This window comes from Nyctereutes procyonoides, unplaced genomic scaffold, assembly GCF_905146905.1.
Source record: "Nyctereutes procyonoides isolate TBG_1078 unplaced genomic scaffold, NYPRO_anot_genome, whole genome shotgun sequence".
Lineage (NCBI taxonomy): Eukaryota > Metazoa > Chordata > Mammalia > Carnivora > Canidae > Nyctereutes > Nyctereutes procyonoides.
This window is the reverse complement of record NW_026575042.1, coordinates 9,080,402-9,206,927: the sequence shown is the minus strand read 5'-3', so window position 1 is coordinate 9,206,927 and position 126,526 is coordinate 9,080,402. Positions and strand designations below refer to the sequence as shown.

The following is a 126,526-nucleotide window of genomic DNA, read 5'->3' as shown; positions in this document are numbered from 1 at the left end:
AAGCTTGTCTCATAGCAAATGGGGAAAAAAGCAGAAAGAAATCTCTCCTCTTCTGCTATGGACATGAATCCATCTCACAGTATCTTTGAGATCCACGGAACTAGGATCAAAGAGAGAAGCATGTGTGTGTGTATGGGATGCTTGGGGAGGACTTCTTCAGGAAAGACTCAGGAAAGAAAGACCCAGAAAAACCTTCATTTAAATGGTAGGGGCAGAAAGCAGGAGGCTGGACAATAAGCTGGGAGGGGCTCAGGGTAATGTGGAAATGCAGAGCAGTCAGGCCAGCCTCATCATCCACCCCCATCCCTTATTCCTCAAGGTCCCTGTGTGCCACATCTGGGTCAGGAGTTCTGGTCAGACCCTTCAATACAGCCCCTGAACATATTGGGGCTGCCTCCTGCACTGATTCCATCACAGGGAACTGGGCTGCCTGTGACCATAGAATGACCACCGGCTCTGGACCTCAGGCATTTGTAACATCAGCAGAGTCATCTAGAAAAGACTTTCCTAAAGTGTGTTCATGAATCTCATGGCCAGCAGGGAATTTCAGAAAAAAAATACTATCTTGGGCTCATTTCCCCCAGAAGTGGACCCTGAAAGGCACCTGGGTGGCTCAACATTTAAGCATCTGCCTTTGGCTCAGGGTGTGATCGATGGGTCTTGGGATCCAGTTCTGCATCGGGCTCCCCAAAGGGAGCCTGTTTCTCCCTCTACCTAATGTCTCTGCCTCTCTCTGTGGGTGTCTCATGAATAAATAAATAAAATCTTTTAAAAAAAGAAGAAGTGGACCCTGAGACAAATATTTGAGTAAAAGTGTTTCACTTGGGAGGTGATCCCATTAAGTACTAATGGAGAGAAGGGGAGACAGGGAAGGAAATCAACACAGGGTGCATTGACGAGTGTTTGTTGCTGTCAGCAACATGGCTCAGAGAGCCCCACTCTAGCCCACTCAGTTTAAGATCCACATCTGGGGCATTAGCTCCCTGGCACTTCTAGCCTGCCCTGTGTGCCAGTTGAGCATGGTCCTGTGACAAGAGAAACACCCCAAGTTGAGTGTTGCATGTGTTTTCAGTGAGAAGCCATCAGCGTATGTGGGAATTGTGAGTACAACAAGACACAAGTAGTACAACAAGACACATCAATTTTGTTCTTGTACATTTCACAATGAGATAAGTGGGGCGTCTGGGTGGCTCAGTCCGTTGAGCATCTGACTCTTGACTTGGGCTCATGACCTCACGGTCATGGGAATCAAGCCCCGCGCGTAGGGCTCCACACTCAATTGAAGTCTGCTTGAGGGATCCCTGGGTGGCGCAGTGGTTTAGCGCCTGCCTTTGGCCCAGGGCGGGATCCTGGAGACCCGGGATCGAATCCCACGTTGGGCTCCCGGCGCATGGAGCCTGCTTCTCCCTCTGCCTGTGTCTCTGCCTCTCTCTCTCTCACTGTGTGCCTATCATAAATAAATAAAAATTAAAAAAAAAAAAGAAGTCTGCTTGAGATTCTCTCCCTCTTCCTCTGCTCCCCCCTCAGATAAATAAATAAATCTTGGTGCAGCTCTTTCTGCCAACAGGTTCCGTCCCCATGTTTTAATAAAACTACCTTTTTTTGTGAATAAATAAATCTTTTTTAAAAATGTGAGATAAATGATGATTTCCATAAAAATCCATTACTTTGCAATAATTATCATTGCTTTGTAGGTGCATCTGGGCTACAAGAACTTATGTGGCTAGTTTAGTTCAAGCTCATATGTAGTAAAGAAAATGCCATTAACTGTAGTTCAACTTGCTAAGTAAGATATTTTCAACCATGTTCATGTTATTGTTTACATGTTATATTCCCATTTTATTGTCACTATTGTATGGTAGTGTGGCCCCAAATCATAAAGACGGAACAGTAGTTCCAAAGACGTTCATTAAAGCAAAAAAGCTGTATTGGAAATAGTAACAAAAGTGTGCAATATCAAATGCAATCATATATACCAGGATAGAGGAGTATGTAGAAGGAGATGATTTTACACAAGTAGAAAAAAAAGCACGAATTAGTAAGAGATGTGAGACTGGATATCTGAAAATAGGATTTTTTAGCTGGTAATGCATTTCCTCTAGTCCCTGAGGCATCATCTATTATGAAACTTTGTTAAATAATGGCATGAGGCCCACTGAGACTTTTGCATCATCTTCACATCAGGCCCTGCAAGCTAAGTCAGAACACCCATCTAATCCTTCCAGAATATGGGTGAAATAATCATGTCTGTGTGATAATGATGAATCTTGCCACTAAAGACAGAGAAAAGATCAAAACCAGAGAAGCACCATTAAGTTGTCTAACTTACAGTGAAAACCAACACACAGTTCAAACTGTGGCTTGTAAATTGAGTCATAGGCTACTGGGGAAAAGCAGACCAAGCTTTTGGCAAAATTACTTGATCAAATAACACTTTCGGATGTCACATAAAATCAATAGCACATAGTGTGAAAGAGCAATTTCTATCCTGAGTGAGTGCTGGCAGACAATTGCTTTATTGTTGAATAAAACCACTTGTGGCCTTGTTCATTGTCGATCCAGAATTTATTCCATCCCTTCTTTCTTGATAACAGATTCCTGATTTTGATCCATGCACCAACGTCTCCAGTCTCAGGCAGTTAATTACAAGTAGTCTAAATCATTCATAAGCAGCTCATTTCCCACTTTCCCAGTCTCCCTGGCTGCTTTAAGAGACCACAAAACCAATTCTGGCCAATGAAATATGATGGGAAGTCTGCTGAGGGTACATCTATGAAAGCTTTTGTTTTTGCTTTTAATAAAATGGATATACATGCTGGTACCCTTCTTCCCCCTCTTCCTAACTTAACCATGGTCATGATGTCTGGTGATGGGCTGCAATCTTACAAATATGAAGCAACCAGCACAAGGTAAAGGCTGAGAGAATTCTAGAGACATCAGCACTGGCATTACTGAATGTCAGTGGCTGCCTACTTCCAGCCTCCCTGTTACAGTACAGAAAGAAGTAAACCCCTGTATGTTTAAAGCCACTGTAATTTGGATTCTCTAGTACTGGTAGTTGAAAGCATTCCTAATGGGTGTACCCCAGATGTGTCAGCTCTCCACATATTTTCAGAAAAACATGAGGGAAATGTACCTGATGACTCTTTGTTCTATTTATCATGAAATTCCCTTGCAAGATCAGATGAATGAGCTTCTGGCTTCCAGGTGGGGTTAGCTATGGGGACCCTAGCAGGAAAAGGAGATAGAAAAGAGTGAAAATGGGCATTCAGTCCCTTGGTTCCCTGCCTGTGAATCACCCCGTGTTGGATGAGTCCCTCAGTGGGGGCTGCTGGGCCTCCCAAGGTAGCCAGCCTCCTGTGCTCAGTTCTCTTCTTTCTGGTGACCATGCCCTTTCCCTTCAGGCCTGTTGATGCTCACAGCTCTGTGGTACTGTCCAGCTATTGAAACATCCCCCGAGGTGCTCCTACACCTACATGTTTGTAAATAGTCCTTGTAAACAAGCCTTCCCCAAATCATCCTACTCTGAGTGTGCCTTTATCTGTTGGTATGCTGACTGACCTACCAGCATCCATCCATAGCTTTAAAAGAAAACACGCGCACACAACTTGCATCAGAGTATAAACCACACACCACGGTATTCACAAAGACCAGCTGTCAGGCAACAATCTGGCTCCTGATCTCGATATGTGTGAAAACAAGCAGCAAGAAGAGTCAATGCACTCAATTCATGGCCTCTCTGACTGTGTCTCTTCAAATACTGTGCAGAGAAATGGACAGCGAGTACAAGACACTGTTGAACTAAGCATGCTGGCTAGTGGGGAGAGATTCACATGAGGCTTTGAAATAAGACACGACATACAGCATCCTTTTGTGGCACTGGCAGCTCTTGGCTATCCATGGCTAGTTTGAGCAGCAGGTTCAATATCTTGATTACCCTGAACCTTTGGCTTCAGTGTGGGACTAGAGCCATTTTTCATGCTGAGGCTAAGGTATCAAGGATTTGAAGACAGAACTGGGCTGTCAAAGGCTCAGCCTTTGAGAAGATTACTCCTTCCCTACATTTGAAGATTTTTCTTCTCTTGGCAGAGAAATCAATCAATACAAAGGCAACCACTAGAAAAATTAGAAACAGACTATAAACTTTCAAATCATCAGACAAAAATACAAACACATGTGCGCACATACATGCATATCAAAGAAGACCAAGAAATACACATGGTAAAACAGGAAACAGAGGAAGCATTAAAATGGAAAACATAACAGAGATAAGATGATAGAATTAAGACTAATCTATTAGTTATATCAACAAATGTAAATAGGATAAAACCATCCTTACGATAGAAAAAAAGACTCTCACATTGAATTGTAAAACAATCTCCTATTGTGTTGTATGGAAGAGATGTATCTTTACCAAAATAATTTAGAAAACTTAAGAAGATAATGTAAACCAAGTTATACAAGAAAATACCGTCAGGGTTAAATGGAAAATGAAAATGTTAAATGAGACACAAGGAAGCTGAACAGGAGAGAGAGCAGGACCCACATTAAGAATCTAGTTTTTAGGGCAGCCCCGGTGGTGCAGCGGTTTAGCACCGCCTGCAGCCCAGGGGGTGATCCTGGAGATCCCGGAGACCCGGGATCGAGTCCCATGTCAGGCTCTCTGTATGGTGCCTGCTTCTCCCTCTGCCTGTGTCTCTGTCTCTATGAATAAATAAAATAAAATCTTTTTTTAAAAATAAAGATTTTTAGAAAATCTTTAATAAAATCTTTTTTAAATCTTTTCTTAAAAAAAAAGAATCTAGTTTTTAGAAACCACTATGCACTTTTATAATAGCTTCAGGGATGCCTGGGTGGCTCAGTGGTTGAACATCTGCCTTTGGCTCAGGTCCTGATCCCAGGGTTCCAGGATTGAGTCCTGCATCGGGCTCTCTGCAGGGAGCCTGCTTCTCCCTCTGCCTGTGTTGTGTCTCTGCCTCTCTCTGTGTCTCTCATGAATAAATAAGTGAAATCTTTTTTAAAAATCTCTATGCTTCAAAATCAAGAATAAGATTTGACAGTTCAGAATAACAATATACAGATAATACAGGTAGAAACTGGATGGAGCACAAGAAGACAGTTTAATCGACATTATCAGCTCATGACTTATCAAGAAAACAAATGCTAAGAAGGAATGTGGAGAATCTAAATAGTAATTAAATGTGATTGAACTTGAGAGGCCAAAAAAACCCAAACAAACAAACAAAGAAAACCTCAAAATACTAGCAAATACAAATAACAATATCTCAAAAGAATCATCCATCATATCCAAGTAAGTTCATCCTAGTAAAGCAAATGGTTCAATAATATTAGAAAATCTCAGGCAGCCCCGGTGGCTCAGTGGTTTAGCGTCCCTTTCAGCCCAGGGTGTGATCCTGAAGTCCCGGGATGGAGTTCCACATCGGGCTCCCTGCATGGAGCCTGCTTCTCCCTCTGCCTGTGTCTCTGCCGCTCTCTCTCTCTCTCTCTCTGTGTCTCTCATGAATGAATAAATAAAATTTAAAAAAATATTAGAAAATCTCTAATAGAACATATTAATAGATCAAAGGAGAACTATATCTCAATAGATGCCGAGAAGACATTTGACAAATATCCCCTCTCCATCCTTTATTAAAACAAACAAAACTGTAACAGGCTAGCAAAATTATGTATGATTGAAAATTGCACAACTATTAGAGACGAGAAGATGATGGCAGTTTCCAAGATTAATATGCAAAACATCCTTTACATAAAAAAATACAACTTATCAGAAAATATAATAGGAAGAAATTGCAATTACAATAACAAAGATAAGATATTTTAAGGACATCTAGGGGTCTTTACATAGATAATACTAAAATTAGGGAAACTTCTATCTTGTGCTTTTGAATAGAAAGAACACAATATTGTAAAAATGTCAGTGCTTCATTAATCTATTAATTCAATATGATTTTTTTTGGTCAATGTGATTTTAATCAAAATATTCACTGTATTTTTGTTTGTCAGGTGGGGAACTTGTCCAAAAAAGTGACATGAAGCTCAAAAGGGCAAAAAATATGAGCCAGTAATGTCCTGCAAGAGAAGAGTAACACGGTGGGGCTAGATGTATCAGAACACATTATGAAATTATAATTTGTAAAGCAATTTGGTACCCAGTGATGAAATAGAGAAGCCAGTGGACCAGAATAGAAAGCCAGATATTTTATCTGTTTAAGTAAGGTGACATATAAATTAGAAGAAAAAAGTGGCTGAAAAATTAATCATTTTGGTAAAAAATAAAGTGGGAATGCTATTCCATTCCTGAAGTCAAAATAAATTCCAAATGGATAAAGGATTTACATATTAAAAGTAGACCATAAAACTCTGGAGAAAAGAATAGGTGAATTTATAACATTATGATAGGGAATTGAGCACATAAAACCCAGGGTCCCTAAATACTTAAGAAATTTGACTATGTAAAAATTTTAAACTTCTGTATGGTAAAACATACTATAAACCAAGGTGGAAAACAAAGCCAGAATGAATGCATCATGAGTGACAGAGAGAAGGGCTTATCTCCTTAATCCTCAAAGATTTAACCGTATATGAAATATGTAAAGAATATAAACCAGCAATTTAGAGAGAAATGTAAGTGGCTTGTAAAAGTCTCCACTTTACTCATACCTAGAGAAATGCCAGTGAAAAAACTAAGGCATCTTCTCTGTTTCTCGTATCAGGACAGAGATTAGTATGTTTGATCACACCCAGCACCAAGGAGAGTGTTGGGAAAGAGGCTCATTGGGATACCCTGGAGAGTGAAATTGGGGCAACTTTTGGGGAGGGTAATTTGGCAATATCTGTCAAAATCCTTTGACCCAGAACTCACTGCTCAGATTTTTAATCCACAGATCTCCATTAAAAAGTCTTCCAGTTTGGACAAACAAGAGTGTTCAAGACTTGTACTTGAAGACAGTCCCCTTTCTTGGGTTTTGCTTCCCAAGACCTTAGCTCCGTGGGTCCCAAGCCCCTTTGTGAATCCAAATCCACTGGAGGGCTGGTGAAAGACAGGTTGCTTGGCCCCACTGCCAGAGTTCCTAACTTAGTGGGTCTGGGGAGACCCAAGAATCTGCATTTCTAACAAGTTCTCGGGTGATGCTGAGGCTGCTGGTCTGAGAGCCATCCCTTTAGTTTGTTGTAGGGGCTAGAGTGGGTGGCAGGATTGGGGCCTAAAGGGGTGAGTTCCTTTGAGGGGAGGACGATGAGGCAAGGTGGAGTTGAGCAGGACTCCCCAGCCCAGGACTGGGGAGAGGAGGAAGTGGTGGAGAGGGCTGCTCAGAGAGGGACCTTTAGGCAGCTTAATTCCCATTCCCAGCCTCGCTAAAGACTCCTTCCACCCCCACCCCAACTCAGCTGTTTCTGAGATAGCAGCTACTCTCTGTGAATCCATAGGCTTTGGCGAGGAGCACATTAGCTACGAGCAGACAACATGGACTGAAAATCAGAGAGCCAGGCCATCCCTGAGGTGCCCCCATTCCTCAGTCAAGCCTCGGAGTTGGTGGGATTGGGGTAGCATACTGGAGAGCATCCCCAACGAGTGAGGTAGACGTTCTCTGGTGGACTCAGCTGCTTTGATTTGATGTTGAAAAATAACATCTTTCAAAATATGGTGCTGAGAAAACTGGATATTCACATGCAAAAGGGTGAAGTTAGACTCTGACCTGACACCATATATAAAAACTAACTCTAAACAGATTGACGACCTGAACACAAGACCGAAAACCGTAAAACTCGCAGGTGCAAAATAACAGGAGGCTCCCTGCACCTAAGGATCAGGGTTGGAATAAAATTCTTACCCATCTAAGGAATCTAAATAGTTGTACATGACCTGCGAGCACCAGGTATCCCTCACTGGTCAGGCTGACTTCCTGGTGGAAGGCAGAGAACAACGGCATCCTTGTTCCCTGATTGCCACTCCCTCCCTCTCTCCTCCTTTTATCAACGTGAAACTTCCAGCAAGGTATACAAATCTGAAGCCTAGAACTTGAATTTTCACATATGTGTGTATCTGTCTAACCACTGCCCCGATCCATATAGAGAACATCTCCAGCATCCCAGAAGGCTCTGTTATGCCTTTCCCCGTCAAAACCCCCAAAGGTAATGCTCTCTCTCAGTGTTTAGTTCCACTGCTTAAACTTCATATAAATAAATGGAATTACAGTTACTGCTCTTTTGAGCTTGCCCTCTTTTAGTCAATATAATGTTTTAAAGATTCACCCTGTGGTGGCATGGGGCAAGCATTTGTTCTTTTTTATTGTTATGTAACATTCCACCGCAAGATAAATCGGTTTGTTTCCATTCATCTGTTGGACATCTGAGTTGTTTCCAATTCTAAGTTATCAGGGATAAAGACGCTATACAATTTTTGTAAGTGGCTTCTGGTGGGCACAAGGACTTTGTTTCCCTCTTGGGAAAGCACTGAGAAATAGAAGTAGATGATCACAGAGCTTACCTATATTCAGCCTTACTAAGCACAGCCACGTGATTCCAAGGTGATTACATCAATTCATCAACGGAAGATGCACGATAGATTTGGTTAATTCTCAGTTTTCCCACATTTGACATTATCCTCTTTAATTTTAGTTTTTCTGATGGGATCATTCCTTTTTAAGTTTGAAAAATATTTATTTAAAACTAGTAATAATTGTTTTATTTACCTAAAATGGGTGGTCCAGGGATGCTGAATGTTTGAGAAATTTTCTGCACTCTTGTAAGTATTCAGAAATTCCCTGAGGATGTGTGGGTGTGTTCCTGCCTATGTATGTGCCACAGTCACAAATGGATGTTGCTCCAGACCCCACCCTCCTTGCCTTGGAACAGACCCTTCATTTCCCCGTGAACAGGAAGAGCTTAGTTGGGATCCCAGAGGGAGATGTTTCCCATCACCAACAACATCTGGGGAACATCTGGTGAGCCCATCCCAGGACAGGGAGACACTTTACTGGAGAAAACACATCACTTATTTGATTATTTTTTTTCTCCTATATTTTCTTATTCTCTCCTTCCCTTCCTGCCCCTCAAACCCTATGACCCATTGGTCTCCCTGCTCTAAGCCCCCACTCCAGCCCTTGCCAACTCCCTGACCTGGTCTCTGTCTTGTCCAGTTTCTCCCATACACTGCCCAGCAGGATGCAAACCTGGGCAGCCTGAGACTCCCCATTAACTCCAGGGCTCAGCTCAGCTCTGCCCAGATGATCAGCAGGCAGCATCTTCTAGAAAGTAACTCAAGGAATGTTGAAGCTGGTGGGGTTCTCTGGTCCAATGCCTCCATATTACAAGTTGGAAGACTGAAGTCCAGAGAGGAGAGAGAGAGAGAGAGAGAGAGAGAGAGGGAGGACTAGAACTCCAGTCCACTGTAGGTCATAGAAACCCCTTTCTCCTGGGGACCTGATCAGAGGATTTAGAGGCAGGAAGGAGGCAGCAGCAGAAGAAAAGAAAGGATTCCTTGGAACCAAAAAGGTCTGCAGCCAGCAGAAGCCACGAGGAGGACAGGGCTGAGTGTCTGAGGGGGTGGTGGTGGGTGGGTGGCCTCCTGCCATCATAGCCTTAAGGGCTGAGTCACATCTAATGACTGATACCCAACTCTGGAGCCTTTAAACTCCTTCTGAGCTGTTTTAGCCACACCTGTGGCTTCAATGTACCACTGTGTGCTGATGAGCCTTCCGTTTCCACTTCCAGTCCTGCACACACCTAGAGCCCCGACTCAGCTCCCTGTACCCATTTACCAGGTACACCAAATGTATTCAACAGGTTCTTACTGAGCACTCAAGAGGGTCAGACACAGCCCCTGCCCTCCCATTACCCCCAGACAACACAAAGAAATGTACAAGTAAACCACACAACTGAGTGCAATGTAGGTGCTGGCTGGAGATGAGCATCTTGGGAAGCCTGAATCAGGATGAGGAGGACACAGCCCCAAAACCGATGGCCAGCAAACAGGACTGGAGTGGTTATCAAGAGGTGTGGGTGGGAGGGCAGAGAGAATGCTGGCAGAAACTTAATGAGATTTCGAACAGAATACCTCACATGTAAATTAAAACTACGTGCAGCTGTACCAATATTACACGTACAGTGCGTAAATAAAAAGACGTGTATAGCTATTACAGACACTTAAATGGAGGAGCAGGGGAGTGGGGGATGGGAGCACAGAGAGAGAGAGGTGAGGCTGCCAAGGTGAGCAAGGGCCAGATTATTTGGGCTTTGTAGGCCCCACAGAGTTGAGCCTTAAGGACACTGGGAAGTCACTGGAGGCTTTTCTTCAGCTGTCCAGACACCTACCTCTACAGTTCCCCGGGGCACGCACACTCAATACAAACGCAAAGGACAAGAGCTATAGCTTCCTCCGACCTGCTTTGCTTCCATTTTTCTTCCCTGGAAAGGTAAAGGGCAAGCCCACCCCTTCTGGCCCACTCTACACAAGCACCTGTGGCTCAAGAAAGGCCCTCACCGACATCTCCACCCCAGAGCCACCCAGGCAGGAGAGGTCACCCCCACCCCCCACCTGAAGGAAGGTAGAAAGGAATCCTGAGGGTTGGGCTAGTCAGTGACAGCATTCATCTAGGACAGTCAGAGAAAAACCCAGAATGCAGCGGGAGCAGGACTGGGAGGGGGAGGGTCAAGCTCCCACGAAGGCTCCCTGGAGGAGGCAGTGCAAGCTGAGACCTTGAAGGCTGTGAGATTCTGGTAAGCAGCGTTCTAGAAGGCAGACAGGCATTCCAGGCGAGAGGAGCGCTGTGTAGCAAAGGTGTGAAGGTAGGAACGCTCAAGGGAGACGCGAGGGGGGTAAGGTCTGGTCTGAGGTTGGGAAGAAGGGCAGGGGATGGTCTCCAGGCCGGGGCTCGCTGCCGGAGCATGCACACACTTTCCCCCGCGCAATAATGCAGGGAAAGTTGGCCCCTAGTCAGGAAAGGCCTTGGCGGGAGCAGAGAAGGCAGTGGGCCATTTTAAGTGGCCAGGGTCTGGCTCGGAAGAACCTTTTTTTCTTTTTTTTTTTTAAAAGAAGGGATGGGGTGGGGGTGGTTGGGGGAGACTGTTTCCAGGAATCCCCAGCTCAGGGCTTTTGCAGGGTCTCTGGTCCGTAGCAGAGGTGAAGGTCAGACCCCTGATGACCTCCACCCCCTCCCCGCTACCTCTCTCCCCTCCCTGCTCAGGTTTCTCTCCAGCCACAGTTTACTTTTCTGGCAGATGGGGTGGGGGTGAGGAGGGCGCAGAGGAAGGACGTTTAGATTGGGTGATAGCAGCTGGCTCGGGCGGGGCGGGGGGTGAAAGCCCGGAGACGGCCTCGGCCCTGCCACCGTCGCCCGGTGGCCTTCCGGACGCCGCGCCGCCCGGGGCCTCAGGCTACCCATCTGCGAATGGGGGCGGTGGGGCGAGGTGGGGATCTTCGCGGCCCTGCTCTGCTGGCCGGGAGCGTCGGCCACTTCCAGAGCGGCGGGCGGGGGCGGGGGCGGGGGGCGGGGCGGTGCCGGCGCCCGCGCCCGCGCGGGGTCAGAGTCCGCAGCCAGGCCCCGCTCCGCTCCGCGCCGCCGCCGCCGCCGCCGCCGCCGCCGCCGCCACGCCGGGCCGGGCCGGGCCGGGCCGGGCTGGCGGCGGGGGAGGCGGCGCCTCCGGGGCGGGGCTGCCGGGCGGCCTGGCGGGAGGCCGGGCGTGCGTCAGCGCGGCGAGCCCCGGAGTTTTCCACTGACGAGGAGGGCGGAGCGGCGGGCGGGGCCGGGCGCAGCCAGTCTCCCGCCGCCGCCGCCGCCGCCGGACGCGCAGAGCCGGGGGCTGCGGGGCCGACGGCTGCCGGGCGAGCGCGCACGGGGTCGCGGCGCGGGGGCGTCCCCGGCCGGGACGCGGGGGCGTCGGTGCCCGGGGAGCGCCCGGATCGCAGGTGAGCGCGCGGGGGCGACGGGCCAGGCGGGCCGGCACCCCGGGGAGGGGGCGCCCGCGGGGGGCGGGGCGGGGCGGGCTGCGCCCCCGCGCCCTGCCGGCTGCCCCCGCCGCCCGGGGCCGGCGCCGGGGCGGGGAGGCCCGCGCCCGGCCCGCGCCCGGCCGGCGTCCGGGGAGGGAGGCGGGGGGGGGCGGGGAGGGGGGGCAGGTCTTCCGCTCCCCTCCCCCGCGCCGCCGCCGCCGGGACCCCGAGAAGTGGAGCCGGGCGCGGTGGCAGCGCCGAGGCGGGCGCGGGTGTCGGGGTGCGCGCGGCCCCTGGAGTTTGCCTCTGACCCAGTTGCCGAGAACTTTTCAGAAGTTGCTGCGGGGCCGGAGCAGGTGACATTCGTCGCCTTCCTCCTCGGGCTCCCCGCCTCCCGCCCCCCTGCGGGCGGGCGCCGCGCCCCGGGCGGCGGGGGCCGGGGAGGGGGCGGAGGGGAGCGCGAGCGCGAGTGAGGCTCGTGAGTCACGGCCCGACGGCGGGGGGAGGAGGGACCGTGCCGGGCGCTCACCTGCTTGTCAGTCGCCGGCGCGCGCGGAGGCCACCGCGGTGAGTCACGGGCGCAGCCCCCCGGACACCCCCGGACACCCGCGGGCACACGTAGGCTGTCTCCCACGCACTTCTGGCTTGCCCGGCACCCACCTCCTCGCGGTCCTCGGTTTCCCCTCCCCGGGGCCCTTCCACCCGCACGCACCCTTGAATGTCCCCGCCCCAGCAGCCGTCGCACACTTGTCACACACTTAGTCACTCCCGCGCCGGCACAGTCACACCCGTAGCCCACACCGCCGACACGGGAGGAGCCCTGCCGGCGCCCTGCCCACCCCGCACCTCCGCGCAGATGTCTCGCGGCCCCTGGTGCCGGCCGCCTCCGCTCACCCCCGGGCCCTTGACATCACTGCCTTCTGCCGTCTCCGCGTCCGGAGGTCGCCGAGCCTATTCCCCTTCCCCTCTGCCCTCCGCATCCTGTCCTGGCTCACCTAGCCCTGGCTCGGTGCCAACTAGTCACACCCCCCTAGGCCGGAGCCTGAGCCATCTTTTTAAAATGCAAATCTGGTATTGTCACTCCCCACTTAAACCCTTCTGTGGCTTCCAGTGGCCTCAGGCTAAAGCCTGCTCCGCCCGCCCTGGCTCCCGAAACCTGCCCCAGGATGCCCCCCCCCCCCCCCATGCCGGCTCTCCCTCGCAGGCTGTGCCCCCTCTGAACTCTTCCCACCTCCCTCCCTCCTGGAGACTGCTTTTACCCTCGGCCTTCCCCCTCCTGCCCCTCCCCTCTGACCACCATCCCAGCACTCACCAAGGAGCATGCACGCTCCTTGCCGTTGAATTCAAAAGCTGCAAGAGTGCAGTCCCAGTGTGGGTCTTGCTCCCTGTGTGCCCAAGTGCCTGACAGTGCCTGGCATGTCACAGGAGCTCCGTCTTTGTTGGATGAATAAATGAATGGATGAATGAATGAATGAAAGAATGAAGAGGGAGGGCCTTGCTTAGGTGGAGGAAGCAGTGGCTGTCAGGTGCAATTTCCCTTCTGCAGGAGCAGTTGGCCTCCTGTAGCCAGCAAACATTTGGCACCTACCCAGTGCCAGGCCCTGGAGGCCAAGGCTGAGGAACTGCCCTCCCCTGGGATCACTTTCAGAGGGATGGGGGGGATGGGGTGTACTAAGGCTTCCTGTCTGCCCTCTTTGTGCTGCCCAGGTTGTTTTGCTAGCCAATCCCAGTGGGGGCCAGGGGTACTCAGACGTGTCCTTTCCTCCCAGGAAGTAGTTCCTGAGGGTCTGGGGCCACATGACTCCAGGTGTTGGGGGGAGCTGGCCTGACCAAGGCCTGGGGCTCTGAGGTTAAAGGACACATTCTTCAGATTCCCCGAGGAGACTGCAGGCAGCTGAAGGTGCCCTCTCCCCAGTATCAGCCCAGGCAGGGGTGCTGGGGCGTTGGGGTTGCTGAGCAACTGGAAGAGGTGACTTCCCAGAGGCTTTGAGATAGGCCCCTGACCCCCAAAGATGATCCATTTTCCTGGTGCCCAGGGTGAGATGGCCTTCCCAGGATTCACAGCGTGGCCTGAGTGTGTAGATAGTTGTGGGTAGAAGAGTGGGGAAGTGTCACCCCCTCATCCTAAGCTGTCAGCTCCTCTGTACAATGACAGGAGGGTGGCCTGATTCTCAGGCACCCACCCCCACCCCTACCCCCACCCCAGGCAGATCCCGGAAGAAGCCTGACTCTTTGATTCGGGCTGGGGCCTGTCTCTGGGGCTTCTCAGGGGTGTGGTATTTCTGTCTGAGCCAGCTCCTGGGAATTGCTTTTCCTTCCTCCAGGACCCTAGGAGAGGGCTGGTGATGGTCCTGGGAGCAGAGCCACGGTTGGGATCTTTATTCCTGGGTAGCTGTTCAGGGCCCCTCCCCCCTCCTCTGACTCACTGTCTGACACTTTTCTTGGACTCTTTCACTATCTTTCATTCCTTCTTCTGACTTGGCCTGTCCTTTTTCTGGCTGAGTCTTTTTCTCATCTTCTGCCTCTGCCTCTGTCGGCCTCTGGATTCCCAGGTGGTACAGGGAAGCGCCAGATCCAAGGGCTGCTCCTTCTCCCTCTACCCCAGAGGGGTGTTGGCAAAGAGATTGGGTCCTCATTACACCCTAGGTCTGCAGACCCTGCTAGGGGTTCATCACTAGAATCTGTAGCATGGCTGTCTCTTTCTTGGGGTCCCTGTTTTCCTGTCTGCAGCCTTGGAGCATATAATGACTTCACCTTCAGTTTCCATTCTGTAGACATGCCCAAGGCAGAGCCAGGGTGTCTGGCTTAAATCTGCTTTCTTGGTATCTATTTGTTTACTTCTGGGGAACAGGGAGCCTCCTGAGATGCCTATGTTGGCACCTGCCTGCAGTCTGGGCTTCTACTCTCAGAGTCGCCCCTCCTGTGGCTTAAACCCTCTGGTGGAGGCTTTAATTGACAGGATCAGGAGATCACACTGAGCAGTCACCCCCAGAGGTCCACCTCTGCTGGTATTGAGGTGCCTTCCCTGTGCCAGATGCTGTTCTAGGCATGGGTACTGAGTTGGCCAGGCAGTGAGGCCACAGCAAGACCTCGAGAGAAGGGCCCCGGTAGGGGAATCCCTGGGAGCCCAGAGAGACATGGAGTCAGGAGTGAGGAGCGGGGGTTTCAGGGAGGCCCTCTTGGAAGTGACTATTAAGGGAGAGTAGGCTGGGTTCCAGCTTGTGCAAAGGCCAGGAGGCCGGCAGGTCATAGCAATTAGGGGAACTGCAAGTTCAGCTGGAATATAGTGAGGGGAGAATGGGGAGGCAGCAGCCAGGCCTGCTTCAGCCTCTCGTGGAATTCTAGGCTTGATCCTAAGGGCCGGCTTTCCTAAGTACGGGGTGGCAGGCAGAGATGTGGTTTAGGAAGATCACTGTGACTGCAGGGGGATGGCAGGAGCAGAAGCAGGGGGTGTGGACAGTAGTGGTGGGGACAGAGACATAAGGATAATAGATTGAAAACTGAAGGAGACATATATAAAATACATAAAGCATGTGAATCTTAGGTGTGCAGTTAGATGAATTTTCAGTTTTATACATTCATGGAACCACCAGCCAGATCACCAGAGAACTTTTCGAGAAACCCACCCGACCCGAAGTGCCCCCCACCCCTCACCGTCATTGTCCACAGTGTATATCAACCCCCCCCCCCGCCCCCGCCGCCAATTCTGACTTGTGTCATCCCTGAATGCGTTTGCCTTTCCTTGAACTTCATTCACTTATATATTCTTGTGTCTGGCTTCTTTCATTCCACGGGACATCATTGAGATTCACATGTTGTATCCGGGAGCTCCTTTAGAAGAGCTCCCAGCGTAGAATGACATGTTCACTCAGCACTTAGCACTGCGCTAAGAACTTGACATGTATTGATTTACGTACACCCCCCCCCCAACCCTATGAAGTTCTAAGACCTAGAATCAGAGACACAGGGAGCTTAATAAGGACCTTGACCAGGCTCAAACAGTCCAGCCGTAGCCAAGCTAGGGTGCAATGCAAAGGCAGGCAGTCTGGTTCTGGAACCAAGGTTCTTCACAGTGTGCTGATGACCTCTCCAGCGCCCACTGTGTCTGTGCCTAGCCTTGTGTGCATTAAGTGGGCTGGCATGTACTTGCAGGACTGGGGGGCCTGGATGTGGCTGGAGGGAGAGGGAGGGGATTGACAATGGCTGCAGGTTTCTGGCTTGAGTAACTGGGTGGGTGGCAGTGCCGTTACTAAGATAGGGAACACAGGAAGAGGAACAGATGGCACGGTGGGGGGGGTGGTTGGTGGGGAACAGAGACAAGGGGTTCGATTTGGGGCCTCTGGAATTTTATGTTTCTAAGGGACGGCCAGGCAGAGATGAAAAGTGGGGATTGGGGTTTGGGCGTGTGATTCCGCATCCGCCACCCTGTAGACAGCATCTGGAGTTGGGAAAGAATGAGGTCTCCCTGCGGGGCTGGTAGGAGCAGGGTAAGTGGGTGTGGTTTGCCCACGGATGTTACTGTGTGTCTCTGTGGGTCCGCACGTGTGTGTATGTGTGTGCCTGGCTCTGGGGCGTGAGTTCCCCCCTCTCCTGGGAGAGCCTGCAGGTCAGCTGGGAGCTGGGTTGTTTTTGTTTGTGGTTTGTAGGGGGTGCGGGTGCCAAGCCTGAGAAACTACCCGCTGAGAAGCCCCCGGAAGCACCTGTGCATTCTCTTCCCCGGCCCCAGTGTGAAGGTTAGCGAGGAGGGGAGTTTCTCTTGCTTCTCTCTTGTCTGGGAAGAGGCCGTGCTTTGTGCTTCTGGAGACTTTTATCCAGTAAGTCTGCTGGCCGCACACCCTTTAGGTCTGGGATCTAGAGACTTGCTAGTAGGCTTGGCAAGGGGGGAAGGGGTGTTTAGAAGGGACACCTGAGTAGGGGAGTTCTGCAGCCTTTTGGTTGGTTTTTCCTGTTCTCGTTTCCTGTGATGACAGTGGGGGAGGGGCTTCCCAGCCCTGGGGCCTCTGCACCGTTTCCCCTTCCTCCTGGTGACCTCTTGGGGCCTGGGCCTGGGCCCTGCTGGACACCGAGAGACAAGGTAGCTCAGCCCTTAGGACTGCATCCTTTATCCTTTGGGGATTCCCAGGGATAGTTGAGGCCCCGGGGGTGGGGGGGGGCAAGCTAGGGTGCAATGCAAAGTCCACTCCTCCTGGCCGAGGCCATCCGGGTTGTAGGAGGCTTTCAGCCCCCCAAAAGGGAGGCACAGTAAGCTCTGTGACAGGAGATAGCAGGACATCCTCTTGACCGATCAGTTTCACTAAGAGTTGTTGGTTTTTTGTTTGTTTTTCAAGGGGGAGAAAGATAATTTCCATAGGAAGTTAATTCAAACAAACAGGGTTAGATATTGGAGATGTAGACAAATTTTTAAGATCAAACAGGAGTTGTCAGAGAAACATGAAGCCCAGCCAGGCCTGGAGGCAGGGGACTTCTGTGGGGCGGGAGTTTCTGAGGGAAAGTCTGAGTGGCTCTGTCACAGGAGAGGAGGGGCTCCGGAAAGTCCTGTGTCTGGGAATCGGGGCCAGTGTCAAAGCCAGCCTGTTTCCCAGAGTACCCTGGTCAACCTGGCCCCAGAGAGACAGGAGGGGGGGGAGAGAGAGAGAGAGAGACAGACTGTGTGTGTGTGTGCGTGTGTGTGTGCGTGTGCGCATGTACGCGCGCGCAGGCTGGTGTGTCTGTGGGTGTGCTGCGGGTTGGTGGTGGAGGAGGAGGAGGAGGAAGCAGAGCCTCCGTACATGGCTGTGCAGGCTGTGGCAGACGGCCTCACACACACAAAGGCACACAGATGCAAGCCGTGTGAATCACCCAGCCAGTGAGTCAGCCCCCAGGATTCCTGTCGGGGAATGAGCGAGGCCAGGCCGAGGTCTGTCAGTCCATCTGTTGGTCTGGTGTCTGCGCGTGTGGAGGTGGGCTGTGGGAGGTGGTGGGGAAGGTTCCTGGTGGTGTCCTGGGAAGGCTCTTGCGCAGAGGTGGTGGGAGTCGGCAAGCGCCAGGATGAGGGTCTGGGCCTCAGTGCTCTGCCGGTGGCAAGAAGCCTCCTGGAGCTGTGCCCCCTGCACACGGAGCCGAGGGGGCCCGGGACTCCTGGGAGGGCCAGGGCGGAGTTGACCGCGGCCAAGCACCCACCGCCTGCACTCAGGCCTGCCGCTCAGAGCTTTCTCCTTTCCATTCCAGGCTGCCAATGCCCAGACCCCAGAGTACCCCCGGCACCACCATGACTGGGCCACTAAAGAGGAAGTTTGACCAGCTGGATGAGGACTCCTCCTCGCTCTGCTCCTCCTCCTCCTCTTTGTCTTCCCCGGGCCACCGTTCTTGCTCCTGCTCTCCCAGCTCTTCAGTCTCCCTGGCCTGGGACTCGGATGAGGAGGGCCCCTGGGATCACTTGCCCTTGCCTGCCCGTGACTTCTGTGGCTTCCGAAGTTTCACGCGTGAGTCCCCCTCCCCTGGGAGCCACCACACCCCTTCTTCCTTCCTGAGGATGAAATTGGGAGGCCCCTGACAAAGCTATTCTGGCCTCTGGAGGTCGTGTCCCCACCTTGGCCGCTTCCTGTAACACAGGGGTCACTCGGGAATGCCCTCTGTCCAGAGGCACGTGGGCCCAGCTAGATTCACCTTTGACCTCAGGACTCCCTGCCTAGCTCCTCAGGGTGGCCCTGGGGCCCTCTGGCTCCAGCTCCTCCCTTATGTTCCAGTTTCGTTTCTCTAGCTTGCACACCTTGTCCTGCCAATTGAACCACTGGAGTCCCACGCCCCACACTTCTGCACTGTGGGGCCTGTCCGGCCAGTCCCTCTCCTGTCAAAATGCTGTTTGGCTTTGCCTGAACATAGTGGAAAAGTTTCTTCCCCAGTTATTTTTCAAGCTGGCGTCACTCTGATTTCAAAATGACCAAGACAGCCCTAAAGCAGTATTCTTCAACTTTGTTTTCCATTATCGCTGCCCCCAACCCCATGGAGCCTTTGTTAGACATATTTTTCCTAATTACCCCTGCCATGACATTTTAATACCCTGGCTATGGTGTCTTGTTTATGTAGTATATCTGTGTATCATCCATAGAAAAAAAGTACGATTTTTAGCACACAGGACCTGACAGTATGTTGACTAAACTGTGGGTTTATCTTGGCAAAATGAGAATGGTTTAATATTTATAAAATCCAATCATAAAGTCTACCCAATGACTATGTCACAGGAGGAAAAATATGAGAACCACTGTAGATGCTGAAAAATTTTGTTTTTAAGATTTTCTTTATTCATGCGAGACACAGATTGAGAGGCAGAGACATTGGCAGAGGGAGAAGCAGGCTCCCTGTGGGGAACCTGATGTGGGACTCGATCCCAGGACCCCGGGATCATGACCTGATCTGAAGGCAGACACTCAAGCACAACATTTGATAAAATATAATGTTCCTTTTAGATAAGACCCTTGGTAAAATAGAGATAAGTAAATTCTATCCTAAGTGATGAAAAATATGTGTCTCAACCCCAAAGTTGGCATTTTAATTGATGAGGAAATATTGGAAGCCATCCAACTAAGGAACAAGATAAAGATGCTGTCACCCCTAATAGTTAACATTGCTTAGTAAGTGCTACCCAGTTCAGTTGCAGTAAGAATAAGAATTCTATGTATTGGATCAGGACAGGCAAAATATTAAATTGAAATACATGCAATTGCCAATATTCATTTGTTTTATGGTAACTACTTATGGTTCAACCCAATAAAAAGTAATAGTATACCAATATTTGTATAGAATATACCAAATGCGGGGATCCCTGGGTGGCTCAACTGTTTAGCACCTGCCTTCAGCCCAGGGCGTGATCCTGGAGTCCCTGGATCTGGATCGAGTCCCACATCAGGCTCCCTGCTTTGGAGCCTGCTTCTCCCTCTGCCTGGGTCTCTGCCTATCTCTCTCTGTCTCTCATGAATAAATAAAATCTTTAAAAATATATATACCAAATGCATAGCTTACTAATCAGTATACAGTTCATAACTTAGAAAGGCAGTTCCAAATAACAGCCTTCTAAGCCTGTCACAAAGTGCAAGAAGCTATAAAGGAAAAGATCAATATATTTTAAATTTCATGGCCTTAGAAGTTATTTGGTAAAATGCCTCGAACAAAAATAAAAGACTAAAATATTTCAAAGATAAAATATTAGATGATCAGTGTCTTTAATATCATATATAAAGAGCTCCTACAAATCAATAAAAAACTATAAAAAACTGCATAAGGAACCTATAAATGGCCAATAAAGATGGGAAAGATGTTTAATCCCACAGATGCTGTCATTTGGATTGGTAAATAATGGTAAGCCTGTGTTGACCTAGGAATGGCATTCAAATGTACCATTCTGGCTCTAATCTCAGCCAGGCTGGCTCTTAAATTCAGATCCATTTCTTTTTCCGTGGTGGGAGGTCAGAACGGGAAGTGTGAGGAGAGGCAATTGAGCGTCATCTTCCTGGAGGTTATGCAGTCCCTCATGGAGAACTAATGCCCTGCCCCTTCCCTCCCTGCCTTCCAGCCCTGTCCATCCTGAAGAGGGCTCCCCGGAAGCGTCCAGGCCGCGTAGCCTTCGATGGCATCACTGTCTTCTACTTTCCCCGGTGCCAAGGCTTCACCAGCGTGCCCAGCCGAGGTGGCTGCACTCTGGGTATGGCCCCCCGCCACACTGCCTGCCGCCGCTTCTCCTTGGCTGAATTTACACAGGAGCAAGCCCGGGCACGGCGTGAGAAGCTGCGCCTACGCTTGAAGGAGGAGAAGTTGGAGGCTCTACGGTGGAAGGTAGGGAGACCCTTCTGCAGAGCCCATGCCTTGGGCCGGCTTCTGAAGGCCTAGCCTGGAGGGGCGGAGCTTTGGGGTGGGGGCCAGTTAGCTCACTACCTACGCATTTAGGGAAAGAGGCCCCTGGAGCCAGTATTGCTCCATCAGGGCCTGTTGCCTGGATTATCTGCAGATAGAGTGGGATGTGGAAGGGCCTGCGTTTGCTGTGGGGGCTGGGGGCGTGGTGCCTGATGTTGTCTGACCACACTGCAGGGGGATGTAGAATTGATGGGACATCAGGGGTCAGTGTGTCAGGCGGGGGGGGGGGGGGGCAGGGGGTTGGGCGCAAACCAGGGAATGGCAGGAACAGGAGATATCTTTACAGATGCCCTGAGGGCGGTGTTCCTGGCTTGAGGGTTCACGTGGTATCCGTGGTGCCCAGCCCAGAGTAAGCATGCGGGGAGCATTTGTCAAGTGACTAATGATTGTGGGGGCCAAGACCCTCACGTCCCTCCTCTCTCCCATGCACACAGTTCGCGGAGTCTGGGGTACCCGAGACGGAGGCCAGCCTGCCACTCACAGTGGACGCCATCGATGACGCCTCTGTAGAAGAGGACCTGGCTGTGGCCGTGGCAGGTGGCCGATTGGAGGAGATGACCTTCCTACAGCCCTACCCGGCCCGGCGGCGACGGGCTCTGCTGCGGGCTGCTGGTGTGCGGAGGATCGATCGCGAGGAGAGGCGGGAGCTGCAGGCCCTGCGCCAGTCCCGGGAGGACTGCGGCTGTCGCTGTGATCGGGTCTGTGACCCTGAGACCTGCAGCTGCAGTCTGGCGGGCATCAAGTGCCAGGTGTGGGCCGGGAAGGGGAGCTGGAACTCCAGGGCTCTTCCAGGCTCCGTGGGATCCCTGCTCACACTCTGCTCTCTCTCTGCAGATGGACCACACTGCGTTCCCTTGCGGCTGCTGCAGGGAGGGCTGCGAGAACCCCAAGGGCCGCGTGGAATTCAATCAGGCCCGGGTGCAGACTCACTTCCTGCACACGCTCACCCGCCTGCAGCTGGAGCAGGGGGCTGAGAGCCTGGGGGAGCTGGAGGCTCCTGCCCCGGGCAGCCCAGCCAGCCCCGCTGAGCAGGCCCTGGCTCCTGCTTTTCCTCTGGCCAAGCCCCCTGTGAGCAGTGAGCTGGGCGAGAACAGCTGTAGCAGCGACATGACCGACTCGTCCACAGCTTCGGGTATAAGTGAGGCCCCCAGCAGCGCCACGCACCCAGCCCTGCCTGGCCCTGGCTTCCAGCCTGACGTGGATGATGACAGCCTGGCCCGGGTCCTGAGTCTCAGTGACTCTGACCTAGGAGGAGAGGAGGAGGAGGAAGAGGAAGGGGGGGTGGGGGGCCTCGACAACCTCAGCTGCTTCCACCCCGCTGATATCTTTGGTACTGGTGACCCTGGTGGCCTGGCCGGCTGGACCCACAGCTATTCCAGCTCTAGCCTCACGTCGGGCATCCTGGATGAAAATGCCAACCTGGATGCCAGCTTCTTCCTAAACGGGGGCCTTGTGGGGTTGGGAGAAGGCAGCCTCCCTGGCACCTCGGTGCTGCCCAGCTCGGACGCTGGCCAGAGCGACTCTGTGGACCTCAGCTTGTCTTCCTGTGACTCCTTCGAGCTGCTCCAGGCCCTGCCGGACTATAGTCTGGGGCCTCACTACACCTCCCGGAAGGTGTCTGACAGCCTGGACAACCTCGAGGCACCCTGCTTCCCCTTGCCTGCCTTTTCTCCACCAGGGGACGCTGGCGCTTGCTTCCTGGAGTCCATCATGGGCCTGCCTGACGCAGCTGCCGAGGCCCTGACTCCCTTCGTGGACAGCCAGCTGTTTGAGGATGCTGCCCCCGCGCCTCTGGTGGGGCCAGTGCCTGTGTGAGGACCAGGGTACCTCCCGTGGTCCTGAGAGCCCCAAGAGCTGCCTTGTAGTAATAATGAGGACTCCCTGAGGTCTGTATGTTAAGGGTTTCCCTTTGGCTGGCTCATCCATGTGGGCACTCCTGATTTTTGTGCAACACTCTGGATTGATTTATTTATTTTTGTAACTTTCTGTGCTGAAGAGAGGGCGGGGAGGGGGCTTTCCTTTTCAGCCACTCGGCCCCCCACCCCCACCCCCAAAGCCCATACAGTCTCTACTTCCACTTCCACGGTGCGTGCCAGGAACAGGAGGAAACAGGGCTCCTCTGGAGCTTTGCAGACCCGTTTTTGGTCTTGTGTGATGTTCCTTAGCCCGAACAATACAAGGCTGAGATCAGCCACTTCTAATGGCTTCTTCTGCTACCCTGAGCCCCAGACCCACCCAGGTGGCTGTATTTTCTGGACTGTGAAGACTATAATTTATTTCCATAATTTATTTGGAGACTAGATGGCACAGGCTTCTCCCCTCTGGATGAGGGGCCGTGCTGGGGTCAGGGTGGGGCACAGACCCCTGTAAGGCCCTTTTGCCTTGTAGTCCCACAACCCTGCCCTGCCTGGGCTTTGGTATAAAGCAGGTGTGAACCTGGGCCCTATGTCTCCTGGGGCAGATGCCTGGCTCTTGGTGGGTAGCTGAGGACAGCATCGCGGTAGGGGGCTGGGCCGGACTGCCCAACCGTGACCAAAACCCGCTTCTGCCCCACACAGCCCCCTCTGCTTCCTGTCCTCTGCCTCTTCATCTTCCTCCCTGAAGGCCACAGCCTTTACCTGGGCCAGTAATGTAGAAGGGAAGCAGGAGGCCCAGAGAGGGCAAGGGGCTAACCTCGGGGCCCGCAGCATGCCCCTGACTGCTATCTCAGGGCTTTCTGGGCACTGCCTGCCTGCCTGGGCCACCTGCCCATGCTCTAAGGTCAGTTGGCTGGGGTGAGGGGTAGCCCCTTTGCAGCTCCTATGCCCTTCATTTGCTGGGGTTGAGTTTTGCATCCTTATTTCTGTATCGTCCTTGAGTGTTAGAACTATAATTTATTCATTTTTCTCTATGTCTGTGCCAAGAAGCCCAGGCTCTGGGCCTACCTTCTTGCCCAGGAGGCCTTGCCAGCCTGTGTGCTTGTGGGAACACCTTGTACGTGAGCTTACAGGTACCAATAAAGAGGCTCTATTTTTAACAGTGCGGCCTGCACTTTGAGGAGTTGGGAGATCGGGGTGGGGGGGTACACCTTCAGGAGGTAGCAAGGAGGGAGGGGGGATAGGCCCTGTGGGGCAGTGTGGACATTGAGGCTATGTTGGGGTAGGAGTGGGGGACACAGCACAGTGGGCCTCCTTCCATGCAGCCTGGTCACATTGGAGACAGGAAGCCAGCTGGGAGGTTGGCACCCCAGGTGGAGCCGGTTTCCCTCTCCCGGAACCCCTCTGTCCCCGGTGGTCACCTGGGATGGTGGGGAGCAGCAGGGCAGTCTCCGGAGACAGGGCTATCTGCTTAGGCTATTCCCCACTTGGTGACACTGAGCTGGGTGGGGCCTGACCCTGAGTGCAGGGTCCCCCCAGTCGGGCTGGCACCAGGATGTGGCTGGTGGAGGCCTTGTGTGGGGCTGAGCAGCTGAGGGCCCTGGGGACCAGAGCTGTAGGACCTCCTCCCTCTGGGCCAGCCAGACCCGTCTGACCTGTCCCCAGCAGCCTTGTGGCCCGCAGGCCAGAGGAGCAAGCCACACCCTGCCCTGGGGAGTCCCAGCCAGGGCCTGAGGAGCAAGGTCCTTTCTCCCTTAGGAATAATGATTTCTAAGTGCTGGAAGTGAGGACCAGACAAGACCAGATTTGAGTCTCTTTCTCACTCTAATGCTGGGCCTTTTGCTCTGTGCTGGGCTCCCCTTATTTCATCTCAGTGGCTTACTGGGTAAGAGTATGGACTCAGAGTGCCAGGTTCAAATCCCAGCTCTTCTACTACGCAGCCGAGGTGACTTAGGCAAATCACTTCCTGTCTACTACTACTGTGTCTTTATGTCCTCAGTACTGTGCAAATAATAATGCTGCTCGCCTCATAAGCTCGTTTAGTTCGCACATACGAGTACCTGGGGTGTGTAAGCCTTGCGTGCATGTTTGTAACTTCGTTTTGTTTTCATATTTCTCTGCCTCTACTTCTACATTTTATTCTTTATCAGTTCTGACACTCTTTGGGTGTCTATCTCTTGCCTCTGGACATGCATGGACATGGCCACCTGGCCATGAGAGGACCCATAGCGTGGAGCCTGACCTATGGTGGGCAGCCTATTCCTGTAACCAGCTTAGCCAGGGACAGCCTTAGGCTTCTCAGGGTGGAGTGTCCTGGTACATTCAGTTGTACTGTCTCCCCTCTTGCTGGTCCCTGGGAAGCCTCTTGCAGAGATTGCTTCAGCAAGCATGATTCAAACTCTGGGTCTCTCCAAGGGCTCTGAGGCCCTGCTTTGATTAGCCTGGGATTCTGGGCAGCAGCCCCTGGAGGCTCCAGTTCCCTGGCTGGAAGCCCCCATAGGCTCCTAACCCATGGACAGCCTGTGGCTGGACCAAACCTGCTGGCTTCCCTTCTAACGCAACAGTATCACTTTCTGGCTTTTTTTTTTTTTCTTTTTAGATAAATGAAGACAATTTAAGTTTTACACCAATAAAAATGTGATTAATGTACAACCCTTTACAGCATCATTCTCCATTACAGACAAACCTGTCTCTCAACAAACTGCCCCAAGAAACCAGATTGTAAAGCAGATGTTAGTAAAGGGACTGGTTTCCCATAGGAAAGGTGGTAGTAACCTGGAGAAAGCATTCCAGATCATTGACTCAGACCAAGAGGCCATGCATATGATCAACAGGATGTTATAAAAACAAGGCTCAGCTATCACTAAGGACAATTTTTTTTATTTTATTTTTTTAGATTTTATTTATTTATGAGGCAGAGGGAGAAGCAAGCTCCTGCAGGGAGCCCGATGTGGGACTCAAACCCAGGACCCTGGGATCACACTCTGAGCCGAAGGCAGACAACCACTGAGCCTCCAGGTGCCCCAATTCTGTCTGTTCTAAAAGCAACCTCTACCTGTTCAGTTTCCAAACTAGCCACTGGACCACGTCTCTTGAAAATTTTGCCATAGCTGCATTCCACTCATAGTATTTCGCTTTATATCAATTTTATCAATATGCTTAAAAATTAGAACCATTCTGAGTAACAGCACTCATGAATTCATGAGGTCATCATGCTAGTTACTTTTATCTAAAGATAATATTTAAACACCTAGTTATTAAACTTTAAAATATTTGCTCTCAATCATCGGCAGGGATTTGTATCATGGTTTGGGAACATGCAGATCGAGTCTAATTTCCTGCTACAGAGGGGGACACTGAGGCTCGAAGAGCAGAAGGTCTTGGGAAATTTATACTCCTGAGTTCCTTCCTCTAAGGCCAGACTGGCCCATTATTGCCATCGTGAAAAACAAGGAGAGAGGTGTTGGGAGCTGCAGCAAGAGTGGCCTTCGTCACCCTCTTCCCAGTTACAAGTGACATAATTCATCTAATTAGGGACCACTGCTTTCATCCCCCAAGGTGCTGAAAGGGCTTCTGGAGGATAAATTTGTCAGTGTCTTTTATGAAATCTGAAGAGGGAACTATTTTTTCTTGGGCCGTATTTTCCTGCACCAGGCATGGGTAATCGTTTGTGTCCCAAACCAGTGAGGACCAGCAGAGGCCAGCCGAGGATTTGGGGAGGCAACAAAATGTATGGACAGTGAGCCAATGGCCCTCACAACCTGCAGGATGGTGGTCTCCCTCACCCAGAGCCTCAGTGAGGACCTTTTGAGCTGGTCCTCCTCTCTGTACCACAGCCGAGCAGGATGGTGTGGGCAGGGGGTAGGGAGGAGCAGCTGCATCTTGAGCTCTGGGAGTCTAGAGACCAGATAGGAGAGGGGAGGCAGGGCAGCCCCGGTGGCATAGCGATTTAATGCAGCCTGGGGTGTGATCCTGGAGACCCGGGCGGGCTTCCTGTATGGAGCCTGCTTCTCCCTCTGCCTGTGTCTCTGTCTCTATGAATAAATAAAATCTTTAAAAAAAAAAAAAAGAGAGGGGAGGCATTTATAAACTGACATAACAATATTAAAATAGCTGTAGGAAATGTTTAAGGGCCACCTCTTAGTTCCCCTCTGCTCCCTTGCAGAGCTTGGAATAAAAATGCAGCCCAAAAGAAGGTGCTCTGAGCCCAGCATAGGCAAGGCCAATTGCTAACTTCTTTCTCAGAGCAAATTGCTTCTTGTGCCTTAAAAACAAAGCTTTGGGATGCCCCTTAGACGAGATGAGGCGTGATTCAAATAAACCACACACATTACAGAAATGGGTAAGAATATGTCATTTTTTGAATCTCTTCTCCACTGACCCACTTCCTGACCCTTCCATGAAACCTGCGTAGGTTGATGGCTTCCACCCGCCCTGACTCCCACTGACCACAGCTATGGCCTGAGAGACCCTCGGGCCTTTTCCAAAATTTCTTCTCTGATTTTGGGGTAGTTAGGATGCTCTCTGAGGACCTGGAATGGAGAAAGGAAGAGTGTGCAGCATCAGGCCAGGGGTGCCTGTCTCAGCACCAGGACCAGGCCACTGCACCAAGGTCCACCCCCCACCCCCCACCCCCCAGTGTCTCACAGTGCCTTACAATGGCTTACATTGTGGCAGACTTCAATGGCCTCCACAAATCTCTTGTCCTTCAAGTAGTTGAAAGCGAGCTTGAAGCCTGTCAAGGGGAGCACAGGGCACACAGACAGTGGTACCCTAATGGCCCAAGAGCCAGGGTGCTGGTCCTCCTGCCCAGCACCCTCCTCGCCCATGTGCACCTTGGCCGGTTGCCTTACCAATAGCTGGGTTGGCATGATGACTGTACTTCCAGGCCAGTTCGTAGTTGGTGGCTGCGTCTTTGTAGGACTGCTCCTTCTCCATGATGAAGCCCATGTACTCATAGGCCTTGCAGCAGGACTGCAGGGAAAGTCACACCCGGTCCCAGCACAGGGGAGAACCCGTGGGGGGCAAAGGAGGGTGATGAACCGCATTAACCCAAACCTCTCAGGGAATCCAGCAGCATCTCCCACCTTTGCGAGGGGTCAACCATGCACCCCTCCCGGCTACCCTGACCCCCTGCATGACCCCTTTCCAGGTCTGACCCCAGGCTCCTTGATTTCTTGAACCCTTCCTATCTCTCTCTCCCATCTCATATTCCCCTCTCACGTCTGCCGGACCCTGTGCGCCTCCTCTTGCCTTGCCCCCCCCCCCATTTCCACTGGGCCCTAGCTTGTCTGGGCCCCCTTCTGTCCCGCCTCTTCTCATTGGGTTCCAACCCGCATTTCCTCTGCCCTGACGCCTAGGCACCGCTCCTGGCATCCCCGCCTGCCCCATGGCCGCGGTGGGGGGCCCCCTGCCTTGTTGTATTGTACGCAGCTCCGCAGCAGCTCCGAAGCCAGGTCGAATTTGCCGCCCTGGCAGTAAATGTCAGCCAGCAGGAGCCAGCCCTTCTCCAGGTCCTCGGCCTTGGCCAGCGCCCACGGGGCCTTGGCCAGACGCTTCAGCTGCATGCGCGCCTTGGGGCCCTGATTCAGCAGCACGTAGGCCTGCGCCATGGCCAGCAGGGCGGAGATGCTGTCCTGCGCGGGAAGCGGGCGTGGGCGCGCTGCCCCGGCCCCCGGGCCTCGGGCCTCGGGCCTCGCCCCCCGCCCGCCCGCCGCGCCCACCTCGGCCTGCACCATCTGGACCAAGGTGTGCAGCGCCGCCTCCACGTTGGCCTTCTCCCGGGTGGCCAGCAGGCACAGGCTCTGCAGCAGCCGCAGCTGGGTCTGGCCCGCGGCCGAGTGCGGGTAGGACTCCCGCAGCAGCTTCTCGGCCGTGCGCACGCCGTGCTGCTCCGAGTCCCTCCTGGCGGTGGAGCTGCGGGCGTCCGGGCGGGGCGTCGGAAGGGACGGAAGGGACGGCAGCCGCCGACGCCCGCCGGCCCTCACGTGGCCTGCCCCCCCCTTCCCTGGGTGCTGCCCCTGCCCCGCCCTCCCACCCCGACACCCGCCGGGTCCTACTTGCTGTCAGCCACCAGGTTCTCAAAAACCTCTCCGCCCACGACCTCGTTGTCCGGGTTCAGACAGATCTGCACCATGTAGTAGGTGGCGCTCTGGCCCCAAGTGCTGTCCTTGCGCGCTTTGTTTAGGAACTTCAGTGCCTCGTTGGGTTGCCCTATGTGCCTGTAGTGGAGCAGAGACATACCAAGCACCAGGGAGGGAAACTGAGGCCCTGGGAGAGCAGGGACACGCCGCGGGGCTGCTCCCCTGCCTCCCTGATCTGCGAGCTGAATTTCTGTGGAAACTCGGCGTTTCTGTTAAGAAGGACCACACCCCCCACCCGCCCCCCCAGCTCACCAGCAGTAGATGCCTCTGCAGTAGTTGAAGCCTGGCTCTAAAGGAACGCGGCTGGACATCCTCTTGGCCAATTCAAAGAAGGCAGGGGCATCTTCAAGTCTGCCACTTCTCCATAGTAGATCAATTAGTTTATTCAATACCAAAAAATTGTCTAAAATAAGAGAGCAGAAATCTCCAGGCTGTGAATAGCCTATAGCTACGTCCAGTTGGGTGCCGTGGGCTGGCAGGGAGAAGCCAGGGGACCAGCAGACACAGAGCTTTGGGACTGAACGGGGACATCCCAGCAGCTTCAATGTCTCCACTGGTCTCCAGAGTTGAGAGGATAACAATAATCATACTGAAAAGCAGTAATAATAGCAGCTAACACTCACAGAGTAACCTGGCATGAAGTGCTTTGACCTAGATATTAACTACATAACGAGGTGCTTGTTTTTCCCATTTCACAGATGAGGAAACTAAGACATAAAGAAGTTATCTCCCAAAGGTTACACAGCTGGTAAGTAGAAGGGCAAGAGTTAGGCGGAGGAGTCTGGTTCCAGGACCTGCACTCCTGACACATGCAGTCAGTGGGCCTCTGCAGAGCTGGCTGGGGGCCTGCAGGGGCTCTACTGAGCCTTGGCTCTACTGAGCCCCTGCCCCCAGCAAGAGGGGTAGTTTGATACTGCAGTGAGGGGGAATATAGCTCCCTATCAGGGAGAATTTCCAGCCACCTCCGGGTGATGTGACCTCAGAAGCAGGCCACGCCCAGTCCAGGGGCTGTGATGTGGGGACAGACAGGCTCTCCTGGGTTCAGTGCCAAGCGCTGCCTGGCCTGAGACCAGGAACTGGCCCCTCAGACTTGGGAAGGGCCAGCATGTTCCATCGGGGCTTTATCAGTTTCCTGCCTCTCCAGGAACAATCAGAGAGGAAGGGGCTTCCTCTGCCCAGTCAGGAAGGAGGGGAGGGGGCCCATCCTTGGGGAGAGCAGCCCTTGCAGGGCGGGGTACTGAAGCAGGCCATCTCAGTGGGCAGTCTTCATGCAGGCAGTTTACCTGGTGCTTTCTCCAGGACTTGCTGGTAGAGATTGACGGCAGCTTCGTATTTCTGTTTTCTAAACATCAGTTCAGCCATCATCTATCAGAAAACACACAGTGCTCCAGAGTTCCGGACAGCAGTTCACATGGGCATGGTGGGGAGGGGGGGTGAGGATGCAGATAAGTAGGGAAAAGTAGGAAAGGACTTCCAGGGTAGCCTCTCTGGGCACTGGGAGAAACAGCCACAGGAGGAGCCCAGAGGGTAGAACCTGCCTGGGGTTGGGGCAGGGCTGGGGTGAGGACAGAAGCGAGAAGATAAGCCCAGGGGTAGACCCCAGTGGGACCCTTTGACAGCCATCAGAGGCAGCCTCTCCACCCATGTTTGAGAACTGCCAGCCACAGGCAGTGGAGGCAGAATGAGGGCCCCCCCCCCTTCTGTGGAGTGGCCCTGGCAGTTGTCTGGGTGTTATGGAGGAGGGAAGCCAGACAGGAGAGGGTTTTTGCCACACACTTCTTTAAACCCAGGAACCTGTCCCACCCTTGCCTTCACCAAGTGTGGGTGTGGTTTCCTCTGGAGTGAATCAACCTCATAGCCTCCCCTTGGGTTGGCTCAGGAGGCTGGGATGTTGCCCCCTGCTGCCAGCCCACCCCTCCCATGTGGAGGGCAGCAGGCCCAGTGCTCAGTCCCCTCCACCCGGCAGCCCCTGCCCTGGGGGTGGGTCAGCCAGGCATCTGAGTTAGGGGGTGGGAAAACAGCGCCTGTGTGATCCTGGGGACCTGGGGAAGGCAGGGAGAAGGTTCTGTGGCCCCATACCACTGAGGCAGACTCGTGGTTCTTCTCGGTCTGCAGGATGATGGCACAGTGCTGCTCACACAAGTCCAGGTGCCCCTGGAGCATGTAGAGCTTCGCTAGCTCCAGCACCACCTGAGACAAGACCAGATATAATCAACCAGTGAACACGGTGGGAAAACTCAGATTGCTGTCTCACTCTTTCATAATCTATTTCTTTCTATTAGTTCTGCCTTCAGAATATGTCTCTAGCCAGCCCCTTTCCCCCACCAATATTCCAATCATACCATGTGTTTTACTAACTAACCTCTGAAGCTTAGGGTCTGGGTCACTCGCACTTACCCTTCGGTTTGGCTCTGACCTAACCTCCTCTGGGCCAACTTCTGAGCCCCAGACTCTGGGGCAGGTACCTATATTCTGAGTTCCCACAGTGGGCAGGCCCACATGTGGGCATGGAGCATGGAGAACTGGAACCACAAATGTGCTCATTTGTCCCCCTGCCTGAGGCAGTCAACGGGCAAGGGCAGCTCTTGGCCCACTGTCTCTGAGGCCTAGCACTGTGCCTGGCACATATGAGACATCTGTTAAGTGAGTGCATGTTGAATGAATGAATTGAATGAATGAATGGCTCTGCCACTAAGCTCTTCTTCCGCTCTCCTAGTGTAGGCTCCAGCCACCATCGCCTCATCTGGGCCATGCCACCCTTACGACTCTAAATCTCCTTGGGGAGACTGTCCCCTGGCAGTCACAGCTCTGTGGCCCCACCTCACAGGGGCCCTGAAAATGCCAAACTGACATGACTTTCAGCAGCATCTTCCCCACTCCACCTCCCACAAGTCACTTTTGCAAGTGAAGCTTTCCAGCCTTGTCCAAGGGCTGTGATGGCTGAGGGCCCGGGGGTCAGCTGGAGCAGGCTCCCCACACCGGGGGTCCTGGGGCCGTACATCTGCAGCTGCTCAGGGAGGTACAGGGAAGGACCTGGCCTCTGCCCTTGTCAGGGGACTCTGTAAGGCATCATGGCTCGAGAGAAGGTACAGGCTCTGGCTCGGAGGAGCCCACCTTATTGTCAATGGGCGAGTAGACGAGGGCATCCTTGTAGGACTGCACTGCCATGGCAAACTGCTTCTCTGCCAGATAGTGCTCCCCAAATTGGACACAGATGGAGGCTGCCAGTTGCTTCTGGGAGGGGATCATCTCTGGCTGCTCCAGTGGAACACGCTTCAGTATCCGAGACTGGAGGTCCATGGCCTTGGGAAACCAATAAATTCGGGATCAGAAACTCAGAGTCCAATGTGCTAGGCCTCAGGCCAATTGACAAAAAAATCTCTACTTTTTGGACCCGTGGCCGGGTCAGCAGATTATCAGAAAGGGCATCTCAAGTGCCCTTGAACCAATCTGGGTCACTCCAGACAGGCCAGGCCACTGCTATGTACCCAAGAGGCAAGCTGGCTCTGCCTCTGGGGCAGGAGTAGAAACAAAGGCACCCAAACAAAAAACCTATTGTACTGTACTTGTTTCCCTTTTTCCATCATGCCCTGATACTTACCATGTCTAATTTGCTCTGGCGGTCCTAAAGGTAGAACATGCACACAGTAGGTGCTCAGAGCAGGCTGGATTTTAAGAGATGCATTTGTTCTGAATACTGCCCCGCTGGGAGTTTGAGGCAGCCTCCGCACATATTTTCCACAGCATAAAATGATCAAGTGAGTAACCAGGGAGCACGGGAACAAGAGGAATTGATGATGCCACGGTTAAGTTTTGGGCTTTCTGAGTGGGAATCCAGTGGAAACCAAAGGAATAAATCGTCTCGAGCAGTCAGACAGTGGGCTTTCCTGCTATTACTGAGGAATGTCCCCCCGCCCCCCCAACAAGTGGCAGGCCACACCCTTGCTAGAAAGAACAAGGAAGGTATGGGTAAGAATGGCCAGGAAGTGCCCCATCGAGGCAGCTTAATGGGGAAAGAGTTTCGGCCAGAGCAGGTCAGACCTGGTTCAAATCTCAGCTCCGACACTTACTAAGAGTATGACTTTGGGCACATTTTTTAACCTCCTGGAGCCTTATCTGTGAAATAGAAATGTCACAGTGCTTCCCTCAAATGGCTATGGCGAGAATTAATAAGAAAGCAAAAAGCCTAATACAGCACTACCATAGAGCATCCAATGCTCGGGAGCTACTGGCTTTATCCAGTATTGTCACCACAGCATCCTTGTGGACAACGGCACCTTCTTATGCCCTGCCTTCTCCAGCCCAGCCCAGCCCAGCCCAGCCCAGCCCAGCCCAGGCGGCCTTAGGGCACTTTGGTGGATCATCAAAGAAGAGTGCAGTGCAGGAATAAATGGAAGGCAGAGGTCTGAGGTAACCCAGGTCCTCTTTTGAGTGCCAGCCCTGGAGCCTTCCAGACCTGCAGTCCTCGCCCTCCCTTTTATAGCTCCCGTCAGGAAATGGCAGATAAAGAGCTGGAGTCTGTTGTCTCTTGTCAATTACCTTGTTCAAAGTTTCCATCACATCTTCTTTTTTATGACTCTTATAAACCTTTGCCAGCAAGAGCAAGTACTTGACATCGTTCATCATGGATGGGATGTCTTTGACTGCAAAATGGAAACTCAAATAAATCAGTGTTCTGGAGCCCCTGGGAAGCTGGGGATGGGCGAGGGAGGGAGGGGCCTGGGCTCAGGATCCCTGCATCATTCTATCATTCTGCAGGAGAAGAGAGTGCACGTGTGGGGACAGGGGCCAGTATGCTGGGGAAGTGACTTTAGGACGTGACCTCACCAGAGTCATGTTCCAGTGCCTGTTTCAAAACTTTTTCTGCCTTGTTGAACTTCTTTAACTTCAGGAGCAATTCAGCCAGACTACAGCACAGAAAGTCCTGCCCACTGATCTTCTGGGCAGCCTCATAATAATTAATTGCCTTTAGGTGAACAAGAAATGTGGCATTGGGTCTAGTTCTACCTTGGAAGGGCCTCATGCTGTGTTCCCCGCAGCGGCCACCACACCTGCGTGTCCCTCCAGGACACAGAAGCCTGATATGAAAAGGCCCTCCCAGCTGGCAGGGAGCTCAAGCTGAGCAGGGTGTGTGTGTGTGTGTGTGTGTGTGTGTGTGTGTGGCAAGGGTAGGGCTGATGGGGTGGGGGGGTGGATGTGAGTGGCTTCAGAAGTCTCTCCTTGGTACCTCATTCAGCAGGGAGCTAGGGTGGAAATGCAGCTCCCATCCAGACCCTCCCACGCACACACCCTCCTCTCTCTTCCCTGCTAGGCTGCCCACCCCCCCACCTACCCCATCCCAACCTCGCCTGACCTTGGTGTACTGGTGGGTCTTCACATAGGCTTGCCCAATCCTGCTGACCAGGGAAGCATCATGTGGGTTCTTTCTATAGGCCTCGTCATAAACTTCCAGGGCCTTCTCAGGCTGGTGGGGAAAGTGTCCAGAGGTTTCTCTCTCTCTCTCTCTCTCTCTCTCTCTCTCTCTCTCTCTCTCCCCCCCCCCCCGCCCCGCTCCCACTGGAGACATGAGATTGAGGGGCTGCTTGGCAAGGCCATGAGGCTTTCACTCACCTCCTGAATGTTCATGAAAGCATCACCCAGTAGCAGGCTGGTGTGGGGACCAGGCAGATGTTCACAGAGCTCCCTGCAAAAGTAACCTAAAACTTAGCTCAGACCTATGCATCCTTCATGTTTCTGAACCCATCTCCTTGTCTTCTTTCCCACTAATTCATTCATCCATTCATTCCTTTATCACTCAGTTATTGGAAGCCCACTGTGCATGAGGCACTGGGCTAGCTACCTTAGTCTAGGCACTCATCTGTTTTCTGGAGCATGCCAGAGCTTCCGCCCTTCCCTCTGGCCTCCACTTCTAACACTGTAGACTTCTCTGCATACGCAGACATCCTGCTTTTTCTAAAACTCCAATATGACCACGTCACTCCACTCTATTGGTTTCCCACTGCTCTTGGCTTCGCCTCCTTCACCCTGGCCTACCAGCACTGCATCCCACTGGGATTGCCTAGACAGAGTGTTTGAGGGAGGGGCTGGGAAGATATTTTTGAGGCCCCGATGTCAAATCGTAAAGACAGGGCTTCTAATCCCAGCTCTTCAGCATCCTGCTCCTCACATTGGCCACATCAAGCCACTAGACATTTCTTCAAGGAGAGGCAGAGTCAGGGGTCAGGGCAGGAGTGCAAATGAGAGGCCACACAGGACAGGCAAGCAGGACAGATTCAGTTCTCTGTCTTCAGAACTCAGCAATGAGCTGGCCTGATTAACTTATCACATTCAAGTTCTGAGCCACGGGTAATTCCATACCTGCATCTGACACAGTTGGAGGATGTGGCCTGGAGGTCCAGGTGGAAAAAACACAACCTCCAGGGAGGAAATACTCCCTTAAACACTGCTGGAAATGGAGCTGTCAGGGGGTCACCGCCTGGGGCTTACCGGTAGCAGCTGATGTAGAGCCGGGGGTCTTTGCGGGTCTGCAGGTAGATATTGGCCATCTTCTCCTTGGCTTCCGTGTACCAGGGCTGCTTGGGTGTGATGTTCCTCAGCATGCTCAGTGCCATGTCCACGTTCCCCTTGCTCAAGGCCAAGTCCACGTTGGCAATGGTGATGCGGATTTCCTCTGGTGTGCCACTGAACTCATTGATGGCATCCTGCATGACTTTGGTGGCCTCGTGCTAGGACACAGGAACCCAACAGACCTGTTAGCTGTCACAACAGGTGGCCTGACGACCCTTGGAACCTCTTGGAGGAGACTTAAAGTGATCCCTTTTCCCACTCCTGCCCCCAGAGAGAAATGAAACACACACACAGCCAGAAGTAGTCCTGCTCCATGGAAGCCAAGGATAGGATGGCTCACATTCACCTGCGGAGAGGCTCCAATGGCAGAAAGGAGAGAGCCCTTCAATGCCCACAACCACTGTTCCTGGGAGGGGGGCAGAGGAGGGACAGGTACCCAGAGAGCTGGGGGTACAGAAACCCTCAACAGCAAGAACTGGCCTATTCCTTAGCATCTCAATGTCTGTTGGTGATTCCTTCCTGTTGGAGACCTATGGACACATCTCCTTGTACTTTCCTGCTTTTGATCAAAGATATGCTTATTTATCTATTTAAAGATTTTATTTATTTGAGAGAGCGAGTGCACATGCATGTGCGTGCATGTGCTTGTCCAGGAACAAGGGGCGGGGCAGAGGGAGGAGGAAGCTGGCACCAAGCTGAGGCTTGAGATCATGACCTGAGCTGAAGGCAGGCATTTAACCGACTGAGCCACCCAGGTACCCTGAAGGTTAATATTATAGTATCTGGCACATAAAAGTCTATTTGGATTATTTTTTTCATTATATTTGTACCCTAGATTATTTTAACAAAGTTATTCTCTTTCCCCATTTTGGTGTTTTTTTGACTTGGATCCAGCCTTACCAAATGTTTCTTCCTCAACCTCTGCTTTGTTTGCTTGGTATGTTTGTACCATCTTTTTAGTTTCATTCTGGGTCCTTTGGTGTTTGAAACCTAGACAGTAGGGGTTCCTTTTGTTGTTGGTTTAAGTCACTCTTACTCTTTTATGTAATAGGTACATTATTTCATTTACAATTTTATTAATACAGATTCATTCTCGGGTTTTCTGCCAACTTGTTTTTCCATTTTTTTCTTGTTGTTTTCATTTGTATATGCTGCTGTGTTTGGCTTTATTTCTGCCCTTGTGTATGGTCCTGCTTTCTTAACTCTTGATTAATGTGGTGGAAATCGTCTAAGTTCTAGCAAGAATCATCTTTCTATCAAGAAACATTTTTGGTAAAATTTTTTTTTCACTCTATAAAGATGGAAAAAATTGGCTGCTTATAGTAACCCCACCTTCCCTTCACAGCCTCCTCCCTGAATTTTTTATGGGATACTATTTTTATTTTGACTTTAATAATAATTTTTATTTGAAGAACTTAGCAATTATGCTGGCTTTGAGTTGAAACGACTATAATTATTTCAATATAATTATATTTCTATTTATTTAGGTTAGTTCTATGTGTCCTTTTAGAGCTTAAATTTTTTTCCCACTTATAAAAACTTTATTTTGTGTTTTGGTTGTCTGGACAAACCTACGACAAGTAGGTTTTCAAAAAAGTTTAGGGGTGCCTGGGCAGCCAGTTGCTTAAGCATCTGCCTTCAACTCAGGTCATGATCCTGGGGTCCTGGGATAGAGCCCCACATTGGGCCCCCTCCTCAGCAGAGAGTCTGCTTCTCCCTCTCCCTCTGCCTCTCCCCCCTGCTTGTGCTCTCTCTCTCTCAAATAAATAAAACCTTAAAAAAAAAGCTTAATTAACATCATAATTCTGGAGTTATTCAATTTTTTAGAGTATCCTTTATTTATTTATTTTTTAAGATTTTATTTATTCATGAGAGACACAGAGAGAGAGGCAGAGACTTAGAGGGAGAAGCAGGCTCCATGCAGGGAGACGCTTAACCACTGAGCCACCCAGGTGTCCCTAGGGTATCCTTTATTGCTTTCATATATGAAAGATACCCTGGGAGACATCCCTCCCCCATCGACATCGTATAAATACTGTTGTTGTCTTCCTGAATTTAGTATTGTTGAGTAAAAGTCTGAGGCCAATGTTATTTTCTTTCTCACAGCAGCTAATATGCTGCTTACTCAGATGCTTGTTGGAACTTTCAATGACATTATGAATCCTTGATTCCCATAACTTTATTAGGATATTACTATTAGGAATTTCTCAGTCTTAATATTTTACTGCTATTTCTCCAGCACAGAGTGCCTTTGCATGTCACTGATTTGTTCTTCCCCAAGGGAATAGAATAGTTCTCTTGGTGTGTCTCTGACATGTCCTCTGTTCCATTTCTTCTCTCCTGCAGGAACACTGATTTTGCTCTTGCTGGCTATCTGCTGTCTCTCCCTTTCTTATCTGCCATCCTCTCAAATCACTTCAATGACTTTCTCAACCTTTTCCTCCATCAGAGAGCCTCAGTGAGGGTTCAGCCACTTTATATTTTTAATTATGGGACTAAGGGAATCACTGCTTTCTGTGCTTAATTTCTTTAATTCCGCTAGCTGAACTGCTTTGTGGATCTCTGGTGCTCTGCTTTGAGCTGGTTTTACAAGATTCTGTGTTCTTTTTATTTTGAGTGCAGAAAACTTGTTTTTTTTATATATATATATATATTTTTAAGATTTTATTTATTTATTCATAGAGACGCAGGCAGAGAAGCAGGCAGAGGGAGAAGCAGGCTCCATGCAGGGAGCCCGACGTGGGACTGGATCCCGGGTCTCCAGGATCACACCCCGGGCTGCAGGCAGCACTAAACCGCTGCGTCACCGGGGCTGCCCAGAAAAGTTGTTTTGTTTTGATTACTTCTTCTATTTTGTATAGTACTCTTTCTCCCAAAGTTGTCTTTGGATTTTGTTTCTTCTCTCCTTCTTCCCTTCTGCCTTTCTTTCCTTCCTACCTTCCTTCATTCCTTCCTGTCCTTCCTTCCCTCCTCCCTTGCCTCCCTCCTTCCCACCACCTTGTTGGACTCCTTCTGATCACCACTCATTCTCAAGTGAGATTTTCATTTCCTTTACTCAGGAACTAGGCTGGGGAGGGAGAGGGCGTATGGAGCACAGCTGTACTAGAAGCATGTTTCCCCTGGGCTTTCTGTGGGTCTTCCCTTTTGGGGTAGACTTTGTGAGAAGCTGGGGTTGGGATGGAACCCCTGGCTCACAGGTAAGGCCACAGTTTGCAGATCTGTTATCCTAGCAAAGCAAGGGGCAGAACTGATTTTCCAGTTATTTCCCTCCTTACTTTCCTCTGGCAAGGTCACCTAGAAAGGAGTCCAGACAGAGAGAAGCAAGGAGGCATTTTAGCAGAGTTCTTGTTCATTGGCTCTGCCCTTCCAAAAGTGGAATACCCTTTCCTGGCTTGACCACATCTCCAGTTCAGAAATTTCAAGCAAATGCAGGAATCAGGCCCCCACTCACAGCACCCAGCTTCCTCCCCTCCCCCCCATGGTAAGTTCTGAAAGGACAGGGACCTTGCTGGTTGCTCTCCTCTACACCCCCCTACCCCTGCCGCTACATGGTGCCTGGCATGTAGCTGGCCCTCAATCACCAGCTGAATAAATGGCCAACTGAATCAACTATTCTGGGATGTGGCTCTTCCCTAATTTTGTTATAGATGGAGATTCCTTCTCCACTTTTAGTTCTTGTGTTCCTCTTGGCAGATTTAAAGGAGGAAAGTACAACAAGAAGGCTTCCACATTCCCATCTTTGCCCAGAAGGCAATTTTTAACTTTAAGGAAAAAGGGCCTCATGGGCTGTTCCTTCTCCATGGCAGGATCAGCACAGGCAGCCAGATGCCCCAGGACTGCTGGATCACAGAGATAGTCCTGGAGCTATGCTGACAAACCCCTTTCTGGTGAGCAGGTGAGTGAGTGAGGACAGTGAGGATCGAGGGAGCATGTGGGGCCAGCTCTGCCCCCACCTCTGCCTTACCCCTGCCTCTGTGCTCTCCACTGTTCTTTTACAGCAGCTTCTGTCTTTGCCTTGACAGACCTTCCAAGGCCCCAGGGCTGCCTCATACAGTTGAGCAAACTGTATACCACAAAACTCCAAGGGACACAATTTATAAAGATTGTGGTGTGATGATAGCGTCCATTGGAGCTGTGCAGTGCCCACTCTGCACAACCACCTGTGGCTGCCCTGATGGGTCTCTGGGCTCTGCCTTTATGAAATCCTCCTGGGGACAGTGAGGTAGGCAGGGGACAGATCACGCAGGACTCAGTAGGGTTTGGACTTTATCTTGAAGGCAGTAGGAGCCACTGAAGCTTTAGGCAGGGGGAAGATGTGCTCCCAGATGAATAACAGCTCAAATAATAGCACAAACAAACATCACCCAGAATTCAAAGAGCCTGGTGTGATTACCCTGGACCTCCAAATGCCCCAATCCCAAGGAAAGAGAGCATGGAATTTCTTACCAGCTCCCCATTCATCCGGAGGGCATCCGCCAGTTCCAGTAAGATGGATACCCGCTCGCTGGGCCGTACAGAGGGCCCACGGAACTTCTTGCCTTCTTCCATCTTCCGAGTTGGTAGTTTTATGATCATTTTCAGTGTCTTTATGGCTTCTGGATGGTCTCCAGACTTGTTGAGGGCCCTGGCCTTGATGAAGTGGTACATGGGGTGGTCTCGCACCTAGAGGAGCATAGTGCAGCACGGGACTCCAGTGCACTCTGCTGCTACTCACTGCACCCAGACTGGAGGATGCTACAGAAGCCCACTGAGCCTACATTTGCCTTTGGCCAGCAGAAGGGTCTGAGGGATGGAGGGAGTTCCTGGGGCTACTCTCCCAGGGGCAGGTAGGGGCTGCAGCTAGCTGAGCTTCAAGGTACTGAGTGGGCGACTGGGCACAGAGGACCCCCACCTGGAAGTTGTGGCTGACGCCCAGCTCTAAGCAGTGGGAACACATGGCAAAATTGCCCTGTGCCAGGTAGATGTGGGACATGAGGAGGTGGGCATCCACGGAGGTGGGGTCCAGCTCCAGGCAACGCTGCAGGGTACTCTGGGCATTCTCTAACTCTCCTAGAAATGATAAACAGGCCTCTACATCCAGGGATCCCTGGGAACTCCCAGGACCCAGTATATAAAGGCAAAATGAAGTTTATATGTCCAGTTACCCGGAAATACCCAAGTCAGCCATTTTACCTGGGTCTGTTCTGTTTCACTCAGAGGTCTCTTCTTAAAATTAGAACTCCAGTTTTTGCCTTGATGCAGACAAAAGCCAGGAAACTCAAACCATGGTGTAACCCTTCCTTTCTCTCTGTAACCCTCAGGGAGATGGCTAAGTCACATCACTGCTCTATTTGGAAGCTCGGGGGAACACTTAAGTCTTGATTCCCACACCTCATAGCAGAACAAAACCTAACAATAATAGCAACTATAATAGCCCTGACTTATGAAGCACCTGCTCTAGGCCCAGTACATGCAAAGCACTTTTAGGAAGGCTGGTTTAATATTTGCCCAGCCCTACAAGGTTGGCAGTATTATCTGTGTCTTTTAATTGTAGGACTAGAACCCAGTGATGTTAAGGCACTCAGCTTACAAGGGACAAAGTTAGCATTTAAATCCAGGGCCATTGGCTCCTGAGGCTGAGCTCTGAACGCCTTGGCAATATGGGGATAAGGGGTCTTCCTGCAGCCAGGCTGGTGGCAGCCCAAGGCTGGGGAACACTGAGCTGGTAGGAGAGTCCTTCTTCCTCTGCATTCAGGCCTTTTGACAGCTCCTGCTCAGAGTCCGTAAGCTGGCGAGCGGGGAGCACCTGTTTCTGGATCCCAAACTCCCTGCTCCTCCTTGTGTGCTGCAGAAATGTGAAGATGTCACTATGGCAACCTAAGCAGCTGGAGACCTGGCTTTGGCCCTAGACTTGCTTGCTGGCAGGTGCTAGCACCCCTGGGGGAGTGCTCCTGCCCTTGCCTTGTGCCCAGGAGCTCTGGAAACTGTGGGTAAGGATGAAGATGGGGGAGCTTTCTGTACAGTGTGACCCACGCAAGGCAGTGCCAGAGGCCAGATGCATTCCACGGCATTTGGGATTCTTCGGAAGCCCCCAGCACACCAGAAATTGGCCTGTCTTCCAGATGGATGGGAGTACAAGACCATAGGGGGAAAGCACTCAGAGAGGACTATAAGGCTCCTATGGAGATTTCTCCCACTTTCTTTCTCTAGGACCTGAGCCTTGAGATGGAAGAAGCTAGAAGGATATTGCTCAGGCTATCCTGAGGCTCTGAAAGCTGAAAGCTACAGGGTCTATCCTCCCCATGAGGCCCTCTGGGCCACCTTTTAAAAACTGCAACACTGCCATCCCATCCCTTCCCCCTGCTTTAGTTTTCTCCATGGCATTATTGTGTCTTAGCAAGCAACCCAATGTGCTTATTTGATATGTTAAGTATTTCCCCTTACTAGAATGCAAACCTCATGAGGGAATCTCTGCTTGTTTTGAGGACTAGTTGATCCCAGTGTCTGCATGACCCCTGTGTATAATGGAAGTTCAGAGACTGTGACCTGGCTCAGAGCATGGAAGCCAACATCAGCAGGCCAGGTGGGAGAGACCCCTGCTAGGGAGGGAAGTCAGACCAGTTTCAGGGGAGTGGAGACCAGAGATGGGTGTGTATGTACGCCTGTGAGACATCCCAGCGGCCTGTGGATGCTAGCCCGGGGCAGTGTATTCAGATGAACAGGCTCACCTGAGAGGTACTTGACCTGAGCCATCACATACAGGGGGTCGATCAGGGCTGGCGCTGCTTTGACTACAGGATTCAGGATCACAGTGACTTGTTTGAGAAGCTGAGACACGATCTGGCCTGGCGACCGGGGCTGTAGGAACATGGGGCCTGGCTGTATGGTTTGTCCCATTGCAGACAGACTCCTAAAGCTCTTAGAAAACACTGTTTCCGTGAAGGAATTTTACTTTATTCCACATGTTTATTATCATCCACTCTGAGCCATCAAGTGCTAGAGTGTAGGCTCCAGAGAATGGGTCCTTGGCTTTGCTCACCCTTGTACCCCCCAGTACCTAACATGGTGTCAGGCGCATGGCCGTGAACTTAATATTTGTAGAGTGACTCATTCCTCTGCACATCTCAGGTGTGTGAGATATGACCCTTGCCCATAGGGGGTTCTTGACTGGCTGTGAAAACAGGCAAACAAGTAAAGCAGACAAACAAGGAAAGAGTAATATACTCCCTAGAAGACATCTGGAAAAAAAGGAGCCTGATTATTCTCCAGGATAAAGGCAAGGGCATGGGCCAGTGTCCTGCTCCTCGAAGTGTGGTCTGTGGGACCAGCAGCACCAGCATCATCTGGGAACTTGTTTCAGATGTTCCCCTTCCCCACCTCCCCAACAAAAGAATCAGAATCTGCATTGGAAAGATTTGACTCTCTAGTGATTTGCATGCTGTACCTGCAAGTTTGAGGAATAAAGGGTTCCCCAACCACAGGGGAGCAGAGCAGCCTGGTGGCCAGCCAGGTGGGGTCCCTGCCTCTGTCCAGACCATGGGGCTAGGATGTGCTCTCACCTGCTTGGGGCAGAAGAACAAGTACTCCTTGGCGATGCATACCAGGAAGAGGGGGTCCAGTTTTTCAAAGTACTCACAGCCCAGGGGGAGGCCCTGCATGCTGGAGAAGTGCAGCTCTGCAGCCTCCTTCAGGAGGGCAGTGGCCTCCTGCCCCTCCTTGTGCTTCCTGGATGCCAAGAGGGCCTGGAGGAAAACCAGCACCTGTGGGAGGCAGGTCCAGGTCTTGGCACCAACACCGCCAGCTGGGTGGTGGGTGTGGGGGGCGAAGCAGGAGTCTAAGCCATGCTGGTTACTGGATTTTGGAAACTGGGTGGGAGGAGAGAAGGGACATGATCCTGGAGCAAGCCATTTGCCTCAAGAGCTCTGACCTCAGACTTCCCAAGGGACTGCTGCACCTCCTTCAGGAACTCCAGCTGCTGCTGAGCCTCCTCCAGGTGACCGTCCAGGATCTGGCACCAGATGATCCCTGGGAATGGGAGAAAACAAGCATGGACAGCTGGCTCTGACACAGAGCCAGCAGGTCAACAAGCCAAGGAGCACAGATGAGACGATGGAAGGAAGGGTGATACATGCTTATGGTTAGGAATTCAAAACAGGAGGCAAGATGGACAACCATACCTAGCTCCTGCTCGGTTTTACATGTGTCTCTCTCCAGAGGTAGCCACTATTAACAACTTGCGGTCCCTTCCTAATCATTCATTCGTTGGCGATGTGTACACATCTAAGGTATACAGATCAGTTTATACACATCCACCTGGTTCTCTTTAATGACAACAGAATATGCCACTGTGGATGGGACATTGTATTTGATGACTGCCCCACTGAAGGGCACCTCATCTCACATTTGGTTTGCTCTTGATGTTTAAATGTTGCAGTGCCAGGGTAAACATATTTCCGTGTTCTAATTCCTGAAGTTGAGTTGATAGGTCAAAGGGCGTGTATATCTAAAATGGTGATAGATAAGGCCACTTGTCCTCCAGAAATGTTTCAATTAATATTACTGACAAGAACTTGAAAGTGGCCTTTCCCCACAACCTCGCAGACATGCTTTACTCTTTGCCAGACTAAAAAATGAATGGTAACTCATTTTAATTCACTCTTTTTTATTGCTAGGGAAAAGGAACATTTTTTTCCCCCATATATTGAATGGCCTTTTTCTTTTCTGCTATGAATCTCCTGCACACAGCTTTAGCCTGTTTTTCTTTTATGGTTGTTTTCTTTTTTATCTATTAGGATTATTAACCCTTTGTAGCAAAATTTTTCCATTAGTTTGCCATTTTATCTTTTTAGTATTTTTTTAAAGATTTTATTTATTCGTGAGAGACACACACACACACACACAGAGAGAGAGAGAGAGAGAGGCAGAGACACAGGCAGAAGAAGTAGGCTCCCTCTGGGGAGCCTGATGCAGCACTCCGTCCCAGGACCCCAGGATCATGCCCTGAGCTGAAGGCAGATGCTCAACCACTGAGCCACCCAGGCACCCTACCTCTTCAGCATTTTTCAGTGTCTTTTGCCATCCATTAGTTTTAAATTTTTATGTAGTCCAATAGGTAAGACATTTTCCTTTCCGATTTCTCAGTTTCCCTCAGGGAGCCCAAGTCTGATTGAATTTTTTGTTTAAGTATTTAATTCATCTGGAACTTATTTTTTTTTAAAGATTTAATTTATTTATTCATGAGAGACACAGAGAGAGGCAGAGACAGGCAGAGGGAGAAGCAGGCTCCATGCAAGGAGCCCAATGCGGGACTCTGGGATCACGCCCTGGGCTAAAGGCAGATGCTCAACCGCTGAGCCACTCAGGTGCCCCTGGAATTTATTTTTTAACTACTCTTTACCCACCTCCTCCCAACATGGAGTTTGAACTCACAACCTCAAGATCCAGAGTCATGTGCTCTATCAACTGAGCTAGCCAGGCGTCCTTGGAGTTTATTGAGTACGGTGTGAGATGGGAACTTCCCTTTACTTTTTTCATACCGGATAGTCAGATGTCCAACCACGAATTATTGAAACCTACCACAATATTGGTTTGAAATGTCACCTTCGAAAGACCTGTTTCCGTGCCAGTGATGGGCTTCTTTATTCCATGTTGGCTTCAAGCTGACATTACTACTGTTGTTTCATAATGTGTTTTGAATTTGGGAAGACAAATCCATCTATTCTTATTATTCATCCTTTAAAGATATTTCCTGGTCATTTCAGTGTATTTATTCCTGATTGTCTTCTAATTACCATCTTGGTTTTCACTTATATCCATCGCACTATTTGGCTCGTCTGTGGAATATTTTACTTTGCAATCACATTTTTAATTTTCAGTAGCTTTTTTGTTCCCTAGAACCTTTTTCACAGTAGCCTGTTCTTTACTTATTGACTGACCTCAGGGCCCTTGCAAACACTGGAGGGGTTTTAGTTGGGGAGGGGAAGGGTTTCTGTATCCAGCTTTACCTTTTCTCCTCAGAGGGCCATGGCTTTGCTGCTCTACCTGGCCCCTCTTTCAAACTATTTGCAGATTTACTAATGGACTAGACTAACGAATATTAGCAGCTAGGACAGATTTCCCAAATTGTTAAGGTCACTGATTTTCCCAGGCAGGTCAGATAAGAGGGGCACTCCAGGGACGCCAGGGTGGCTCAGGAGTTGAGCATCTGCCTTCTGCCCAGGGCATGATCCTGGAGTCCTGGGATCGAGTCCCATATCAGGCTCCCCACAGAGAGCCTGCTTCTCCCTCTGCCTAAGTCTCTGCTTCTCTCTGTGTCTCTCATGAATAAATAAATAAAATCTTAAAAAAAAAAAAAAAAAGGAAGGAACTCCAGGACACACCTGAGAGAGCTGGCCTGGGCTGGTGTGTGGGAAGGGCATTCTGGCCAATGGCCTTCCCTTCTGGCTGACGGGCTAGGGGTCTCCCCTGACCGTGGAAGTGGGGAAGGACTGAGCCAGGTGGGGGAATGTCTTACGGGATGTGGCTTGCCTGGGGAGCAGCAAGTCTTTTTGTCCTTCCTGTCCCTAGTGGCAGTGGGAAGCATCAGGGGCTTGGTTCTGCTCCCTCCGGCCCCACCCCTCCTTAAAGGCCTCCTTGATTCCATTCTCTGGTTGTCAATAATCCAACCATTATTTCGCTGACTGCCCCATGGCATGTTTTGCTCCCAGCCTCCATTGACACTGAGCTTGGTTTTTTGTTTTTTTTTGTTTTTGTTTTTTTTTCTCTTTTCAACCTTTGTTTTTCTTGGAGCTTTCTGGGAGAAAATGGGTCTACTCATTTCTTTAGCTGTTGCTTCTCTGCCTATGTTGGCGTATAGGTTTCCATTTATATGTTGTGGAAAGGCGCCCCATCATACAGTGTATGCCCACACTCACACAGCCTCTAGGGAGAATGCTTCCCTCTCTTCTGGATCCATGGAGGCTACCCTGCTACCTGCCTTCCTGCGCCTCCCACTCCCCACCCTGCCCAACCTGCGTGGACCTGTCAAGGCAGCCACACTGTTCGCGTCCAATTTCATGGCCTCCGAGTACCACAAAGATGCCTCCTTCACTTGGTCCTGCAGGATGAAGAGGTAGCCCAGCTCTGTGGCCACATGGGCAAAGGAGGATGTGGCCATGAATGTGCGCTCGATGAAGCTGCACACTAGCTGTAGAACCGCCTGGTTCCTCCCACACTGCAAGGAACGGGCACATGGAAATAGGGAAACCAGTCAGTCCAACCTGTCTCAACAAGGCCACATCAGAAACGGGGGACACTTTGGTAGGCCTGTTGGGTGGGGCTCAGGAGAGTCTAAGGGATGCTTGTGACCCATAGTCGGGTCTCTGCAGTTGCCCGGCTGCCAAAGAACCTCATACTAGCCCCATCTGTGGAACCTGCCTCCAGACACAGGGCCCTCCCAAGGACCCATTTCCTGTTTGGCCACAATAATTGGTCCAAATCACCAAGAAGTTTTTCAAAAACTGAAGTTGGTGGAGAGAAGCTGTTTGTCTCCTGCTGATGGGAAGTGGGCCCAAAGGCTGTGAGCAGCCACATCCCCTGCCAGATGTGCAGAACAAGCAGAGAGCATCAGACACGGGTATGTGTTTCTGAGGGAGAGATTGCATCCCAATGGCATTTGACTCCACGGTTCTGGTTCCTAAGGCCCCAGAGCTACCCTAGTTTTTTGCAGCAATTCCTTCTAGTAAATCTTGCTTTGGGGCTGAACGGTCTGGCAGAGACAGATTATTTGGCAAGTTGGTCTGTTTGCTCCTGCCTGATGTCAGAGAGGTCCAGGCAGGCCCACCCTTCCAGGTCACTTCCACAGGGAGATTATAGCAGTTGGGTGCCCCTGCACCCTGAGCCAGAGCTGGGCATTGCTCTGCTGTGTGATAGCCATATGCTGCCCTCTACCCCCAGTTAGGGGCCTCCTACTCTAAAAGCACTTCTAGACTCAATTACTCTGATCTTTTACAGCATCTCCAAGCAGCATTTGGGTCTCTAAGCAGCACAGAGCCTACGTGATAGTTATTGGCCAGAGGCAGACAGGGGCTGCTGGGTATGGGCCACCAGCCTGAGAGGCCAAGTCTGGGCTAGGGAGGGGAGGACAGGGTACCCGGGAAGCTTCCAAAAGGGGGGCATAGGGCTTAAGAAGCATATAAGAAATCTGGGAAGAACCTTCTTACCAGCCTGCTAACCACAAGAATTTTTTTAAGATGGAGGCTTGGATTTTGGGGCTCTCTTGTCTCCAGTGCTTTAATCAGATTTCTAACATGATTGGCAGCCTGCAGGGACAAAACAGACAATGTCAAAAGCAATATACAAAAATGGGAATTGGGCAGAGGTTTGCAACCCTGCTGCACATTATCATCCCCTGGGAGATCTTAAAATATCTACACTCAGAAGCCAGCCCCAGAGATTCGGATCCAACTGGGATGGGGAGATCCCAGGCACCAGCCTTATTTTAAGCCCCACAGGTGGAGCTTTCAGGAACACTGTTCACCCAAGAGCTGGCACTGCCTCTCTGTCTATGGATTTGTGAAGAGAAGCTGCCCTTTCCGACCCCTACCCCCACCCCCACCCCCAGCCAGAAGTCAGCTGTCATGGTGCCCACACATGCCCCCCCCCCCCTCCCCCCCGGGCTGGCAGCACACCTGCTGGGCTGGCTCAGGAGCAGATGGTCATAGCGGGGCCCTGGACCTGAGCCTCTGCTCCATGTTGACATGAGTCACCACATTGGTGCCTCTCTGTCACTCCAAAGAATCCTCCCTATGGCCCTGTAAGTCAGTACAACTATCTGAATTTTCCAGTAGACAAAGGGTCAGAAAGGTTAGGTGATTTGCCTGGGGACATTCAGTAACTGACTCCAAAGCCTGCGTTCTTTCCCATGGACTCCTCTGCCCCATTACCCACTAAGAGCGAGGAGTTCTTAGTTCCTGGCTGCAAAGAAGTGCCAGAAGGGAAACCCTGGATGGGGCAGGCCTACTCTGCTCAGTAGATGCAAGCAAATCAGCACTGAGCATCCAGGGCTGGGGAGAAGCATAAATCCTAGGGGTTAGGGTGGGGGGTGAAGGAGAGGTATCAATGCTAACTCTGCCCTGGGGCTAAACTTCAGGCCAGGCCCTAGGAAGGCCCACCCAGGGTGCTGAGGACAGGCCCATTGTTCAGTTCCTACCCAGAGATGGCCTGGGCCCCTTGCTGAGGGTTCCTCTCAAATATGGACTGTCCCCCCCATCTCACCCCTGCCCCCACAAAACCCATAGTCTCAGAGCTGGGCAGAAGGAACCAAAAGCTTCCTCTTTGCATCGTGAAACCCTTACAGACTCCTGATCTGCCACTCTTCACAGAGGCAGTGCATTTTTTCAAAAGGCAATGTTGTGGCTGAAAACACAAACTATTCTGGAAAATAAAGACCTGTCTGGGCATTGAAGTCTTCATAAAGAATTCCAGATGTTTCTGTGTTTGAGGACAGGTTTGGGTTTCTTTGGAAAAACTACAGGGCTTAGGAGCAAGTCTGAGGCTAGGCTCTACCTGGCCAATACCTGAGCAATTCCAGCCACTCCTTAAAAAATGGCATTTCCCAGGACCTGGGTGGCTCAGTGGTTGAGCGTCTGCCTTTGGCTTGGGTTATGTTTCTGGGGTCCTGGGATTGAGTCCCGCATCGGGCTCCCTGCAGGGAGCCTGTTTTCCCTCTGTCTGTGTCTCTGCCTCTCTCTCTCTGTGTCTCTCATGAATAAATATTTTTTTAAAAAGTGGCATTTCCAAGGCACCGTTCCAAGCTCTCCCACTAGTCATCCCATTTAGTCCCTCTAACAACTTCACAAAGTGGTTGGAATTATCTCCAATTTATGGATGCTGATACCAGGGCTTTTCCAGGTGAACCTGCCCAGGCTCACATGAGGTAACTCATGGCAAAACCAGACTTAACCTCACTGCCTGCCCAAAGCAGACCTCCCGACCTTTTTACAGGGAGTATGAGGTGAAGGAGATGGGGGGGACTGAGATCCAGGGAGGACCCTCCAAGGCCCTGGGGATGGTGGAGCTCAGAGCGTTTCCTCCTAGGCTGCACTTGTTTCAAGGCCCAACTCCTGAGTCTTTAAGAACTTACTGTAGTCATATTTCCTTCTCTTGCAAGCTCATGCATTGCTAGGATTTGGCAGGCATCGATATTACCTTCGTCTTTTTCTAGGATTCTGAAAAAGGAAGAGGAGCCACATGAATTGTGAGTATGCATAGACCAGGCTAGCATGGCACTGCAGCCACTTCTGATTGTCTCCTAATATCCTGTCTCCCTTTCTCCTTTTAATAATGGAACTCCTGGGCAGCCCCGGTGGCACAGCGGTTTAGTGCCGCCTGCAGCCCGGGGTGTGATCCTGGAGACCCTGGATCGAGTTCCATGTCAGGCTTCCTGCATGGAGCCTGCTTCTCCCTCTGCCTGTGTCTCTGCCTCTCTCTATTTCTCTCTCTCTCTCTGAATGAATGAATGAATGAATGAATGAATGAATGAATGAATAAATAAATAAATAAATAAATAAATAAATAAATAAATAAATAAATCTTTAAAAAAAAATAATGGAACTCCTGATCTGGCTGGGCACACAGCTACCCAGCATAAAGACCACATCTGCCAGCCTTCCCCTGCAGCTCAAGTGTGGCCCTGTGGTTAAGTTCTGGCCAACAGGATGTGAGTGCAAGTGCCCCAGTGACATCCAGCTGTTTCCTTACAGCACATCTCTTCTTTCTTCTCTTACTCCTTTCTGCTGGCTGAAACATGGACCATGTAATCAAAGTCCTAGGAATATAGAACAGTAAGACAGAAGGGTCCTGGGATCCTAACAGAGTTAAGCTGCTATGCCAGTCCTGGACAACCTCACAGACTCTTATCTGATAGAGGAATAACCTTTCATGTTATTTAAGTCCATGCATCTGGGGCAATCTGTGACAAAAGCCTATTCATATGCCAACTAACATAGACTTGATCATGGCCCCATGGTCCCAGGGTGGTGGAGAGGTCCTTGATGGGTCATCTGCAGCTATAAGATGGAAAGGGAACCTTGCCTCCCAACATGTGTCATTGTGAAGACACAGTTTCCGGTCATACATACTTTGGGGTTTTCAATATTCTGTTTCTTTATGGGAAACTTCCTATTTTTCAGCCTGGTTAGGGATGGCCCTGCACTTCATAGAGGGTTACTCTAATTAAGACACAAAATCCCAATATGATTGGTTAGGCAGTCAACATTCAAACAGTTCTAATCCTTTATGCTGATTCTGTAGGTACAGGGAAACAAATACATTTGGAAATTAAAAAAAATTTTTTTTTGAAATAACCTATGGACTAAAGAAGAATCAGAATGGATATTAGAAAATTCTTAGAACCAAATGATACTGAAAATATCACATCCAAATGTGTAGATACTGCTAAAATAGTACCTTCAGGGACACGCACAAATCTAAACACATATATTCTAAAAGAAAATTGAGAATAGATGAGCCAGGCATCCCACTCAAGAGTTAGAAAACAAGAGCAGGATAGCCCCACAGGAAGGAGTTGGCAGGAAATCACAAAGAGCAGACATTAACACAGTAGCAAACAGATAGGACAGAGACCATCAACAAAACTCAAAGTGGGGTTTTTTAAAAAGACTAGTCAATGAAACAAATTACTTTGATGTTGACGAAGGAAATTTAAAGGGAGAAATAAATAATATTAGGGATGGAACAAGAAACACACCGAGAGGGGCACAGATTTAAAAAACAATAGGGGCGAGGTGCCTGGCTGGTTCAGTTGGTAGGGCCTCTGACTCCTGATCTCAAGGTTAGGAGTTTTAAGTTTTTAAAAATAAAAAACAATGGAGGAAGTTCTGTGAATGCCACTAGCTGCAAAAACCTCCATTAAGGGCAGGCATCGGGTGTGGGACTCAGCCCGTTGGCACTAAACACTGTTCCCTGCAGGCAGGGCAGCAGGGCTTTGGGCGAGGGAGGCCACGCACACCGCGGTTGTGGCCGTCAGCCAGGTACTCCCAGGATCCCGCTGGCCGAAGGCCAAGCCTCCAAAGCAAGCTCTTCACCCAGTTCCTGCCAAGGACACTGACCAGGTGTCAACTCTGAGACAGAGAAGCGAGGCCTGCACAGGCACCGCATGTGGGGGGCCCCAGTGCACTGAGCAGATCCCAATTACGTTCATTTGCTCCTGGGTGCCTCTCTCTGGGACTCAAATTCCAGTGATGATCATCAGAGGAATTGCCATCCCTCCGCAGGAAAGAGGTCTGCTTGTGTTTTGTTTTGTTTTTGAACTGTGCTGTATACTACCACAACTTAGTCATGATTCGTAGTGAAGACTCGCGGTCACTCAGAAAAAAAGTAGTCTGTTAACTCTTTTTAGGGAGAAAGTAGCACACATTTTAGAATTACTTAATAAAACTAGTGAAAGCATTAGTTTAAGGAGATAAGCTTCAGTTATCTAGAAAATTCCATCCTCAAAAAACCTTCCATCTGACATCCCTCCCCCTAAGTGGTCTTTATTTCTAGAGACAGTGACAATGCTCCAAGGTCGCCCGCACTTGGTGTCTGGCTTCCACAGCCCCAGGAGCTCCCCGGCTCTTGCTGTCTGGCTAGAAGTCTTCTCAGTCACCGATGACCTTTTTCCCTGAAGTTTTTATTATGGTGTATCATACCCATAATTTAAAACAATTAAATAATGAAGTAGTTCCTTTATGCCCCTCTAACCCCGCTCTTTAGAGGCAACTGCTTGTCAGCCTGTAATCCTGGTTGCTTTGGGTTCCTTGGGTCGCTCCTCTGTCTCTTTCTCCTAAATAACATGCTTACAGCTCTAGATATGCCCATTTCTTTGTCTATCAGGGGCCATGTCCTCCTGGCCTCCTCCCCATATGATCGCATCACTCTCTGTACCTCCTCTGTTGCCAATATTTACTTTTATGTCTCGTTGCATCAAACACACGGTGTCTCCCCTGTCCCCAGCTTGTAAGATGGGAACATGTTAGCACCCTCGGCTCGCAAAGAAAGGGAAGAAGCAGCGGTGTGGTGTAGTGGTGCCGGTGGACACCTGCCTCTCACCTGTGTCCCATTTCTACTGTCTGCTCCCAGTCCTGCCGTGCCAAGAACAGCTGCATCTTCAGGATCAGGGCAGGCAGGAAGCTCCCTGAGGTGACGGTGATCTGGTTCACCACCTCCAGGGCCCCTGAGTAGTTCTGCTGCATCATTAAGTATGTTGCCTGTTGAAAGCCCAACAGAAGAGCCTCCATCAGTGCCCACAGAGGGAGGTCCAGGGGTGTCAGGGTCTCGACCAGAACAGGAGCAGAGCCTGACATATGTGTGCTGCAGGAATCCCTCGAAGCCCCTGGGGAAGGAGTCACCATCACTCAGAGTGACAAATCAAAGTCCACACCAGTCCTGGCTTCTTGGACAGGTGAGGCCAGGACTCCAGGGAGATTGGGGCACCCTGGCAGGTGTGGGATACAGCAAGACCACGTGCGGGCCACCCCTAGAGGGAGACCTCAGGCTGCTGGGCACCTTCCACTTCTACTTTTCCTTTTCCATTCACTGTCTTGAACCTTATCAATGAAAATTGCTCCCTGGGGCCCTGGGTCAGTTAGGGCTTGCAGGGAACACTCTGGATTGGGGGCTGAAGTGGCACTTTTTCTCCATCGAGGATCATGGGGCTGGAGTTCTGGCCTCTGCAGGCCAGTGCCAACCACCAGGTCTGAGTGCGTGAGTGAGTGATTGAGTGAGTCATGGCCCAGGTGCTTGAGGGGCAAAGAGCAATGCTCCTAAAGGACTTGAAACATGACTCTGAAAACCAGAGCGTATGTTAGTTAGACCTTTGGCAACCTGCCCTCAAGAGACTTAATAAAAACAAGAGGAAGAGGCACCTGGGTGGCTCAGTGGTTGAGCATCTGGCTTTGGCTCAGGTCGTGATCCCAGGGTCCTGGGATCAAGTCCCACATCGGGATCCCTGTAGGGAGCCTGCTTCTCCCTCTACCTATGTCTCTGCCTCTCTCTCTGTGTCTCTCATGAATAAATAAATAAAATCTTTAAAACAAAACAAGACGAGGATTGTCCCAGGTAAAGGTTTATGCATATGCGTGTTCACAGCAGCATTCTTTCTAAGTGTAAACTGGGAACAATCTCAGTGTCCAAACAGTAGAGGACTGGCTTGGCAAATGATATTAGGCCCAAACAACAGGGGATGGGCTTGATGGCACGGTTCAAAATGACAGTTACTTATGACAAAATCTTACATGAAGAAAAGGAAGTCAAATGATAAGATGCCCTATCATGACAACTCTATGCTCCTATTTTTTTTTAAATTATTTATTTATTTATTTATGATAGTCATACAGAGAGAGAGAGAGGCAGAGACACAGGCAGAGGGAGAAGCGGCTCCATGCACCGGGAGCCTGACGTGGGACTCGATCCCGGGTCTCCAGGATTGCGCCCTGGGCCAAAGGCAGGCGCCAAACCGCTGCGCCACCCAGGGATCCCTCTATGCTCCTATTAAATGACCACAATATCTCCCACCCAGTGGAGGGCACTCAGTGGGATCACCTTCAGGACGAGGAGCAGCAGTAGCTCTCCGGGGAGCCTAGCCCTGGGGCTGCCCATGGCTAAAGGAAGCTGCCTCGTGCCTGGTCACGTCCAGTCCCAGGGGCAGCCCTCATCCAGCCTGTGGTCAGGGAGGGGGTCGGTGAGGGGCCACCCAAACTCTAGAACTCTGAGTTGGCTGAGACCTTTGCTACGCCTGCATCACAGCGCAACTTCTCCCCCCACAGGTCCTGCTTCTGTCCCTCTCCCCACAGATGCTGGTCCCAAGGGTGCCCCCTGGTAAACCTGCAGAAAGCCAAGTGAACGCACACTCTGAATCGCACACATTGGAAAAAGCCTGAAAGACCCTAAAATGTCCACATGAGTTGTTTGGAGTGGGAGGGTGAAGGGTGTCATTTTAATTCCTCTTTTGACTTTTTCAGCCTTTTTTTTTCTTAATGAGTACATATTCATTTTCTAAGAAGATATATAAGAGGAGAGAATGAGAGGGTCAGCTTTTCTTTCATAGATGGATTCAGTGGAGGCACATGAGAAAAAAGGGACTTCATTTAAATTGAGATAAAAAAACACAAATCACATATCTCCCTTCTCTTACGGCCCACTGAACCGAGCAGGTGAGAAGAGAAAGCATGATAGAGAAAAAAGGACATCCCCTGAGATGACCCCATGCAGAACAAGACAGGCACTCAGACAGGGCAAGCCAGACTGTGAGAACCGAGTGGGCCCTGAGCTGTTGTGTGACTCTGATCCTCTGTGTGTGTATGTGTGTGGGGGGCCTGCTCCTCATCAGCCATATGAGGCCCTGGAGACAGAGGGTCTAGCCCAAAGTCACCTGGTGGGTCTTTGGCTCCAGTGGTCCAGGTGGGGATCCTCCTCCCCTCCCCTCTCCCTGCCACTGCCCACCTTTCCCATCAGCCCCAGCACATCTTTCGCATCCTGAATTCCTTGTTCCAGGAACTTGGTGGATTTCTTCATGATATGGGGCTTGTCTGAGGTGAGGTCCACCCAGCCTCGGAGCACAAGGCCCTGGGATCAGAACAAGATGGAAGATAAAGTCATTGGTCTCACAGAACCTTGACCCAACCTGCTCTCCCACCTCATGTCCCATCCCTGTCACGCTGCACCCCGAGACCCTGCCAGGCACAACTATTTGCAAACCCCAGGGCAGCCCTGCTCCCTCTCACCACCAGGAATTCACTCTGATTGCTCCTGTCCTGGCACAGCCCTCCCAACCAAAACCTTTCACCTGATTAACTACCACTAGTCTCTAAAATTCAACCTAGGAGGACCCTCCTGTCGAAGACCTTCCATGATATTCCAGACCCCTCCCTGGGACCCCTGGGGCTCTGCTACCTCTACTGACCACTCTCACCTGTCTTGTCATTGCCTATTTACTCTACACTGGGGTCAGGAGGCCACCATAGGCCACTGTGCATGGCCACTCCTGCTCCCTCCACACCTTAGCCCAGTAAGGGGAGGTGGGAATGCCTTCTAGGGGGTTAACAGGAGCCCTTCTGAGCTCTAGGGCCTCTCCGACTCTGCTCCAGCCTTCATCTAGCCTCTGCTGGCAGACAGGTGGCCAGACCTGCAAGGTGAGGTCAGAGGGGCACTTGGATAACATTGCCCTGAAGCATCCCTCATGCCCTAAACTGGTGTTTCTCAACTCTTTCCCATCGCTCCCATCCTAAGGAGCCTTTTCAGACCTTTTCCCTAATCCTTTCCTCTCCCTCCAAAACTTTTTAATATCACACATATAATATTTGTTTATGCAGTGTGTAACTCTGTGTTTTATACATCAACAGTAAGATTTCTTTTCACTCCCTCCTTGGGGTACCAATTTTCACCCCCTTGGGGAGGGAGATCACCCCTGCTGAAGTGGTGACTACACTGAACCTAGATTGAGGCTTCAAACTCTACCCTGAGTCCCGTCCTACCACATGTGAGATCTACTGTATGCGCCACCATGGATATCCAGCAGACCATTGCTAAGAGGGAGGGTAGGTCCAGTGCAGCCAATTCCTCTTGTTTTCCCAAAGAGCCAGGAAATCTGGGCTTTTAGGTAAAGATCTTTTGCTTTCCAAATGTCGGCAACTAATTCAAGATTAAAAAAAAAATATAGTACAGGCCACAGAACAGCTGTCTGCAGATTGGACTCTGGACACATGCCAGTGTGCACTTGGCTAAACCCTGACACAACGTGGGTGGGGGCTCCTGGGAGCCCTGGGATGGTGTCAGTGCCCAGGTGCGGACCTCTCCCAGTCCCAGGGTGCTCCGCAGGAGCTCCCAGTTAACTGGTTCAAAAGGACCAGTGGGGATGTGTTTGGACACTGCTTTCTGCACCTGTTGTCCTCCTCATGCCCACAGCAGGTACCTCTCTGGAGTTGCTGGAGAGCTTCAAGTTGCGGTCGATGTACTCTCTGGCCTTGTCATAGTGGCCTATGAGCCAGAGGAAGAGGCCAGCATAGTACAGGGCCGTTGCGCTGGCGGTCTTGCGGATTTCCTTCAGGCTGCTCTCAAGCTCCTGAATGGCTTCTTGGTCTGGGAATCCGAGAGGGGGAAGAGGGCGAGTCAGAGTGAGGAGGGCCGCCTGGGCCTGCAGGATGCATTGAGGGCCCATCCTTCAACACGTGGCAGACTACTGTCAGCCTGGGGGCCTGGAAACCACAGGAGCCGCTGCTGCCTAGACTTGGGTTTGCTGTCTGAGGGTTATCTTTTCTCCCCGGTACCCAGCAGTTTGCCAAATCCCCCACCTCAGGCCCACAATCCATCCCGAGAAGAGAGATAGTTGTTTAGAGTGTGGAATTATTTATATCAGCTTGATTTGTTTCCACAAGGTCTTGGCGAAGGAAGCAGGATGTCTCCCCAACTCCTAGGATTTGGAAGGAGAGGACCTCTCCCATTGTCATGCTCTTTACCAGTGGCTCCCACGCAGCTGGATCTGGGCACAGGCCTTCCTTGAGGACCCCAAGGGGAGGGAATAGAAGCCACTCCTCCCTGGCTACCAGCCTGTGCGGTCACCAGTGCACCCACCTCCCGTGGCAGCCCTTGAGGGTGCTGCATCTCTGCAGTGGGGTTGTGTTCCCCCAGGGCAGTAGGCCTTGTTGGGCATGGCTGTACTCACCGATGGTTTCACAGCGCTTGTGAGCATAAATGAGGGCCATGATGGAGCACAAGGACACATCTGGATGATTCCGGATGCTCTCCAGGTTACTGATGGCATCCTGTATGTGCTCTGCAAAGAAGAGCGCACCTGGTTATGCTCTTGGGCTCCAGGCCCAGAGGGCAGGAGGTCTATGGCCACCACAGGGGAGCCCTTGTCAGAGCTGACCCAAGGCTTGGCACTACCTGAGTTCACCCAGAATCATTGGGTTAACTGGTCCAAAACATTTCTAATGACCCAAGTTCCCTGAAGGGGCTGCTGACACCATTGCCCATGCTGCCAGGTGCTGGAGGGCTTGGAGCTCAGATATACCTTTGAGTACTTGCAGGATGTGAGGCCAGGATTTGGGGCTGGGGGTCAGTTCTGAGAAAGGCCATCAGGGTATTCCCAGCTAGCTGCTCAAGAGCCACAGATTATACTTATCCCTCCATGTCCACTGTGGTTGGCCATGGGCAGCTCAGCCAGCCCTCAGCCCAGCACTACCTTCTGAATGTCAGCGAGTCAGCACCTGCATGAGGCTCACCCCTCCCCCTGCTCCTGTACCATACCTGTCTTGACCCATACCTACCACTTCCTCCTTTTCCTGCACTACCAGCTCTCAGTTTCCAAGCCTGGGATTCGTCCAATAATCATTCAGTCATGTCTCCCCACCCACTCACTTTCCAGACAGGGAAACTGAGGTGCAGAGCAAGGGTGGTGAGCTCTCTGATGTCTCAAAAGTCAGCTAGATAATGTATTACACAGCCATCTGGGGGATTAACCTGGGTGTAAGACTCTTTCCATGGCAACACGGCTGGGGTATAAGCAGGCATCCAGGTAAAGCCAGAGTTGCAGGGGCTAGGCAAGTGCCGGAGGCCATGAGGCCGACCCTGGCAAGTCCTTACCTTCCCTGAGGATCCCATAGGTTTTAAAGAACTGCAGGACAGGGTCATTGCTGAATTTTTCCAGGCCCAAGGCCGCGGCCCGCTGCACATGGCGGAAGTACTGTTCCTGGCTGTAGTAAATGATCTCAGCCTGTGGAGAGGAAGACATAGTTGCAACAGCCCCAGTCCCTTCTTTCTGTTCTGAACCACTTTCTCCCTGACTCCCTGCTCTTCCTCCATTCTGCAGAAGGAAGGAGGGAGAGAGAACATTCAGGCTTCATTTTGCTCTTCATCAGCCCCAAGAGTAGCTCCATGCAGTTCCCTGAGAAGGAACTTGGAGGGTTCAAAAGTGATGGAGAATTCAACTGAGGCTTTGTCTTAGGAAGGGAATGAGGGAAAAGAGAGAGCACCAATAATAACAAGTACACCACTAGTTAGAGTTGTAAGTTACTGTGTGTTAAACACTTGTTGGGAACTGTATCAAGGGCTTTACACCCATTATCTTATGTATTATTCTCTCCATATCCTTCACAGTTAAAGAAGCTGAAACCCAGGGAGACTATGGCTTGGCAAAGGTCATGCAGTATTAGGGGCTGAGATTTCAAAGCGAGGTCTCACTTCCCCTAAGGTTTGTGGGTGCTGGGCTTGGGGAGAGATGTGGTTGGCTTGTCAGTCTTGTGGGCCATATGAAAGAGCCCAGACATCATCCTCAGCGTAACAGGAATGGTTTTAAGTTGGAACGGTTTTAAGTCAGAGGAGGGATGTGTTCAGGTGTGTGTGTGTGTGTGTGTGTGTGTGTGGTGGTGGTGGTGGTGGTGGTTCTGCTGCTGGTGCTGGTAAGGGGACTGCTGGTGAACAGAGAGCTGAAGCAGAGAACTGTTTGGGGTGCGTGTATGGGGGGTACTGTTTCAGGTGCCCGCAGAGAGATGGCGTTGATCCTGGGCTAGGAGATGCAACGCAGTGGGTGCTGTCAGGGGACTTGTAAGAGCTGACATTTCCCGCTGATAGACAGGACCCGAGATGGGAACGGGGAAGAGTGAAGGCTGTAGGATCAAACAGCGGTGTGGTCTATCGAGGCGGGGGACTCAGAAGAGGCAGAGGCAGGGGAAGGGGAGAGGACGGCGAAATGACAGAGATGGGTTTTGGATACGGTGGTGGTTTAGGGGAGCTCGAGGACAGGACTAGGTGCGGACGCAGAGCTGGAGCTCAGGGTGCACGAAGAGCACGAGAGGAGAAAGATTCGCTCGCCGGGAACCGAGAGGCCGGAGGGGGCCAGGCCCTTCATTAGCGGCCGGCCCGGGACAGCGGGAGCGGTCGAAGAGGTCCCAGGGGAGCCGCGGGGCGCGGGGTCGGTCTCGGGGCTGGGGGCAGGGAGGCCCGGAGGGAGCCGCCAGGCCACGCTCGGGCCACGCACCATAAGGGAGTCATCGTTGCTCATCTCCGGGCGCCCGCGGCTCCGAGGCGGGGTCGGCTGCGGCGGCGCGGAACTGGGTTCCCGAGTCGGGGTCCCGGGCACGCCTCTCCCGGCCGGAAGTTGGAGGCGCGCGTCCTTGGACACGGAGGTCCGGGCCGGTTGCTAGGGGCGTCAGAGTCGGCGGCGCGGGAGGCGGGCGCCCACGTGACGAGGCGCTGGCAGTCGAGCGCCGAGAGGGCGAGTGCGCGCTGGTGGCGCGGGTCGGGCCGCGGCGAGGGAGGGAGGGCCCAGCCGTACGGGCCCCGGGCGCCGCCGCCATGGGCCTGGGCGCCAGCGCCGAGCAGTCCCCGGGCGGCGCCGAGGGCTTCCACCTGCACGGGGTGAGTCAGCCCCGCGGCGCCGGCGACCTTGGCGGGGCGCCCGCGCGGCCCCGAGGGCTCGCCGGATCGCCGGCTCCGGGGCGGCGGCGGGGTCTCGGCCTCGGTCCGCGCGCCGCGGCTCCCTGCCGCCCCCGCCCCCGCCCCCGCCGCCGCCCCCGCCCCGAGTGCCGGCCACGCGGGAAGCCCGAGCGCTCCTGGTCCGGTCGGGCCGCGCCGGGCTGGCTCTGGCGGGGAGGAGCGCACCGCGGCCCGCCCGGGCTCCCTGCTGCACTTAGGTCGTCTGTGGCTCGCCTCCTGCGGGGTCCGGGGGACAGCCTGCGGGGCCGAGACCCCAGCTCCCGCCCTCGGGTCCGGGGGGCGCGCCCCCGCCGCGGTGGGGCCCGAGGAGCCGTGCGCACCGGCCGGGGCGGGGGGCACGGGAGCGACCGGCTGAAATCCGCGGGGAGCCGCGGCCGAGGGGAGCCGCGGAGGCCTGGGCGCTGCGGAGGCGGAGCGGGGGTCCCGCGCTGCTGCTGCTGCTGCTGAGGGCTGTCGGAGCTCGGTTCCCCGCCGCGGGCCGGGAGCGCGGAAGGGAAGGACCAGGCCGGCCTCGGGGCCGAGTCGACGCGACCGAGGGCGGGGCTCTCTCGGGTCGGCGTCCGGGAGCCCCGGCAGAAGGGGCGGGCGCAGGGCGCAGGGCGCAGGGCGCAGTCGGGAGGGTCTCCCGCAGGATAACGGACAGCGGAGGACTCGAGGGCTTGGCAGGGGTCGCAGGGTCGCAGGGTCGCAGGCCCCTCGTCCGCGGCGGCAGGGACTGGCGGGCGCCGCCCTGGCAGGCGCAGGCGCAGGCGCTTTGGGCGCGGGAGACGCGCGGTGCACGGGACACAGCGTCCCGCGTGTCGAGGCGCTCGCGGTGCTCGGGCCAGGAGAGGCGGACACGGAAGACGTGGCGCGGGGATCGGTGCCGGGGAGGGGGGTGCGCACTGACGGGCGGCCTCTGGGGTGGACCAGGACCCCTCAGGGAAAGGAGGGGGCAGCGCAAGCTCCTTGCGGCGGAGCCTTCCCAGCGGAGGCGGGTGGCGCCGGTGGTTGGGGAAGAGCCGCAGAGGAGGCCGCTGTGCAGTCACGGGGCGGCCCGCAAGGGGGACAGGCCAGACTGTGTGGGGCCCTCGGGACATTTTCGTGGAAGCTGACATTACCTACTAAAAATTTTTTAAGGCTTTTATTTATTTATTCATGAGAGACACCAAGAGGGGCAGAGACATAGAGGGAGAAGCAGGTTCTCTGTGGGGAACCCGGTGTGGGACTCGATCCCAGGACCCCGGGATCACAACCTGAGCCGAAGGCAGATGCTCAACTGCTGAGCCAACCAGGTACCCATTTTTTTTTTTTTTGAGATTTTATCTATTTATTCATGAGAGACACAGAGACACAGGCAGAGGGAGACGCAGGCTCCATGCACCGGGAGCCCGACGTGGGATTCGATCCCGGGTCTCCAGGATCACGCCCTGGGCCAAAGGCAGGCGCTCAACCGCTGAGCCACCCAGGGATCCCCCCCCCCACATTTTTTTTTAAACACTGAAGAACACGGTGCGCTGCCGTCGATAAATACTGGCGCTCTCACTATGCACCAGGCACGTGCTGAGGTCCCTGCCCTCCCTGAGATTAGAGGCGTGGAGGTTCCCCAGGAGATGGTCGTTACAGGGCAGCCAGACAGAGCAGGCTCTGGGTTGGACTTCCCGAGGTCAGATTTCTGACTAATGGGGTACTTCTGCTCCTAAGTATTAGTACAAGGGTTAAATGCAGGGTAGGGCAGGTGGCGCAGTCCCCTGGCACCGAGCCAATCCTCAGCAAGTGTCAGCTGTTGTCACTTTAATCACATTAGCTTCCCTGATGGGGGAGCACAGCGGAAAGTGTTATGAAAGCAGCAGGCATTGTGGGGCTGTGGGGGTGGGGGTGATGGGAGCCCCCAAGAGAGAGCTGGACAGTGGGCAGCACTTGTTGGGGAGGCAGTGGGGGGCGGTGGCAGCCACATAGGTTACTTCTATGCTAGAGCCATAGTGGGTGATGGCAAGGCCCAGGACAAGGGCAGTGGGGTACAGCCAGAGAGGACAGGTCATGGCAGAGGGTGGGGAGAGGGCTGGGGGATTGGAGGCCTGAGCCTCTGGGCCTCCATAATGATAGAGGGCAGCTGACCGCTGGCTGGGTGGCATCGGCCTCAGGAGCAGGGACCCTCCCAGAGGGAGGCCTAGTGGCATGGAAGTGGTCCTGAGTAGGCTGTCCCTGAGTAACTGTCCTATGGCTTTCAAGAAAACACCTTGTTCCAGCTGTCCCATGAAGGGACGTGGCAGGGCTCAGAGCTCCCCTGTCACAGGCCAGTTGGGCTGAAGTCAGTTTCTGGGCTCACTGTCATTGGAAGCCACGGCAGTTTCCGGGGGTGGCAAGCAGGGGCTCAGTTGGCGGTGACATGGCCAGAAGGGAGTCCTAATTCCAGGGGCGAGTCTGCCTTGGTCCCAGGGCTCTGAGCAGAGGAGCTCTCCTTCGGCTTGGGGACTCCCAAGACTACAGGCAGGTGGGTGGTGGGCGGCAGAAGCCGCAGGGCCTTCCTATTGTGGAAGCATCCAGAACCTGAGGCCACGTGAGCCCTGTGTCCTCTGGGCTGAGGCCTGACCTGCAGGATATCCAGTGCTCACAGCCAAAGGCCTGAGGCTGTGGGGCCCACCGCAGGGTCTGGCTGGGGATAAAGACTGCATTGTTTGAGTGAGGCTCTGTAAATGGGGCCTTTGAGATGGATTTCCACCCCAGCTGGGAGGCCTGGTTGCTCTGTTTTTGGAGGTGGCAGGGAGTTCCTGGATTTGGGCAGGAGGCACTCTCGGGCTGGGAGTGGACACCAGGCTGTGAGGCAGGGATTCGGCCCTGCTCCCTGTGAGGCTCCCTCTCACAGGCTCCCTGCTCAGGCTCATCCCCGCCGGGAGGGCTGCTGCCCTTAGCCACACTCCTCAGCTCCCACGCCTGCCCGGCTGAGCTTGGATCTGTTACCACAGGCCTGGGGCCCCTTGGGATCTGGCCACAGATGCCTACCCTCTCTGTCTTTCTGAGCGCAGCCCTGGTTCCTTCTGTTCTGGGGCCCTCCCTTCCTGCCCACATCTAACCCTTTCTGGTAAACCTTCTGGCTTCCCCACGCCCCGAGCTTCCCCACAGGCCTACGCTCCCCTGTGCCTGTGTGGCCCTCTAGAAGCCCCCGGGCTGCCCTGGGCTCTCCTCCTCTGAGGCAGCTCAGGAAGCAAGATCAGACAAGAGCCGTTTCCTGCAGAGGAATGTCTGTGCCCAGGAAGGTAGCAAGAGAGGATGGAAGTACCTTGACAGTGGCCACGTGTGACCTGCCTAGGGCAGTCAGTGTAGTGCCCGCGTCCTTGCTGGGACACGGGAAGTGGTGATGGCTGGTCTCTGGAATCGGGGGCTGGGGGTCTCTCGGGGTGTCATGAGGTTGGTGCAGTGACTGTGGCCTCCTCTGTGAGACAGGTGCAGGAGAACTCGCCAGCCCAGCAAGCGGGCCTGGAGCCCTACTTTGATTTCATCGTCACCATCGGGCACTCGAGGCTGGTGAGGCTCCGCCATGCTATGTCTGCCTTGCTTGTGTGTGTGTCTGTCTGTCTGTGTCTCCTGTCCCACAGCAGGCCCCACCCTGCTCCTCCCTCCCTCTCCTTCTGGAGGGAGGCCTAGCCCATCTCTCTTAGGCCTGTGCTCAGCCTGATTGGGGCCCTGCCCTGCTCCTGACCTTTCTGAGGTATCTGGGCAGTGAGGGGACTCTTGGAGCCAGCCACCAGGTTTAAGGGGCCTGCCTCTCAGGGCATGAGAGGTATCAAGGTGGCCAAGGGGCATTTCAGTGAGGGGCAGCCCCACAGTGCTCTGGACCAAGCTCTGGACCACAGTGCTCTTTGTCATATTTCTAGGGGGCTGAGGGAGGGGGGGGTTAGTGGGGCTTAGGGATGGTAGGGGTTGCAGTGGTCACAGGCCCAGACCCCTACCCTGGCCCATGCCCACACCAGACCCTGCTAGGACAGCCGGCACTGAGGCCCTGCCTCGTCTCTCAGACCCAGACTTGTCTGAGTGGCCCCAACCCGGGGTGTGGGTGGGGAGCCTTGGAGTCAGCCCCGCTGCCCCCACAGAACAAGGAGAATGACACACTGAAGGCTCTGCTGAAGGCCAATGTGGAGAAGCCTGTGAAGCTGGAGGTGTTCAATATGAAGACCATGAAGCTGCGCGAGGTGGAGGTGGTACCCAGCAACATGTGGGGTGGCCAGGGCCTGCTGGGAGCCAGCGTGCGCTTCTGCAGCTTCCGCAGGGCAAGCGAGCACGTGTGGCATGTGCTGGTGAGTGGGCGCCGGGGAGGTGGTGCCTGAGCAGGGAGGCAGGAGGCAGGGGGTAAGAGTAGGATGTGGGAGCAACTGGGAGGTCCCTGAGGGCCGCCCATTATCACCTGAACCGTGTACCCTGCTTGTTAGCCAGGTGACTTTGGGCACCTTCTCACCCTCTAAACCTTGGTTTCTTGTTTTGGGAGGTAGGATAGCATCTGCTGGAGGGGTGCTTGTACTGCCAGAAGGCTGCTGCTGCTAGTCTTTAGAAATTGTGTCTTTTCTGGAATACTCTATAGTAGACCAGTATTGAGTCTTTTCTGGTGGGTCCCCTGAGAGCCCTTCTGGGCCTTGGGCTAGTGCCTGGGGGCTGGGTCTTCATGAATCTCAAGTGACTGAGTTGCACAAATGTTGCCATTAGTGTCTGTTCACACACACACCACACACACACCACACACACACACCACACACGAGATGTACATTAATTGATGGTGCCCACAATCTTGAATGCTTGGTCCCAAGGCTTGGTGGAAGGAGGGTGCTCTGAGCCGGGAATGACTGACCTGATTTCTAGCCTCTGTTGCTCACTGACTTCTCATAGGAGACTTCTCAACCTCTCAGCCTACCTCAGTTTGTCCATGAGTGCAGTGGGGGTGATGATTCAAATCCCTTGACATTTCTCAGGGAGATTGGGAGTGGTAGTTTCCCAAAGGAGGAAGCGTTCCTTGTACCCAGTTCTGCTCGCTACCCCCACGTCCAGCCCCTACGCAGGGGTCTTCAGCCACATACCTGCAGCAGTAACGGCACTGCAGTTGGGCGCTTACTGTGGGCCACCGTGTGATTTTCATTCTTCACCTATATTCTATTTGTAATCTCGGCAATCCTACGAGGAAGTACTGCATCTCCTCCTTCTAATCGTGAAACAGACACTACGGGGTTAAGTATTTGTCCCTAGTCGCCAGGTAGAGGTTGGTGGAGTCCAGGACTCCAGCTAGACTAGACGTCTAACCGGTCAGATTCCAGAGCTCAGGGCTGGGAGCAGTGCCGTGGTGCTGCCCTCTGCTGGGCAGGCCCTGCACCTGGGGGAGGTCTGGAGGTGAGGGAGCAGAGTAGGAGGTCCTGACCTGGAGACAGATGACAAGTGCTGCCCTACTCAATACCTGGAGAGGCAGCCTCCTCCATCCTCCCCACCTGGAGGAGCAAGATAGGTAGTTGGTGATTCTTTCTCCAGGACGTGGAACCCTCTTCACCTGCCTCACTGGCTGGCCTGCGCCCCTACACAGACTATGTGGTTGGCTCAGATCAGATCCTCCAGGAGGTGAGCAACCTTTGATTTGCCCTCCCCAGGCCCCCTGGGTAGGGTGTGGAGATGGTTGCTGTCCTTGAGGAGGGCCTCGTTGTGTTGAGGCATCCAATTCCAGTGCTGGGAGCGGGACTCAGGCGCTGGCTTTGTTGTAGTCCGAGGACTTCTTTACACTCATCGAGTCCCACGAGGGGAAGCCCTTGAAGCTGATGGTTTACAACTCCGAGTCCGACTCCTGCCGGGAGGTGACTGTAACTCCCAACGCAGCCTGGGGTGGAGAGGGCAGGTACTTCCTCAGTCGGAGGGCTGCAGGGTGGGGGCCCGGGACTCTGGCTGGACCTGGCCACTGGACATGGACCCCCAGAGTCCCACGGTGGGGGTGGAGGTTGGGCTCTGGGTCCAGGGATCCTGAGGTTGACCACTGGTCTAGGAGGCACCCTTTCCTGCCCCTCACTTCCAGTAGTGGGTGGGGTTGGCAGGCCTCGGAAGGGCTGTGGGACAACCCCCTGGATTGAATGTTTCTGGACTTTGGCAGTCTGGGGTGTGGTATCGGCTACGGGTATCTGCACCGGATCCCAACCCAGCCTTCCAGCCACCACAAGAAGCCACCTGGTACCCCGCCACCTGATGTCCTGCCACCTGATATCCCACCAGCCAGACCCACACCCCAGGACTCTCCTGCCCCTCCTGGCCCAGAAAGAGGCTCCGGGCAGGGTGACTACATGGAGGTATGTGGGCAGCATCTGCCAGTGGGAAGAAGAGGGGGAACTGCATATGGGCAAAGGGGCCTGCCACCTGGGGAGAGGACTGAGGTTGCTGTCACCAGGGGCCCATTTGCAGAGCCCTTGGGAGGCCTTTCTTGTTTCTGGGACCCAATGGAAGTAGGTGGTTGCCCACCCCCCGCCCCAGGACAGTGAAGCCCACTTTAGTTCCCCTGCCACTTGGGTCTGGAGGTGAGGGTGATGACAAGGCACTAGTTGTCATTTTCCTTTCATGAGTAGGAAACTGAGGTGCGGGTGGGCAGAGGCTTATACCGTGCCTCGGTGAGTCTGTGGTAACATTGGGCCAGAGGCTGGGCATCTAAGAGCCCCCGCTGGGCTGGTGGGCCAGCTCTGTAGGGGAATGCCAGACCTGCCTTCCTGCCTGTTGAAAAAGTCACCTGAGTGCCATGACACACTGGCCTGGTGCCTGGGGTCTGGACTAGGAGGCATGCGACGACTGCTCCCCAGGCATGCTGGAGTTCGGGAAAGGCCATCTCTTCTGGGTCATTGGAGGGGCCCAGCCAAGGGGGCCCCTGGGGCTCCTCAGCAGAGCAGGAAGTGTTCTCCCTCCTTGTCAGTACTGCTGGAGGGGCCCGTGATTCCCTGCAGGGGAAGGGGCAGACCACCAAGGCTGTGTGCTCCTTCGGGCAGCGCGGTACTTCCATGGCAAGCGTGGGCCAGGGGTTAGGTCGGACTCTGTCCCGACTGCCCCTGCACTGTTCCCTCCTTCTCCTAGGCCCTGCTGCAGGCGCCCGGCTCCTCCATGGAGGTACAGCTTTCTGAGCCTGGGAGTCCCAGCCTCGGCGCTCCAGACCTTGGGGGACTTCCATGTCCCATGGAGACTCTTCAGCCTCCACCTCCAGTGCAGCGCGTCATGGACCCAGGTAGTGAGAGTGGGCTCTGGAGAGGAGGCTGAGGAGCCTGCCACGCCGGTGCTGAAGTGGGCCCCGGGTTTAGGGGGAGGCTTCAGTGGCAGTCCCAACACCTTCCTCAGCCCTGCTGACCCCTCCTAGCTTGTATGGCCCAGATGGCTACAGAGGAGCCAGTCCACTGTGCAGATCTGGGGACTGGAGTCCACAGAAGAGAAGTGGCCTGCCTGAGGTGATGCAGCATAGTGGGAACAGAGCAGGGTATGGGCCCTCTGCCACTGTGCTATTCCCATGAGGCCCAACCCCAGATACCTTTCTTTCCTCAGCTGCAGGCAGTGGGGACCTCTTTGGGGTTGGCGGAGGCACCCCCACAGGCTGAGATTATAGTTTGAGGCCGGGCCAGGTGTCCCCCCAGGAACGGGGCTCAGTGAGCCCAGGGTACCGGCCTTCCAGCAGTGAGGGTTTTGTGCTGGTGAAGACGTGCACCCTTCCCCTAGGCTTCCTGGACGTGTCGGGTATCTCCCTCTTGGACAGCAGCAATGCCAGTGTCTGGCCCAGTCTGCCCTCTTCCACAGAGCTGACCTCCACAGCTCTCTCAGCCTCCGGGCCTGAGGACGTCTCCAGCAGTGGTTCTCATGAGCGTGGTGGTGAGTGGCCCTTACCTGTAGAAGCTTTCCATGAAGACCCTGGATTATTGGCAAGGCTGCCCTGAATTTCTCAGCCGGGTGGGAGGCTGGCGTTTCGGTGAAATACAGCCACGTCAAAGTATCCAGACACTAGAGCGCCTGTTCCCCATCAGGACCTGGGGTGGCAGTGGGGGGGTTAGTGGTGGCTGCCTCAGGCCAGGGTGGTCTGGGGTTCTGCAGGCCTCCTCAGCAACCCCCTGTATGTTTCAGGTGAGGCCACATGGTCTGGATCAGAGTTTGAGGTCTCCTTCCCGGACAGCCCAGGCATCCAGGCCCAGCCAGACCACCTGCCTCAGCTAACCCTTCCTGACAGCCTCACCTTTGCAGCCTCACCGGAAGATGGGCTGTCTGCTGAACTGCTCGAAGCACAGACTGAGGAGGAGCCGGCAAGCACAGAGAGTCCAGATTTCGGGGCAGAGGCTAAGGGGGCAGCCAGCCAGGCCCAGCTCTCCACCCCCGAATAACACCGTAGGCTGTGTTGAGGCCCCTGATGGCATCTCATGAGGCCTAGACGTGGGTTAGCAGCTTAGGCTACACTATGCAGCCCAGTCCCTCCCTGATCCCGGCCCAGCACGTACAGCTTCCTAGGCAGTGGCTCCCCAGATGTGCAGGGACTTCTGCAGGGGAGGGCTTGTGTGTCCACATAGACCCTCCTGGTGTCCAAGAATGACCTCCCAGCATTAATTCTGCCTGATGGTCCTGGCTTTGGGGAATCTTGGGGCAGTGGAGGGCTGGGAGCAGTGCCCAGATGAAGTTTTGCAGGAGCTGGGGTAGGAGAGGAAAGGATTCTGCTGCTTGGGTGGTGCAGAGAGCTTCAGGGGGTAGGAGGAGGCAGCGTGGGCCTGGAGGAAGGGCATCTTTTGGCCGCATAGCTTGAAGTCCAGTGCTCCTGCTGTGGTCACTCTGGCCGCCCTGGAGACAGCAGGGTCCACACAGGGTCAGGTGTGCACATGGAGCGGAGGAGCAGGGAATAGGTTGGAGGGTTTGCCTGACATTTTGTAGGGCTTGCCTTGAATCTCGTACAGCTCAGTTAGCCGTGTGTGTGCTGGAAGGCAACCCCCTGCCCTGGGGACCCCTGAAACCCCCGTGACTGTCCTGTCATGTGCTCTCATCTCTGTGCTACACTCCACAGTTGGCTCAGGCTGACCCGCACCATCCCAGCTGGAGAGAAGCAGTAAGCTTGTCCACCTCTCCGGAGAGACGGGCTGGAAATGTAGGCCCTTCAGCAAAGACTCACTTGTTCTTGGACTACAATGTTCTTCCCCAGGGCCTACACCCCACAGGACCCCATATCCCTAGTGGTGACTTCTGTTGGCTCCCAAACTTAAGACAACCATCTCTTCTAAACATAAAGGGCATCTGGTCAGTCCCAGTGGTGAATAAAAATGGCAAATTTAAGTTCACCATCCTGAGTAGATTCTCAAAGATGGTCCTGACTGGATCTCTTTATACATAGCTCCCACCCAAAGGGGGAATGAGGGGCCTGAGACTAGAAGCCATTCTAGTCTTTCCCACAGTATGGGAGGAGGCTGTTCCCTCCACCACAGGTGCCCCGAGAGGCTGAGACCAGGCCAGGTCTTCGGCCCTACCTGGTTTATGAAGGAAGAGGAGGGCTCCATGCAGGAACGGCTCCGCCTCCCCTCACCTTCCCACATGCTGGTTGCCATGAAAGCTGCCTCTGGCCTGGTCTTCTAGTTGCTACCCAGTTAAAAGTTCCGCCTCTGCCGCTTGATCTGTAATGTGTGCACTTAACAGGGCATTCAGAGTTGTTAGGCCCATAGGACAAGGACTGTCTGCTCTGGGGGGCACAGACCAAGTATATGCAGGGAGGGCTCCCAATAAGCAAACACTAAAGATTTCTAGCACTGCCACTGCTTTTAAAGACCGCCCTTGTTGAGCCTACCAGAGCAGCTGATACACCTGCAGAACAGGGAGCCATTGTGTCTGAAACCAGGGCTGGAGCTTGTTTCTTGAATTGTCTGGGAGCCCAGTATCTGCCTGGAGGAATCCAGGAAGTAGAAGAGAACCTCCACAAGACTAGCCTGAGGCCAGCTTCGTGAACTGCAGCCTGGCAGCCTGGCCCAAGGTCCCCCTCGCCCTAGGATGCTGGCTCTTCCTTCCCTCCTTTTACACACTCCCTACCCTACACAGGGGGATACAATGGGTACTGACTCTAATTATTGCCAGGATAAACATGGAACCAGAAGTTTCTCTGTAACCTGCTATGAAGGAAAATGACAAGTGATTAATAAATGTGTACTACACTGAAATATTGTAACTAAAGCCTTTATTTTATACAACTGTGAAATACAGATTTTTACCCTTTTGGCATTGCAGACTCAAATTCTCTGGAAACTTACTGGTTTGACTGGAAGGAAAAAAAAAAAGTGAAAGCATGCTGAGGGTCAGATCTGTGACAGGAAGGGAGCATAGATGCCCCTCACGGCTCGGCAAACGGGACGAAATGGCCCAGCAAAACCCATTCTGTTAGCCCAAGGGCCCCTCCTGCAAACCCAGTGGAGGGCTGATAAGTGAGTTGGGGGTTTGTTTTACCATTAATTCATAACTATTGCTAAAAAATGTGCACCAAAAGCACACTGTTGTATTCAACAGATAGAAAGAATTGATAAAAAAGAAGTCGGCTACTCTCTGTGTAAGGGAGAAAGACTCATTGGAAACGTGGCGTGTCTTTGCTCACTTCTTCAAAGTGACCAGTCCACTTTCCAAAGGAGGCTGATCAGCAGTGAGGGAACCCTGTCTCTATGGTTGTGCGGGTAAGAATATCTCAGTAAGTCTGGACCCAGGCCCGTCAGCTGCCTCCAGCTGAACCTGTGAAGATGTAGAAAAGACAACACCTTCCTCCCACCCCCTTCCCCAGTCCCTGCTGTGTGGAGACCGACCACACACACTAAGCTGGAGAGGCAACTGGACTGGAATAAACTGCCCTCTGAAGGCACTTGTGCTTCTGGCTTCATACAGGAGGCTTGTCTTACATGGTTTTACGGGGCTGGACCACTGTTCCGTTCTGAATACAAATGACCTTGGGGAGAACCCAAAGTATTTTTTTTCTGCCAAAAGTTGAAGTGTTTATCCCCAATAAGTTATATTCTGTACAAGACTCAAATGATTCTATGAAAGCTTTAGATTGTTACAAAGAACAATGAAAAGAACTCTGGATACAGGTACCCCGGCAAAAACCTGCATATAAAACTCTGGAGAAAGAAGTATGTATATTTCTGGATGTGAATATCAAATTAACCCACTAGGATATGCTTGTTCTCGGACACTGTACATTTTAGGTAGCATTTAAATGAAGCTTGCATGTCCTCATGGTCTTGAGTTTTGATGGTGTCACACTGCTCACCCAGAGCAAAAGCCTGTGGTGTCACCTGGCTCGGCCCATACACAAATCGGGACACAGTGGAGCAGGGAAAACACTGCACCTGCCTGTGGTGGCCACACAGCTGGGAGCGCTGGGGGGTGCAGCCTCCCTGGGTGCTCCTGGGCATACTCCCATCTGGCAGTCCAAGTGCTAAGGTCTGGCTCCCAGAATTTCTACACGTTTTCCTAAAAGAATGCATCTGAGATGCAATATTAAAACAAGCCCAACAAGGATAATTTATTATGAAATGGGCTGGGTTTTGAATTGTACAACAGCATATTCCTATTAAAAATAACTGTCTTAAATGTGAGAACAACTTGTCTGTTTTTCATGACCGACTTGGAAAAAGCCTTCATAGGTGCTGCATGAATGGAATGTACTCTTTTGAAAAGCTCCAGAGCGTGTGGGTTTGAGGTCGAAACACAGTGACAGATGTGGCTCTACCTATGTGTCTCTAACAAGTGCTAACAAAGATAAGGTCCTTTGAAAGAAAAGGAAGAAACCCAGTCTGTGCTGGCCTGTTCTCTGTACATCTCACAAGACACGTCTGCCTTGGGGGGGGGGGGGTCTTCTGCTCGGACTCTCTGCCTCCCTGGGGACAGCTTAATCTACACATGGAGACTGGTTTCTATTTTACATCTCAGTCACTTCAACTGAAAGAGAATCTCGGTCCATACCAAATCAGCCATTAGAAGTCTTGCTCCCATTGGGGCTCGGTGGGCTTCCTAGGACTACTCTTGGGGCCACAGAGGAAGGTCAATAAACAAATACCCAGGAGCATTCGCCCACACTTCACGTGGATTTCTGTCGGTAATGGAGGGTGAGGTCGCCACCACTCTTCCATATGAAGTGCTTCACTGTTCGGAGGTCCATGTTTGGATCCAAAACCTGAACAGCAAAAGATAAAGAATAAAAATGTCAAAGCCTCTACTTTGTAATATCCAAGACCTTTACTGTGAACTCAGGGACACTGGTGATCCAACTTGTCCTCCCCTCGCCCACACCTGGTGCCTGCTCTTGCCAACACAGCTCCCATGCAGGAAGACATGAACCCGGGTGCTGAGAGACATGTGACTTGTGCAGCTAGGCCAGAAATCCCAACCTCAGCCATTCCTCTGAGGAAATGCCTTAAGTGCACCTTTATTTAAAACTGCTCCCCCACTGCTCCATCCACCTCCACTTCAACACAGCAGATACTGCTCCGCAATCAAGGTGATCATGTGTCTTTTTCTTATCAGGGTAAAAGAAAAGCCACCAGTACATCCACCATCTGTGTGTGTATTTAAATTTCCATGTCCTTTTCCCAAGAATCTCCCTGGGGTAAATAGAAACTTTAGGGTGGGCTGCGGAGTCCCTCCAGAAGGGGCCTCACCAATAGGTGGGAGAGACCCAGTATTCCTTAGAGCCCTCCCCAAAAGCAGAAGCACCCCTACAGGTAATAGATGTGGGAACCATAATCACACCACATGTAACTTTCTAAGCACTGGCACTATGGGGCTATGGTCCTCAAATGCATTTACCTGGTCCTGGCACAAAAGTTCAATTTTCTCTTCTGCCAACACAGCAATATCCTCTTCTTTTTCCTGTTCGCCTGGTTTTTCATTATTAGAAGAGCTGGTGGTTTGCGACTCGTTATCCAAGTTGATGATTTTTTCATAAACATGTTCCATTACTTTCCGGACTTGGAGCATGTCACTAGCAGAGAGTCTATCTCTAAAAAGCAAGGGCAGACTGTGCCATCAGGAAATCACTGGATATTGTCTCTTACATATTCTTTGGTGTTCATATTTGTGTGGTTTGTTTTTTTCTTTCTTTCTTTTTTTTTTTTTTAAGATTTCATTTATTTATTCATGAGAGACCCAGAGAGAGAGGCAGAGACATAGGCAGAGGGAGAAGCAGGCTCCCCAGGGTAGCCCAAAGCAGGACTTGATCCCAGGACCCCAGGATCACGCACTGAGCCACCCAGGTGCCCCCTGGTGTTCACATTTGATAAAGATTAAAGCACAGAAACATAAACCAAGAAATGTTTTTAGTCATTGCCTTAATCTAGTCTTAGAATTGCCAGCACATTTCCAGGATTTCCCTAAGACACAGATTATGTGTGAGATTAAATACATGTTCTTAAAATTTACATACACATCAAAAACAGCCTCCTGGGTTTTATTCCCTTAAAGACGTTCCTACAGCATGGGCAAACTAAATGTTCCTGGGAGGGAAGGCAGCCCTCAGTGTTTATCAGGTTCCAATGCCCTTGGTGCGCATTTTTCCTGCAGCTCTCAGCCCTACAACCAAGACCTCCTGCCTGAACTCTAGGCCACAAGCTCAATAGCTGGCTGGGTATCTCCAGATGGACATCCCACAGGCACCTCAAACTCTATTGACGTGTCCCAAACTAGATTCAGCAACTTCCTCACCCCCAAACCTACTTCTCCTGCATCACTGACGTCAGTTATAAATGGCCAACCCAGACAGCCCAGGTGGCTCAGTGGTTTAGCGCTGCCTTCAGCCCAGGGTGTGATCCTGGAGACCCAGTATCGAGTCCCACGTAAAGCTCCCTGCATGGAACCTGCTTCTCCCTCTGCTTGTGTCTCTGCCTCTCTCTGTCTGTCTCTCGTGAATAAATAAATAAAATCTTAAAAAAAAAAAAAAAGGCCAACCTAAGTAGCTCAGGTTCAAACTCTGAAAGCCATTTTAAACTTCAGTTATTAATCTAGTTGAAGTGCTATCTAGGACTTGCTTTAAAATAATCCAGGGTGTGTCTGTGTGTATGTAGGTGGGTGGGAGGGAGGCGAGGTAGAGGTAGAGATGAAGCACGGGTTAAGCCATGTGTCTATAACTCTGTGGAGCTGTTTGATAGGATGATGGGTGGGAGGGTTCATGCTCATCTCTTTTTGTATGTTTGGACATTTCCCTAACAGAGGGTGATTTGACTTGCTCGAATATATATCTAGGACCCCTCGAATTTCCTTTTCCACTTCTGGCAACCCTTGCAACCTCTGCTATAGCACCAGTCCTTGCACATTTTCAGGATCTTGTGCATGCTACCACTTCCACATCCCCAATCAAACCATTTCCTGGAATACCTCTCTCTGGAAATTCCATCCATCCCTACATGGCCAGCTCAAATTCCAAGTCTTTAAAGAAGCCTTTCTGGAAAGCTCTAGCCCACAATTCATTTCTTTCCTCTAATCTCACCATTCCCTAAGTATCCATAAAAGCAGTTCTTATACACAGATTGTGTCCTAAAGTATGCTGTAGCAAGAGACAGAAACTAATGTCATGTCATCCTTGCACAGGGGCCATGCTAATCTTCTCTGTATTGTTCCAATTTTAGTATATGTGCTGCCGAAGTGAGCAGGAGAAAGAAACAGTCTTACTTTTTTGAACATCTGTGGCCTACCACAGGAGGTCCCTGGTAAATGGTACTTTCAATATTACAAAACTAGCTTTCAATCTCTTTTACTAAAAGCAATCATAAAGAAAAAGAAAGCTCTAGTAATAATCAGATCAAGGCATCACATGACACGACAACTACTTACTTTTTTAGAGTTTTTGCTCCTGAAGATGCATGAGGTTGGAGGTAGAAAGGAATTTTGTTGAATTTGGGCATATTTTTCTGAAATATTAAAAGTAAAAAGAAAGGTATGATCATTGCTATTAGCTGATGAAGGAAAATGATGTCAATAGAAAAACATGATTTGCAAGTTAATAGTTATTTTACAATTAAAACTGACTTTCTAGGAGATTTATAGTAAGCTATCAAATTATCCAAGTCAGCTGTAACGAAATATATCAGAAAAGTATCATGTGTAGTTTTGTAATAAAAGATATGTGAGACAAATGATATGCCAGTGGCAATATGAAGCTGCAGGATGGCTCTTCTCAAATAACAGTTCAAGATATGAAAGGAAAACAAATTTTATTCTAACTCTTAAAGCTGTAGAAATAAAAATCTCAATTCTACATTAAAACATTGAAGCTGATACCTAAGGGCCCAAACAAAAAAGTTCAGTGTCTTGAGAAAAACCTGCAACATTCACCTTTGAGCAAAACCATATACTCTATGCTGGTGAGGCCCATCATCCAGTCGAAAAGGCCACTCAGGTCCTCCTACTTTATTTCCCCTCTGCCATCAGGTCTGAGGTTTTAAGCAAGAGTGGAAACTTCAGCCAACCACCAAGAAGATGTCTACCATGAAGTAAACCACATCCTTAGATGAAGGATAAAATTAACTGGTTATCTTTTCTCTGGGTATTAGTTCCTTCCGAGTCTCCATGTCATAACCTGTCTGGATGTCTCCTCTCAGGAATAAGCCACAGGCCTAAAGTCAGCAATGCATCCCAGGTGACTTTCACACTCAAAGGAAGTAGTGGTTTTATGGGGAACTCGGACTTAGAGAGGAGCACAGAATATCCATCAGGTGTCACACTGGTTTTAAGTTCTTGGAGGTCTATCAGGGACAGAAAACAAATTTTCTCAAAGTTCTAGAGATTAAATCTCTTTTCATATGGCTTTAGAAATATATAAAACAGGTCAACAGCACATAAGACAGTCTAGAAACAGACCCATGTGTATATAGAAATTTAGTATATGATAAAGACAGCATTTCAAATTAGTAGGAAAAGGACAGATTATTCCAAAAACTTGTTTTGGCACGCTGGCTATCTATTTGGAAAAGTCAGCATCCTACTTCACACCAAACAGAATAAATTCTAATAGATTAAAGATCTAGACATACACAATGATCACAGATGTACTAGAGAAGAATACATTTTTGCTACTTTGGATCAGGAAATACCCAAGCAAGACATGAAACTCAGAGCCATAAAACATCCTCTGATTACATAAAAATTCAAACTTTTTGCTTGGAAAAAGACACCAGCCATGAACCAAGTAAAACTTCAATTGAGAGACACAGATAATAGTCAAAGGGTTAATATTCAATATGACAAAATCCTACAAATCAGTAAGAAACATAAATTACCCAAAAGAAAAATGAGTGAAGAACAGAATACAAGGCAACTCATAGAAGAAATACAAATGGCCAATGTGAAAAGATGCTTAACCTCACTACACATGAAAAAACAACACCCCACATTAAAATAAGATTTTTGTCATCTTTTAGTAAAGTTTCAAAGTACCCAGCATCAGTGAGAGTGTAGAAGAAATGGGCACTCATACGTGTTGGTGAGAGGAAATGCTGCTATAGCTTTTGTCGGAAGCAACTTGGTAGTATCTATCAAAATTTAAAACATGCATACCCTTTGATCCAGCAATTCCACTTCTAGGAATTTATCCTAAAAAGCACACGAAGATACATGTACAAGGATGTTCACTGAAGCATTGTTTGTAATAGAAAACATTGGAAACAACCTTAATGTACATCAATAGGAGACCAATTAAATAAATTATGGTACATTTATACAAATACATACTATGTAGTCATTAAAGAGGAATGACCCATATGTACAGACATAAAAAGATGTCCAAGATATATTTTTAAATGAAAAACAAAACTAAACCAAGCTGCAGAACAGTATGTAGAATAGATCTTATGCAAAATAATGAACTGTGTATGTATACACACATAGGTACATGCACACAAACCCTAATAATATCTGCTTATGAACACACAGAAAAAAGCCCTGAAGATTATGCCCTGAACTAGGACTAGTTATCCCCGCTAGGGAGAAGGACAGGAATAAGTGGAAGAGAGGAATGACTGGGAAAGTGATGGGAGTTTCACTTTATCCATTTATTATTTTCTTTAATAAGCACATGTTACGTGTTTAACTAAATCCAACAAAGATATAAACAGATTCATAACTAATTACCAGTACTACTTCTGCAACCTTGGAATGGCGGGGAAGCAGAGGAGGACTCCACTTGGCAGCCTAGTTTTTACTAAGTAAGACTGTACAGTCTAAAGCTGCTCTTAATTTCCTTCGTGATTTGGACAGAACAAAAGGGCAGAGCAGCAGTGGAGGACACTTACATCCACAGTGATGTCAATTACCCATTGTGGCACCGTCTCATTAAGAAGCATCGACTCAGTCTCACCCCCGGAGTCTCGGCAGAGCAGCCTAAACATAACCCGTCAGGTAGTCAGTGACACAAGAAGCACAAATGACAAACCACTGTCAGCAAACATTACAGGGAGGGGCCCTAGAGTTCATGTGAGATAACCCCCACTTGACAGCTGAGAAAATAAAGTGCACCCAGGCAGAAGGACTCACTGCCTAAGAGGGGGAGCAGGGTCTAACACTCAGGCCCCCACATTCTGAGGCAACATATATACTAGAGCTGCTTCTCTTGAGTCCTCAGGTGACGACAGGAACACTGACTGTAGGCAAAGCATTCAAGAAACATCCCCTGCCAGGGCTACAGTGCATGGTACTGGCCTCCACACATCATAGGGGTCAGTTTTAGTCATCACATTCTCAGGAAACCACCATAAAGGAAGAGAATTCTGCGCTTAAGGGGCAAGATGAGCATTTTTTTTTTTTTTTTTTTTTATGTCTGGCTCTACAGAAGCCTCTAGTGAGCTCTCCCCTGTGATTCCACCAGGGCCTTGCTGGCAACCTAGCTGAAGCTCTAGGCCAGCTTCCTGGCAGGGCCTCACAAAGGATGGCCTCACACCTAAGGTTGGGCACCTTAGGTTCCCGTTGAGCACATATGGCCCAGCCTGAAGGAAGTTATCTACTCTGATGCTGTTCTATGAGCAGGGACTTCTGGTGATTCCTTGACCCTAGCAGTTACATTGGCTAAGTGAGAGAAAGTGACAGCTTCCTGTAGAAACCACCAGAGAAGCTGCCTTAAAGCAAAGTATCGACCTAATTTTAACACGAGAGGCTCAGCTCTCAATTAGAATGTGGTCTAATAGCACCAGACACATAAATATCTCATGGAGATGGAAAAGCTTCCAAATCCCTCACATCCCTAGAGCAAGTTACCATGTTTGAATTAGTATTTCTCAGCAAATGGGATGATTTCTTAGGCAGGGTCTCTAGCCTTCTTTATCCATACCTGAACAGCGTGCGTCCTCCAGCTTCACCAAAGATCACCGGGGTATGGGGGGGCACTTGAAAATATCCATTTCCCTTCTGTACCCGGTTCTCCTGCTCCCCATTTACTAGGAAAAGATGCAGATTATGTCAGTATTTAGAACTAGTGCTAAAAACACGGATTCTAGATATTTTGTTTCCACAGGCTTCGAATACTGCAAACTTTTTAAAACTTAAAAGTCTGATAAATCAGCCAGTCAAATAATGGTAAAAAAACAAATCAAAGTTAAATTTCTACACAGAATAAGAAGTAAAGCAACTTGTGATGTACTTTATGGGAAATGACTGCATAATTTTAGAGCAGTTTAATAGAGATTAATAGTTGAGATTTGAAACAAAAAGAGAACCATCTACTTCAGCCATAGCAAAGTCTAGGACAGCCTGTTTATGAATGTTTATAAATGTGTGTGTGTGTGTGTGTGTGTGTGTGTGAGAACACCAAGCTCAGAAAAATTTCTTGGGCCAGAAAAAAGTTTATGCTTAATGAAGCCATAACTAATGGCAGAGGTACTGGTGAAAAATAAAATCCTCAATGAACTGAAAATCTCTTTTTTATTATTCTCTGCAGATTTCATTTCACTCTGCTTTCTTTATAATCTCTTGACCAAGTACGGTTGAGTCCCACTCCAGTGCCACCTTGTTCACAGGCATCCCTAGTGAATATGGAAGCAACCTCACTCTCTGACCCTACAGCACTTTCAGACCCTCTCTTGTAGCAACAACCAACACTTCACTCTGACCTCATAATATTCTATCTGCTTCTCTGAGGAGCTCCCAGCCCTACCGGAATGTTATTCCCTAATGGATATAGTCCATACCCATGTATTTCTATCGACCCCGCGTATAACACCACAGGCCTCTGAGCACCTGAGCTGCCCAGTGAGTAGAATATACAAAACTCTCGACAGTCCATGATTATGGTGCTGGTACAGCAGATTACCACACAGCCATCTGGCTAGGAGGTGGGTGGGTCCTGCTCTGTCTTTACTATGGCAGTTTGATTTTAAGGGTGATCTGGAATTTCCTGTAACTTTTCCCTTACTCCAACAACCAAAGCCTGGATGCCAGGGGATGCTGACTATACTACTGGTTTTTGACCTTTATCGTCTACTTGGGTCTCTGAGGGCATCCTGTCTGTCATGTTGCAGACAGAGAAGGATGAGCCAAGAACTGGAAATGACATGCCCACAGCTACACAGCTGATAAATGGCAGAGCCCATACCAAAACTTAGCTTTTTCAAGCCTCTATGGAAAGACCTTTCCATTGAGTTTCTCTGGCTCAGAGCCTACTGTACAATTCTGATGGGGAGGGGAGTGGGCCAGGTGACATAAAAGAAAAGCCACCATAGCTGGGGGTCAGTGGCCTCTCTGACAGGGACTCAGAAGAATGGCTTGCAGAGAAGCATGCCATCCTTGTACAAGAGATTTAAACTCCAAAAATCATTACAGATGAATCAGTCAGCCAGAACGAAGTCTCTGGCCAGAGGTCCTCATCACTGTTGACCACCAGAACTGGGCAATCTTCAGCAGAATCTTCAGAGAATTCAGAGAATATTCAGCAGAGTAAGCCCTTAGTAGGTGGGACTCAAGGACTCTTCAACCAGCTGTAGGTAACATATGAGCTGTGAAATTTTTAAGTTTTTTCCCCTTTCTTCAATCAAACTGAAATAAACTTACAAACTCACAACATGTTCTCTGCTGCCCAGAGAAAGTTACTGTCACTGCCTGGGGCACACACAGCTTTTCACTGTCCTCAGTGACGTTAATTCTGACACATACCTGTTCACTTATCCTGACACTTCTGAGTTGGAATTAGATTTTTTGAAATGTTTAGAGCCAAAATTACGTAAATCTTCAGACTTGGTAATGTCTATTTTTTAGGCCAACATGAACTATAACTAGGTAAGGACAGAAATCGCTTTCACTGTAGCTCATTAGCTATCTCTGGAGATAAGTCTAGCAGGGCCACAGCTACTCTTAAAAATATCTTTGGAAGAAGGCTGCTAAGCTGCTTGCTTTTAAGGGCAAAGGTCATTTGAGTATGTAGGTTTTTTTTTTAAATCCCTCTTGAACAGCTTCACTGATTGAAAATGCTCTTGGAATCTCAGTACAGACTGGATGTTCTTTGATATGTGGGAAGGAGGGTGATAAACTGAGCATACACACAACTATTTATTATGTCATGACTTAGCGAATGCTTCTTAAATGTTTCTTAAACGATCTTGAAACAATAAACACTCCCAAGTATCTTAAACTTCTAAGTAATTTTAAAGCAATTATCCTGATATATAAATACGAACCATGGTTTACTTCATTTTCTTCTTCATCCATTGGATTTACATGTGTTCTAGGCCAATATTCTAGGAGTGCTTGGAGTAAAAGTCCTCCTAAGTTCACTGCAAAAGAGTTAATTAAAATGAAAAGACATGGAAAAGAGTTATTAGTCTTAGCCTAAAAACAGAGAGAAAGGAATAAAAGTTATGTTTCCACATGTCCTGATATTAAATTCTTAACCCAATGCCAACGATGTTCAAAAGCAAGACTTGAAAGATTTTGTCACATCTATTAAACTGTATCTCAGAATTTTTTTTTAATCTTAGAAGGTCTAAAGCAGTGATAATATGGAGCAAACATATTCCATCTGGTTGTTTAGATATAGCTATTATTTAAAAATGAACAAACAAAAACAGGAATTACATTCTTTAAGGAACTATTTCCATATAGAGCAACTAAAACTATATTTATAGACATCAGGTATGCGTACATGCTACATTCTCAGAATAATACCAACCAAAGATATAATCAACAGAATATAATAGACTCTTAGGAGTTTCTTCTCACAATACACAAAAATTAACTCAAAACTGATTAACGACTTGAACTCCTAGAAGAAAACATTGGCAGCAAGCTTCCTGAGTTTGGTGATGATTGTTTGTATCTGACACCAAAAGCAAAAACAACAAAAGCAAAAGTAAGTTAGTAGGACTACATCAAACTAAAAAGCTTCTGCACAGCAAAGGAAACATCAATAAAATGAAAAGGCAGTAAGGGGTTAATATCCAAAATATATAAGAACTTCATACAGCTCAACAGGAAAAATACAAGCAATCCAATTAAAAAATAGGCAGAAAAAATAAAAAAAAAATAAAATAAAATGAAATAAAATAAAATGAAATAAAATGAAATAAAATAAAAATAAATAAATAAAATAAAATAAATAAAATAAAATAAAATAAAATAAAGGCAGAAAGGGCACCCGGCTGGCTCAGTCAGAGGAATGTGCAACTCCTGATTTTGAGATTGTTAGTTTGAGCCCCACATTGAGTACTATTAAAAAATAAAATCTTCAAAAAAAAAAAAAAAAGGGCAGAAGATCTGAATAGATATTTTTCCAAATAAGATATAGATGGCCAAGAAGTACAGGAAAAAATGCTCACCATTACTAGTTATCAGGGAAATGCAAATCAAAACCCAAGCTATCACTTCACACATGTTAGAATGGCTATTATCAAAAAAGACAAAAAATAACAAGTGTTCATGAAAATGTGGAGAAAAGGGAACCTTTGTGCGCTATTGGTGGGAATGTAAACTGGCATAACCACTGTGGAAACAAAGTATGCAAAAAAAAAATTAAAAAAAAAAAGAAACAAAGTATGCAGGCTCCTCAAAAAATTAAAAACAGAACTGCTATATTACCTAGCAATTCTACTTCTGGGTACTTACCCAAAGAAAATGAAAACACTAACTTGAAAAGATATATGCACCCCCATGTTCACTGAAGCTGTATTTACGATAGCCAAGGTATGGAAACAATCAATATTTATCAATGGATGAATGGATAAAGAAAAAATATATGTATGTACAATGGAATTCTATTCACCTATAAAAAAGAACAAAATCCTGCCATCTGTGATAACTTAGGTAGATCTTGAGGGCTGTGTGGAAGAAGTGAGACAGAGAAAGATAAATACTGTATGATCTCACTTATACATAGAATCTTAAACCAAAACCCAAAAACCAAATTCAAAGATACAGAGAACAGATTGCTGATTGCCTGAGGCAGGGGATAGGGAAATGGAGGGAGTCAAAAGGTACAAACTTCCAGTTATAACAAATAAGTAACTTCCATTAAACAATATGATATAATGTACAGCATGGTGACTATAGTTAATAATACCGTACTGCATATTTGAAAGTTGCTAAGAGAGTAGATCTTAAAAGTTCTCATCACAAGGGAAAAAACTGTGTAACTATGTACAGTGGTGACAAATATTAACTGGACTTTTGCAGTTAATCATTTTGCAGTATATACAAATATTAAATCATGTTGTACATGTGAAACTAACATAATGTTATGTCAATTATATCTCCTTTAAAAAAAAAAGAAAAACAACAGAACTGTTTCTTAGCTTCAGTTTTCCTCAGATTTCCAGAAAGGCTTAAGGGCAGAAGTGTATTGTGTGTTTATTAAAGCTAAACCACAGATTGTGAGAAAAATCAAGAACCCCCCCCCATTTTTGTTTTTTTTTTAAAGATTTTATTTATTCATGAGAGACACACAGAGAGAGAGGCAGAGACACAGACAGAGGGAGGAGAAGCAGGCCCCATGCAGGGAGGCAAATGTGGGACTCGATCCTTCTTTTTTGGGAGGAGGAAGGGAAGGGAAGACACATAAACTCACATTTTGGATCTGACCCATCAGGGCTGCTGAAGCCAGCATCTTTTGCAGAAACCCAAGCAGCAAAACAATCACTCTCATCCAAAGTAATAGTCAACATCTGTCAAAAGAAAAACCTGTTAGTGGCGTTCCTTAATTTCAATACATTCTCCAAATAAGTCTTTAAGGCCCTATTTATCTGTACTATTTCATTAAAGTGCTAAGCTGCAGATTCAGACCTAAAATGATTCACTGCAACTACAATTTAATTTACTGGGATACCAAAAGGCACCTAAAAAAAATTATTTACTTACTTACTTACTTACTTACTTATTCATTCATTCATTCATTCATTCATTCATTCATTCATGAAAGATACAAACAGAAAGGGAGAGACATAGGCAGAGAGAAAAGTAGGCTCCCTGTGGGGAACCTGATATGGGACTCAATCCTGGGACCCTAGGATCATTTCCTGAGCCAAAGGCAGATGCTCAACCACTGAGCCACCCAGGTGCCCCCCAAATGCATTTTAAACTTCATTTTACAAGTATTAAGATGAAAAATGTACTGCTTTCACAATTAAAAACATAGGACTCTATAACTAGTAATACTTAATTTTGAACTATATTAGAAACTTTCAACTATTCCAAATTGTATAAATATCAGGTGCTAACTTACCCCCGTTTTTAAGTCTACTGAGAACCAATTTGGCACATATACCATCTTAAATCTCTTCTTAATTTCATCTTCAAAATCCACTTTGCCCAAATCTTCAACTTTACAAGCCTATACAGTAATAAAGAAAGTATGATAATTATCAATAACAAGTGGTGAACTGATTCTGACTTAGGTATTCAAAATTTTACATTTTCACATCTGTGTCTAAATAAAATGGAGTCTAAAAACATCTTGGATGACACTGACATCCACTTAGGCCTCTCAAATCCTTGTTAATATTTCTACCATAAACATACAATCTCCAACAGCAACACTGCTACTACCTGGGGTCTCTGGGGTTTCCAAAGTCAGTTCCCCACAACATCGCAGCAAATCTTTGGCCTTGCCACTTCCCTCACTTTGCCTCAGCCCAGGACTCCTCAAAACAGGAGAGGCCTTGACAAAATCCCCTGAACTCTGTGCTACCACTCTTCCTGGCAGGAGGAAAAAAGTGCCCCTCATTGCTCTGCTCTGGACCCCCTCACTTCTTGGGGACCTGGTGCCACCATCTACCCTCTCATGTCTCTCCTGGCTTCTCCCTATGAGTAGTGAACACACTCCAATTCCTCCCACCTCAAAAATACCCAAACACCAAAACAAGACCTTTGCTTCATCCTCCCATCCCTATATCCTCTCTCACTACTGCCTCTTCTTGCCCACCTCCCGAGAGTCAAGTTTCATTCAAAGACTGCTTCCCTACCTCCCAATCACTACTCTATCTGGCTTTTTCTCTTAGGACTCCCTTAAGACTGTCCCCAACACTATCCTCCCTACTGGTTAAACCCCAGGTAAGTTACATTCCAAATCAGATGTGAACTCTCCTCTGCAGGCCAGTGCCAACTTGTGGTTACAAGCCCTTTCTGGAAATGCTTGCTTAGGTCTTGAGCCACCATTGGCTCTTGGTTTTCCAACCCCTTTTTATTATCCACCTCTTTTCTAACAGTTCCTAAAAGGGTGATGGCTGGTTTCTTCTCTCTTGAGTATAGATGTATCCCTTGCAAACTCTGATGCTCCCATCACTTCAGTTATAGTCAATGAGCTGCTGACTGTGGAGCCAGTCTCTCCAGCCCATCTCATTTACTGGTGCATGACGTCATACCTACCTAGACATTTACATAAACTCAAACTCATTGTCTTTCTCAGCATGTCCCCTTCTCGGAACTACCCATTTTTCCTCTTACATCCACCCCTCCCCCCGCCATCACTTATCAAACTATCTGACCCAGGAACCTGGGACTCACTCTGCTGCTTTCTTTTATACTCCCTTTTATTCAAGCTCCCTCTTAACCATAGGCCTAAATATCTTTCTCATCATTCTGGTTTTTTCTCCATCCTAGTCCAGATGAATACTTGATCTCTCACCTGCATTAGTATAACAGTCTCTTAACTATTATATGCCAGCCACTATGATAAATACTTCTCGAATATCTCCTTAACCTTACCAATAATAGGTGCCACCCACATTTTAGGAATAAAGACAGGGGCTTAGAGAGGTTCAGCATGTTCTGGAGATCACTTGGCTAATCGCTAGAAGAGCCAAGATCAGAATGTAACTCTATCTTACTCTGAGCCTATGTTCCTAAATACTCCTGACTCCCTACTTCTGTTTAATGTCATGTCCATTATGCCCAATCACTTGATCTTGACACTCCAGGGTCTAGTGTCTAGGTACTAAAAGCTGTTAGGGACACAAAAATGTCAATTATGGAACAGACCATGTCAGTGCCCCATCTAAGAGCTGCCTCCCATTCAGACAGCAGGACTCTACCAAGGCTTTGGCTAATTCACCCAAGAGAGGATATCAGACCCCCAAGCCATTCAGCCCACCCTGAAAGAGTAGCTTGGCCCAATTAGATTGTTATGTTCTGGAGAGCATCAGGTGCTGGGCAGCATGAAGCCCAGACACAGGGCAGAACTAGGGCTATGCAGTAGTGGAGTAGCAAAGTTCCTGCTGACAAGGTCCTCAGGGCTGCTCTGGTTCCTCCCAGTCTCCACAGGACCCCTCTCTGAAACAAACATGAGTCTTTAGTCCCATGAGAAGTGTATCTCTATCATAATAAAAACCAATTGGACTTTTGGAGTCTGCTGTAATTTAATTTTCCACTCAACTAATAAAGCCTCTTGTTCTGCAAACCATGCTCACCAGGCAACTGCTTCATTATATGACTTCTTGTACACCTGCCCCACTGGGAGGGAAAGTGTTATTCAGGTCAAAGTTTCTTTTTTCGTTTCTTTTCTTTTATTTATTTATTTTTTTTAAAGATTTTATTTATTCATGAGAGACACAGAAAGAGAGGCAGACACAGACAGAGGGAGAAGCAAAGCAGGCTCCTCACAGGGAGCCCGATGTGGCACTCGATCCCAGGACAGGGATCACGCCCTGAACCAAAGGCAGACGCTCAACCGCTGAGCCACCCAGGTGGCCTTTTTTCGTTTCTTTAAAGATTTTATTTATTTGAGAGAGAGAGAGAGAGAACGCACCCCAGCAGGAGTAGAAGGAGTGGCAGGCAGAGGAACAAGCAGGCTTCCAGCCAAGAAGAACCCGACATGGGACTCAACCCCAGGATTATGACCCTAGCAGAAGGCAGACACTCAATAGCTCAACCAACTGAGCTACCCAGGTGCCTCTAGGCCAAGATTTCTATTCAGAGACAGTCTCTTCTTCTCAGAAAGAAGCTGTTGGTCTTATTCTTTAGATATAGACATTTCTTCTAACCAGGAGTGTAACCAAAACACCAGAGCTTTTCAATTCTTTCTTATAATGTATCCAACATCTGTCTCTTCCTTTAGATCCTTAAGTCATTATGCTGAAGACATGGCCTTCCAGCTTCTTCCCCTCACACAGACCACTGTCACTCTGGGCATGGGACTTTTCCTGCTCCAATAAGATCTAAGATTAAGATTCTTAATAGCAAAGAAGGCCAACTGTGTGGCCTGAATTCAAGACTCTCTGGGAAATGACTTGAATGGCACCTTTCACCCTTGCACCCCAGTGTCCCCCTACATTCACTCTAGTCTCCAATTACACAAAGCTCAAAGTCACTGAATGAACATTATCTTCCCTCCTGTGTCTGTCACTCACACCCTCTTCCTTAAAATGCCCTCCTAATAGTCATCTGCTGGAGTTCTATAAGACCCTTCTTAAATGATTTCTCCACCACGAAGCTCACTTGATTTCTCTAGTTGTAAGTAACTGCCCTTGTCCAAAAACTACCCTTGTAATCCATCTGTTTTTATCTGTAAGGTGTTCCCATTCCCCTAACCCTTGTCCCTCCCAGAGGGGATCACAATACAGACATTCTGTCATCTATGACTCTCAACACAGTTCTCTGTACATGATATTCATTCAGTCCAGGAAATATGTGTTGAACAAATATACCACCACCACCAAGAAAAGCAAACCTTTTGATTTGCCTATAAATTCTTTAGTGCTATTTAGAATGTTGCTGAATGGTTTAATACATCTAACTATCCCCCAGGGAACCATCTTAACATGACCCAGAGTTGTAACTGATGCTTACAGTGATGTCTATAAATCCTGAGCAACGGCTAAACTTATTTTGTGTAATCTAGGGGTTCTCATCAGAGTAATTTTTTTTTAAATTTTTTAAATTTTTATGTATTTATGATAGTCACACAGAGAGAGAGAGAGAGTCAGAGACACAGGCAGAGGGAGAAGCAGGCTCCATGCACCGGAAGCCCGACGTGGGATTCGATCCCGGGTCTCCAGGATCGCGCCCTGGGCCAAAGGCAGGCGCCAAACCGCCACGCCACCCAGGGATCCCTCAATCAGAGTAATTTTGTATCTTCCTTCCTTCCGCTAAACATCTGGCAATGTCTAGAGAGATTTTTGGTTATCAAAACTTAACTTGGGGGTGGAAGGGAAGATGGTTACTGGCACCTAGTGAGTAGAGGCTACGGATGATGCTTAACATCCTATAATGCACAAGACAGATCCCAATCTACCCTGTCCCCCTCAACAAAGACTTATTTGGCTCAGAATATCAATAGTGTCAAGGATGAGGAACGGTGATATATTTACTGTAAGGTAAGGCAGCATTTAACACAGAGGAAATGGTTCCAAATTTTAGGTATTTAAAAAGATAAACTATGGCCTTATCTAATATTTGTAAAAAAAAAAAAAATCCACCCCCAAATTAAAGTATTACTGCAATCAGATCTTAATTTACATACTTATTACTCTGGTTATTTCATATGTGTTTTATAATAAAAAATAAATGGGATACATGATCCAATAACTTATATTTAATACAAAAAGATACTCACCTTCAATACATCCCAATATGCCACATTATTATTGGTATCTTTGGTTAATATATGTCTCTTATCATTAAGAATGTGGCACTGAATAATACTCGCACCCCCTAAAGGAAAAAAAAAAACAACAACACAAAATTAGCAAAACTATTCTCTATTTAAATTCACCATATGGCAGTAACTACTAACTGGCATGTAACAACAGAAATCATTTTACCCACCAGAATGAAGGTGAGTCAAAAGATACACATGTAGTAATATATGTATGTATAATTATATCTAAGGCAGTTTAAGGCCAACCAAAGAAAAACTGTCTGGTTTAAAAAACAGATTATAGATGAAAAAACTCCCTCCTTCGAAGTCCTGCTAGTGGAAAATTGTTAAGGATGAACAGTTTTACTCATTGGGAAAAGTTCAAATGATGACAGGAAATCTCTGAATCAGTTCCATCTCTAACTTTTGCCTCCTGCATGGACATTTGATTCTAAAGGTAACAGCATGGACATGGATGGAGCTGCAGATGAATGCACTGGTCAGTATTCTACTCTACACTCGAGCATTCAATTAAGAATTGCTACTTCCAGCAGTGCTCTAGCTGGAAGTGGAAGGTCTGGTCAGGGACCAGATCTGACTTTCTCTGCCTTGTGCCAAAAGACAACATTCAACTCTCTCTATATTTTACAAAGTGGTTCTTGGCTCAACCAAGACCATGACTAATCTGATGCTGGACAAAGAAAGTCCACTTTTTAAAGTTACTAAATCACATTTTTTTAAAAAAAATTTTTATTGGAGTTCAATTTGCCAACATATAGCATAACACCCAGTGCTCATCCCAAGTGTCCCCCTCAGTGTCCATCACCCAGTCACCCCAACCCCCCCCCCGCCCACCTACCCTTCCACTACCCCTTGTTCATTTCCCAGGGTTAGGTGTCTCTCATGTTTTGTCACTCTCACTGATATTTTCACTCATTTTCTCTCCTTTCCCTAATTCCCTTTCACTAATTTTTGTATTCCCCAAATGAATGAGACCATATAGTGTTTGACTAAAACACATTTTAAAAATACTTTTCTTCTATTAGAAATAAAACAATATACTTGTCATCTGTTGACATCAGAATTACATTTAAAGTAAAGTCATCTCCTTTATTTTTGACAATCCCTTAGTAACTATAATTAGCCTTGGTAAGAGGTATAATACCTTCTACCTTCCTTACTCACCTTTAATAACCTGGTCAGGCTGCGTACAAAGTGGTGTTATAGGATTTGTACAGTCATTGTCATAATCTCCAGAGGCTCTAAAATTATGAATTCCCTTCAAGGTCTAAAGGAACAAAATTAATTTTTTAATCATTTTGTGCTTTATAGGCCTTGCTGATCTGTTTAAAGCAGCAAGAAAAACAACAAATGAGAAAAACCAAAATAATAACATCAACCACAAAATATTCAGTCATAAAGTACAATTGTCTACCATGATTTTAAAAAACAAAACAAGTGTTAAGAAGGGAATATTACTACTGTCTTTTTGGAGGGAAAAGTAGGCACTCTTCCAGGTAAAGCAATGTTGATCTCAAATTGGCAAAATGAAATTTAGACAAGACTTAAAATGTTTTTTACAAGTACCAATAAAGCCCATTTGGTGTAGAAATAGAAATAAATGGAAACACTCTCCCTTTTGTTATCCACATATAGTCTGGTAAGCAACAAAACTTCAATCTTCCTTAATTAACATTTAAGAATTAATAGCACTTTTGATGACTTCTCTCTGCTTACCCTCTATTTCCGTCCCTGTTCTTCATGCTATGAGGAGAAAGGAAATGAATCTAAAAGCACAATTTTCTATTTTCTCTTAACACTTGGAAAACAGAACCCTGGGACACCTGGGTGGCTCAGCGGTTAAGCGTCTGCCTTCAGCTCAGGGCATGATCCTGGAGTCCCGGGATGGAGTCCCACATCGGGCTCCCTGCATGGAGCCTGCTTCTCCCTCCACCTGTGTCTCTGCCTCTCTCTCTCTCTCTCTCTCTCTCTCTCTGTGTCTCTCATGAATAAATAAAATCTTAAAAAACAAAACAAAACAGAATCCTAACAAGTGTACCAGTCATGTTGGTACAAGTATTCCCTGCTATCCAAAAGTAAAGTGTTGGGACGCCTGGGTGACTCAGTGGTTGAGCGTCTGCCTTCGGCTCAGGATATGATCCCAGAGGCCCGGGATCAAGTCCCACATTGGGATCCCTGCATGGAGCCTGCTTTTGCTCCCTCTGCCTGTGTCTCTGCCTCTCTCTGTGTCTCTCATGAATAGAATAAATAAATAAATCTTAAAAAAAAAAACAAAAACAAAAACAAAAGTAAAGTGTTCATATGAAGCCTTTCGAAAGCTGAGATGGTATAAAGACAAAGAAGCAATCACCAGTTCATAAAGGCAAAAATTCTCTTCTGATTTCTTTTGGTTAGAGAAAATGGTAATAGAGGTCCTCTGCAGAAGTGAAGTGGCATAAAGTGAACTTTCCAATAGCAGGAGAAACCTGTACCTGGGCTATTTGTTTTCAAATGCAGTTTTGTGAGGTCAGACATTGTGCCAGTATTTATTGGTATTATCATACAACACTGCTTATTCTAAAGACACCAAATGTCTATCTTGGCTCCTGACTACTATCTTAATTTTAGTACAATCCTTATGTTCATTCACACAGGCTTTCAGATTTTTGACACTGTTCAAAAGCATGCTGAGTGTCAGGTTCATCCTGACATTTGCTACTGGTATGTGGCAGGTCTGTGATAACAAACTACATGTTTACAAACCTTTGCCAGGGACACGGTGGTTTGCTTACCCATTTATTTACTGTAGACTTAGTCGTGGCAACCCAAATTGCAGGAGGGGGATCAGCTGATCTATCAAGCTCCATCTGAAAACAAAGCACAAAAACACTGCTTTGTGGAATGCTGACTCTCCTGAGCTGCCGGGACTAGCTATATATTATTATTAGGCAACAACATCTTCATTCAATGTTTGTGTGCTGACTGTACTAGAGTATGTGCTAAAGGCTAGGGTTGCATAGGATAATGAGGGACTCTCTTTGCTAAAGGAAGCACGGCCTTATAAAAGTGTAATAGGGGTGACTTCTCACCAAAAACAGTGGCTGAAAGTTTCCAGTGTGATTTTAAATTAATTAGTTAGGGAGTCTAAATGAGTACAGTCAAAAGGATGACTTACCATAATTTTGTTCTTGTTACTCTTTTGTTTTTATGTTCTTTTTTAATAACAAGGAAATGTCTTTTTCTCTTTGAAAATATTTGTAATAAAAAAATTCTAATATAGCAAAAAGTGCAAAGTACCCACATAATTCACCTCCCTCACCTAAGAACAGTACACCTGCGAACAGTTTACTATGTGCCTTCTGTAGTTTTAAAATAGTACACGTACAGGAATACATATCCATACCTATTTATACAGCACGCACAGGAAATCACTCTACGGTCAGTTATCCACTATTCGTCCTGTGCCAGGAAACTGAAGGCTGGAGTCATGGGACAGGCTGGACTTCTAGCAAGTAGGAATCCTCTTCAGTTCAAAGTGACATTTCTTGTAATGCACAGTTATGTTACCACTAAGTTTTTTTGAACCTTTTCCTCCATAGCCAAGAGATTCTGGAAGCTACAGGACTCACACTGCAGTGTTTCTCCTCCCTGCTGTCTGCTCCTTGCAGCCTGCTTCCTGCACACAGGCTCTGATTTCAGCCTTAAATCCCTCACTCCCCTAGGACTATTGGTTTTGTCCTCTGCGATGTGCCACCTATTTTAAAGAGCTGTATTCAGGGGCTCCTGGGTGGCTCAGTCAGTTAAGTGTCTGCCTTGGGCTCAGGTCATGGTTTTAGGGTCCCAAGATGGAGCTTCTCTGCTCAGCGGGGAGTCTGCTTCTCCCTCTCTCTCTGCCCCTCCCCCTGCTCATGCTCTACCTCTGTCTCATTTGCTTTCTCTCGAAAATAAATAAAATCTTTAAAAGGAAAAAAAATAAAAGGAAAAAAAGAGCTGTACTCAGACAGGATGTGTGTGCTCGCATGCCATAAGCATCCCCTCAACTGTTTCATTTGACTTCTATTCTTTTTTTTCAGCTCTTCCTCTTCTACTGTGGTTTGGGTTTCAGATGTCACTTAATTTTTCGGGTATTTGCAGTTTTATTTCATGCTTTCCTTGTTTTTGAATGATTTTTGTGAAAAGGATGTAGTGCTACCTTCATGATTTCATTTTAAATCTCGAAATTCTTTTCACTATGGTTTGAATGTGTAATTTTGTGATTATGAGGGAGACCGAACATCTTGTCATATGACAATATGCCAATTTGCAGTCCAGGGTTCACTTTCAGCAGGTGTCAGTATGGACGGCTTTTCAAGTACCCTTTCACCCTACACAGTAGATGCTGATTTAGCAATCGGGACTACTCTGAGATAGGAACCCTTTGGAGTATGAGCTAGCTTGGTTCTCTCTTCTTTTGAATCACTCTTCCACATCCTCCCTCTTGAAGCAGTGGACACACTCGTGCTTTGCTCTGCTCAACTCAAGTTGAGTGTTGTCTGCTTACAGATACCTGAACTTATCATATTCCTTCATTAAAGACAGGTTAGGAAAGCCAGGTGAGTTCAGGAGCAATGTGGGGCAATCGCACTAGGATTTGCTAGTGGGACAGCTACTGGTCTCTGAGGTACCCAAGAAGTCACAATTTCTTCTACAGGTGACTAATAAAAATCTAAATATATTCTTTTATTTATAACTCCACAACTGATTCCTGTTTTAATACAGATTTTGCTGGATTTGGCTGGTACACACAACAGTTTTAACCACAAAACTAAAATATAGGACATACCTTGAGAACTGGTGCTTTTTCTTCACAAATTAGTACCCGAATGTCAGGGTTTCTAAGGTCTGTACAATAAATCTTCCTGTCCCTTCCTCCAGAATACACGTGCGTGAAGGCGTCATTGACTTGCAGAGCCCAGACACCTTCATCATGGACTCGGTATGTTGCTATACATCTCTGCTGGCCAAGGGACCAAAGGCGAATTGTCCCATCAGAACTGCCGGAAAGGCACTGAAAGCAGAGAAAAGTTAAAGTGAGAGAAAGTTCTGGCCAGAAAGTTCCTGCTTTGCTGTGCTCTGCCCTTGGTGCCTCTCCTGACTCTACACTGTCAAACACACACCTCTAACAACCTGCATTTCTACCTCAGATAAAGACTTCTGAAAAGCATGCACTAAGGGCTGAAATGACCAAAGGCAACAGTGTATGCTCAAGCAGGGGAAACGTCTGAGCAAAACTGCCTTTGTCCTCTCCACCTGGCCACATGTAGAATCAGCTTCCCCTGGGAACTTGTAAAAATGCAGATTCTCAACCTAAGGAGGCAGAAATTCTGGTGGGCCCCAGCAATCCGTGTTGTGATAGGCTCTCCAGGTCATTCTGGTATGCTAAGGTCAACAAGCTTTGCAATAGGCCACAAGCCTTTTATAGGCCTGGGTCATACCTGTGTCTCATCCCCCCCGCATGGCAATGGATTCCTGATGGCCTCCCAGGTCCCTGAGATTCTACAAATAGAGGAGGCAGCAGGAACATCTAGTCCCAGGCTTACCACTCCCTATTTGTGACCTTGGATACTTCCCATCTGAGCCTCAAGTTCAACATCTATTAATATAAAATGTGGACCATCAGCATTTAGAGTTAACATTAGTGATTCTGACACTTTCTAAAGGCTCAGGAGCTGACACAACTACACAGAAGTTGCTGGCACTCAAATTAGGGCTGGGCACCCTATGAGTCCAAGAGAAAGAGGCTAAATCAGCCACATTCACACTCAGCATGCCTGGTGTTCACTGCCAGTTACCGTGGTGACTTGCAGAAGAGAATAAAAACTTCTCTGGGGAAAAAATGGCCTCAAGAAGAAGTAACTGCTGGTGTATGAAATTAAGTAGGCAAAGCGCTTCAAAGAAGAGAAGTTAGTTGTGGGCTTGGAGATTTGCAAAGTGTTTCAACAGATGAGGTCTTCAAGAATATTAAGATTTACTGGTATGACGTGTGACTGGAAGGGGCCTTTAGAACTCTGGACGTGTTTAATTAAACGAACAACCACTAGGAGACACCCCCTGTAAGTTGCCAGGAGCATCAGTGTTTTATTACCCTCTTCCAATTGGTTTACAAGGCAACCAAGAGCCTAAGCAACAAAGAACTGCCTGGAGTAAGTTATAAGCAGTAAGTTACAAGCAGCCCTCCAACATGTCTGTGGAAGGACCCCTGCAATCTGATGGAGAGAGGGCAAGGAGGGGCTCCCACTTCCAGGAAGAGCTGCTACTCTGAGGTGGCAAAGCTGTTAGCATATCCTTGATCCCTCAGATTCTAGGCCATGAATCTACAGGAGTAAGGTCTGACAAATTTAGGATAAGGAAAGCTAAGGTGATGGGTTGGAAGTCCTCATAGCTTGGGCAAGTTGCAGCAGGGAAGTCCCAAACCCAAAAGCATAAGCTGAAAGCAGATAAGGGGACACAGAGCTGTATCAACTCTGATACTGAACAAAATAATCTCTGATCATAACTGTATTCTAAATCTGCTAAAAAGCAGGCCCTGAAGTAGACAATAATTACTCTTAAAGTACAATGCTGGTAAACTTCTTTGCAGCATTTGGTAGTACAGTTGAAGGATGTGCCTATTTAACAGGAAATCTAGTGCCTACTACCCTGTAGGACCTAGAGTAATCATCAAACATTTCCCACTACCTCCACCCTTCCACTGGATAAATGTGAAGACGCTATCATTAGGAGGTAATTCTTAGAACTAGGACAGAAGGCCCTGAATGGTTCTGCTACACAAGACTCAGGGGCACAGAGTCTACAGTCCTGATCAGGTTGTTGTGCTTTTGCCAATAGAAATGAGAGGGGAGGGCAGCCCGGGTGGCTCAGCGGTTTAGCGCTGCCTTCAGCCCAGGGCCTGATCCTGGAAACCTGGGATCGAGTCCCATGTCGGGCTCCCTGCATGGAGCCTGCTTCTCCCTCTGCCTGTGTCTCTGCCTCTCTCTCTCTCTCTCTGTGTGTGTCTCTCTAAAATAACATCTTAAAAAAAATAAAAGAAATGAGAGGGGACAGTGTATTGAGGCCTGGCTGCTATGGCCAACATAAATGTTTCTGGGATGGTCACTTATACACAATTGTGACTGCCAATACACAGGAGCCAAGAGGGCAAGGTAAGTTGGGGCAAGGAGTAACCTGATGCTTAAAGACCCCTAGACTTTTTTTTTTTAATAAAGATTTTATTTATTTGACAGAGAGAGTGTGTGCACACGCATAAGCAGGGGAAACGGCAGGAAGAGGGAGAGAGAGAAGTAGGCTTCCTGCTGAGCAGAGAGCTTGATGAAGGGCTCGATCCTAGGACCCTGAGGTCATGACTTGAGCTGAAGGCAGACGCTTTACTGGCCTAACTGGCCGAGCCACCCAGGTGCCCTAGACCCCTAGACTTTAAGCTAGGTTCAGCAGGACTTCAGTTACAGGAAAACCCTGTGAGGGACACACAAGGATGTCACTGGCTCAACCAAAACAACAGATTATCCCAGTTCCTCAAGCAATTGCCTGAGCAAGTACAAAGGACGAAATGTCATATGGCTTGTCCTGGAAATGTTGGCACCAATCAAAACAACTGCAGTGGCAATAGATCTCAAACGGTAAGATTTGCTAAATAACAATACAACAAAGGAAGGAGATGTCCATGGGATTCACTGGTCTATGATACATATCTTATCACAAGTCCCTGACTTCCAATGTCATCAGAAATCCTACATTATTAGAAGCTTGCAGGGCAACTCTGAGGGATACAGTACATACTCTGGTCCAGCAACTATTAATTATTTCTCTCATATATTACAAGATTTTGAGAATCAGTATGTAAAGGTTTCTTTTTTCCTCCTTTGACCTAAACCAAGTAGTTATTATTGCTGTTTTGTTGATCAATTCCCTAATGTAAGTATGCTGTGTATTGGTGGTTAAATTTACAGTTAGCCTCTAGCTGTCAATAAGGATAATGGATGGAGGAGGAACCAGAGGAGGATGCTACCTGCCTAATTATACGCTCTACAGCCCAAGAATAGCCTTTCAAGGGGTCTGCTTACAGTAAGTGGAGCTGACTTCATATGAAGTACATCTGTAACCATACATGCTATTTAGATTATCTTAGTTTTGTAAAAGCACATTCATGACTATATATATATAGGAAACAAGGCAAAGAGTCTAGAAACAAGAGGAGTTTTAGAAAGTTTGCCAAGCCCACAGCCTCCTTCTGAAAATCATCTTGTCCACAGCTCTCTATTTTAGAGCAGTCCCATGAAGACCATATGACACAGTCAAATCCTGAACAAAGCCCATGGAACAGGCAGGGGCGGCCATTTCAAGTGTAGCCCAGCAGCCACACCGCCAAACAGTGAGGAGCTGACTGCACTGGACTTCTTAAGACTCCCATGAAAATGGGGCTGGAAAGGATCTCAAGAGCATAGAAAATGCCATGGCCTCAGACAAGAATATACTTACTACTTCTAATCTTCTTACTAACTATACAAACTAAATATTATGGTCCCTACTTTGCAGATGAGCAAACTAAGGACTGACTAGTAACAAGAAATCCTCTTCTCAAGGCCCACACAGTACATTAACATCAAGATCCTTCTGCATTTCCAAAGACCTCTATTGGCATCTTCAAGCCTCTCTTTGCCTGGTTCTGAAGATGATTTCCTAGTTTTGGCTGGTTTTCCAAACCTTCCTCTCACCTCTGGAGACAAAGGTTTCTTTAATTCCCGTGTGAGACAGTTTCTATGATGTAATTTCCACGGTAGTGATGGCACCTCTCATCACATCACTTCCCTATTCTCTTTCCCAACCTGCTCACAGTCAGTTCCAGTTAGCTCTGGGCTTCTCCCTTGCCCATAACAAAACATGGCTGGAGGAAGCATGGATATAGAGAAGAGGTAGGCCATAGGGGAAAATGGTCCTCGGTTTTTGTTTCTATTATCTATATTGACACAAGATCATTTTCCTACTGCTACAGAACAAATTGAATTATATACCAACAAAGTACCAGAGTACCAGTACACGTTTTAACATTACTGAAATATTTTTCTTTGAAATGCCGACTCTTAAATATTTTGTTAGATGACTCAACTTACAGACTGTATCTACATAGTCAAATGACAGGATTTGCACCAAAGTCAGACAGACTCATTATCAGGAAATTTCCCCTTAATACATTCACTAGTAGAAAGACTTCAATACCAAAACGTCCTTCTGCTTTACACAAAGTAAAATGTTAAATTATTTTTATTCTATACACATCAAAACTGCATTATGCGTTGGCATTAGAATTATTCTGAGGGCATTTTCTGTTTGACCTTTATTTAAAAATGATGCTCAGGGGCAGCCCGGATGGCTCAGCGGTTTAGTGCCGCCTTCAGCCCAGGGCGTGATCCTGGGACCCGGGATCGAGTCCCGCATTGGGCTCCCTGCATCAAGCCTGCTTCTCCCTCTGCCTGTGTCTCTGCCTCTCTCTCTCTCCTCTCTGTGTATTCTAATGAATAAATAAATAATCTTTAAAAATAAATAAATAAATAAATAAATAAATAAATAAATAAATAAGTAAATAAGTAAGTAAGTAAATAAATAAATAAATAAATAAAAGTGATGCTCAAAGGGTTGCGCATGGGGAGGTAGGTGGGGGATTGGGGTAACTGATGATGGGCACTGAGGAGGGCACTTGATGGGATGAGCCCTGGGTGTTATACTATATGTTGGCAAATCGAACTTCAATAGAAACAAATGGAAAAAAAGAAAAGAAAAAAAATAAAAGAGATGCAAACAGAGTAATTTTAAAAGGTGGATAACTATTATATATAATGGAGTATTTTAAGGATTTAAGAGTAGACCACAATCTATAATATATGTGGCTTTGGGTTTAAATCAACCTAGGCAACAAAGTGGGGAAGTTTCTGGTGGATGGAATTTTGGACAAGATCATTAAGTAAACGTCCACACTGCAAGTGCGTACCTGTGTACCATCTCTGTTCAACAGCAGTGCTTTGACATTGTCTGTGTGTCCTTTCAGCTTCATTAGTTTTGCACATGTTCTTGGATCCCATACCCTTAAAACCTGTGTATTTTAACGAAATATTACACAAACTGAGTATATACACGAACAAATTTCAATAATAAATGACTGAGAAGTCAAATGACAACCATTACAGTCTGAGAAGGAAATACTGTTCTGCCAATGACACTGTCTGAGGCCCCCAATCTTTTTAAGTAGGAGGAAGCCTTTTAAATGTCAAAACACGAAGAGGCCTCCCCCACCCAGCTACCCCGCCCTCATCACCACACATGACAGAAATTATATAGTTATATTCTTCTTTCTTCAAATAAAACTTTTCCCTTAGCACCCTCCAGGCAAAACCAGTTTGTATATTTAGTAATTACTCAGATCAAATTATTTTGGTGTCTTTGTGTTTCAGTGTTAAAATATACCCGTTAGGCTCCCCCTTACCTTCTCAGTAGACCCTGATACAATGATTGTTCCCAGTTGATTCATTGCCAGGCTATAAATGGAATCTTTGTTCCCACTTAAAGAAGAAGCTATTAAGGATAAACGAAGCTAAATGTTAACAAAATCATCAGCTGTTTGGCAGAGAGTCAGCAAAAATTGTAAGTTTAATTATTTGGTTTAGAAAATCTTATCTTTGTGAGTGCTCTAAGGAAAAGAAATCTAGCTATGATGGAGGTCATTCTCAACAACACTGTTATCAAAATTTACATCTTATCTAGATTTGAGCATACACAAGTGCTCAATAAATATTTGCTAAATTGAATTGCACTATCCTTTAAAAAGTATCCACATAAATAATGTACTTTTAAAGATATAGTTGTGCCAATAAATACAAAAAATATATCCAAATTAATCATTTTCAAGGAAACACAAATCAAAACAAGAAAAAATTATTTTCACCTACCAATCAGATTTTCAATGAGGTAATAATTCTCAAAAAACAGTACAATGGTACTCTCATACATTGTGGGATAATTACAACTTATTTGGTACAATTCTTGGAAGGACATTAGGCAATAGGTAGCAAGAATCATGTTCATGCTCTTTGATTCAGAGCTTAGTTTCACTGTGGTGAAAAAAGTTGCATATGAAATTGTCTATACAGTATGATCCTAATTTTCAATAAAGAATAGAAACAAAAATACTGAGAAGTTATGCGTAAAGGAGTTAATACATATATTTAGAAAACAACTGGGGATCCCTGGGTGGCGCAGCGGTTTAGCGCCTGCCTTTGGCCCAGGGCGCGATCCTGGAGACCTGGCCCACGTCGGGCTCCCAGTGCCTGGAGCCTGCTTCTCCCTCTGCCTATGTCTCTGCCTCTCTCTCTCTCTCTCTCTGTGACTATCATAAATAAATTTTAAAAAATTAAAAAAAAAAAAAGAAAACAACTGTAGGAAGTACTCAATAAAAGTTAGCTATCAACCTGTGGTGATAATCTCTCTAAACAATTCTAAGCAAGACAGATCTGTTGTAGAATCTGTAACCCTAAGCCTTGGCACAATTCTGACTTCTTTTGCTTTGTTCCCTCTTGTTAGTATCTCTTTGAGGCAGATACTACATCTAGAGAGAACTAAGTGATGTGTCATGACAGCCCCCAGCAGGGACCAGCTGCTGAATCACTACAATAATACACAGTGAAATATCAAGAACAAGGAAAGAGTAGTGTTCAGAGCTTTGCATACTTCCTGAGGAAAAAGGAAGAACAATATTCAAGAAATTATAAACACCAGTGTCCTAATGCGCCCTTCCTGGCGTATCCTAGGTTATATTGACTGTTTTAGCTTTGTCATTGTGAGAATTTCACAGTCATGACAAATTGGACCTATATGTTGGGATCTAGATAGTTCAGATCTTGAACACAGACTTCCTAGGCCAGGTTTAGCCAAAAATGTGCTCCTAAGAGTCCCTTCTGACACTGAGGCCTAGAGGACTCTAGTAGGGTAAGCCAACTGTGAGGCTGATTTTCAAATCTAGACTTGTTTGGGTCTGACCTGGTAATCTAAGATCTCTTAGTTGATGAGACACCTGTGGTCTTACCCTGCTGTGAATGTCTCTGGATTGCCTCTAGAAGAACCCAACCTCTCTGAACTCTTCTGAAATTGGATGGATTGTTTAGAGTGGCTCTGAAAGGGTCCCACAAAACTGGTATTGGAGGCCTTTTCTTTCTTTCCTTTGGGTATGTTCCATCCTGGCCGTCAACTCAAGGGCTCATAAGACGTAGTAACACTTTTAAGAGTCGGAGACTGCCTACTTTGTCAATTAATCAGCACCTTTATCAACAGTGTCTGCTGAGATTGTAGCTTTGGGCCAGGGACCAGGCAATGCTGTGGGAGGTACAAAGTGGTGATAAGAGACAGATTCCTCTGCCCTGTAGGAACTTACACTTTAGCCAGGAGCTAAGTCATGCACATGTACAAAAATAACCAGGTTACACCTGGAGAAGTTACCATTTTTAGACTGCTGTGAGGAACTAGCTCCTTGTTGTTCAACCACACTCTTGGGGGCTAGAATGCTGTAGGTAGAAGCACTCTCAAAATATGAATCACTGTCTTGATGTAAACCTATCAAAGATGTTTCATAAGCCATTCTTTATGTCAACTTGAATCACTTTAAAAAAATTTTTTTCAAACACCTTACTTGTGACAGTGTTATTTGAGGCAGTCAATGCTGTTAAAGTATTCACATCCCAAAGGAATATTTGTCTGTCCAATCCAGCCGAAGCTACCAGTTCTTTATCCTTGGCATATGCTAAGGCCTTGACATAATCCTGTAACAGAAAAGAATACAATGATCTACTAGATCAGTAAGAAAATGAGCAATATAAAGTAGCAAGATCTCGGTATTACACTAGAGACACAGAAAATTACATTTGTTGTTTTACCTTATGTGTCCTTAGTGTTGACATGCAAAATCCCTTATGTGCATTCCACACTTTCACTGTCGTGTCAGAAGAAGCAGATATTACTAGAAGAGGCAAAGAATAAACAAACCCCTGAGTAGTAAGACTTTTTACCATCTTAAAGACTTAGAACAATGCAACATACTTTCAAACTAATGTTCATAGACACACATATGCTGGAATATTTATAAAATTCTTTTTTTGTTTGTTTATTTATAAAATTCTTTTTTTTTAAATTTTTATTTATTTACGATAGTCACAGAGAGACACAGAGAGAGAGGCAGAGACACAGGCAGAGGGAGAAGCAGGCTCCATGCACCGGGAGCCCGACGTGGGATTCGATCCTGGGTCTCCAGGATCGCGCCCTGGGCCAAAGGCAGGCGCTAAACTGCTGTGCCACCCAGGGATCCCTATTTATAAAATTCTTAACATTAATTCAAGTATCTATTTTTTTTTAGATTTTATTTTTATTTATTTATTATTAATGAGAGAGAGAGAGAGAAAGAGAGAGAGAGGCAGAGACACAGGCAGAGGGAGAAGCAGGCTTCATGCAGGGAGCCCGATGTGGGACTCCATCCCGGGTCTCCAGGATCAGGCCCTGGGCTGAAGGGGACGCTAAACCGCTGAGCCACCCAGGCTGCGCCCCAATTCAAGTATCTATTAATGTTCACACACAGACATACGCACACACATATATATTTAAATGCTCTTCCTAGAACCTACTGTATTTTGCCTCAAACATTTTTTCATTTATTTATACTTACGCTTTTATTTTTATTTATTTGAGAGCAAGAGAGGGAGCGCACAAGTAGGGGGAAAGGCAGAGGGGAAAACAGACTCTCTGCTGAGCAGGGAGCCCGATGCAGGCTCCATTCCAGGACCCTGAGATTATGACCCGAGATGAAGGCAGATGCCTAACCAACTGAGCCACCCAGATACCCCTCAAATATTTTTTTAAGTAGGCAGGGCAAATTTTTTTTAATGCTCCAGTTGAAGGAGCAACTTATCTGATATTAATAAGGCTAAAAAAATACATATTGTTATAAATCTATTTATATATAGTTTGAATGCAGGCAAAACTAATCTATAGTGTTTAGGAAAGAGTTATCTTGGTGCTTGAGGGAGTGACTGAAAGGATAGTCCAAGGGGGCTTCTGGTACTCTGTATCTAGATATGAGTGTTTACTTTATAAAAGTTTACTGATCTGTGTTCTCAAGGTGTGTGTGCTTTTCTGTGTGTATGTCAAACTCAATAAAAAAAGTACATAAAAAATGAAAAGCTTATCAAATTGAATGAAAAACTTCCAGATGCTCAATAATACAAAGAGGTACTTACATGTTTTCCCATTACAACAAAGTACAATGTCGTTTACCCAATCAGTATGGTGTTCCATAGATGCTATATATGGATCTTGCTAAAATTGAAAAATTGTAAGAATGTTATTAGTTTACATTACAGGATGGAATATATTACAAATTATAGATATGTTTACATTCTTCAATTAATGTGACAACCTAACTGAGAAAGTGTACACATGATCACGTGCACAATGAGTGGGTGGGGAGGGGCAGAGGGAGAGAGTCTTAAGCAGGCTCCACACACAGAACTGAGGCTCCACACACAGAACAGAGCTTAACGCGGGGCCTGAGCTCACAACCCTGAGATCAGGACCTGAGCCCAAATCAAAAGTCTGACGCTTGACCAACTGAGCCACCCAGGCGCCCCCAGAGTAGAATTTCATCAAACATTTGTTGCTTCCATATAACAGACGTGAACAGACGTTTTGTTTCAGGAGTTTTATTACTGATGAAAGCCTAGGTTTCTAGGACAAATGCTTAATTTTTATTTCTTAAGTTAGTGAAGGCAACAAGATATGGGCAAGGTACTGCATATGACACAGTGTGCTGCAGGCAGGAATTTCTTAGGAAGGACAGGATGTGAGCAGATCTGCAGGCTGGAGGGATTTGGATCGGGGTGATGGTGAAGGCTCACAGCAGACAGCAGGCCCAGAAATGAAGACTTTGCTGATGACAGTAGTGAGGAGCTGAGCCTGACTGCAGAGGGAGATGAACATTTTTGCTCTTAACTTCCTAAGGTCTTTCACCTTTTGAATTAAATGCTTTCCTCATAATATCGATAGTCCTTCACGGAAGAACTGGAAGCTCAAGGTTAAAGAGGCACAACCCATGCCACCGTATCAATTCAGTAACTTGAGATTCTTCCATTCCTCTCTTGGCTTAATTACCAGGAGAGGCCCTTTAAAGAAGAGCATTTAGTTACATCCTACACCTAACACAGGCAAGTTCAAGACTCTTCAAGGGTGAAGAGAACAGCTCTCTATAAGTTACGTGAGAAATGATGCTACTCAGTCTTGTCATGAAATGAAGACTGAAAAAAAGATGTCTAAGGGCAGGATAGGTAGCTTTCTAGATTCTTTCAGGCTTAAGTTCTTGTGAGCAAGTTCCTTAATTTATTTGAAATACTGTCAATTCCCAGAAAGGTGATATTGCGATTCAAATGTGAGATCCAAAAAGTATTTCAAAGCCATAGTATTCTTAGTTCCCATGTTTTTGATACTGGGCCACCACTATTTCCATTGGTTAAAAAATTTAAAGTCCCCTGGAACCAAAGTGCATTTGAAGAAACATTATCCAGCAACTGTGTAGAGTAGTGGCTCTTTTTCAGACAGGACGTCAGACTTGCAGAGCTTGCTAGAGAGACAGACTTTTAAAACTACAAGGTCAAACACCAGCGTTCTGAAGTGAGACTGGGATATAATTCTCTGTCACTTGCCAGCTATTTAACCATGGGTTTCTCTGAGTCTGTCTTCCCATCTATGAAAGTGAATCATAACAGCTGCCTTGAAGAGTTGTTGTGAGAATTAAAACCACATTGGATAGGAAAGTGCTAAGAGTGTCTGGTATATAGCTAGGAGCGCAATAAATGCTTTCTCCTTTCCTGAATCTTCCTATGTCATTCAAGATACAGGCATCTGAACAAAATACAAAAAGCCTTCCTTTCCATTTGAATGAGGATTTATTTTTACATAGATTTAAGTCCTTTCTCTGTTTAAAAAAACAGACTTTGAATCTCCTGAAGAAGTGAGCATGTTGTCTTTATATTTTTTGTATCAACCTTCTATTATCTAATAAGGCCCTATGGATTTTTTGGGCACCCTAATCACTTTTAAATAAAGAAATCAAATGTTTGTTCCAGATTAATTACAAATGTAAAAAAGCATATTCAATCTTTTTTTTTTTTTAAAGCACTAAAAAGGGTTGCCAAGAACCTTTTGGGGAACATACTTAAGACAGAAAAATAAATTGCTGAAAGTAATCCTCCTACCAGACAAATCTCTTTGTTCCTTTGTAGCAGAGAGTGCTTATCAAACACCCAGTTTATGGAGTTTAGCTAAAGTGGTTTTGAATACCCTCCCAGGGGTGTTTTTTCTCAGAGGCTTACAGGATTCTGGTTACAGTGTAAAATAATTCACTGCTCAGAGATTAAACCTGAAACTGTGACCTGAAACTGTGAAAGGTGCCATATTAGACTAAAATTTACTGAGTATAGATTTAAAATGTAAAACTCAATCCCTGGCTTACCTTGTGCTGATTGACACTCCATATTCTTATGATTGAGTCTCGACCGGCGGTGAAAAGTCTGTTCAGTGCTGGATCCAGTTGCAGGGCATTGACTCCATTTCGATTGTACTTCTCCACTTCATCTCGAATAACATAGGAAACCTGATAAATAGGTCCAGATTTGCTTTTTATAAACTTGTAAGACATGCAATAGCTTACCTAGTAGCCCATCTGAAATTCAAAATCCCATGTTTTCCAATATAAAACTTGTTTTTCAAGTTTTTCAACAAAAACAACCAAAAATGTTAGTTTATTCTGTAGAGACTGAAATGCTGAGAAATGGAGAAGAATGACATTAATGGGATAGCCTAGGCCAGGATAAGCAGGTATAAAGCTAACTTATTGCAACTGCTTCCTAACCAGACTCCTCCCTACTCTTATCCGTCTTGAACCTATTTTCCACAAAGCAGCTGGGGAATCTTTTAAAAATGTAAACTGGAATGTGTTTCACCTCTGCTCAAAAGCCTTTTCAGCTGTTTACTCTCTCAGATTCATGATTTGATCTGAACTCCTTGACTGGCCTCAAGTGCCTTCCTCACTTTTGCCACTGATCTTTGCACACTTGCTAGAGATCTTTGCATACTGTGCCTCCAGATCATCATAGGTGCTGGCCCCTCTGTGCAGCTCTTCCTCCCACTTGTGGCAAATCTCTACATGTATTTAGATGATGTTTCCTCAAAAAGGCCTCATCTGACCTGCCAAACAAAATGAAGTTTTGTGCTCCTATAATATGCTCAACATTTCCTTCAGAGTGCTCCCCTCTGTTTTGCTCCTGTTGGCAGCCTGTGTGCTCCATGTGAAAACCCTAGAGAATTAACCAAAAGCAATTACAAATAAGAAAAAGGCAGCCAAAAGCAAAACGTTTCTTTTTTTTTTTTATTTTTTTTATTTTTTTTATTTATGATAGGCACACAGTGAGAGAGAGAGGCAGAGACACAGGCAGAGGGAGAAGCAGGCTCCATGCACCGGGAGCCCGATGTGGGATTCGATCCCGGGTCTCCAGGATCGCGCCCTGGGCCAAAGGCAGGCGCTAAACCGCTGCACCACCCAGGGATCCCAAGCAAAACGTTTCTAATCCAATTAAATATCTAGTTAAAAAACTGATGGGGGTGGGAGGGTTTGGGACTCACAATAGGAACAAGAGTAAATACCTAGAAGCACATTTTACAAGGAAGATACATAACCAAGGTACATAAAAGAACCACCTGAATAAAGGAGACATGCCATACTGTAGCAGAGGAAGATTCAAAATTAATAATTGTTTCCTTAAATTTGTGAATTTAACCCAACTTTGGTCAGAATCCTATCAGATTTCTTTCTAGAAGTTGAAAAATACAGAGTACAGTATCTCTGGGGGAATACCTAATCATTTTTAAAAATGAAAGGATTTTCTTTAAAGATCTTAAAAGGTGAAGCTACTAGAATTACAATGGAATACCACAACAGGAACATAGAAACATAGAAAAACAAACAAAACATAGAAAAAGAAACAGGATCAATAGAATAAAACAAGATTTGGGAACATATTTTCCTATTACAAAGTTTTAATTTTGATACAAATGTAGTGTTTCAAATCAATGGGGGCACGATAACCTCTTTAATAAATTATCTAGGAGCATCTAGTGATTCTACTGGGAAAAATTATATCCTTTCTCCAAATCTTAAACCAAAATGAATTTGCATATGAAGATTGGAATTTAACAATTCAATCATAAAAATACTTTTTTAAAAAGACAAGCAAATATGTATAACCTCTACACAGAGAAGGTTCCACTAATGTGACAAGAAACAGGGTAATCTTTTCAAAGAAAAAAACCAATGCTGCTCTGGGCAAACACAACTCAAAATCTTCCAAATGTACACAACTGCTCACAGCGGCATTATTCACAACAGTCAAAAAGTGAAAACAACTCAAATGTCCACCAACTGATGAAGAGATAAATAAGATACAGTATATCTGTGCAATGGAATATTATTCAGCTATGAAAGGCAGTGAAGTACTGGCACAGGCTTCAACATTGACAGAACCTTAAGAACATGGTAAGTTAAAGAGACCAGTTAAAAAAGGCCATCTATTTTATGAATCTATTAATGTGAAGAGTCCAGAAAAGGTAAATCTACAGAGAGAGAAAGTAAATCAGTTGCCAGGGGCTAGGAAGAGAGGAAAATGGGGGTGAATACCAATGGGTGTGAGGCTTCCTCCCAGAGTAACAAAAGGTTCTGAAATGGTGGTCAATGTACAACACTGTGTTTACTAAAAAGCACTGAATCATATACTTTAAATGGGTGAACTCATGTAAATTTTATCTCAATAAAGCTGTTATTCAGGGAAAAAAAATCTGAATGTCAAAAAATAAGATGAACAAGGTTAAAAGGTAAACATCTAACTGGGAAAATAGTGAAATAAATATGAAAGATAAAAATTTACTCTTGAGAACATTCAGAGTCTTTACAAAACAGTAAGAAAAAGTCAAAGCCTAACAGAGGAATAAAGATCACAAAGAGGAAATTTTTTATGAAGAAAAGAAAATGGCTAACAAACACATATATAAAAACATGAAAAGGCCCAGGGTTCCATGCACAAAGACAAGACTATTGTTTTTGGCCTAGTCTTTTGGGTATGGGTAACTATGGGAGATATTTATATTGAAACCAGCTTAAATTAAAAAGAGAGAGAGAGAGAGAGAGAGAATTCAACATAAAGATATAAGGATATCTATCAGAACCCAAGGGCAGGAAAGATGGTCATGACTCATAAGAGACATTTAAAAAATATTTTCGTGGCAATTCTCTGAAGCCTTCTAAATGTTTTTCACTTCATTAAAGCCCAAATTCCTCACGTGCTTTGGATCTACCCTGCATCTTTACACTCACCTCAAACTAACCCCGCCCCCCAGCTTCTTTCATGAGGATTACCCCAAACTCAGTTCTGTTCCTCAAATACATCAAGCTTTTTCCTACCTATTCAGGGCTTCTGAATTTACTGTTCCTTGTGCCAAGAACATCCCCCACCTCTATGATCCCCACAGGAATACCTCCCCCTGGCTTTTACCTTGTCTGGCTCATCCTGCCCCTTTAGGTCTTACTTAGCAGAGAAGTCACCTCTTCTGAAAGGCATCCTCCGATCTCCTTCCACCATTACTTACCCTATTTATTTCTTCCACGGTTCTTCACACTCTGTATTTCTCTTTTTTTGCTATATCTTTTCCCTTAGAATAAAAGCTTCAAGAGAGTATGGAACTTGTCTGCCTTGTTCCTTCTACCACTGTATCTCATTATAGTGTCTGGCATGGAAAAGACACTTAATAAATATTGTTGCATGAATCAGACACTGGAGAGCCAGCAGGAGCCAAGAAGGCTTCAATGTCAATTTCAATCTCTCTCAATCTCTTTTTCTCTGGGACTCTAAGGCCCCTTGTCTACTTCTCTCAGTACCCTTCTAAGTGGAAACTATGTTGCACGTAGGAATCTTAATGTTCAAATTTCTGGGAGATTATCTGATTGGTCCAATGGGAAAGATCAGACAATACCAACACGATTGTCAGGCCCTCATCCCAGGTGGAAAGTAATTCTTAGCAAAACAAATTCACACCTACCTCTTCAAGGGTATCTACTACAGATCTATGATTAAAAATGGTAAAGAATTAGAAGTATTCTAGTTGTGAATTTTGGCACACATCTTATAAATGAGAATGCTATTTAATCTTTAAAAACGTTGATGTAGATCTAGACTGACCAATACGGGAAGAAAGCCATGATGTGTTTTTTTTTTTTTTTTTTAAGAGAAATATGTATGGTCCAATAGAGTAGTGTATAATAGTTATTGTAAAAATGTTGCAGAATATTAAATGTATGTTTTAAAATAATACATGTTTGGAAGTATATACATCTATAAAACTACCAGTAGTTATTCCATAGTGATGGAATTATGGTGACTGTCACTCACTTGTGCCTTTTTTATATGGTATGGATGTTTTACAATGGATACATGTTAGTTTTTTGAATTTATAATTTAATTTCTGTCTAAGTAATTCTTGCCTGTATTCAGAAGATCAAATACTGTAGTACTGAAAGGATCATGCCCTGGGCCAAAGGCAAGCACTCTAATGAAAAACTATCTCCCTATTGTCTGGGTAAGACTCCCCGTACCCAGTCTTAATTCCTAGGGGTAACTAATTTTAGCTCCTGGTTGTTTCTGAAGAGTTACTGCATTTCTCAAAATATTGTGCTTATCCTGCAACCTTCTGGTTTATACATTTTAGACAGTATCTATTTACTCAGGCTATGGTAGACTGGGATCTAGCTCTGGACTAACTCCTCCCTCTACTCTTCTGATACAGATGTATCACAATTTTGGGGTCAATAAATCACCAGCACTACGCTGTTTGTCATTGCAATTGCTATCAACTGACTAGACAAGAACTATATTATGAATATATTTCCTTTCTTTAAAAAAATGTTTTTTTAAAGATTTTATTTATTTATTCATGAGAGACTCAGAGATAGAGAGGCAGAGACACAGGCAGAGGGAGAAGCAGGTTCCATGCAGAGAGCCCGGTGTGGGACTCAATCTCGGGACGCCAGGATCATGCCCTGGGCCAAAGGCAGGCACTCAACCACTGAGCCACCCATGTGTCTCTACATTTCTTTTCTTAGAGAGCTTTTTGTTTTCCCTGGTATTCTCCCTTTCTTTCCTTCTTCAGTGCCTTCCTCTACTTTAACTCCCCTTAATTGCAGCACCACATGAGATATTCTACCAAGACCCCGGACTACCCCATTTGCCCAGAAGTCTTTCCTCAGAAACACACATCTTTTCACTCTGGTCCAGGCGGGCTGCCCTCTCTGTCTGCTACCACACTTATCACCTTTGATGCTTCCCTTTACTGCTCTTCTGGGCTGGGTTATAGCTATTGTTTCCTGATTTCCAACCTCTCCTTTGTGTGTTCACTCCTCAGTTTTGCTGAAGCACATTCCCAGGACCTTAAGAAACTAACACAGGAAAAGATACACAGGAGGTGACTTAGGCCTCGCAAGCCTAAAAAAGTCTTTACCTTTACACTTGATTTGGCTGAGTGAAGAAGTCCACGTAGGAAAAACCCCTCTGCTTCTAAAGGCATTGCTTTGACTTGTAATCCAGCACCCAGTGTTGACACTGAATTTAATGCTGTTCTGTTTTCATTCCATTCTAATCTCATTTTCATTATTTCCTGTACTGCCACATGCCCACCCTCCTCCTCACTCCCAAGTCTTTAGAATCTTCTCTATTTCTTGCTGCTTTATTTATTTCTTGGTCCATTTATCATTAACTTTGCTATGCATAAGAAAACCCTTTCGATCTAGAAGCTTGTGGCACTTCAGCTCTGGAAAACTTTCTTGCATCAAGTCATTAATAATGACCTCTGTTTCTCTGCTCCTTTTTAAAGCCCCATCAGTCAGATGTGAAACTGATCTTTCACCTTTTATGTATTCTATATTACGGATCTTTATTGTTTTGTTTACTTTTGTAAGACCTTTACTATTTTTTAACTGCTATTAATTTTTTTTTTTAGTAAATTTTAGCATGATGGACAAAATAGTAACGGTATCTTCAAAAAGGAAATGACTAAATTATCCATTCTAGGTGGTCATTAAAGAATGAAGATGAAAAAAAAGAAAAGAAAAAAAAAAAGGAAAAAAAAAAGAAAAAAAGAATGAAGATGAACTGTATATGCTGATACGTTCTAAGACATGTCACATTAAAAACTTATTGTTTGGAATGTCTGGGTGGCTCAGTCTGTTAGATGTCTGCTTTTGGCTCAGGTCATAATCCTGGGATTGAGCCCCACGTTGGGAATCCCTGCTCAGTGGGGAGTCTGCTTCTCCCTCTCCCTCTGCCCTTCCCCTGCTCATGTTCTCTCTTTCAAATAGATAAATAAAATCTTTAACAAAATTTACTATTTATTTGAGAGAGAGAGAGAGAGAGTGCACACAAGGGACGGGGAGAGCAAAGGGAGAGGAAGAAAGAGAAAGAATCCCAAGCAGGTTCCATGCCCAACATGGAGCCGAATGAGAGACTTGATCTCATGACCCTAAGATTGTGACCTGAGCTGAAATGGAGAGTTGGATGCTTACTCGGTGTCCATCGAAAGATGAATGGATAAAGATGTGATTTATGTATACAATGGAATATTACTCAGCCATTAGAAACGACAAATACCTACCATTTGCTTTGACGTGGATGGAACTGGAGGGTATTATGCTGAGTGAAATAAGTCAATCGGAGAAGGACAAACATTATATGGTCTCATTCATTTGGGGAATATATAAAAAATAGTGAAAGGGAATAAAGGGGAAAGGAGAAAAAATGAGTGGGAAATATCAGAAAGGGAGACAGAACATGAAAGACTCCTAACTCTGGGAAACGAACTAGGGGTGGTGGAAGGGGAGGTGGGCAGGGGGTGGGGGTGACTGGGTGATGGGCACTGAGGTGGGCACTTGACGGGATAAGCACTGGGTTTTATTCTATATGTTGGCAAATTGAACGCCAATAAAAAATAAATTTATATAAAAAAAAAGAGTTGGATGCTTAACCAACTGAGCCACCCAGGTGCCCCTAAAAACTTGTTAAAGAAAAAAAAAGGGGGTGTGTCAGGCTCCCTGCTCAAAGGGGAGTCTGCCTTTCCCTCTGCTCTTCCTCCTTGCTGGGAAAAAGAAAAAGAAAGCAAGAGAAAAGAAAAGAAAAAAGAATGAAAGCTCTAGGAAGACTTTTGTGCTCAAGCACAAACTCCTCAGTGTTTAAAATTGAGCCTGTGGGTGCTTCACCAATATTTGTTGAAAGAACCGCATCCTATTTTTCTTTTATCTACAGCCAATTTTTTTTCTTTTTTAGATTTTATTAATTTATTTGAGAGAGAGTGAGGAAGAGAGCACATGAGTAGACGCAGAGGGAGAAGGAGAAGCAGACTCCCCTGCTAACCACAGAGCCCAACACAGGGCTCGAACTAAGACCACAAGATCATTACTTGAGCTGAAGGCAGACACTTAACCAACTAAGCCACCCAAATGCCCCTGGAGCTTTCATTCTAGTGGAAAAAGAATATAAGAGAAGTCATAGCAAGTTAAGTGAAGTTTGCTTTTCCCTCCCAAGATACAGGTAAGCTTTGCAGGCAGAAGAAATGGAAGTAAGTGAAAGAAAAACAAAGTGCTGAAGATAGAAATAATGAATGAGTGAGCAAAATCCTAGAAAAACCTCATTTAGACAGTCAAGAGTACAGGCAAAGGCAGAGAAGATGAAGACTCCTACAGGACCCTTTTGACTTGCCTTAGAAAGGTGGGGGGAAGGGAAGAGCAGAGGGCACCTTTAAGAACTCTGCAAGGTGCAGGAAGCCAGACCTTCAGTAGGAGCTATGCATTTTGGAAGAGACACATAAAGGGACTGACAGGAATATGGGGGTGCCCCAACAGCAAGTATACAGTCAGGTTACATTCTTAAGTATTTGTAGCTGGCTTAGTAAGCACTGTTTGATTAATTTCTCCATCTGGGACCCAAAATAAAGAAATCAGATAGTAGGGATGATCCATGATCTCTATGTTATCTGTCTCTGTATTACAAGCTAAAACACCCCTAGAGTTACTGGTAATGTGCCAGAGGGTATAAGCAATCAGAAGAAAAACTATCCTTGATTATTTTAATTTCATGATAATCAGATTAATTTTCTGTTGCCGACATAATAAATTACCACAAACTTAGTGACTTTAAACAACTCTCATTTATTATTTCACAGTTCTGAAGGTCATAAGTCCAGGATGAGTTTGGGTGGGTCCTCTGCTCTCACAAGGCTAATATCGACAAGTGTTGACGGGTCTGAGTTCCTTCCCAGAAGCTCTAGGAGAGTTGACCTCCAAACTCATTCAAGTTGTAGGCCTGAAGGTCCTGTTTCCTTGCCAGCTATCAGCCAGGGGTCCAACCTTACTCCCAGAGACTGCCTGCAGTTCTTCTCATACTATCTCTGTGCCCCCTCTTAGAAAAGAGGGTCCCTCTAGTGCCTCAAATCTGACTTTTGCATCCACTAGGAGAACATTCTCTGTTTTTTAAGCGTTCACAGGATGAAATTGGGCCTACTGCAATAATCCAGGATAATCCTTTCTTTAAGGTCTATAACCTTAATTATATCTGCAAGTCCTTTTTATCATGTAATATAACATATTCACAAATTCATAATTCCTTAATTATATCTGCAAGTCCTTTTTATCATGCAATATAACATATTCACAAATTCCAGGGATTAGGGCATGGGCATTTCCTTTGGGGGTGTGTGTGTAATTCTACCTAACAGTAACAATTTTTTATATGAAAACAAATATGGATATATCATGGAATAAGTACAAAATTCACAATCTCTTTACGAAAAGAAAGGATACTTCGAAGTCTTTCAGACCCACAATGGAGGCACTCGGCTATTTCCCCAGGCCCTCCCCTCTTCCCCAGTGCATGCTGACTCACCTCCACTAGGATGTCTAACAGGCATCTTAATTGTGCATTGCCCAAACCAAGCTCCTGACAGTCCTCTCCAAACTAGCTTTTCCTGTAGTCTCTCTCACTGAGGGGAGACTTAATGGCAACCTAAGTCTTCTAAGTCTCTTAGGTCAAAAACCTTGGTGCCCATTGTTATTTCAGTTTGTTTCATCTCATATCCTGTCAGTAAGTCTAGTCTTCCAAAATGTAACTACTTCTCACCACCCTGTGTGCAGCACTATCCCACAGCATCTGGATTTCTTAAATAGCTACTGGTCCCCCTGGCTCTACCCTCCCTCACCTTCAGTCTGTTCTAAATACAGCAGCCAGGCTGGTCCTATTAAAACATATATATATATCATATATATTCCTCTGCTCCAAATTCACCAACTGCTTCCCATCTCACTCAACAGCAAAAGCCAAAGCCTTTCCTATGACCTGTAGTGCTCTAAAAGATCTGGCCTACAGTTACCTCTCTGATTTCATCTCCCGTTCCTCTTCCCACACTCCACACCAGTCACGATGCATCATTAGCGTTCCACAAATAAGGCGGATACATTCCCAATCAGGACTTTTGCATCTGATATTCTCACTGGAATGCTCTTCCAGATGGCAATCTCATTTCCTTCAGATCCTTACTCTAAAGTCAGCTTCTCAGCATGGCCTTCTCTGACCACCACAAGTAAAATTTCACTTCTCCCTTCTTCTACTGCTTATCACTAACCATTTTTTTTAAACCTTTAAAGCTTATTTTCTGCCAACATTATACTATGAAAATTTTGAACACATACAAAAGCTGAAAGAATTACACACCAAATGTCCATATATCCACATCTATTCTACAATTGACACTGTTGATATTCGCTTTATCCCATACCCATCCAACCATTTGATCTGTTATTTTCAATGCCTTTCAAAGTAACTTGCACATCATCAATACCACTTCCCCCTAAGTACTTCAACATGTATATCATATCTAGTTTATTATTTATTTATGGCTCCTTTAAGGTAAAATTTACATACAATGAAATGTAGAAATCTTAAAGTACATATATACGTCTAACAAATATATGGATCTATAGAATTCAGACCTCTACCAAGACACAAAGAACATTATTACTACCCTAGAAAGTTCCCTCCTCTGCATCCCAACCTCTACACCCCATTCCTAGGCAATCTAGATCTGACTTTTTTCACCATGGATTAGTTTTGTCTGTTCTATAACATTCTTTAAGTGGAAGTGGAATCATATAGCTCTTTTGTGTAAGGCTATTTCCAGCTATCAGGCTAAATCAGGCTAAATGTGGCCAAGAAAAATTGGCCAAATATTACTAATTCTCACATCGGTTTTCCCTGATCAATCTTGTGAACCATTACTTTCTACTTGTACCTAATTTCAAGAGTGATTTTTTAAAAATATTTTATTTATTTATTCATGAGAGACACAGAGAGAGAGGCAGAGGGAGAAGCAGGCTCCCTGTAGGGATCCCGATGCAGGACTCGATCCCAAGACCCCAGGATTATGGCCTGAGCTAAAGGTAGATGCTCTGCCACTGAGCCACCCAGGTGTCCCACAAGAGTGCTGATTTTAAGAAGTATTCTAAAAAACAATCTTGCAGATAAAAACAGGACATCTTCTAGTGTGACTACTCCTAGTCTGGGGTGGGGTGGGGTTAGTAAAAAAACCACCCATGGTCCTAATCCAGGTCAAAGCCTATTTTTGTAAACTAAGTTTTATTGGAACATAGCCACACCTATTCATTTAGGTATGGTCTATGGCTGCTTTCACGTTGTAATCACAGAATTGAGTGGTTATGACAAAGTATCGTGGCCTGCAAAGCCTAAAATACCATGTGACTCCTTAGAGGCAGTTTACTAACCTCTGTTCCAATGGATGCCATCACATTGGTATAAATTTTTTACTACCCATCCTACATAAAAAGTAACTCATTTTGGACATACAGCTAATTTGAGAAGCCAGGATTTGGCATCATTCTACTTCCTTTAAAAAAAAGTCTCAAAGATTAAACAACCAACCCAGAACTGGGATTCTAAATCAGAAATAAGGACCCATACTGAACTCTGAATAGGAATAACTAAATATTTGGCAAAGAAAGAAGGTAACTACTGATAGAAGAGACTTTTGCTGGTTACCTCTCCATCCCCCATTTCTGCTCCCAATATTTTCCTCAACGCAAGCAAATCCTAGAAGAAAATGTACAAGAGCTACTTATGAGACTGTAGCCTTGAATACTGCATGAGAGTACAAGAGCTACTTATGAGACTGTAGCCTTGAATACTGCATGAGAGGACATGAAGACTGGAATGGGACAGACACCATGCCACCAAGAGGGAAAGTATAGAGCTGGGAGTTTGGGAATAGAAGATCTCATAAGCAGCCCAATAGTAAAGCTGACTTTATAACACTTCTTAGATTAGAGTCACAGTAAACATGCTGGTTCAAGATTTGCATGAAACCAGCACTACCTCTTTGACTTTTCATTTACCTGAGCCAATGCCATGTCTTTTATTATGTGAGCCTGGTAAGTTGGACTTGGGGTCATTTCCAAGGAAAAGAATCTCGTTACAGAAGGCCTAGTATGTGTATGCTTGAAACATCCCTGGGTACTAGGGCATGGTTGTTGCTCCTATACCAGAATAGCAGTGACAATTCTGTAGCAAGTGAGAGAAGAGGCCGTTGTTGAAGGAAAGATGGAAAGAGAGAAAGGGAGAAGGACAGAGAAGGAGGAAGGAGAGAAAGAGAAAGAGAGTGAGCCAGCCAACAGACTTTGGTTGCTGGAAAACCATAACAGTAAGGATCACCAAAGAGTGAAATGATTTGTTTTGACACCTTGATTATCAGGAAAAAAAGTCTACAGCACATATCTGAATTCACACATTTGAATGTCTCATCATATTTCTGCCTATCATAAATCCACTCCTTCCCTTCATACTCACCTCCAGGCTGCTTAGAAGTTGAGGACAGTAGGACATGTGTTCATTCTTCATTATGTCTATAATTAATAAGCAGTATATCTGGACCCCTCTCCACTGGTTATTTATAAATATTATAAGTCTCAAGGGTTCTTTTTGGCCTACAATTTAATAATGAGGCTCAGGGCTACTGCCTTTTGGTACAAGACACTGATTGCCAAGAGGCAAAATATATTTATGTAGCCATATATAGTTTTTCCAAAATGTTAAGATTTTATTTATAAAAACAAAGAATGTTGTAAAAAGCTCAAAAATATAAAAGTTTACATATATTTTAAAATAAAATACATCCCATTTTTTGCCTTACCCATAATCACATAATCTAATACATAGAAATAATCACTGTTAATAAATAGCCTTCCAGACTTTTTAAAGACACATTATTTCCTTTGTGAAAATGGGACTATGTTATGTTGACTTGTTTTTTGACTTCTGGACACCTTTCCTTTTTAATAATACAGATCGAGCTTATCTTTTTAACAACTGCAAATTAATCCACTACATAAGTGTACTTAATTTATCTGCGAAGTGACTATTGATGGACATTGAGATTTTTTTTTCACAATGACAGAAATCCTAAAATAAACACTCCTGAACTAGAGAAAGAGATACGCATATGCACTTTAAAATTTTTAAATTTTATTTATTTAATAGAGAGGGTGTGCACGCACCTAAGAGAGAGGGAGAGGGAGAGACAAACACACAAGCTGAGGGACAGGCACAGGGAGACTTTCCACTAAGCAGGGAGTGCAACGACAAGAGCGTGACACATAGCGCGACCGATCCCAGGACCCTCCCCTGGAATCACAAGACCAGAGCCTCTGAGCCTCTGAGCCAAAGGCAGACATTTAACCAACTGAGCCACCCAGGGGCCCCTCATACGCACTTCTCTAAAACAATTTTTTATTTATTTTTATTTTTTTATTTTTATTTATTTTTTTATTTATGACAGTCACAGAGAGAGAGAGAGAGAGAGGCAGAGACACAGGCAGAGGGAGAAGCAGGCTCCATGCACCGGGAGCCTGACGTGGGATTCGATCCCCGGTCTCCAGGATGGTGCCCTGGGCCAAAGACCGGCGCTAAACCACTGCGCCACCCAGGGATCCCTAAAACAATTTTTTAGATGAGGAATTGTTTGGTCAATGGGAATGTGTATTTAAAATTTTGACAAACAGCAAGATACTGAACAATATATACTATGACTTTGTGTAGCGTAAAAAAGAAAAAAAAATCACGTAAGTTGGTACACATGCACAAAAGGTATAGAACATTGGTTTTCAACCAAGGGCAATTTTACCCCCTAGCAAACATTTGAAAAGTATCTAGTTATTTTTGGTCAACACTGGGGATATGCTAATATCTAGTAGACAGAAGCCAGGATGATGAAAAACAACTTATAATGCATAAGACTCTCCCCACCCCCCTAAAGAATCACGCAGCCCAACATGCCAACAGTGCTCAGAGTAAAAAAAAACAAACAAACAAACAAAAAGCAAAACAAAACAAAAAACTGGTCTAGGATTATATATCACATCATCTACAGTAGCAATCTTTGAAGAGTAGAGGACAATTATTATTTACCTTTGTATTGTTTGTGGAGTTTTTTGCACTAACTTGTGCATTAGTTTGAAAAACACTTCCATAACAAAAGTTCTCTTTCACACTGAGATACAAACAAAAGTTCTCATTCATTTGGGGAATGTAAAAATTAGTGAAAGGGAATAAAGGGAAAGGAGAGAAAATGAGTGAAACTATCAGTGAGGGTGACAAAACATGAGACACCTAACTCTGGGAAATGAACAAGGGGCAGTGGAAGGGGAAGTGGGTGGGAGCTTGGGGTAACTGGGTGATGAGCACTGGGTGTTATGCTGTATGTTGGCAAACTGAAGTCTAATAAAAAAAGTATATATATATATACATATATATATATTTTTTTAAGTTCTCTCTCACACTGAGATACAATCAATCTCCGTAGCTTCTCAGGTTGGTCCTATACCTTGGGGACAAATTCTGAAAGCAGCTAACAAGATTTACTGAATCTTTTTTTTTTTTAAAGATTTTATTTATTTATTCATAAGAGACACACACACACAGAGAGAGGCAGAGACACAGGCAGAGGGAGAAGCAGACTCCATGCAGGGAGCCCGATGTGGGACTCGATCCCCCATCTCCAGGATCACACCCTGACCGCAGGTGGCGCTGAACCGCTGCGCCACTGGGGCTGCCCGATTTACTGAATCTTCTCTTCAGAGGCTAATCTTACTTCTTTTGACACTCTTCATAGGAAATTGTTACTTGACCAATCTGATTGTTAGACCTATCAAGAACAACGTACTAAGTGCTGAACCCCAAACTAGTTTTGTACTCTGACCAGGAAAGAATGGAATTATTTCCCTCATTCAACGTGTAATGGCTCACATTCAGCTATTAAAAAACTCAATTTTTCCATACACACTGTGGTGAATTTACATTTCCTCATCTTATACTTTTATATGGCCTTTTAAATTTAAATGCAAGAAACTGAATGCCTGATTAACTCTCCTTACTACCTAAGGAGTGTACCACTCTAGTGTCTATAATACAATTAAGACAATTTTGATTTACATTTTAGTGCACAGCACACATTCTCACCCACCTGGCTTGGATGCTGGGATTGTGTTACTGATGTACTTAAAAATCACCTAACAGGGTAAGCTATTTTAGATTCTTATTAATTTCACTCAATTCAAAGATACCTAGTGAATGCCTGGGACATTGTAGTGATCAATGATATCAATAAAACAAGTAAGTGAACTGCCCAGAAGACAGTGGCCTACAGCCATTGCTGGGGTTACCTGACTGAAGGATCACTTTGTCCTGTTTACCTACTCAACAAACTATTTCCACCTGTAGAACTACATATAATGCTGTGTTTCATAAAGAGATCTTTATTCCTATACTGTCACAATTTTTTGCATATCTTCGTGACTAAACTAAGTGCTCAGTAAACGCTTAATGAACAGATGCACAGTCACTGGCTCCCATATACAATATACTTGCAGGCAAACAGCTGTAATAGGGCTTTTACTCCTTGCACCGCTGAAAATAATAGGCAGCACTAACTCTTGATGGTATCCCAAATAAAGGTGGATTCACGAAGGCATAAAGAAAGAACACACAGAAGGGTTAGATAACTCTTTACCCTTGGATAATAGATCTTTAGAAACTGAAAAGAAAGAATCGAGGATGCACAACGAAGAGGAAAAAAATTAATAAAAATAATTTCCCCACTAACACCAGCACACTCCCACGTCGTTTCCATCTCAAAGGGACAAAGCTTCCGGAAAAAAAAAAAAAAAAAGCGGAGGGCTCCCACGTGCCGCATCCTCCGCAGAAACCCCGCAGGGCCCTCTGCGCCCCGCCGCCCCGCCACGCCCCCGCACAGGCGTTTTGCCGGCCCGCCGGGGAAGTGTCCGCAGGCCTCCGCTCAGACGCGGACAGGGAGAAAAGCAAGGGAAGGAGGAGGCAGGTGGGCGGGAAACGAGTCCATCCAGATCCCGCAAACTCAAGGCTGCCAGAGAGCTAGGGTCGGTCAAGCCCGACCTCGGAACCGCTCACCCTAGGGTCCCGGGACAGGGCCCCCGGAGGGCCCAGCCAGGCGCCCCCCGCCCCTTCCTCAAGCCGTTAGCGCCGCGGCCCCACCCCTCGCCGCCGGCCGCGCCCCGTCCCGCTAGCCCCACGCCGCTACCCTAGCCGACCGCGGCTCGAGGCATCTGTTAGCCGGAGGTGGGCGCCGGGCGGCAGGCCGCGTCCGGGGGATCGAGGAGCGGGACTCCCATACCTGCACTTTCCTCCGCCCTGCCGTGTTCTGCCGGTGATGGGCCGCCATCTTGCATGTTGACACTCCTACGTCACTTCCGGAAGCGTCTCCCACCGGGCGGATGTCCCTCCTCTTCCCCTTTAGCCAAGGGCAGGTGGTGAAACCGCGGTCGAGCTGCTCGCTCACGTGTGGCTGATGCTGTCTGTGGCTCTGGCCGGTGGCTCGCAGGTGAGGGAGAAGCACCTAAAAGCCGTTGCGGTGTATAGGGCTGGCGGAGAGACGGCCGCTTTCCAGACCGACGGAGCAGTTCGACTTCAGCTCTGTGGTCTGAAACCATGGGTTGTGCTGCTCTCCGGGGTGCCTCCTGCAGGGGTCCAGGCAGGCTTAATGAAGACGCTAAAAGAATGGATGCTGGGGGTCCCTGGGTGGCCCCGCGGTTTAGCGCCTGCCTTCGTTCCGCCCAGGGCATGAGCCTGGAGGCCGGGGATCCAGTCCCACGTCGGGCTCCCTGCATGGAGCCTGCTTCTCCCTCTGCCTGTGTCTTTCTCATGAATAAATAAATAAAATATTAAAACACACACACACACACAACTGGATGCTGCAAGTGGGAGACTTAGACACCCCTCAACCCCGCCCCAACTTTCCTGGGCAGCCCAGGGAACATACAGATTTGCCATGAAGTTCCTAAAAACGGAGAATTTGATAAATTGTCTTTAAAGGAGAAATAGAAGGGTTTGCAAAGAAGGTGGCCCAATACCTGCAGGAGATGCAAAGTTTCTATTTGAATACGAGATAAAAGGATGTGATAGGAAGATGAACATTAAAATTGTTTCTAGAGACAAGTTTTTAAGTCAATGAATCCTGGAGGAGTTGGGGGCTAATACCTGGTTTAAATCGCCTGTTATACTGGAACAGTTAGATCTGGATGAAAATTCGACTTCAGGATGCTTTCCTGGCACTAATTATAGGTGCCAAGGACGGTCAGACTCCTTGTGAGAGTGAATTCTATAGAACTGCACTGTCAGGGGATCCCTGGGTGGCGCAGCGGTTTAGCGCCTGCCTTTGGCCCAGGGCGCGATCCTGGAGACCGGGATCGAATCCCACGGCGGGCTCCCGGTGCATGGAGCCTGCTTCTCCCTCTGCCTGTGTCTCTGCCTCTCTCTCTCTCTCTCTCTCACTGTGTGCCTATCATAAATAAATAAATAAAAATTAAAAAAAAATAACTGCACTGTCATGTACAGGATCAACTAGGCACCTGTGGCTACTGAGCACTTGGAATATAGCTAGGTCTGAGGCACCTGGGTGGCTCAGTCAGTTGAGCCTCTGCCTTGGGCCCAGGTCATGATCCCAGGATCCTGGGATGGAGTCCCACATCAGGCTCCCTGCTCAGTGGGGAGCCTGCCTCTGCCACTCCCCCTGCTTGTGTTCCCTCTCATTCTCTTTCAAATAAAATATTTTTAAAAAGAAAGAAATACAGGCACCTGGGTAGCTCAGGGGTTGAGCATCTGCTTTTAGCTCAGGGCATGATCCCAGGTCCCAGGATGGAGTCCCTCATCAGGCTCCAGGTGAGGAGCCTGCTTCTTCTGCATGTGTCTCTGCCTCTCTCTCTGTGTCTCCAATAAATAAACAAAATCTTAAAATATATATATATATATATATATATATATATCGAGTTCAAACAGATATGATGAAATTAAAATACCAAATTTCAAAGAGAGGTTAAAGAAAAGAATGTAAAAATATTAATAATTTTTATACTGATCTCACTTTGAAATGATGTCTTGGAAATACTGGTCAAATAAAATAGTAAGATATTTCTTTTAACTTTTTATAATGTGGCCGATGGTGTATTTGAAGATATATATGTAGCTCCCATGTTTCTACTGTATTGTGCTAGTATAGAGCCAGACAAATGCTTTTTTAAATTAATAAAGAATTGTAAATTAGAGGAGTGGGAACTGATAGCAGAAAGCTTTAAGCAAAATTGGCAGTGATAACTTGTAGATAAATTACGTATACTACATTTTCTTACAGACACATTCATTCATTTATTCATGTATTCATTCAATAAAATACTATTTAGCATCTATTAAGTGCCAGGCAATATATTAGGTGCTGGGGATCCAGTGGTGAGTGCACATAATCATAGTACTTAGAGTCCCAGAATAAGACAGGAATTAATTAAACACATAAATGAATATGGAATTAAGTACAGTGAAGAAAAATGGTTATAAGACAGGAAAGAATCCTTGAGTCCAGATCTGAGGATGGAGTTAATTTGGTAAGGAGAGGGAACAGTCTGGGCAAAGGTCTTGTGGCAGGAGGGAGCATGGAACATTCCAAGAATTAAAGACCAATGCTTAGAGTTCAGAGAACAAGGGGAAGGAAGAGGCAGAGGCCACACCCAGCAGGGTCTGTTAGAGCAATAGGAAGCTGTTGAAGGAATTTTTTTTTTAAAGATTTTTATTTATTTATTCATGAGAGACATGTAGAGAGAGGCAGACAGAGGCAGAAGGAGAAGCAGGCTCCCCATGGGGAGCCTGGTGTGGGACTCAATCCCAGGACTCGGGGATCAAGACCTGATCCAAAGGCGGGCACTCAACCACTGAGCCACACAGGTGAAGGAAATTAAACAGGAGAGGGAAGGAATTTAAACAGGAGGGGGAGGGGAATGATAGCATTTTTTTTCTTCCTAATGTTTATTTAAATTCCAGTTTTGGTTTGCATTGTAAAAGAATGATTCAACAAATGACTACTGAGTGCCCATGATGAGCCAGGCATTATTGTTCAGGTTTGTTGCTCTGCACAATATGGCGGTACCTGCCAGAAATAGATTGTGAGGTTGTTTGGGTCCCACTTTGGACCTGAAGAACACTGAAGTCATGAAGTCCTTTTAATGTGTAGCCTTGTGTGTCTTGAAGTTCACTTTGCCTGAAAGGAGAGTTGGCCTTGGGTAATAATTCATGGTGCAAGGCTAATTGTTTGGCCAGGTGGTCAAGGACATTGGAAAGAGCAAGATTGGAAAACTGATGACAAGGAATATTTGGGAGGGGATATGCTGATGGACCTAGCAGAATGAATCTTATAAATCCTATGGATGAAATGAACTGCTCTGGGAGGAAACTCAGCCTCCTTTTCCAGGCTCAGTGCTTGCTCAGTGGAATCATGAATGAAATGGAATTGATAGCAGGATTGGAACTATGCCTATGATCACTAAACCACTGTTGAGTGTTGAGGTTGCCAGCAACAATGACCAATTCTGAATTGGTGAGATACCCCCTGCTCCAGGAGAACCAGCCAATCACATGGAGGCAAGTCAATTCCTTTGGTCCCACCCAACTATTGAGAGAGAATAATTATTTGTCCTCTCTGAAATATGTTTACTCTAGATTTAGATTTGCTTCCTTGCTTGCTGTGCTGGGGATTTATTGACTGTTTTATACACAGTCATTGTGTCTGACACCATATAGCTTCTGACCAAGAACTCATCTGTAATGAAAGAAGTAATGCAATGGGCTATTGCCCATAGAATTCATTGGTCTAATTGTACTGTTTATCACCAAGAAGCATATGTCTTATTGAAGACTTAGTTATGATGCCTTCTGGGATATAACCCTTCTTGCAGCATTGGCTTTGAACTAGTGTCCAATATTTGGAACTTTTCTTTCATGTCTTTGCTGTCTATTGCTGTATAACTACCTCAAAACTTAGTGATTTAAAACAACTACAACATTTACTTTGCTTACAAATCTATAACTTGTGCAGGACTCAGGATGGTTTATCTCTGTTCCACTTTCCACTTGATGCCAGCTAGGACAGCCAAAAAGTTGGGGGCTAAAATCATCTACAGTTTCACTCTTTTATATGTCTGGGGACTGATGCTGAACACCTACTTGTAGCCTTTCCACAGTGCTATTTGGTTCCTCACAACATAGTAGCTGGATTCCAAGGGCAAAACATCCCCAGAGAAATCAGGATGGAAACTATAATGCCTTTCTAAACCAACAATGGAAGTCCTGTAGTGTCAGTTCAAAACCACATTCAGTTCATTAGGACTTAGTCATTAAGGCTGGTTATATCAAAGGAGACTCCTTTTCTTAATGGGAGAAGTGTTAAAGAGTTTGTGGATATGTTTTAAAACTATCAGGCTTCCATATGCAAAATTAATGGATTTAGGAACAAAGGGATATTAAAGGACTTTTTTTTTTTTTTTAAACTGCCAGTCTCTGAGATTCTGGGTTTTGTTGGTTTAGAAGTTTGTTACCAAAGAAAGGAATTCTTCTAGGGGCAGCCCTGGTGGCTCAGCGGTTTAGCACTGCCTTCAGCCCAGCTCCAGTGTGATCCTGGAGACCCAGGATCGAATCCCACATCGGGCTCCCAGGGTGGAGCCTGCTTCTCCCTCTGCCTGTGTCCCTGCCTCTCTCTCTCTTCTCTGTCTGTCTCATGAATAAGTAAAATCTTTTTAAAAAAAAAAAGAAAGGAATTCTTCTAACAAAGGTTGAGAAACGGTTCCATTGATTTGGGGGTGAGACTGGCATCTAACCATTTTGTGTGTCTTGTGTCACTTGGAGAGACTAAGAGAGGAAAAGAAGAACAAGGTTATGGTATTGGCTGGAGTGAGTCACCCTATCATCAAGCAGAAAGAGGTTTGCGCTTTATACCTTTAAACACATAGTTCTATCAAATACACAGATTCCTTAGCAATGAAGTTACTGGCTGAAGGTAAAGGGAACACAGAATGGCTGGTGGAGAAAGAAGTCATGAAGGGTGGTGAAGTCCTCATGATCAGGGGAGGAAATGAGAGCTGGTATCTTGTGCTTCCTTTCTTGAAGAGTATCATGTACACTTTTATGTGTCTTAATTTTTATTTTCTTGCCCTCTATTTCACTATTGTATGTAGGGTGTGCTATTGTTGGTAAAGTTCATTATTTAGCCTACAAATTGCAAAGGACTGGATATAAACTAAAGGTTCTGGACTTAGAAATGGACAGATGGATGTGGTAACTTTCTTGGAGGGTGATAGAATGAGTGCATCTTTGACTATATGAAGGATATTTGCAATATTTTAAGTAGGAACTTTTTTGGAAGTGTAAGCATTGAAAGCGGTGGTTGTATCAGTGTTGGGCAGCCAAAGGGATGACTTTGAGTTAGACACTTTTGTGGTTTTATTTTTTGCTCTCCACCATTTAAGTTCTCTTAATGTGTTTGGGGATACACCCACCGTGTATCTCGGTGGTGATGAGCACTGCTTACAGAAAGTGAGAAAGACGGTTACTCACTTTTTCTAGCCTTCTTACAGCAAGAGTGTAGGCATGTGACCTCAGCTTGATCAGATGACATCTTGAACTGCAGCTTTATGAGAAATCGGAGCCAGCATGTTCAGCTAAACTGCTCCCAAATTCCAGATCTACAGAAACTGTGTGAGATAGTGTTTATTGTTTTAGGTACCTTCCTGGTGGGATAATTTGTTATGCAGTAATAGACAACTGATACACCCTCCCTCCTCCTTAAGAAGGGAATATGTCACAGCATCTTCATAACTGCAAATATATTTTTACCCTAGCCTCTGCATCACTATTTCATTTTTTGTCTTCTCTGATGTAACTGCAAGGAGGCTTAGACTGACAGAACTCCTTTACCAATCTTAGTACTTCCTGCATGGGCAGATTGGCATTTTTATTCAAAATGTAAGAAGGCGGGGATCCCTGGGTGGCGCAGCGGTTTGGCGCCTGCCTTTGGCCCAGGGCGCGATCCTGGAGACCCGGGATCGAATCCCACATCGGGCTCTCAGTGCATGGAGCCTGCTTCTCCCTCTGCCTATGTCTCTGCCTCTCTCTCTCACTCTCTCTTTCTCTGTGACTATCATAAATAAATAAAAATTAAAAAAAAATGTAAGAAGGCTTGACTCCTATTATATTGTTCTCAGATTTTGAGACCTCTGCCTAAGGTCCTAGATAACATAAGAACTTTAGAATCCTGAAAAAAAAATCCGCACACATATTAAATAAAAATGCAATAAATTTAAAAAGTAAATTAGGGTTCTAGAAGGCTTCTACTTCCAATTAAACCAGATATGTTCCTTTTTAATCATTCTTTTGAGGTTGATCCTGTCAGTTATTCATATGCAGTTTCTTTATCTGTACAATGGAGTAACAAGGGTACCTATCTCATGTGGGTTTTTATGAAGGTGAGATAATCTTATGTATATACCATACATACCTGGTATGTAAGAAATATTCAGTATATTTTATGTATCATTTTTAATCATCACCTTGCTCAGGAAACATTGCCAAAGTGCTATATTTTCCTAGGGTAGATTGTCTCAGAAATTTTATGTAATGTAGGCTCTTTCATTTTTTAAAGTTTTCAAACCAACTTGAAATTTCATATCTTTTGTTCTTGCCTCCTCTCTTATTCTCAAAAGCCTGGAAAAAGATCTGTGAAATGATGAGGTCTTTTTACAGCTGGTCCTCATGCTTAAATCCATTTTTTTCTGGCTCCATGATCAGTCCAATTATTGAACAAAGAAAGTAAAGGTAACCAGGTATGTCTTTGTACCATACCCCAGATTTGCCATCACCAGGGGGAGACGCAAATGTTGTCATGTTTTTTGTATTAATTGTTTAAGAGGAATTAATACGTTTTGAAAATTCATTTACAAACATGAAACCCTATAGAGTCTTGGTTTGCAACTACTACCATCTGCTAGTACTTTACACATTAATTTGGATATTTGAAAGATGAATTTTAAAAGCCCCTGGGTAGCTCA

The 126,526-nt window shown here is 47.3% G+C and overlaps 4 protein-coding genes and 1 pseudogene across 12 annotated transcripts; 2 read left to right on the top strand and 3 right to left on the bottom strand.

The window, feature by feature from the left end:
- The first annotated feature begins 11,797 nt into the window (after nt 1-11,797).
- CSRNP1 (cysteine and serine rich nuclear protein 1) lies at nt 11,798-23,851 on the top strand. The gene is made up of 5 exons (XM_055321348.1): nt 11,798-11,926; nt 18,155-18,408; nt 20,496-20,755; nt 21,268-21,582; nt 21,668-23,851. Exons 2-5 carry the CDS (start codon nt 18,162-18,164, stop codon nt 22,646-22,648), a joined length of 1,803 nt encoding a protein of 600 aa, XP_055177323.1. The 5' UTR covers nt 11,798-11,926; nt 18,155-18,161; the 3' UTR covers nt 22,649-23,851.
- A 3,177-nt stretch (nt 23,852-27,028) lies between these two features.
- Nucleotides 27,029-59,479, bottom strand: TTC21A (tetratricopeptide repeat domain 21A). 4 transcript variants are annotated; one of them, XM_055321525.1, is made up of 29 exons: nt 59,395-59,479; nt 58,002-58,131; nt 57,079-57,189; nt 56,329-56,495; nt 54,861-54,983; nt 52,470-52,627; nt 49,501-49,585; nt 47,579-47,677; nt 46,398-46,590; nt 43,306-43,403; nt 42,938-43,138; nt 42,107-42,236; nt 40,291-40,448; nt 39,846-40,061; nt 35,319-35,557; nt 34,443-34,515; nt 34,186-34,296; nt 33,660-33,798; nt 33,372-33,475; nt 31,947-32,135; nt 30,912-31,022; nt 30,116-30,197; nt 29,085-29,235; nt 28,749-28,910; nt 28,413-28,605; nt 28,104-28,325; nt 27,543-27,663; nt 27,347-27,424; nt 27,029-27,221 (listed from the first exon to the last, which is right to left on the bottom strand). In XM_055321525.1, the coding sequence occupies exons 1-29, from the start codon at nt 59,416-59,418 to the stop codon at nt 27,202-27,204; spliced, it is 3,888 nt and encodes a 1,295-aa protein (XP_055177500.1). In that variant the 5' UTR covers nt 59,419-59,479; the 3' UTR covers nt 27,029-27,201. The 4 variants fall into 4 exon arrangements, 3 of the variants coding, with proteins under 3 accessions (XP_055177500.1, XP_055177499.1, XP_055177501.1); XM_055321524.1 differs by having other exon boundaries at nt 27,357-27,424; XR_008663940.1 differs by lacking the exons at nt 27,029-27,221; nt 27,347-27,424 and having other exon boundaries at nt 27,559-27,663; nt 28,104-28,320.
- A 143-nt stretch (nt 59,480-59,622) lies between these two features.
- Nucleotides 59,623-69,997, top strand: GORASP1 (golgi reassembly stacking protein 1). 5 transcript variants are annotated; one of them, XM_055321531.1, is made up of 10 exons: nt 59,637-59,774; nt 60,997-61,126; nt 63,276-63,356; nt 63,923-64,126; nt 65,340-65,426; nt 65,567-65,697; nt 65,947-66,139; nt 66,909-67,056; nt 67,539-67,688; nt 67,938-69,997. In XM_055321531.1, exons 4-10 carry the CDS (start codon nt 63,998-64,000, stop codon nt 68,189-68,191), a joined length of 1,092 nt encoding a protein of 363 aa, XP_055177506.1. In that variant the 5' UTR covers nt 59,637-59,774; nt 60,997-61,126; nt 63,276-63,356; nt 63,923-63,997; the 3' UTR covers nt 68,192-69,997. The 5 variants fall into 5 exon arrangements, with proteins under 5 accessions (XP_055177504.1, XP_055177506.1, XP_055177509.1 ...); XM_055321529.1 differs by lacking the exon at nt 60,997-61,126 and having other exon boundaries at nt 59,623-59,774; XM_055321534.1 differs by lacking the exon at nt 59,637-59,774 and having other exon boundaries at nt 59,928-61,126; nt 63,276-63,352.
- Nucleotides 69,998-71,321: 1,324 nt separating this feature from the next.
- On the bottom strand, nt 71,322-119,846 carry WDR48 (WD repeat domain 48). Of its 2 annotated transcripts, XM_055321528.1 has the most exons (20): nt 119,779-119,846; nt 104,432-104,572; nt 102,165-102,243; nt 100,812-100,894; nt 100,568-100,697; nt 100,378-100,491; nt 98,372-98,460; nt 97,880-97,981; nt 92,681-92,905; nt 90,651-90,725; nt 89,044-89,146; nt 87,835-87,932; nt 83,509-83,616; nt 82,855-82,951; nt 80,474-80,569; nt 78,136-78,241; nt 77,105-77,192; nt 74,649-74,725; nt 72,630-72,822; nt 71,322-71,997 (listed from the first exon to the last, which is right to left on the bottom strand). In XM_055321528.1, the coding sequence occupies exons 1-20, from the start codon at nt 119,824-119,826 to the stop codon at nt 71,902-71,904; spliced, it is 2,148 nt and encodes a 715-aa protein (XP_055177503.1). In that variant the 5' UTR covers nt 119,827-119,846; the 3' UTR covers nt 71,322-71,901. The 2 variants fall into 2 exon arrangements, with proteins under 2 accessions (XP_055177503.1, XP_055177502.1); XM_055321527.1 differs by lacking the exon at nt 100,378-100,491.
- On the bottom strand, nt 74,369-74,467 carry LOC129507428 (U6 spliceosomal RNA; annotated as a pseudogene).
- Nucleotides 119,847-126,526: the final 6,680 nt, after the last annotated feature.

Coding starts and splice junctions, on each gene's coding strand:
- TTC21A (XM_055321524.1), bottom strand. CDS start 59,418: ATGAGCAACGATGACTCCCTTATG. Junction 52,628..54,860: donor TGCTGGGGCTGATGGGAAAG/GTGGGCAGTGGC, acceptor GGCTTTCAACAG/GCAACATACTTAATGATGCA. Junction 31,023..31,946: donor ACTCGCCCATTGACAATAAG/GTGGGCTCCTCC, acceptor GTCTTGTCTCAG/GTGGTGCTGGAGCTAGCGAA.
- WDR48 (XM_055321528.1), bottom strand. CDS start 119,826: ATGGCGGCCCATCACCGGCAGAACACGGCAGGGCGGAGGAAAGTGCAG. Junction 102,244..104,431: donor GGAGTGTCAATCAGCACAAG/GTAAGCCAGGGA, acceptor TTTCAATTTTAG/CAAGATCCATATATAGCATC. Junction 83,617..87,834: donor CATATTGGGATGTATTGAAG/GTGAGTATCTTT, acceptor ATTACTGTATAG/GCTTGTAAAGTTGAAGATTT.
- GORASP1 (XM_055321529.1), top strand. CDS start 59,712: ATGGGCCTGGGCGCCAGCGCCGAGCAGTCCCCGGGCGGCGCCGAGGGC. Junction 65,698..65,946: donor GCCTGGGGTGGAGAGGGCAG/GTACTTCCTCAG, acceptor GGACTTTGGCAG/TCTGGGGTGTGGTATCGGCT. Junction 67,689..67,937: donor TGGTTCTCATGAGCGTGGTG/GTGAGTGGCCCT, acceptor TGTATGTTTCAG/GTGAGGCCACATGGTCTGGA.
- CSRNP1 (XM_055321348.1), top strand. CDS start 18,162: ATGCCCAGACCCCAGAGTACCCCCGGCACCACCATGACTGGGCCACTA. Junction 18,409..20,495: donor TGGCTTCCGAAGTTTCACGC/GTGAGTCCCCCT, acceptor CCTGCCTTCCAG/CCCTGTCCATCCTGAAGAGG. Junction 21,583..21,667: donor TGGCGGGCATCAAGTGCCAG/GTGTGGGCCGGG, acceptor CTCTCTCTGCAG/ATGGACCACACTGCGTTCCC.